Genomic DNA, 122062 nt, shown 5'->3' on the forward strand with positions numbered 1-122062 from the left:
GAGAGGCCGTGGGTGGAGTCCCAGCTGGATCAGCTCCACCCCACCATCTGTATCCAGGCTTGGTCACACCACACTAACACACGTGTGTAGCAGCCGCCGCTGGATCACCACAACGAACACTGGATTATTCATTCTTTAAGAAGCTACTGTTTTTGCACGGCTCTGCCCTGGTCTTTAACTGCTGAACGGTGCAAATGCTCACTGATGAGTTTTCACCAAAACGGGTCAAAGTTCATGTTGATGCAACTAGAAGTGAGATTTATAGTCATTAAAAGATACTTTGATGCCAATTTAGTAAATCCCCTTTGAGTATCCGAAACACTACAGCTAAATATAGTTATAAATACAGTTTCCTCCAATGAATTGAAGTCTGTGCGATCCTTTCTCTGAGTCGGCCAAGTGGCTGAGGGAAAATAACGTAAGGGAACATTGCCCGGGTTATTTCTGACTGCGACTAAGCTAGGTCAAAACATTGGGTGTGTTCAGGAGGAAGAACCTCTCTTGATAAAGTGTAACTTTGCTAGGCCAGCCAGGCAGCCAGTCTCCAGCTCTGTCAGGGCTCTGTATTGTCTCTGTTCACCCAGGGCCCGTTCTGATAGGGATATAATGACCAATTGTGCCTGATGCCAAAAGACGTCAGGTCCTGTGTTTTTACAATATCCCTCAGTAATGGCATGGTGCTCCTGGGTGGCACATTCTGACCACAGTAGACGATACTATTAACATCTGGGCCTAAAAAAGTGGCCAGGGCTTTGGGGTAGCTGTCACCTGTTCATATAGTCAAACAGCCTTTCCTCCTGTCCTTTCCTTCCTCGTCCTTTCTACCCACTCAAACAGCTTTGATCAATAACACTGTGGTCACCAGCAGTCAGCCAATATGTTCACCAGGCAGAGAGACTCATTGTTATCTTAATTACAGGCCTTGCTCTCTCTGACTGAGCCAGTGCTTGGGTGACTTTAAATAAGAGTCAGCTGCATAGCTGGGCTCAGCCTTTGGTCCTGGGCTCTTTCAACTGGAACCCACAGCTTGCAAACACAGCACTACTAAACAAGGCATTGTTCACTGTGTCTTTGGTCAGGATTATTTAAACGAGAAAAGCATTGGCCATGACTTCTTCATTAGATGGAATTTCAAAGAAAGAAACGCGCAACCTGATTGAGAATCTACCCACTGGGCACACACTGCTTGAATCAACGTTGTTTCCACGTAAAACAAATGAAATGACATTGAACCAGCGTGGAATAGACGTTGAGTTGATGTCTGTGCCCAGTGGGTAATGTGTGATAAAATTGAGTGCACCTGTGACATCTGGAGAGGCTGAAGCTGAATCACATGTGGCTCCAACCCCCGGGCCGAGAGTAGAGGGATATCAGCACAACGGCTGACACACACTACCTCATCCAGGAGAACATCACTATCTTCGTCAGCGAGGCCAGGCATTGTGTGCCAAGTCCATTGTCTCAACTGACTGAGTTGATGGATAGTGTTTATGTGCGTTTATGAAGTGTAGATCTCAAAGAAGTCCAGACTGCAGCTCACAACTTAAACCCCCTCCCTTCCTGTGATAACCAAGGCTGTTTGATTTTCTTCCCAGTCTATAGTAAGCCAGTTTAAGACGGCGACCGTCTCTGGGGCTATAGCCACGGTTGCAATAAGGCCGTAACAATGTGTGGAGGAGTCCGTGTGTTCCTGAGGGAGTGCTCACAGGAAACACCTTCTTCTTTATTATCTTTCCTGCTGTTATCGCTGGCAGCGCCGCCACTCTCCCCTCCTGACTGATCTCTTTTGCCGGCGCTGCCCGCACGCCATCCCAACTCTGCTTTCTCAGGTTTGCCCAGCCCCTCACACACCCACCCACCCACCCCGCAGCTCAGTCACCTCATATAACATACCCATAGAGTACTCTATATACTGTAAACCATGCTAGAAATGGGCCATATCGGTATGCACTAAAACCACATCAGATGTTGATGAATTCCCCAAAACTTTTGCGGCAAAGCAGTTGTGACTGCATTGCAGCAAACGAAAAGGACAAGTCAAATAAAACATGTTGATTGGAAGAGGCAGTATAGACTCCTGATGGCTCATTTGTCCATGATCGTGTTTCTCTGTGATTAGATCAACTTTCTCATCTGCAGTGTTCGTACAACTATTAATGGCTGTGCCTGATGAGACCTGAGCCAAATCACAGCCTGCGGTAGAGCCGGATGACAGCACACCCCCAGGCAATCACAGTGATAAAGGGACCTCAATGAGATTAATACCGAATACCTGAGTATTACACACATATGCAGAAACATAACCAAACCCTAGCCCTAAACTCCATCCAGATGTGTTCAGGAATGCTGGTACTTCATCGACTCCAATCAGAGTTATGTCATCATCCTCAGGGGAAGACATTTATTCTAGATATTTTTTTAAATACAAACATCTGACATGTACTCACTTACATGAATATTCTGGCTATTATTCTTCCCAAAACACAACAGTTACACTTTTGATCAATTAGCATGAAACATCTACGACAATTATCTGTCAACCCTGGGAAAAAAAGCATAGGGTAATAATGCTTAACACAGTTAAAGGGGTTAATCGGCAGTTGAAACAATAACAAGGTGGGCATCTCACCGCTGGTTTGGTGAAGAGCTGAGAGATGGGGCTGGAGAAATGGAACCACTGGATAAACGTTTTCACTGTGATTTGAGGATGTACAGTGCTTCTTTACACTTACGAGGCTTGAATAAAAAACATGAGGTGGCGCACACCCAGAGATAATTATGTAGAGGTGCTGACTAACGGCGTATAAACTATAAGCTATAAATAATACAGTTGTTGCACACTCCATATATAAACTTCTTCAGGCACAGTGATGCCGAAACGTTGGGGATTTACACAATAAATTACAGGGAGTGTGCAACTCTCTTTATCCTCATACATTTGCAATGTTTACAAAGGAGTAAAACAAGAGTATATTTTGGTTTCTGACAGGGTACGACAGTTGAGCTAAGCTCATGAGGCTATTAGTAATATTCATCAAGAATCAATAGGTGTTTATCATGACTTAAAAAGTCCCAAAAAATGGAAGTAGGGCCTCCCGGGTGGTGCAGTGGTTAAGGGCGCCAGCTGTGCCATCAGAGACTCTGGGTTCGCGCCCAGGCTCTGTCGTAACCGGCCGCAACTGGGAGGTTCATGGGACGACGCACAATTGACCTAGCGTCATCCGGGTTTGGGAGGATCCTTGTCTCATCGCGCACCAGTGAATCCTGTGGCGGGCCGGGCGCAGTGCATGCTAACCAAGGTTGCCAGGTGCACGGTGTTTCCTCCGACACATTGGTGCGGCTGGCTTCCGGGTTGGATGCACGCTGTGTTAAGAAGCAGTGCGGCTTGGTTGGGTTGTGTATCGGAGGACACATGACTTTCGACCTTCGTCTCTCCCGAGCCCGTACAGGAGTTGTAGCAATGAGACAAGATAGTAGCTACTAAAACAATTGGATACCATGAAAAAGGGGTAAAAAATACAAATTAAATGGATGAAGCAACTGCAGTTTGCCCCTTTAAGTGTACAGTTATGTACATCTTAAACCTAACCATAGTACTTCAGCTATCCATCTCTGGACATGTAGTACTGCAGTAACCTAACCATAGTACTTCAGCTATCCATCTCTGGACATGTAGTACTGCAGTAACCTAACCATAGTTCTTCAGCTATCCATCTCTGGACATGTAGTACTGCAGTAACCTAACCATAGTACTTCAGCTATCCATCTCTGGACATGTAGTACTGCAGTAACCTAACCATAGTTCTTCAGCTATCCATCTCTGGACATGTAGTACTGCAGTAACCTAACCATAGTACTTCAGCTATCCATCTCTGGACATGTAGTACTGCAGTAACCTAACCATAGTTCTTCAGCTATCCATCTCTGGACATGTAGTACTGCAGTAACCTAACCACCACCATTGTGGTGATGCTCCAGTCAGTGACAAACACCTGTCTCTGAGATTGTAATGGATGAGAATTGAAGATTGTTTCCAGAATATATATATATATATATCTACTGTATTCAGAAATGTCCTGCAGCTGAACCCATTCAGAGAAGTCTTAGTATAACAGCCCCCTTAGTAAACCAAAATCTGTGAGAGGGCATGAAAAGTTGAATCAAAAACCACATTCTGTAACAACGCTAATCCAACATAAACCAACAATGTGGAACCCTGACCAGGCCGGGAGCTGGGCTATAACCTAGTGGCAGTTTTCACTCAGCCTCCAGTGTTAACAAGTCCCGGTGCTCAGACCTGATCATCCTCAATCATAGTCCAGTGTGGAGACGTAAGGCCTTTGTCAATGCTACTCCACAACAAAACTGTACAGCTGATAGCACCTTGGTTTACTGTAAATAACACTCAAACTAAACTCAATCTCTTTGCATGGGAAACAAACCAGCTTTCTGTTCACTCCAGCCCACACCAGTGCGCAACATTTCCCTCCACTACTGTACTCCTGGACTGATTTTTTAAAGAGAGGGGCCCCATCAACACTGTTGAACATCAAAACTGCTGTTATTTTTATTGTTCCGTTCTGCGGAGAGAGCACCCTCTAATGCTCAGGTTTCCCCTCATCTGGTCATAACGGCAGGCTGGCGGAGTGCTGAGACCAGAGTAGACCACGGTGGGATGGAGGTGGGGGGTGTGCGTGTACTGTACCCCTGTTCTAATACAGGCCTCTCAGCTGTCTGATTTAAGAGAAGCCAGAGAGTACCCCGGAGACTCCAGCTCCATTAGTCCATCTCCTCACCGTGTCGGCTACACTACAGCCTATCCCAGGGTCTGCTTTTCCCAGCACCCCTAAGCCTATACTACCCCACACATCCAGGCACCAAGTTCTGTCTGAACTGTCTGAACAATACCAGCAATGTGCCGTCTGTGACTGAAGACGTCATAGAGAGTATTTGATAATGGTGCTACTAGATTACGCCAATCCAAACATGGACTCATCTCAGAGCATTATTGCAGTAGTGCTGTCAGCACAGCAGCAGTATTATGTTCTGGCACAGTTGAACAGAGTCATCTGGCTGTTTGGAAGCACCGTTTCTGAGGCATCCTACTACAGCCAGCCAATTCAGGGGTGGTGATTGCAATACACTTCCTGTTTTTAGCTCCTAACCACGCTCTGGACAGAACCTGCATGCACCCAGAATATTGATGACCCAAATGTGTTGGGGGGGGGGGATTGTTTTTCATACATTACTGTATCCTTGCTTTGTAGTGGTAGTGGAATCAAGTTGAAAATAGAATTATTTTTTTAAAGAAAATAAATGTTGGCCACAATATCATAGCCTACTGTCTTGTCTCAGATCATTAGTAGTGACTAAAATAGTGTCAGTGTGTGGTCCCATCTCTGCTCAGAGAGCACAATGGTTTGTTGAGTGCCTTCCAACAGAGGACATCCTACCCATATGGTTGGGGGAGCCCGGCTCCATACTAATCTGCTCCCACTGTTTGTAAAATAAACAGGCCCTCGAACGCTAACCCACTGCCCACTCTGTTTCCCCCTCTGGCGGCCCCCTATAATGCATCTGGCTGACCTTTAACCTAATCCCGTTTGAACCACACTTCCTGTCCAGTGCACAGTGGATATCACTGTGTGGGCATTTGTGCAATGTCATCCGTTTTCCTATTGTGGTGGCACACAAAGGAGTGGGAAAACAAACAGGACAGGAGACTCATCACCCAAAACAAAATCACCTTGGTTATGAATCACATCACAAAGCCACAAACAGGAGGCAAGAAGTATACAGTAGACTCAGGAGGTCATATGGCTTCAAGCCAATAGGAATACGACAATGACTCTTTAAATGGAGTTCGGCCAACCAAATGAGGAGATGTGATGTTGTGGGGGTGCTTTGCTGGTAACTCTCTCAGTGATTTATTTATAATTCAAGGCACACTAAACCAGCATGGCTACCACAGCATTCTGCATCGATACTTCATCCTATCTAGGTTGCGCTTAGTGGGACTGTCATTTGTTTTTCCACAGGACAATGACCCAACAGATCTCCAGGCTGTGTAAGGGCTATTTGACCAAGAAGGAGTGATGGAGTGTTGCATCAGATGACCTGGCCTCCACAATCACCAGACCTCAACTCAATTGAGATGGTTTGGGATGAGTTGGACCGCAGAGTGAAAGAAAAGCAGCCAACAAGTGCTCAGCATATGTGGGAACTCCTTCAAGACTGTTGGAAAAGCATTCAAGGTGAAGCTGGTTGAGAGGTACTGTACATACAGTGCCTTCAGAAAGTATTCACCCCTTCACTTTTTCCAATTATTGTTGTGTTACAGTCTGAATTTAAAATGGAATACATTTAGATTTTGTGTCACTGGCCTACACACAACACCCCATAATGTCAAAGTGGAATTATGTTTCTTTTTTTAAATGAATAAAAACATGAAATGTCTTGAGCCAATAAGTATTCACCCCCTTTGTCATACCAAGCCTAAATAAGTTCAGGAGGAAACATTTCTACATGTGTTTAACATGACTTTTTAATGACTACCTCATCTCTGTACCCCACACATACAGATAATTGTAAGGTCCCTCAGCCGAGCAGTGACTTTCAAACACAGATTCAACCACAAAGACCAGGGAGGTTTTCCAATGCCTCGTAAACAAGGGCACCCATTGGTAGATGGGTAAAAATACCATTTCAAAATCCTGACATTGAATATTCCACTTTGGATGTTGTACACCTAGTCCTTCCTAACTCTGTTGCTGGAGAGGAAGTAAACAGCTTAGGAACTTAAAATCAGCTGTAATAGGAGAAAATGGAGGATGGATTAGTTTAGTTACTCCACAATACTAACCTACATGACAAGAGTTAAAAGCTTGTACAGGAAGAATATATTGCAAAACATGCTTCCTGAATACAAAGTGTTATTTTTGGGGCAAATCACTGAGTACCACTCTTCATATTTTCAAGCATGGTGGTGGCTGCATAATGTTATGGGTATGCTTGCATCAGCAAGGACTAGGGAGTTTATTTAGGATTAAAAAAAATGGACTAGAGCTAAGTACAGACAAAATCCTAGGGGGAAATCTGCTTTCCAACATACACAGGGAGACAAATTCACCTTTCAGTAGGACAATAACCTAAAGCACAAGGCCAAATATACACTGGAGTTGCTTATCAAGACGACATTGAAAGTTCCTGAGTGGCAAGACTTGAAAATGGCTGTCTATCAATGAACAACCACCAACTTGACAGAGCTTGAAGAATTTTAAAAATAGTAATGTGCAAATATTGTACAATCCAGGTGTGCAAGGCTCTTAGAGACTTATCCAGAAAGATGCACAGATGTAATCGCTGCCAAAGCTGATTCAAACACGTATTGACTCAGGGGTGTGAATACTTATGCAAATGAGATGTTTCTGTATTTCATTTTCAATAAAAATATGAGATTAAAAAAAATGTAAATAAAAATGTTTAAGTCAACGGGTATGAATATTTTCCGAAGTCACTATATTTATCTCATACTCCTGAACATCGACTCTGTATTGGTACCCCGTGTATATAACCAAGATATCGCTTACTTAACGCTTGCATTTATTCCTAGTATTATCTTTCTACTATGTTTCTCTCTGCATTGTTGGGAAGGGCCCATAAATCAGCAACTCACTGTTAATTTACACCTGTTGTTTACGAAGCATGTGACAAAAAAAAATTGTGATTCATTTGATTCGAATCAAAAATCGGAGATGCAGTTGCATCACAACAACATGCTAGAACAGAAACGTAATGCCATCTTAAAACAAGATAGTTTGCTTGAAAAAGGCTGCTCAAACAGAGAAGCAAAGCAGGTCTCCCCCGTCCCACCCCCTCCATGCCCTCTCTCTGGGAGCCCCTGAGCCTGTTTGTCCCACTCCACCCTCTGTGGGACTAGATAAGCCAGTGGCCCCCCTCCATCAACAATGGAGTCCTACCACAGAGGGTAGAGTTACAGAAGCAGGCAAGGCAGTCCTCTGGGGGCTCAGTGGGAGTGGGCTGCATAGGGCTGAATTAGACATGGGAGGCTAATAAGTTCCCGGGCCGGGCTGCTTATGCCCACCATCTGTGTATGTTACTCATCACCCACTGACCAGGAACCACCATAAGCACATCTAAACAAACACCCCCAGCAGAAATCCATTTAACAGCAAACTCTCTACCTGCTTGGGCCTTTTAATTACTGACAATCAGTGCCACCAAAGCAACAGAGTTCAGAAACCCTTTGCCATGTTTAAATCTCTTAAGATGGTTTTATTTCATGTATTTATTGAACCTTTATTTAATCAGGGAGTCATACTGAGACCAAGGTCTATTTTACAGATGAGCCCTGAATGACAGAGATGACAGAAAATACACACATTCATATAAATACTAAATGCAAGCAGAAGAAAAGCCATAAAAACACATTCATCAGTCCTCAATCAACTTTGTGAATTCCCCTAGAGGCACCAAAACATCACATTTAAGAACATTCTTAAGATTATTCCACAAATAAGGAGCAAGAAAACTAAAAGCTGATTTTCCTAACTCAGTAGAGACCAAAGGAATTCCCAGAGTTAGCTCATATGTAACTCATATGTCTAAAGATGACTAAAGAACTGAGGTACCGTGGGACTTTTTGTAAAAGGGCTTTATAAATGAAAATATAGCAATGTACGAGACATCAAAGAGGGCCAACTAACTTTCTGGTAGAGAAGGCAGTGATGAGTACTACAATTGTCGTCTGTAATAAAGCGCAGTGCGCTATGATAAACCGCATTTAATGAAGAGGCAGTTGCGTTCATATAAATGACAACCCCATAGTCTAGGACTGACTAAATAATCTGCATTCTACTATTTAGCGAGAGGCAGGACCTATTTCTATGGAAGAAGGCCATTTTTATTCTCAGCTTCTTAACTCATAAATATGCTTTTTAAAAGGCAGCTTTTTATCTATCCAGATGCCCAGATATTTGTAAGCAGGGACACGATCAATATGGACACCATCCCAACTACATATAAATCAGAGTTATTTACATGCGCTCTAGAGAACAACATATACTTACTTCAATTTACCTGCATTCAACACTAATTTCAGGTCAATAAAGCTTCTGTAATACAATAAAGGCAGCCTGTAGTTCAGTTAAAGCCTGGTCAACCGTGGGGGAAATAGCATACACAACAGTATCATCAGCATACAAGTGCAGTTTACAGTTCTTTACAGACAATAAAGATGATGATATTGTTAATGTAAATGTAAATTATATTGTTCATGTAACAGTCAAAAGTACAGGACCCAGAATCGACCCCTGCGGGATACCTTTCATAATATCCAGGAAACCTAATTTAACACCATCAGTAGATCCACGTTGAGTTCTATCGGTCAAGTAATTATTTTGCCAGTTACATGCAGCCTGGTCTACCTAGGCCAATTTGGAAAGCCTCTGAATTAGCAGTGAGTGATCAACAGTATCGAAAGCCTTTGACAGGTCAATGAAGAGGGCAGCACAATGTTGCCTTTTGTCCAAACCATTAACCACATCTATAACTATGGATGCAGCAGAGATAGTACTATGACTTGATCTAAAACCTGACTGATGTACATTTAGAATAGATTTCAAAGATAAGATCTTCGATGAGAATTAATCAAGGATTCTAATATTTTAGCTAGAACGTTTAGAAATAGGGCAATAATGATTTAGGTCACAAGGGTCACGAGCTTTGTGAAGGAGGAGTACATGATATAACCGTCAGGTAAACAATATTTAATGATTCAGCAATCAGAGGGGAAGAGAGCTGCAGCAAAAAGGATAAAGTATATCAGATGGAAGGATGATGAGGAGACTGAGACTATAACATGTGAATTCCGCTGAATCGCCCATTATTAGTTTTACAAGCATTATATGAGGAAGAACATGCCCAGAGTCAGATCATTTGGGATTAGTTTAACATCCAGTACATGATTAAGACAAGCATGGGAGACACCAACGTAACTTGGACCAAGGTTCATGAGTTTCAGGGTGAGAATGTGGGTGTACGCTTCATGGTTCATTTTCTTGACAAAACTTCAGCCCTAATTGAGCCTGCCTCTGGCACTGCTGAGCTGGAGGAGGAGATGGATTAGAGGGGTCGTAGTGGAGGGGAGCTGTGTAAGAGGAAATGAAAAGCTTCAACACCCAGGATTGTGACAGCCTTTGCAGGGCACACAGGTGTGTATCATTCAGCCCCCGCACACACCCATCATCTCTTTCTGCTCAGTGTTCCGTGGGCTTAGCACCAAGGTGATTAGCAGACACTTACTACGCTTCACTTGTCTTTCCACCATTCACCCACACTTTATTGTAGCTTACAAGATGAACACCGTCTCTATTGTTCATCAGATAAGAGTCTACTGATTGGCAGGCTGAATTTAGTCCTTGGACTATTCAATCGCTGTATTTGATTTGTTTTTAGCCGCAGGGCGTATGTCAACTGGGGATAACTGGAGTAAAGACCATGATGACATTAAGTATTTCAGTTCCCTTTAAAACGTGCCCTTGGGCATTCTTGCTTGTTATCATAAGTCACATTTACCACCTTGGAATTAAGTGTATACTTAGACCCCATATGAGGATAATATTAACATGGAAAAATGTAGAAGAGCTGGCAAAATTGCAGTCCCACGTGTTTTCAAAAGCCTCGTATGGTGGCGTACTGGGGCCCGCAGGCTAAACTCAACACTGAAAACATTAACAGACATAATGATAACACGAATAAACGGCAGCCTGTTTGGAATGGTTAGGAATACACAAGCCAAAACAAGGGGAATATTTACAAGGACACACGAGACAAGCAAAGTCTGTATGGAGGAAGGGATTTGTAAGTAAGTGCAGTGTTAGCACAGCATATACACAAAGACAAGCATTGCTTTGCACAACTTCCCCGTGCATATATAAATATAGACATTGTGTGTTACCAGTGTTACACAAGGTTGCTACAGGCAACTACATCTTCATAAGGAAGGGAAAACGTCAAAGTGTAGTTTCCCTTTGACAGTTGATGAGAACTCCACATGGAGAAACACTGGGATGATTCAATTATCAGGCCTGCCCCATACCCCCTTCCTGAGTAGGGCTCCTCACACAACACCTAATGTTTTCCATAGGTGTGATAAATGACACCTATTTCACCAGGCCTTGAAAGGCTCACCTGCATGGCCTTTAACGAGGTCCGTAGACATGTTCGTTACCTCTGCCTTTTAATTTGACCTGAGCCAACCTGTCATGTGCCATCAAACATGGGAATCGGATACCTCAGAAATACAGGCGGATTTTGCTTTGCACTTCGCCGTGCCCCCTATTCCTTAACACAAAGAGCCATGGGAGCATTGAGTTCCAAGCAACCGGCATCACATGAATCAACCACTGTGACAGGGGTCCGTTAGGTCGAAGGATCAGGACCACAAGTCTCTCTTTTCCTGCTCCTTCTCCTCATCTCTATTAGCGGAGGACAAGAAGGGAGGGATGGATTTGTAAAGGCACATATTTCCGTTGAACAGATAAATCAGATCGTTTCTGCAGAGTGGAGAAGAGCACAGAAAGGGCCTTCTTGATGTCCCCCTTTGAGATGTAAATGGAGCGGGGGCCCTGAAAGAAGGGCAGGTGTCCACTGCTGAGAGCGAGTGCGTAACGGTGGGTGCATGGATTCCTAGACCATTAACTGTTGACATACCTCCAGCCAGTTTAGAGACCACGAGAGCAAGAGGCAATACAAAATGTGACTAACAAATCATTGTACTCTTTACCATGGTTTCGCAAAGCCCCATGCAACCAGCTATTATCAAACTTGTGAAATGATGCACAATAAAGTGTATTCAGCATTTTACAAGTATTTCAATATGTTTGGTTCTCTGTACCAAATAAAACAATTCAATATAATCAATTCAAATTCTGGTAATTGTTTAGTCATTTTTAAATCTTGACTTGCATTTGTTCATTTGACACAAGAAACAATAGAAATGGAAAGACCTAATTATTCATGCCTACCGACCTCAAGGAAAGAAATGACCTGTTGCTTGGAGACACAGGTAGTCCACCTATTGTCTGACCAGAAATGGGTTTATTGGGGGCGTAGAGGTGGCAATTTGTGCTGAACAAGGGGAAGAGGTTAGGCATTCACTCCAATTATCTCACACCTCGAGGTGGGAATAAGAGATGTTTGACCATCAAATCAAATGAAGAAAAACAAAACCGCGTGTATAATTAGTCAGGGTGGCAGAAGTACCTTGGGATGACCTCACCTCGAGTAGGTTACACATCGCAGAAATGAGGGTAAAAAGAGACGTCAAATATTTCCTTAATTGGTTGAAGTGTTTGAGCGTTCTTGGAAGACAAGTCTACAATGTGTACAAAACATCAGGAACACCGGCTCTTTCCATGACAGACTGACCAGGTGAAAGCTATGATCCCTCATTGTCACTTGTTAAGTTCACTTAAATCAGTGTAGATGAAGGGGAGACCAGTATAAAGAAGGATTTTTAAGCCTTGAGAAAATTGAGACATGGATTGTGTATGCGCTATTCAGAGGGGGAAAGGGCAAGACAAAAAGATTGACGTGCGTTTGAGCGGGGTATAGTAGTAGGTGCTAGGGACACCAGTTTGAGTGTGTCAAACTGCAAAGTTGCTCATTTTTACCAGGCATAAGTTTCCTGTGTGTGTATCAAGAATGGCCCACCACCCAAAGGACATCCAACTTGACACAACTGTGGCATTGGCGTCAACATGGACCAGCATCCCTGTGGAATGCTTGACACCTTGTAGAGTTCATGCCCTGACGAATTGAGGCTGTTCTGGGTGTAGGAATGTGTTCCTGTTTTGTACACTGTGTATACGGTCTTCTACAGCTCTACTGCGCCCTCTGCTGCTATAAAGTAAACTCACCCCACAAACCTCATCAGGCTCACTACTATACTAAATAACCAATTTGCAAAGTCATTAGTTGGTGAAGATCAAAGTGATTTTATTTGAAAAAACAACAATATGTAACCCCTTCTAGGAGAAATACAGAACATATGATATATTTACTGATGGTTGACATTAATACCAGAGGTCTCTTCAGAAGAACAATTAAAACCAGCATTCTGCTGAGAAGATATTTCTAGGGAAGAAAGCATTGACTTTTGTGTTTGCTTTTCAAACTGTGAAACTAGTGTCAAAATTGTCTAGCTAAAACAGATAAGTCTACCATGATATGGCAAATGGTGGATTTTGATTATTGGTTGTTAAATAAAATATGTAGCATGGAAACAATTGAAAAAAATAAATGTTCATTACAAAATAACGTCATTTTACAAATTAGTCTTATCTACACATTTGAAGCATCAAGTTAAACTAGAATACCTGCAGAATGGGAAGTATGTAATACAGGCCACTATGCACTTAGGTGGAGAAAGGCTTTGTTATTTGCTCTCCATTCAACTTGTATTGCTTTTTAGTGAGGTCTTAGAGGTGACTTGTATAAGAAAGTTGCAGGATTCAGTGGAATGTGTAATAATACTTGATGTGCATTGAGTCATGCACATCTTAATCCCTAATGAATCATTTCCCATCGTGCTGTAAACAGAATATTTAAACTTGATACCTTTGATTGCAAACCTTAAGCTCCCTCTAAACTGAATTCCTCAAAAAGGTTATGGTCACTGTCCAATAAGTTTGTTTCTTCCCCAAAGAAAAGGCAGGATCATAGCAGACCTCACGACATTCCCAAATGAATTACACTGATTTAAAAATGGAAAGGCTCCCACGTTATCCCAAAACATGAAGGTTCCAAACATTTCCCAAAAGTAAGGTCTCAATCACCATGTACAGAAACCCTCTTTGCCCGTCTGCATTGAGACAACTAAGTATCTAGTAAAAGGAAGTGGATCACTGATGATTCTAATCACATCTTTGCACCTTCTGGATCGGTCACTCAGTGTAGCAATGAGGTCATTCACATCTTTCCAATACCACAGAGATACAGTAACTAGCCTGCCAGGTCCAGAACACCTAGCACACCCGTCGCAAGGAGCAGAGGTCAACACTTCACAGCTAACTGGCATAGCACACACAGCAAATGAAGTGTTAAAAATAGGAACATGCATTAATACATACACGATACAGAGAAGACCATGCATGTTAGCCACAAGACTAATTGGCTTTTAAGGAACCCAAGGGTAGGAATGTGACATATTGTGAGGAATGTCCAGTCCTCTCTCCCTTTCACTTATCTTACACGAGTTAAATGCTACATAGGGACTGGAACAGTCTGGCACAGTGAGGATATGTCTGGTCTCAGGACATCAGGCCCATTACCACCTGACTAGGAGAATAAACAGTCACAAGTCATGCTGGTCCGGAGGATTTATGCACACGTACGAGGCACACGTCATGTTTCACTGGAAAGTAAAACATGCTAACGAAGTTCCTTTGAAAGTATGGAAAGTACGGAATTGATAGGGAGTGTATGTCCTCATATTGTAAATTTGAGACAAGATTGTTGTGCGTTCCTTTTTAGGAAGGGGAATGTAACAGATGGAAGCACATACCAAGGCTGCTCTCTGGTGGTGAAGAATGGAAGCGCTCTTTGCTTATCACCAAGGCTAACTGGGACTATAAACAATATTTCTCTCTTTCTTAAGCATTCCTATTTCTTTACACACCACAGGTGATTTGGAGATTTGAATTAATATATTTTTTTTAAACACGCATTTTGCCCAAACAAAGGCAGGTTGAGTAAAACCCTAGAACCCGGTACACTATTGGGTGGTCTTTGACATGTTTAAAAAGGAATTCATCATGTATACAATAACTACACTACCAGTAAATGAGTAACATGTCTCCCTTTCACATCACTAATAGTCAGAGTAAAGAATAATGAAGAGGTAACATATGGGTTAAAGTAGTAGAACACTTAGAAGTGACGCATTAGTGAATGCTGCTGACTGTGTGGTCCAGGCAACACGGTGTCTTAAAAGCAAGCAGGGAAGAAAAAAACATCTATAGAAAAATATACAATTGTGGCACATGGTTGGGCAGCAGTGCCATTGGCCATGATACACCCAGTTGCAGGTTGATGGCGGAGCTGTGCTAATGCCTGGTAAACAGACAGAGGGCTTGGTTGGCATGCAGAGGGCCTAAAGTGAGTGAGTGAATGGGAAGATCTCAATGTCATAATCCTTGTGTCCTCGCTTCTCATCTCCTTCTCAAAACCCACTGGAGGAGAAAGTCAGAGGGGAGAGACCTCTGGCTTTCTCATCCAATGGCTTTTGAGAAGGAGACGAGGAGAGAGGACGCAAGTAGTATGCCATTGAGATCGTCCCAATGACAACTGGAACATCCTCCGTAGAGCCATCCAGCCATCCCACAAGAGGTCAGGTGGCACATATGCCTGGACTGGGGCAGAGCAAAGCTTTTTGTGTCTGGGTGACATCAGATTTAGACTCATTGTGGAAGTGAGTCATGTCCAGGATAACACAGGGATTGTTCCAGTTTCTCTTTTACTATTCACTCCACCTTGTACCCATCATGCCCAGTTTCAGACATGCTGTTCCACCCTCTGCCCAAAGCAAGAGCTACAGGTATGTGTCCTGATCTGCCTCAATGCTACTCAGGCTCTGTGTGGACTTCTGGAGGGGCGACACTGTTAGAAGAGACTGGTCGTTAAGCGTTGGTTGGTGTGGCGGTGGAGAGTCATCAGGTGTGTTTGGGAGGGGTGTGTCATTGACGAGGGGCTGCTGTACTGTTGAGTTTCTGAGAGTAGGCATAGGATCTCTCAGTGGAAGCTGGGGATCTCTCTGGGGGTCACCGGCTAAAGGATAAGGGTTGGGGATCTCCATGACAGTAGGGGCTTTCTTCGTACTTCCTTTCTTCTTGCTCTTCTCCTCCTTGCTCTTCTCTCCCTTCTTCAGCCGAGGTGTAGGCTGAGGGGGAGGCAGGGGCGACTCTACGATGATGGTGGGGTTCTGACGCAGGTCCTGGCGACTGGGAGGCTCCGAAGCCATAATAGCCCTAGCACCGTGCATTCTGGGAGGGGACTTGCAGTGAAGCTCACCACGGTTCTTCCTCCAGCGCTTCAGCTGAACATGGTGCTCCCTTTCAACGTCCCGCTCTGACACAGGCACCTCCAGAACCTGAGGGAGGAGAAGAGAGGTTACTGATGGTGGTTGACATTACAGGCACATAGTGTTACTAAATAGAAATTCTGCCTTGTAGGAAATGTCATGCAAAAAGACCAGGGATAATGGCCAAGAGGAGAGAAGGCTTTTCAGTGGGGATTCATTCCAGTCCTAATCTTAACCTTGTTAGTAAATGTCAAACTGCCTGAGGCAGAAGGAGCTTCTCACAGTGAGAATGGTCAGAGAAGCCATTGTCAAACTGAAGAGACACTCACACGAAGCCAGGGAAAGGGACTAGACACAGACTAGTCAGAACTGTGGTCAATGTGTCTCTCTCTGCATCACTTGAACTTCCACCCTGAACTCTACATTTCCACAGTACTATAGACTTCTGAACAGCCATTGTCCTCTACAGACAAACAGATGACTATTCTCAATCTGGGTGAAATAGGGGTGTGACCTCATTCTCTTGGTCCTTTCTACTACCCCAGTCTGCTCAATGACCATACTTATCCTGCGGTTATGCATCTCTAACTGTGTTTATTATTGGGTAAGTCCTGTGTCTCTCTACCGTCATTGATTCCCTGCTAGTGAAGTCCTTACCTCCCTGACTAGGAAGCCCTCCTGCATGTAGCGTGGCTCTATGGCCCTCAGCAGCTCCATGGTCTCATACTGGCCCTGACACGCCTTCAGCTTCTCACGGGTACCCAGCATGCATTTCAGCAGCACCAGGCCCACCCGGAAGATGATCTTCACACCTGGGGGAGGGGTCAGAGGTCACACAGTCACTAACTGGACATGAGGGATGATCGCAGATGTTAGAATCCACAATTACAAGCATCACAGGAACTTTATTGATTATCTAATTTGGGTGATCAACAAATAGGAAGAGTGGGATAAGTTGAGCCACCCTTGTTTCTGGGGAACCATTCACAAAATGTATAATTTGACCAAATATTAAGGGAGAGGTCATAATTTTATGGCGTCTAAAGGAAGAAACCACATGGAAAAAGTGGTAAACAAGTTAGGTCCAAAAAACTGTTTTTTCACCAAATCAAATGTATATAAACCAAAGTAGATCATTTTAAGACCTTGCAATACATCAGTTGGGCTCTCTATAAGCTTCCATAGGAGGTCCTAAACCTTGGATGAAAGTGAATCCTTGTAGCTGTTTTGGGTAATATAGTCAAAATGTTAGCCTTGGGGTAGGTTCAGCCAATGGCCATGGGGTAGGTTCAGCCAATGGCCATGGGGTAGGTTCAGCCAATGGCCATGGGGTAGGTTCAGCCAATATAAGTGTTCTCTTCCCAGGTGAAATGCAACGCATTATGGCTGGGATATGAGGTAACAACAGTGCCTGGTCAATGTTAAAAGTTTTCTATAAAGGTGTTAAACGTGTTAAGATGCTTAAAATTATTAAAAGACCAAAAAGCGATTATGATTATGTTGAATTGTGTTTGGGAAATAAAGACTGCCATGGCTTTAAAAGGGTAGTGGTAATATTTCCTTCAGCAGAGAAATGTGTAGACGGCTTAACTTACCCTGTCCAGCAGCTCAACTTACCCCAAGAGTGCCAAGAGACCACTTTTTTTTTTAAAGAAATGCTATGTTTTCAAAACTGTTATGTTTACATGAATTCAGATTATTTCCAGGGATACCCATCACCCTGAAAAATATGTAGATTTCTTTGTTAGAAAGAATACTATATTTCCCTTGACAGAGTGAATTTAAAAAAATACCTCAACTTAACCCACTCTCCCTTACTGTAGATGTATAGTGTCAATTGGAGGTCGTAACTAAATGAATGCAAGACAGATGTTTGTGTGGAAGTTTCTGCAACAAACCGTCACAGAGGAACATGTCCCAGACGCGGAGCACAGAGGCCCAGGGCAGGGTGCGGGAGAAGGCACACATGAACCACTCTGTCATGTAGAGGATGGGCTCCATCTTGTGTTTCTCCAGGTGGCGGTAGACTAAAGGGGAGACGCGCCGAGTCAAGGCATACAGGATTTCTCCATCTAACTGAATGGCCTCCTGCAGGGACAGATGAGCATGTAGTCTCATACAGACAGGATAACAAAACACATCTTGTGTGGTCTAGTTAACTCTGTGCCTTTTCCTGTAGAGCATTTGTGAAGGGCACATGTCTTACCAGCCCAGCACTGTAGTATCCAGGAAGGTACTTCTCACAAATTTGGACCAGCCCCCAGAACGCATCCTGTGGGAAAAAGTAGAGATGGTGGTGTGAGGAAATTGTGAACGGAACCTTCCCTTGCAGAGGGAACCAAAACTAAAGCACAAACTAGCAGGAAAACTACAGGTGTAGCATACAAACAATTCAATTGTAAATAGGAAGCTAGTTTAAAGCACTATTCACTGAGCTACACCACAGGTCAGGCAGTCATTTTGAGAACTATAGTTCAAGCATGAGCCCAGAGGCACAGGGTTCACCTCAGCAGGCATGTGCATGAGCAGCACAGCAGCAATGGGGGCCTGGGCTTGACAGTAGCCCTCCTCTGGCCTGTACAGTGTGTAGGCCTTCAGAACACGGAACAGGTCCTGTTGCCTGTGTGGGTAAACAAACATACAAACCCATGAACACACAAGGACAAAGGTCAAACAAGACTAAAAGTCAAACATCAGTCACTGAGTGAGGGTCAATTATTCCATTGTTTGAAACAACTAACCCGTGGCCCCCCCGTGACACAAACATCTCATGGAAGGGGAACTGTCTGTGCAGGTCTTTCTCAATCACATCCAGCTCCTTCGGGTCTCCAGCCTGACTGTCCAGCTCCTGAAACAACACCAGGGAGTCAACCACACTCCCACACAGTAAAAAACACACAGAGCAAGAGAGAACACAACCAACCTCGAACTTCCCTCGGTTCTGTTCCCTCTTCACTTTTCCCCCTGACAGGTAAAGCCAAGCACGGCCTCGCAGTGAGGGAGGAATCCCTTTCTGACACCGCAGTCTCACCTGTTAAACAGAGACAGGAATGTATTCATCACCAACCAAGGAATGTGCCAGTGAAGATAAAGCTGCATTGCAATAGAGTTGTTATACTACACATTTATACTGTAGGCCAGTATTGTTGACTGAACAGGATGGATCTCATATTCAGGGAAAACAGAACAGGCCTTTGAAAATAGATGATCCAAGACAATATTGTACAGGTTCAGTGGAATAATGGCTTATTCACAGTACTACTCAGTCCATTTATTTTTACTGCAATCATAGCCCCCCCCCCTCCTCCTCCTCCTCCTCCTCCTCCCAGAAGAGTGTGAACATCCATGAGGATGTCATGGAACAACAAAGTATGGAAGGGGAAACAGACACTATGACCTTCACTGACTGACCTCAATTAACCAGCACAGCAGTCAGAGGCAAAAAATGCCTACTGAATAATTGTGTGTATATTTAAGTGTGTGCTTCAGTACATGTCATGTGGTAATGCCCTGAACCATGTCCATACTTGAGATTGCAGTGAGAACAAGCTAGTCGCTGTCAAACCCGAAATCTCACCACCATCTTTGTAACAGGGACGTGGTGTTAGTACAACCACACCCAGAGTCTTGCTCTGTTACTTAGCCCAACATGGAGTCAGTGAGGGAGATGAAGGATCCTTGCTATCTGGGTTCCTTGGGACATCCATACTATATTAAAGTAAAATGGTTAGCTAAGGTTAGTGTTTATGGTAAGGACCCCCTAAGGATCCTGGGAAAGCACTAACCGGAGACAAAGAGACGGGTTGTGTCACTCCCTGCTGCTGACTCATGGAAAATTAGATGAGGCTGTAGTTGAATAGCTAACGCTAGACACACGGGTAGATCCGGCTAGGCAACTAGAGATGAAAAACTGGCCAAAGGCCAAAGACAAGCACAACCTCCATGAAGAAAACTATCATCAAAAGGTCAGCTTCTTCTAAACATTTTAAGTTTACAGAGGAAAAAACAGGCCAATGTCTGAGTGACATACAGGTTCATCACTGGCTTGTCTTTGAATTATTAGGCACTGCAAAATGTTGTTGTCATCCAATACAACCCAAACCTCCAACATGCCTGCCCTGGATAGAGGATGGAAGTAACAGTTGGGTTTACACATACAGGGCAGTGTGCCAACAAGATGAAAGCACTAACTAGGCCCCGGTTGGCTAATAACATAATAAGGAGTTGCCACATACTGTGAACAAACTTATTTAGTATCGTTTGAGGAATAATTAAGACCAGATGGTGAGAGACAGTGTCACAACAGTCTAGACATGGCAACAAATGAAGTCAGACCTATGAATTCCAACTCTCAGCAGGCCTCTGACCTTTTTGTGTCTCTTGACCATCCATTTGTCCCAGTTGCTGAGCATGTCCAGCCACTTGACCTCTCGCTGTCTCAAAACCTCTGGAGGGACGTCCTGAGCCCTGGGGGAGAGAGAAGAACAAGAAGGAAAATATTAGAATTTCCAAAACTATATCTTTAAAAAATCATATAATATAATATATATATATAATATATAATATATATATATATAATATAACATTCTCAGAAATGTGAGTGTGTATTACAGCTAGTTGTATATAAACGGTGTCTAGAAGAACTATAATGCAAATGTACAGGTTTTGAAGCATTAAAGATAAGAGATTCAAGCAGGGGGAAAGGGAAAACCAGGTATGCTATCAGAGGCATTCTACTTTCCCTCTACGTACTTAGGCAGGGCGGGCCTGGTGCGGAACCAGTCAAGAGATGAGGTAATGCTATAATGTGGTAAGTTTGGCTCTAGCCAATAAACGGAACTGAGAATAGAACACTCACAATGCATGACAAAATATAGGCCTAACGTTTTCTTATAGGTTGGCCTGATGGCACTCAACTAGTATGTAATCATGAGCACAACCTTGTAATCATGAGATGTTAGAAGTCTTCAAAGAGAGGCCTTTAAATTTGGACAATCCTCTCTCCTAGAAGTCTGCTGTAATTCTGTTCACTCCAATACCCAAAAGTGTGCAAAGGTCTATAAATATGTGTATCTTCCTTTGCAAGTTTGCCTACCACCCTACACAAATTAAAATAAAACCCTTTTGTCTTCCACTTCCTATACAACCCTGAGCCAGAATAGGCACTCCAACAACAGGGCACCAGAGCTGTGGCACAAGGCCAGTCAACCTCACAGAAAACAGGAAGCTCCCAAGCAACTAATGCTTGGCACAACTTTCACTCATTCCTCCACTCAGTGTGCTACTCAGCGGGGCCAAGGGGCATGAGCACAAGAACAGAGCCTTCTCGCAATCAGAGAGACTCATTTGTTACCTCTACGCTGGCAAAACCAGAGAGGAAATGGGAAAAGTGCATGGCGCAGATAATGAAATGCATAATATTGTTTAGATATGAAGTTGTTTGGAAGGTGAAGGGAGCAGTAATCCAATGACCAAATCCAGTTGTGCTCCAACTCTATGCATCTTAAGGGAACTATTAACGTTAAGAAAAGAGGGGAATCAAAGTCAGAAAAAAAGATGTACTTCCTTCTACACTTTGTTCAGCACATGTGCTCAAGAAAACAAAACCTGGTGTCCCTCCAATCACAAAGGGGAGCGCTTGCGTCTCCATTCTGCCAGCAGTTATATGCCATCAGTGTCCATGAGGCATTGTCATTCAAAGAGACACAACAAAAGAGATGGATGAACAGGAAAGGAGATTAAAATGATGAAGCCGGTCAGCGGCACCCTTCACACCAGAGCATTCTGTTCTTATCTTATACAAGACCAAACATTGGACATAAACAATCAGGGGCCTCCCCTGACCAGAAAAGTGGTTGTCAGAGAGGGCTCTGTTTACAGAGAAGTTATGATATTAGCAAATTTATTCAGGTCTTAAAATAGTATTGTATTTAAATGACATAGCTAGCTAGTGAAATAAAACACATTATTTTAGAACAGTGAGTTTCTGTCAAGTCCACCTCAAATAGCCCATTCACATATCAACTAGGTGACATGATCGGGAGGTTGATAGTAGTGGCATTTATTTTTCATGGGTGGGGTTTGAGACGAGACAAACCTTTAAAAACACACATTTGATGTAGTTCAGTTCATGTACATCTGAAAGAACTGGCATTTGGTAAACATTTCACATCTTCCCCACCAAAGCTGTGAGAGTTAACCAACCAACTATAGGAATGTACAAGCTTACAAATGGGGCCATGCGAGCAGAACACCAAGGTTACTTACGATTCTTCTGAATACTGTTGCGCCCCTCCAATAAATCCATATTTATCCGTATGCCTGTCGTTGGTGAAGCCATTGATCTCGGAGTCTGAGCCAAGGGAGCTCTCGTCGTCCATATGACTGCTGCTAATTGTCCTGATACTTCTAGAGTCGGCCGACTTGCGACCATTCTCTATTTTAGCCATGATAGCTCAAAAATAACCAAAGCTAACGTTATTTCGTTGGCACGGTCACAACCAACAGTATGAAACCAGACGAAAGTTTCCAAACAAACAAAACCATTGCCATGGCATGGAACACGTAGCTAGGCTAGCGTTAGTTAGCTAGTGTTAGCCGCTAGCAAATAGCCTGTCAGGACTAATCGACTTTAAAAAAAAAAGTTAGTTAGCTACTGTAACTAGCTACTACCGTTAACTAGCTAGTTAATTTATCTGGTTATTAACACAAACAAATACTTAACATGATCTCTGAGCGAGCCAAATTAGTAAATACCGCAAAATCCCCCATATGATGTTGACTTTCCAGCCTTTCAAAGCTGACTAAACGCGTTAGCCTTGTTAGCTTGTGATGTGTCAATGATGTATTAGTTCGCTAGTAAGTTAACGCATAAAGACGCATGCTAGGTTGAAATAACTTCCATCGACTACATGTTAATCTAACTAGCACAATTCACCACAAATGTGACATTTGTTTTTGTTATGTCGGTGAAGCAAGCTAAACAACGTTTTAGTGTCATTCCTTCCTTCCTGGTCCATGGATTCCGTTTCCTCGCCTGGGGGGGAAGTTCGGCTGTCTCATTTAGTCTGTGTTCAGGGTGTAATTAGTCCAAAACAGTTGCAAAAGGTAGGTCCCTCCTCCCTGCTTCGTTTAAGAAATCCATTAGTCGATTGACGCGTTCCGAAAATCTGCCTTCTCGCGAAAACGTCTGTATTGTTCGAACGGTTTGACCTAAACTATTATGACCACTCTATGGCAAGGGAAGACTCAAGTGTCACGGGACTCGTCTGAAGGTAAGCGGTAACATTAAAATAAAATAATCAAGGTAGTTGTGCGCCTACCCCAAAAATGGGGTTACATGTGTATAATAAAATATGCTAAAATTATTTCCTGAGCTTTCTTATCTCCTAGATATAGTACTGACACTTCAAAAACGTTATTTGACTGTCTTATTTTGTAATTTATGGTGTTGTTCAATGCCTTTCTCTGGGCTATAGTAACAAAGGCCAAATTCGATATTTTATCAAATCATATATACATTACACACACCTAAATAGGTCCTAAAATGCAATAGCAAATAGCTAAACGATCCACTGTATGACCATCTTAAAACAATTCCCCCAACAGCTTAAATTTACATCTATTGCCACATCAGCTGCCTCAATTTTGAACTTCTGCTGACTTAATATTTTGACCTACGCATATAATACCCCACTTGCACAGCAATGACAATATGCCCCATTCCATTCAACATACTGAACAAACTAAAATGACAATGGTGGCATTTTATTACTTTATTTGATGATTGACATGGGCTGTAAGCTCTGGACATGGGTAACAAATACACTGACCAAAATAGCAACATGAACAACTATCCCCTTAAACAATACAATTAACCTTTAGAAAATAATCAACACTTAACATAAGAAACTGTAGCAAGTTAGTTTTTATTTATGGTTTATTTATGCCTTAAGCATTCTTTAAAATTGCTATGACCAACAAAGGATATACATCGTTTAGAAAGATCTGCTCAGACAAATGTCCCAAACTACTAGAGAGAAACTTGAGGGGGATGTACACCTCACTTCTTTCTCCCACCTCTCTCCTTCAGTGCCAGGTGTATGACTGAACCGTTGTTTATGTTGTAGTAGGCCAGCGAGTTGGAATCTTTGATGAAAATTCCCTGTAATGGAAGAAGTAATAGATGCAAATGACTCGATCATGCCCATTTACAATTATTCAAAACAGGGACGACAATGCTTACCTCATACTGCAGCTTTTGCTTTCCAGCTGGCATTCCAGTGGCTTCATGGATTTTCACTTTAATAACAGACACCTGTTGTGAGAGAATGGGAAGATGAACTATTATAAATATTCCAGAAAATTTGACTTGGGGTTGCACTCCTGAGAATATATGAAGTATAGCTAAAAGAGTGTGGAATGGTGGGTGAACTAGTAACATACCTGATCTGTGAGTGGGATAGTGAAATTGAGCGCTTGTCCACTTAGCTTCCATTCAGTCTTGTCCTGCATGTTGGGAACTTGCACTGTGACGGACACTGAACCCTACAAAGAAATATATACAGTAGAATAACTATATTTGTACAGGAAGCCTTACATGCCAATATACAGAAGTACTAACAGCAAGCATAGGATGAATGAAGGCATATCTAAATCCAGCTGTGGATCATTCACACTACTGCATTTTGCCAGTAGTCCTTGACATCTAATTGGCCAACAAACCTTGTATCTACGGAGGAACTCCTCCTCTGGCATGAGGTTGTCCTCGGTCTTCATCTTCTTGCTGGCAGGCTCATCATTATGGGGTGGGGGTGGCTGGGAAGGTGGCTGCGGGTCAGGGCGGGGGCGGGGGGGCTGCGGGACTGGAGGGGCAGGGACAAATGCTGGACAGGGAAGAATAAAATGAGTCAATAAATAATATGCTTAAAAGACAACCTGAATTAAAATTGTAAATGATCATGAAAGTAATTTGTAGCAATGCATATTTCTGAAGTCATCCATTGGATTTCAAAGTATTTAACACTGTGGGAATAGTGTAGCAATGGTTGTCTTACCAGTTGGGACCACCATGGGTGGTGGTCTGGGGGCCATCATGTGAGGTGGTTGGGGCATGGGCACCACGTTGATGCGGGGGGGCATGCATCATGGGGGGCATGGGTGTTAGAACCTGCCCTGGGGCTAGGCGCATCTGCACAGGGGCCATGGGGGGCCGTGGAATCACAGGCACAGCTGACAGGAGAGTGGTGCGTACAGGGGGCAGCATCTACATGATTCACAGTGGAAAAAAAATACAGTCAACCATATACAGTTGAAGTCGGAAGTTTACATACACCTCAGCAAAAAACATTTAAACTCAGTTTTTCACAATACCTGACATTTAATCCTAGTAAAAATTTCCCTGTCTTAGGTCAGTTAGGATCACCACTTAATTTTAAGAATGTGAAATGTCAGAATAATAGTACAGTGATTTAATTCCGCTTTTATTTCTTTCAACACATTCCCAGTGGGTCAGAAGTTTACATACACTCAATTAGTATTTGGTAGCATTGCCTTTAAATTGTTTAACTTGGGTCAAACGTTTCAGGTAGCCTTCCACAAGCCCATTCCTCCTGACAGAGCTGGTGTAACTGAGTCAGGTTTGTAGGCCTCCTTGCTCACACACGCTTTTTCAGTTCTGCCCACAGATTTTCTATAGGATTGAAGTCAGGGCTTTATGATGGCCACTCCAATACCTCGACTTCGTTGTCCTTAAGCCATTTTGCCACAACTTTGGAAGTATGTTTGGGGACATTGTCCATTTAGAAGACCCATTTGCGACCAAGCTTTAAATTCCTGACTGATGTCTTGATGTTGCTTCAATATATCCACAATTTTCCTTCCCTCATGATGCCATCTATTTTGTGAAGTGCACCAGTCCCTCCTGCACCCCCACAACCTGATGCTGCCACCACCGCGTTTCACGGTTGGGATGGTATTCTTCGGCTTGCAAGCATCGCCCTTTTTCCTCCAAACATAACGATGGTCATTATGGCCAAATAGTTCTGTTTTTGTTTCATCAGACCAGAGGACATTTCTCCAAAAAGTATGATCTTTGTCCTTATATGCAGGTGCAACCCGATTTTTTTTTAGTGGCGGTTTTGGAGCAGTGGCCTCTTCCTTGCTGAGTGGCCTTTCAGGTTATGTCAATAGAGGAGTCGTTTTACTGTGGATATCGATACTTTTGTACCGGTTTCCTCCAGCATCTTCACAAGGTCCTTTGCTGTTGTTCTGGGATTGATTTGCACTTCTAGCACCAAAGTACGTTCATCTCTAGGAGACAGAATGCGTCTCCTTCCTGAGCGGTATGATAGCTGCGTTGTCCCATGTTGTACAGTTGAATGTGGTACCTTCAGGCACTTGGGAATTGCCCCCAAGGATGAACCAGACTGTGGAGGTCTAACATTTTTTTTTCTGGGGTCTCGGCTGATTTCTTTTTATTTTCCCATGATGTCAAGCGAAGAGGCACCGAGTTTGAAGGTAGGACTTGAAATACATCCACAGGTACACCTCCAATTGACAGGCTAATTTACCAGAAGCTTCTAAAGCCATGACAATTTTCTGGAATTTTCCAAGCTTTTTAAAGGCACAGTCAACTTAGTGTATGTAAACTTCTGACCCACTGGAATTGTGATACAGTGAATTATAAGTGAAATAATCTGTCTGCAAACAATTGTTGGAAAAATTACTTGTCATTCACAAAGTAAATGTCCTAAACGACTTGCCAAAACTATAGCTGGTTAACAAGAAACCCGAAATTTGTGAAGTGTTTGAAAAACAAGTTTTAATGACTCCAACCTAAGTGCATGTAAACTTCCGACTTCAACTGTATATTGACATAATAACCTGACAAAAGTGTTTTAGCACTTCTATTGAACAAGACAGCAACTTACGGAAGGAGGGGCCCGAGCCATCGTGTTCATTGGAGGGCTGGGTTTGGGCAGAAGGGGGGCAGAGGAGATGAGGGGTGATTGATGATGATGATGATGGTAAAGCTCAGGCTTGCTTGGCCCAATCTTCTCTTTGCTTTCATCCTCCTGCACCAGTCCCTTGGCCTTGTGAATGGCCTCTATCTGCTCTTGTAGGGTGATGTTGGCCTGTGCTGCCTGCTGAGTACGCGCCATGCTGCCAGAGTGCCCATCCCAGGTCACCTAAGAAGGTGCATTAAGTAAAGACTTTGACCTCATAATGACAACAAAAAGAAATACGATTGAACCTAAACAGTAATTATACACTAATCACTCATAAACCACATGGCTAATTCCCTCTCTTCACTTGCACGCACCTTCTCCTCAGGCTTCTGGATCTCCTCTTCTCCAATCTTCTTACCGATGGCGGTCTCCTCCACACCAAAGATATCAGTACGCCTCTCAGCCAGCTGTTTTAGGCTGCTCTCAATGTCCATGCCAGGGGCGTAAACCTCATCCTCTATTTGCCTCTCTCTGATGCCGCGGTCCCTCTGCTCCAGCCAGCGGGGATCCAGTAGTCCGATGCGCATGTGCTCCTGCATCTTACTGGCTTGGATCCTCTCACCCGTGATGGGAGAGATGAGGAACTCATCCAGAGTCTTGGCTGGAGGCTGGGGCTTGGAGGCTACAGGGCAAGAAAAAGGGATCAAATGTAAGGGCAAATTAAGAACAGGCATGTATTTTCCAGTCCTTTATGTCATGTCATGCATGATAATAAAACATCTAGATATTTAGGTCCTGATGATGAAATCCCTCTCACCCTTGGGGTCGTAGTCCTTGCGGATAATGACCTGGTCTGGAGTAGGGGGCAGTGGGGGTGGCATGGGGTTGTCTGGGGGCAATGGTGCCTTGCCATCATCCTCTTCATCAGAACCCTGGGGAGAAGGCATCAAAGACTCTACATTGATTACACCATTTCCTAACAATGGTAATATTACATTCAGATTCAATCAGTAACTCTGAAGAAGTAATATGCTGTTAATTATATCCTGTTGTGCGTGTCTACTAAAACAGGTTGTGTTTACTAACCTCATCCATGTCTTGCAGCTGTGTGTCCTGATCAGGCTGTGTGGGACGCCCATCATCCCGATCCTCCTGCTCAACGTCATCCTCGTCCTCACTTTCAACCTCCATCTCCACCTCCTCGCTCTCTCCAAACTTGTCATAACGCTCCTGGGTCAGGATGCGAGCTCCCAGTTCCTCAGGTGTGGTGGGTGGTGGAAAGTGGCCTGTTGGAAGTCACAACACCATCATTACAAAGCGATTGACACAGGGGGTGGATAACATTCTCTCAGGAACAGGAATTATCTATTCAAATAATCTTGTCTGGCTCTCAGTTAATTTCCCGACCTTGCTCATTAGGTTGGAAGTCCACGGTCTCCACCACTACAAAGTCATGCCAGTCAATTTGGGCGTAGGACACACGCTCTTTCTCCCGCTCCTCCTCCTCCTTCTTCCTTTCACGCTCCTGAAATTTCGCCCACTCAACGCGGTACCTCACCTGTTGGTAAAACCAGGAGATAAGCTGTTAAGACAATGAACATTTTATGAGCCAATTGTGGGTAAACCCTACCAGACAAGGGCAGAAGTGTTATTTTGTAGTTTATTTGAAAATACCAACTTCTCAAATACTCAAGGTAGTCAAATATCATTTGTATAGAGTTTCAACTAAAAAGGCAACTATTTTCTTTCATAATCAAATACAGGTCTCAGAAAAACTAATAATATTGAAAAGTATCTTGAATACCTCTCAGAAAACCAAATCATATTTTAAGGTATTTGAATATGCAAGTTATTTGAAAACAAAAAAATAAATGTTTTTTGGGCATGCTGTATTAATTTTGATAGACTCACGTTTACCGGTCTGCCTGACTTTCACCCGAGTGAGACATAAGGTAATACATCAACACTTGACAGCAGATTCTTATACATGTGTAGTAACTGATTATTACAAAAGCAAAGATGTGGTTACATAGGACATTGCTTTATAATGGAGTTATTACATGAGTGGAATAAGGAAGTCACTATTCATTGTGTACAGTACGTGTGACAGATCAATTGTTTTTCGTAAGGCTGTTGGTCGACCAAGATTGTTTTAATCGAGCAGTGACAAATAAACATACATACACCATAAGTTTGGACACACCTACTTATTCAAAGGTTTTTCTTTATTTTCTATTATTTTCTACATTGTAGAATGTTTTTATTTTACCTTTATTTAACTAGGCAAGTCAGTTAAGAACAAATTCTTATTTTCAATGATGGCCTAGGAACAGTGGGTTGACGGCCTAGGAACAGTGGGTTATCTGCCTGTTCAGGGGCAGAACGACAGATTTGTACCTTGTCAGCTCGGGGGTTTTGAACTTGCAACCTTCGTTACTAGTCCAACGCTCTAACCACTAGGCTACCCTGCCGCCCAAATAATAGTGAAGACGACAAAACTATGAAATAACACACATGGAATCATGAAGTAAGCAAAAAAAGTAAATAGTGTTAAATAAAAATATTTTATATTTGTGATTCTTCAAACTTGCCACCCTTTGCCTTGATGTCAGCTTTGCACACTCTTGGCATTATCTCAACCAGCTTCACCTGGAATACTTTTCCAACAGTCTTGTTGGAATTCCCACATATGCTGAGCACTTGTTGGCTGCTTTTCTTTCACTCTGCGGTCCAACTCATCCCAAACCAATTGGGTTGAGGTCGGGTGATTGTAGAGGCCGGGTCATCTGATGCAGCACTCCATCACTCTCCTTCTTGGTCAAATAGCCCTTACACAACCTGGAGGTGTGTTGGGTCATTTTCCAGTTGAAAAACAAATGATAGTCCCCCTAAGCGCAAACCAGATGGGATGATGTATTGCTGCAGAATGCTGTGGTAGCCATGCTGGATAAGTGTAGCTTGAATTCTAAATAAATCAATGACAGTTTCCAGCAAAGCATCCCCACACCACCTCCTCCATGCTTCACGGTTGGAACCACACATGTGGAGATCATCCATTCATCTACTCTGCGTCTCACGATGACATGGCGATTGGAACCAAAAATCGCAATCTCAGCTCATCACTGCTCTGTGAAGCAAAAGAAGTATGAATGCCTTGACTTCTGCTGAGGCCATTCTTGCCCTGACTTCTGCAGAGGCCATATCACTGTGAATGCTGCATGGTCAATGCAGACATTGGATTGACCATGTGCCCAGATGCACAATGCACTTCTCTCTCCAGAATGTGCTCTCTCCTGCCAATTTGTGAACATTCATTGTTTCATAACTTCATTGTGTGAATTATTTGCATTTGATTGTTCGTGTATATCAATTCCCTATTACATACAGTTGAAGTTGGAAGTTTACATACACCATAGCCAAATACATTTAAACCCAGTTTTTCACAATTCCTGAGATTTAATCCTGTAAAAATTATATATTTTAAGAATGTGAAATGTCAGAATAATAGCAGAGTGATTTATTTAAGCTTTTATTTCTTTCATCCCATTCCGAGTGGGTCAGAAGTTTACATACACTTAATTAGTATTTGGTAGCATTGCCTTTAAATTGCTTAACTTGGGTCAAATGTTTCAAGTAGCCTTCCACAAGCTTCCCACAATAAGTTGGGTGAATTTTGGCCCATTCCTCCTGACAGAGCTGGTGTAAATGAGTTAGGTTTGTAGGCCTCCTTGCTTTGTAGGCCTCTTAAACAATGAACAATAGTTTTATTGACTACAAACTAAGTATGTAAACTTCCGACTTCAACTGTATAATTGGTTAGTTGGTTTGACTTAACGTTCACCTGGGGCAATGGACATTTACAGAATGTTCAGATAGAAATGTATTGTTTAGATCAAATAGGACTGTCAGATATATTGGAATAGTATAGAAGATTGTCTTCTCCATTTCTATGTTCAACATGCAGTTCCATTAATTGAAGGCAGACAATCCAATAGTTTCTGAATATTAGTCACTGCCTGAAATCAGTATTTAAATATTTTGAATAAGTAGTTGCTTTCTCAGATCTGTATTATATTAGTTTAAAAAAGTAATGGCAGTTACTTTCTGAGATCTGAATTCAAATAGTAGTACTTTTTGGGGATCTGTATTCAAATGGTTTATTTTCACAAAGCATAGATAAAAACTAAAGTTATCAAAGATCTGAACCCAACAGCAAAGATTCAGGGGCTTACCTGGTCCAGCACCTCCCTGGGGTTCTCAGCCTCTCTTTTCAGCTTCATGAGCAGTCCCTTGGGAGGGATCAGAATCTAGGAAAAAAAGACCCAAGACAAACACAAGTGAGCATCACAACACAACCAGCTGAAGACATGGTCTACTACTAACAAGTCAAATAATTGAAATATAATATTTCAACAAAACACACTACATGACAAAGTATGTGGACACCTGCTTGTCAAACATCTCATTCCAAAATTATGGGCACTAATATGGAGTTGGTCCCCCCTTTGCTGCTATAACAGCCTCCACTCTTCTGGGAAAGCTTTCCACTAGGGCTGTGGTCCAAACACTTCAGAGACACCCTATCCCCTCAAATTAAGTAGACACTTCTGATGACGTGTCATGACATCTGACGAGTATACACTTGCAGGGCAAGGGGAGAGGGAGGAAGGAATTATTTTTAAATGGACCATCCTTAGCCGGAAGTTCAATCCGCGATGATTGTGTTTTCAGCCACCCAACGAACAGTTATTGTGCTGACGTTGTTTCCAGGGGCAGTTTGGAACTCAGTAGTGGGTGTTGCAAACGAGGACCGACAACTTTTACATGCTTCAGAAGTCCTGTTCTGTGAGCTTGTATGGCCTACCACTTTGCGGCTGAGCCATTGTTGGTCCTCGACGTTTCCACTTCACAATAACAGCACTTACAGTTGAGCGGGGAAGCTCTAGAAGGGCAGAAATTTGACGAACTGACTTGTTGGATAGGTGCCACATTAGAAGTCATTGAGCTCTTCAGTAAGGCTATTCTACTGCCATTGTCTGTCTATAGAGATTGCATGGCTGTGTGCCTGATATTATACACCTGTCAGCTGAAATAGCCAAATCCATTAATTTGAAGGGGTGTCCACATACTTTGTATAAAAAGTGTATGTGCCACAATCAATAATAATAATTAGTATGAAGTTGTACCTTAGTGTACTGCTCCACCAGCTTGGTGAAGTAGTTGAAGAGGCTGTGTTGAGGTCGCAGGAAGTCAAACTGGTAATTTCGCTGTTCTTTCTGCATGAGCTGTGTGAGGAACTGGCGCCCGTTGCGAGCCACAAACTGGGCGGTCAGCTTGACAACATCCAGGTCGAATGCTGAGATTGAAGGAGGGTCAGCAATGAACTCAAACTCAGGCGGAGGCTCCTTTGGCACCACTGTCTCATGAATCACCTGGGCCTGCACCTACCGGGAAAGGAAACCATAACTTAGAATAGCTCTTTTAAGGCATCAATCACATCTTACACTTTACAGTGAACCACTGACACAATCAGTGATTTATAAATCGATAGACAAGGAACCACTCAATGTCTAGGAAGGCACACCTTTTGAGGAAGCTGCTGCGAGTTCAGCAGGGCCTGCTGCTGCATGACCTTTGGCACGGCCGCAGACGGCTCCTGGCCCTTGCCCTCCTTGAATTCATTGACCTTGTGGCGATAGTAAGCATGGTAGGGGTCATTGGGGTTCAGGAAGTTGAACTTTGGGTTGTTGATCTCATTCTGACGGATCCTTGCTTCGAACTCTGGTCCATTCCTGAGAATTAATGGAAGGAAAAGAATGAATGATAATTGCAATATGACATCATATTCAAGACTTCATACAATTTCATAAAAAACATGACTGAGAATGAGACTGAAAAACCAACCTGGCAACAAAGCTGGCAGTCTTATCAACGATGTTTCGGACCTCAGGAGGTGGATAGATGATCCCAACTATGGGTTTCGTTGCTGGGGTTTCCCCTGTAGGCTCATCTGCCTGTTGAAACAATAGAAATTGAAGTCTCATCACGTGGAGGTGTTTGAGGCTACATTAATGACATTTAATTGTCCCTACATCCTACCCCCTCTAAGTACTATGGTAGTAGATCTTCTGATGACTGGGTGGATTTTTCATCAATCCAAACCTTTCCGATAGGGCTGGGCGATATATAGAATTAATTCAAATCTATGTTTTTGCACGATATTCCAAATGCCTGTATTGCAAGAATCGAGTTTTTAATTTTTGTCCGTTTGTCTTTTTGGTATTGTCTCCTTCAGTCTTTCTGTGCACTTTTCCATTTACACCAGAGATCTGTATATAATGACAAGATGTTCATGTTTCTGCCCTAACAATGGGAGTTCTTGTCCTAACGGCGGGAAGGCTCATCCTCTCCGTCTACACACACAAAGTCCATTCCCCCTGCCACTCACAACAACAAAGAGATCACTTCTTCTCTGACAAGCAGTTTCAACTGAATATTAGTATTTGAGGTTTGGTCCAACAGAATGGGTCATTTGGACACAAACACATTGAGACATTATTTTACTGTAATAAAGGAGAAGTTAACCTTTCTAACGATAACCCTTTTATGTCTCAAAACACAATTATATAAGGAATTGGCAACGTGTTCTCATTCTGAGAAATAAGGTATGCCACTTGATTTCAACATCTGAAAAAGCGGACAGGCTAGCATGCTGTTCAAACAGTTGGAGATGGACAGAAGGGTGTGTTCACAACAACTCAACCGTTTTACCTTGTTCGCTAGCAATAGATCCAAGTTGGCTAAACTTGAAACATAACAATTAGCTGGATACTTACTAGCACGGGGGCTTGTACTTGAGAGATTATGAGACCTGGGCTAATTTGCCTGCTTAGTCATTATTAGTGTAATGTGCATTATGCATGGTTCTGGTAAAATGTGTAACGAAAAGGGCATTTTCACATAGACTTGAAAACCAGATCAGTGATTATTGCAAAAAGGCAGGTTTAACTATTTTGATAAAATACAATTATTAGTGGGTCTTATGGTTGTGTAAGGCTTATATTTAGCTTAGTTATAATTTACAGACCGGACCGGAGTCTACACAGACCGGTGCACGGGAGTCCTCTTACATTTGGAAACTTTACAGTCCTATTGATCAAACAACCATAAAAAGGTAGGCTATCTTTCCCTATATGCACATTAACAAGATCTTGTTATGCACATTAACAAGATCAACAACTAATGAGCTAAAATCTAACGAAGGAACATTATATAATCCCTCAAACTTTTCCAGCTACTTGGCCATCAAATTAGCACTGATAAACGATTGCCTGTTTATTTCATATCTGCAAAGTAATTAAAACGCACACCAAAATAATGTTGACTTATCCTATACTCATAATCGTGGACAAAGCATACATTTGAGGGAAAAAAGCGCTTGAAAAACCCTACCTCAAATAGACCGTTTAAAACATAGCTTGCTATTTCCTCGGGGGATGAGAGTTGGCCAATCATCAACTCTACAGTACTTATCTCATATGTATATATACTGTACTCGATACCATCTACTGCATCTTGCCTATGCCGTTCTGTACCATCACTCATTCATATATCTTTATGTACATATTCTTATTATATTATTATTATATTATTATATATTCTTTATCACTTTACACTTGTGTGTATAAGGTAGTAGTTTTGGAATTGTTTTGGAATTGTTAGGTTAGATTACTCGGTTATTACTGCATTGTCGGAACTAGAAGCACAAGCATTTCGCTACACTCGCATTAACATCTGCTAACCATGTGTATGTGACAAATACATTTGATTTGAATATTTGTAATGATTGCTAAACACCCACCCCACTATGCTGTTGGGTTACGCCCACACCATTCCAACACAGAAAAGATGCCTTTTAACAGTTTCCCTTCCATTTAAAAAAAGTATTTCCCTCATATTGTAATTTATTATAGGTCATATTTCACATAAATGTGGAAAAACAGGACAGTTACTTTAAGTTAGGTAGCGCTAGTATTAGTAACTATACAAACAGAAACAGATAGCAACGTTTCTGGACACAGCTAGCTACTCTTTTTAGACAATACTCAACACGGTGGTAATGTTACCCCACATCTTCACAATTACAGGGAGGTAGTAAAAACGTTAAAGGCCGATTGAGGTAGCAAATCTTACCTTGCTGTTGGGCTCAAGCTGAACAAGTTGTACAGGCCCAGGCGGCATGGCTGCGTCAATTCTTTGATTGGGTTACCTGTTAAAACGTGAAAAGTCTAACAAAAGCGTTATTTATCTTCACAATTTCACTACTTGTTGTCGTACTGTATGTCTAGAAACCTAATAAATGGCACAAAATATTTACAGATAAGACCTACGAGTGCGTTTTTCTGTCGTTGACCTGCCTGGAATGGAGGTCTTTTACTTCCGGAAACACATCTAAGCATTGTGGGATTTGCAGTTATTCTAGTAGGTAGCTGTGGAAATTAAGTGACACCATCCAACCGACTAAACTCTACTCGCTCACAGCGGCTTCCTGAAGCAGGCACAACACATGAGAGAAAGAGTGCAAGCTACTAAATTTGGTCAAGATTACCCATCTCTTAGGATTGCGTGGAAAGTCTCCTGAACCAACTAATAGCTCTTCATGGTGCTATTCTGGATGTCTTCTCTCGGACTGGCCCAGTTCGATTCCACTCCTGGAAGTTCTCAGATAAGCTTTCATTCGATCTGGACCTGGTGCCACAATTAGAACAACACGACGTTGTTGATGGGGAGGTGGAGTTCAATCAGCATTCACATTGTTTTGCTGAATTTGGTGATTTAAGTGATAATGCCCGAGAAGACGGTGTTTTGAGGATATATTGACACGGGTGTTGTTAGTAGAGGGCCAGCAAACCGTGACATATATCCTCCAAACACTGGCTTCGAGGGCATTACCACTTTTATACGGGTCACCAACATATTAAAATAATGATTTACATATTTTCATTACAAACGTTTTTTTTTAAATAAATGTATTCATACAATTTCATCCTTACACAATATATAGATAGTCCCGACACAAATCGGGACTATATATGCTACTCAAACTGGCTGGTCGTTTATTCAATCGGTTCGTTTGCCAGAGACGCGACCCAGTATTTTTGTTCTGTATCTATGGACGAGACCCAGTCGTTCGTTCCAAATGTTCCATTGCCATACTAGCTGGCAACGTTATTATCCTTTTCCTTCTAGCTAGCCAACTACGTCTAATTCAGTCATGTCAAAAAATTGCATTCAGAATAACAGAATAAGTAGCTACATTTGCATTTGTTTACGCTGTTTTGTGGAGACATACATAACAATGAGTTAATGAGGCGCGATTTCGTCTCATAGAAAATGTGCTCATTTGTCAGGACACCGTTATTTAGAGCAACTGAAGCTGGAAAGACTGCAAACTAAATGCACTTCGTTTCGTTTGACCTTTTTTCAATTTACATTTCTTTGTATATATATATCCATAAAAATGAAGCCCGCTGTTTCATGATTTCGACTGGCTGAGAAACGCTGTCTGTCTGTCTTCTCCCAACTCGTTCATTACTATGGGACAGCTGGAGATCGAATTTGAATATTGAAACAATTTGGCAAATGTCAGCGAGACAGACCGCAAGGTTTATACAAATCATACTGTTGAAACTAAATGTTAGTCTAAAAGAAATGTGAGATAATGTCTAGATGCTTTTTATAGTGGAGATCAAGTTTATAAATTGCTTGGCTGGGCTGATGAGCCAGTGGATTGTGCAGTCTGATGGAACAGAGTAAATAGGCATTTTTAACTTCATAGATTAGCCAGTGGTAAATTGTGGAATTCGACACCATCTGAAATGCGGATTTAACCAATCTGCATTCAGGATTAGACCCACCCGTAGCTAGAGAATAGTTGGAAATTAACGATACATGACTGTAATCCATTTATTTACCCTAGATTACTACTCCTGCTGCAAAGTTTCAGTGCATATGCAGAGCAGTTGAAGTTTGGACAGAAAGAAAACATGAAGAAAACAGCTCCATGTGTATCAATTGGCCTTGTAGTTGGACACTATTGGAATAACTTTATCCAGATTGGCAACCAGAGTGAGTTTTTAAAGCACTCCTGGTGTTTAGTTTTTTTTTCTTCCCATAAAATGTATATTTTATGACCATGTTGTTCCCTCTTATTCAGAGCATGAAGCAAGATATTCAAGAATTTATCAAAACTCCAAAGTGTGAGGAAAACACCACTTTCTCTTTAGCATCCTCACTCCTGACCACAAAAAGAGATATTTGTCCACAGTCTCCATCCGTAGTGTCTCAGCACTGTACTTCAAGAACAACAGCAAGCACTCCATTCCTCCACAGACAATAGCAAATGGTGGCCCCTCCTGTCCTACTCGCAGAACAGAAAGCATCATCCCCTCCTGCCTTTCCCCTATATCCACAGACACTCATAATGTAAGTTGCCAGACAGTCCTCCCTTGTCCCCTGTGATGCCTGTGCTCAGGTCCAGTCCAGCCTGAGGGAGACTGGTGATGCTCTTGTGGAGCTGTGTTGGAGCGAGGGCCTTCCCACCTCTCTGCAGCGCCTCCTGGTGGCTATGGGTGGCTATGGATGACACTATGTAGCAGGGCCGTCTGACTGTAGGAGATGTGTCCCAGTGGTCCACAGAGCAGCACAGGGACATGGGTCAGGTGGGAAAGCATCTGCTGAAGGTGCAGTCCACAGTGCAGGGCTCAGCTGGGGGAGGGAACAGGAGGAACTAAAGCGTGAATGGGCAAAGGACCAAGCAAGACTGTAGGAGGCCCAGGCATCCAGGAAGGAGACAGAGAGGAGACTGCAGGACGAACATGAGGAGCCGAGGTGAGGTACAGTAGCACTCAGAGGAAACCTCGCTGACAACAATATATTTGAAGGGGGATGAAATATTGTAACATTTCAATAGTAAATATGCTTTCATGTTATTCACAATATACTGTATATGTGTCCATTTTATAGGCTCCATGTCCCTGGAGAATAGCAACTCCAAACTGAAGGCAGAGATTATTTTGCAACAAAAAAGGTTACACAAACTCGGTAAGGACGTACACCCCCACCCCAAGTCTGATGTTTTAGGAGCAGAAGGAGACAGCCCACGTTATCTAATTGTTGTGAACAGAAAATATGTGGAACCTTGTCCTTTCTTTGTCAGAGTGTGAGAGAGATAAGCTACATCAGGAAGTGAAGGTCTTGCAGGTAGAGGAAGAGGCACGGAATAAACAAGAGGAGAAGACACAAACACTGGAGGCTCAACTGTCCAGTACTCAGCTCTTACTTGACAAAGAGAACTCCAAGTACCAGAATGCATGTCACCAACAGGAGGTCAGTATAACAGCCATGAATGGGGTTGGATACTCATGGGGGGAGATGAGTCTTTAAAACCAGACCTGGGGCAGTACTAGTAAATGTGTTAAAGGCCACATCTAAAAACTCTGATCCTGATCCTGTTTTACGTGAGTTGTTACTACACAGTCTCACTCTGTGTCTTCAACAGTCACTGCAGGCCAAGCAGATGTCTCTATTAGAGAGAGTGGATGCTCTGGACCAGGAGTGTGAGAAGCTTCAAGGACAGTTGGGGGAGACTGAGGACACACAGACAGGCCTACAGGATAGACTGACACACATCTCAGAGAAGAAGGACCAACTTAAAACCCAGCTCACCCAATAACAAGTACATTACTACCAGACAGATGTGACTCAACACAATATTAAGCACAATGAAATGTTTTACGTTATAGTTCATTTTATAGTGCTGCTTGCATACGTTGGGCAGAGCCATACTTCAGCATAGCAGATAGAGTATATAAATATGATCCTATTTCACTTTCAAAGAACAATAATGTGTATGTAATTAATGGCCTTGCCTCTCCAGTCCCTGAGGCCTTGTGTTCTGAGCTGCAGCAGGAGAAGCAGAGATTGGAGAGTCATGTGAACAAGCCGAAAGACAGTTTGGATCAGCTAAGAGGAGAGGTGCAGGAGTTAGCACAGAGGAAGAGGCTGCTGGTGGCATTCCCAGAGCTCAACCCACTGCCTCAGGGACCGCCACAGAGTAGGATCACTTCCCTAGCATTTTCTGTATGTTAACCACAATGTTGACTTTACTTGTACAACCTGTATTGTTTGTATTGTATTGTTTGTTCATGTGGGTTTACTTGCATATGGTTTCAAATATAAATACCAGTATTACAAGCATAGACCGAGTTACAACTCCAGTGCATTTGGAAAGTATTCAGTCCCCTTGACTTTTTCCACATTTTGTTACTTTACAGCCTTATTCTAAAAAGTATTAAAGAAAACATTTTCCTCAGCAATCTACACACAATACCCCATAATGACAAAGTGAAAACAGGTTTTTAGAAATTTTTGCAAATGTATTAAAAATAAGAAACTCAGAATTGAGCTCAGATGCATCCTGTTTCCATTGATCTTCTTTGATATGTTTTAAAAACGTGATTGGAGTCCACCTGTGGTAAATTCAATTGATTGGACATGATTTGGAAAGGCACACACCTTTCTATATAAGGTCCCACAATTGACAGTGAATGTCAGAGCAAAAACCAAGCCATAAGGTCGAGGAATTGTCCGTAGAGCTCATAGAAAGGATTGTGTCGAGGCACAGACCTGGGGAAGGGTACTAAAAATATTCTGCAGCATTGAAGCTCCCCCAAAACACACTGGCCTCCATTATTCTTAAATTGTTTTTATCCCTTTCTCTCCCCAATTTCGTGGTATCCAATTATTAGTTACAGTATTGTCTCATCGCTGCAACTTCCGTAAGGCCTCGGGAGAGGCAAAGGTCGAGAGCCGTGCGTCCTCCGAAACACCACCCACCCAAACCGCACGGCTTCTTGACACAATCCGGGGATAATACTTCAAAACTGCTGCTGGAGAACTACAGATGTAGGATCTTAATCTGATCACTATTTTGTTGCTGAGAATTTTCCTGCGGAGCCGGAAATGCAAACTTGTAGTGTATTCAAGGTTTAACTAGGCTTCTAATGTTTAATTTCCCCTTTAAAATGTCAGACTTGATTTGCTCTATTGAAAAATGTATAACCCCCTATAAAACATGTCCATTCATTATAATCCACATAATAATTCACATTTCCTGTTGCTGCAGGATTATTTTCCTGCTGTTGCAAACTGGCTCAAATTAAGATCCTACATCTGTACTGCATGTTTTATTTATCGACTACACCTGAACAATGATAATGACAGTTGTAAAACACAAAACATATTATCTCTTACAGATAACCTCTCTCAGCAGCTTTGGATTCTCCCAGTCTGCCTGACGCTCCCAGAGAGAGACAGCTAAATCCCATGCCCTACGTACAACACAGCCCTCTGTAAGTCAACACCACAGAAAGAACATGTACATTTATGTATACTGCAGGTAATATAGCAGTCAACTGTTTTGCTTGGCCAACTGTTTTTCTGGGGACTACAAAAAATGGAATCTTACCTTAGCATGTATACTGTTTTAATTCTAGTAGTGTTTTCATAAATGCATCATTTATGAATGTATTTATGACTCATCTTTTCTCTCATTTTGCCCATCCCAGACAGACCTCCAGTGCAGGAGTGTTGAAACATTGATTGTGGAGGAAGGGAGCAGACAAAGGGGATTCCATCCCTGTGGTGATGGGGCCTTGGGATCACGTCTCTGCCACCTTCCTCTCCCCAGACACCAGCGCAGCCAGAGCCTAAGCAAAGATACGCCAGGCGTCCCAAACATGCTCTCTCTCCAGAGGAAGAAATACATCCAGCACTGGGTGATCAACCTCATGTTGACAATTTTTGGAGCATAGTAATGCCGAAAGAGGCTGAGGCAGAAAGAGGCTGTTAGAAGTATATGTCAGGCTTCTCCATCAGAAGACTGCAGTAAAGGCATTGCATTGTAGCTCATACACATAGTTGTTTGTGTATCAGCTGAGGCAGATGCAGAAAATTTATGGCGTTCAAGATCTTGGCAACATTGAGCTGGCTTGAAGTTGCTATTTAACTGAAAATTAATTTGATTAATTCACAAACTGGTATCATGTTTTTCTTTCTTGAACTGTTGTGTTAATCACTTTGCTACTTTGGATTGCAAATGTGCATTTGTTGACTTCATGCATTTAGAAAAAGTTTTACCTAGTTTAGAATGGTAAAATAAGACAGCATAACGAGCCTATCAAAGCACATTCATTATTAACTCATAAAGAATCTGGTCATGCACAAAACACACACTAAAAATAAGTGTCTTAAAATGATCAGTCTAGAAAAGGGAGAGGCTAGGTAAAAGACAAGCCATGGTGTGTCTGTGTGTTTAGCTAAGTGTGTGGTCTTCTAAAGGCTCTACTATTGTGTCACCAACACAATGCCACGAATGCAGATGTGTCTAATGATTTACAGAGTACTCTGACGAGGGAGGGGTAAGTTCCTATGGCAACATTGATGATCAGAGCATGACATCTTGTGTGGGTTCCCTCCTGTCCTTACTGTCAGTCCAACCCTTCACCTATTGAGGAGTATACTTGATGGTAGACCAACCAATTCATTGTGAAGTATGCTTCCCATGGCTTGTTAGGGTGCAATATTTTTGTCCTTTGTTTGTATTTCCTTGCACTAGAAATGCCAAATTACTTTTCTAAAGGTGGGTTGTAGTCATGGAGATACCTGTGAAAAGCCCCGTAGATCCAGACTGGATATTGACTACACCTGAAACTAAGCAATTCAAGCCCATATTATTGTTCATGCCTGTTCATATGTTTCTGCATGAGTTCAGTGGTAGCACAATACTGGGTTTCATTTTCAGGGATATACCTAGATACTGAAGTATTTGCGGAATGCAGATGTACTAATGAAATCAATAATTTCTTCGCCCACTAACTCACGAATCCTTCTCCTCAGAGACAAACTTGCTTGATCAAGTCTAACCTTGGACCTCAGAGTTCAGTCTTTCAGTTGAGCCAATTATACAGCTGTGTCATCCCTCAAGCATGTAATTGAGATGTGCCCCCCCCCATATAATGAATGTATTGTCTATGGTATGCTTGTCTCATGATTGACAGACTGATTTAGCCTAATTGTTAAATTGTTGCATGGAGTATAAAAACAAAATATTGCAGACATTATTTATCTGAAAATGTCAAATGGCGCATTGTACAATCAATTTAGTTATTTTAATAGTATGCTACCCTGTAAAAATAACAATATTCAGAATGCTGCTTCAAAACATTTATTTGTCACAAAATAACTTATTTTAGACTATACAACAAAAAGACATTTGGATGTGAAAGTATAGAGTACATAGGTACAGTCAGACCTCATATCGCACTGTGCTTACTGGTACACAAAAGACAAAGAACGTTACTCATATAGGTGAGGACATGTTCAGCTTGCCAAAAGCACCAGTGTCAACACCTGCAACTTGCCCCCACAGGAAAAAGAGAGACACGGTGGAAGGACACACAGTCATTTGCAGTTAGAAACTTAAACAATGTGCAAAGTTGTACAAAAATCCATTTAATATTTTTGGTATCCCTGCATCCAATAACATTAGATTATTTCAAAGGTTATATCTGTTCAAATCAATTGAATGTTATATAGTCATTTACGATATAATATCCTATGAGTAAATTCTGAGATTATAACAGGGAAAACTACTTGGATAGAGGAAAAAAATAAATACCTGAACAACAATTTAGATTTCACGTAAGCTTTGGGAATCACTACGTATTCATGAACACATATTTAAGGCCATTGGTTACTTGTGTCATATATTTACATAAGCATACTGGTTTGTTTATAATAACTAATAAATAGTGATAAAGAGACAAAACAACATATTTCTGAGTACAACACTAAACTGAGCTACAGACACTTCTGAGGCTGGTAGCCAGTAGTCAGGGAATCATGCTCATTCTTCATCCTAAGGGCTGTGGTATATAGAAACTGCTAATAACATTAAGGCAATGTTTTAGTAACATTATTAAAACACAAATGGTAGATGTTTTACCACAATCTCCAAATGTGACAACCATGCAAATCTACACCTAATAGGTAACAAAATAACACCTCGTCAGGACTTAACTGAAAACTTCAGCCATTGGAATGCTATGATTATCACTTTAAGACATTGTTACATCTTAGACACCGACAGGAAAGGGAGTAACTGTTGGTGAGAGGGCTGTCTCACCGAGACATTCAGTGTAATTCAGCACTGTGTGATCTCACATATGTGTTTTATCATCTAGGTCAAGCTATTAGGCAGCTGCAGGGACCGCTGCAAATCTGTCAGATTACAGAGGCCTCATGAGGATGAGGGATGTCCTATGGCTGGCATAGTCTGACAAAACTCCCAATCTGTTTGCCAATATGCTTTTAACCACCACCACCAAATACCCTGTTCTGGTATATCATGCACTGGGTTTATACTTGCCTTACAAAAAGCATGTATTAAATCATATGCCCATAAAATTCAGACTCCAGTCACCCAAATCTTAGACTGTTCCCTCTGCTACCTCACGACAAGCGGTACCAGAACGGAAAGTTTAGGTCCAAAAGGCCCCTCAAGCCATAAGACTGCTGAACAATTAATCAAATGGCCACTTGGAGTATTTACTGTGACACCCCCCCCCCTCCCACGTTTTGTTTTTACACTGCTGCTACTCGCTGCTTATTTTCTATGCAGTCACTTTACCCCTACCTACATGTACAAATTACCTCGACTAACCTGTAACCCCGCACATTGACTTGGTACCGGTACCCCCTGTACATAGCCTCAGTATTGTTATTTTATTATGTTACTTTTTATTTAATTTTTTACTTTAGTATTTTTAGTAAATATTGTTTACTCTTTCTTGAACTGCATTGTTGGTTAAGGACAACACCTGTTGTATTCGGTGCATGTGACAAATAACATTTGATTTGATTTTTCATTTTGATATGTTTATAACTCTCGTTATCCCTCTTGTGTATGAGGAGAAATGAGAATAAAACAATAGCTAAAACAATCCATGTGCTTTTATATCAGCTGGTTGTATAATCTAACCTCATGCTAGCAGAGCGACGGGGAATGGGCCGCTGTCTAGTTATTGTGCATGGGAAAAAACCCTTCTCAGCAGAGATTTAGTTCATTGACTAAATGTGGGACACAGAGAGAGTAAGGTCATGGGATAGGAGTCTGTGGATTAAGTGAGAGGTTGAAAGGTCTTCTCATCCCCTAGTCACCATTAGAATTTTCACTTGACCATCTCAAGTGGAGTCAGGTCACTATAATACGAAGTGAGGTACCAAAATATAATGTGTGTGTGATATGCTGATTGGCATAGTCACAGATAGGGGAAAAACAGATTAATTAAAGAGTACCATCTGAGAGATGTCATCATCAGTGAAATGTATCACAGTTCGGAGAATACACAAAATAAATCAATATCTAAAAAAAAAAAAAAAAGGTCAGTTTAAGAAACTTTAGCAATGTTGTTGATTTGCATTTGGCTGAGCAGCCACCAGCGTGAGGGAGCTAGAGATGGTCACAGGGGTTGTAAGTAGAGCCACATGACCCACTAACAGAATCTAGTCTCTCCTCAGGCGAGAATAATGCTTGTGTTTGTGCGCGCCCCCACAAGAATAGTAAACAAACAACAATTTGACCAACTGGGGACATTTTGTTCATCCCCACAAGGTCAAATGCTATTTCTAGGGGGTTTAGGGCTAAGGTTAGAATTAGTGTTAGAATTAGGTTTAGGAGCCAGGGTTAGTTTTAGGGTTAGGTTAAGGTTGGAGAAAATAGGATTTTGAATGGGACTGAATTGTGTCCCCACAAGGTTATTTCTACAAGACTGTGTGTGTGTGTGTGTGTGAGAGAATTTTTCAGCCGATGATTGTCAAGCAAATAACTGCCAGTCTCACGGTAACTGACCATTAATTAACATAAACACATTTAGCATCTCCTGGCTTCCACACAAGCCACTGATGCAGACCTTTGGAACAGTTCCATTTTAAAAAGTATAATAAATCCATGTAATATAGCCTCCACCTTCACAATGAATCCATTATTTATTTTAGACAGGTTAAAGAAGCATGATATTAAGAAAATGTAGTCTATTTCAGAAGAACAGAATAGCTTACTATGAGTTATCCTTATGTTAGGTCCTGACCTGGCTATGCTAAATGGCTGTGGGCTACACTAGTTCATTTAGCAGACAAGATTTGCTTAGAATTCCCTGGCATTATTTTATAGTTTGAAGAATACAATTGAACAAATATGAATAAAATAGAAAGGATATTTTCTCCAAACTCACACTCGGTTATTCTGTGTTGAGCGGTTAACAAAGAAATAGGTACTCCTATATGCTTAATTTAGAGTTATTAATGTAACTTTAGTTGTTCTACAAACGTTGGTCTATATGTTTTGATTTTTAACACATTGTAAGGCTGCATGATGCGACTAATGATGATTTGAAAAAAGCTTGAAAGGCATGAGATCTTTTTGTTTTTTTTGCGTTGGCTGTACACACTACATCAGTCCCTCATTCACAATTTGACAAGCACTTGATAATGCCTCAAATTTCCCGGCGGCATCTCCTTTGTGTGGCCATTAAGCACCCTAAAAAAAATCTGTCTTTTGCGTCCAGTGACTGTTGTGCCCTTGGTCTGGAATGCTGCACGCTCCGAAGCACCTCTCACTCACATGGCTCTCCAGCAGTGATCTGGTCTTTCTCACAGGCTACAAGTGAAGACAGACACATCAGGGACGCAACTGTGCATGTCCTTATACAATTCCGAAGTGCATATTGAAGATATTGGGAAAACTGTCCATTTACTTTTCAACAGACAAAAATAAGAGTAGGTCACTATCAAAAGTGACTGTAAATGCATTATGCATGTAATGCTTTTATTATAGGTGCATTTTTATGGTGAAAATGGTCTTACTCAAACTTGAAACTTACACATTGCTTATGTCTGCCCGTTAGGCTCTGCACCCCGTGTAAAGCGGATTAATGTGCTTAATTCTAAGAAGTTATTGGCCACATTAGTTGTGATACAAAACATATAGGCGTTTGGGCTAGGCTGCATGACGTGTGCGACTAGGATTTGAAAAAGTTAATTCCATTTGCATCGACGTCAGACAATAAAGTGCTGAGTATCAGGCAGTTAGCAAGTTTGGTGGGCTACTAATAACCATCAGCAGCATCAGAGCTTGGAGAAGCCCAATTACCGTGACTAAACGGTCACATGGAATTTGACTGGCTTCATGACTCATGACCGCCGGTGTGGCAGTAATATGGTCGCCGCAACAGCCCTAATCATGATTCAATGTATGCCATAATCATAAGCACTTTCCATCTTCCAGAAACATTCAATTGTGAGTGCCAAAGGGACGTTAAAGTTGAGAGCAATGCTAACAATAAAAAAAACACCTGTGCTGGTTTATTGAAATAAATAATATAGTAAACAATGCTGGATAGCTATAAAAAGGTATGTTCCCATATTAACAGCGATAAGTATGTTTCATAATGAGAGTGAGTCCCATCCTGTGATGTGTGTTTACTAATGCAGAGAAACAGAGCCTTGTGGGGTTACACACCAACTGTATGAGGCCAGTGGGGTGAGAAGAGAAGAGTGAGGTAATGAAAGCAGTAAACGTATATGAGCAGGAGCAGATAGACGATAATGGCCCACTTGAATAAGAATGGCTCCCTTCTTACACATCATCTCTTTGCCTGCTGCTCCTCAGCAGACCGGGAGGGAGTGGTGTGGAGGGTGCTGGCGTCACACTGTCCATTCGGCTGCACAGACTGGACTGTCTCTACCAGGCTGCCACTGGGGAGCACCACATACCTGGCTGCCATATCCTTGGGCTGCAGCTCCCTCAGGCCCTCCTTACTGTGCCAGATCCCATAGCCAAAATACACGAGCAGACCTGGAGAGGTGCAACACTTACTGTTAATTGAATTTGAATATTCTAAAAAGCAAATGGTATTTGTTACAGCATTGGGTAGCACTTTTGAATATTGTTTGACTACATACTAACATACGCCTACATAAGCAGAATCACACAGACATGTTGTTATTGTTATCATACTGTATGTGCAACTCTGTTGAGAACATACAGCTATAGCAGGAATATGGCGGTGCTTAACAGTCACCACAGCCTATAGACACATCTTGGCCCATCTGTGTGTTATGGTCACAACTTTCACCAGGGAAATTATTACTTAGACATGGCTTAGCCCAAGCCTCTGTCATGTCCAATATTCCCTGTGAAGCCAGTTAAATCTCTGTAGGCAGACAGGTGTGTTTAAATGGTTTACATGGTCCAGAAGACCTCTGAGCCCATACAGCCACTCATGTTTCCTTGATGATCAACTTTTACGACAGCAATCTCTACAGCCAATTAACACCTTCTCACTGCAGCAGGTGTTGGCTAGAAAACCCACTGTCTCTTCAGGGGTTTACATTTAAATACAAACTTGTACCATGTACAAAACCCTGTAGGTATAAAACCCTGTTTCGTATCCTGCCATTTATCATCAATCAGTATTAAGTAACCATACTATTTGTCGATCATTTAGGTTAAAAGGCACAGTATTCCAACCACTGAATGCAACCATTTCAGTTCCGCCTGACATGATGTTTGGCTTACAAGGCCTGTCAGTGCTACATAGCACATGGTCTTTACACAGAGAAATATTTGTGCCATTAGCAGATGTAATCTTACCTGCGGCCACCCATACAGTAAAGCGGACCCAGGTCATGGGGCTGAGCTTCAGCATTAGGAACACATTCATGAGGATGCTTGCAGCGGGAATGAATGGGACCAAGGGTACCTAGAAATATTACAACAGCAAACAACCATACTGACATGCATTAAAATTTGTCAAATAGCACACCTCAATTTCATAAGTCTTAGTCTATGATAAAAAGGAAGCTGGGCCTCCCGGGTGGCGCAGTGGTTAAGGGCGCTGTACTGCAGCGCCAGCTGTGCCATCAGAGTCCCAGGCTCTGTCGTAACCGGCCGCGACCGGGAGGTCCGTGGGGCGACGCACAATTGGCATAGCATCGTCCGGGTTAGGGAGGGCTTGGTCGGTAGGGATGTCTTTGCGCGCTAACCAAGGTTGACAGGTGCACGGTGTACCCTCCGACACATTGGTGCGGCTGACTTCCGGGTTGGATGCGCGCTGTGTTAAGAAGCAGTACGGCTGGTTGGGTTGTGTATCGGAGGACGCATGACTTTCAACCTTCGTCTCTCCCGAGCCCGTATGGGAGTTGAAGCGATGAGACAAGATAGTAGCTACTACAACAATTGGATACCACGAAATTGGGGAGAAAAAAGGGCTAAAATTTAAAAACAAAAAAAAGAAAAGAAAAAGGAAGCTGGAGAGTCTTTACTAAAAGATGAAGAGCTTGGTTAACTTAATTTAATTCAGCAGAATGAATAGGTTGGTGCCAGGGGGAACATAGGTCCTGCTTGAGCTCTGCCTCAAATATGAGTCACAGAAATAGCTTTTATTTTATATGAGGAGCAGATCGGCCACACAGCGGAGAGCGAGTGGAGAATGTGGCTCCCTGAGTCCCTGTCTACTGGGCTATAGGCAGTCTGGGCTCTAGTCAGACTTAGCAGAGTTTATCACACCTGAAGTATAGCGACAGCTACAATTAGTCTGTGAGAGACTTAAAACTCATTAAAGAGTAGTATCAGTTTATCATAGCTACATAAGAACTTAGGGAAATATAAAAGGCTGATTGCTCAACTCCCCAGGCAGACAACATTATACAGATAATAACTCTAAGGTGAGGATTTTGTTCTGCTTCCCTAACTTTATGGGTGGGCCCACACTATTCTATACAAGTGAAAGTCAACAAAGTTGTGAATGGCTTTACATTTAAAGTTTGGGCATATGAGCAGAGATATAATACAAAAGTGAGAATCTGTTTGGCTCACCTGGAAGGTTTTGGTGTTGACATGAGGTTCATGGGCATATATGATGACCAGGCAGAGAAGGAAGGTTGAGCCAAACACCACTATTAGCAGGGCGATGCTCCACGTAGGCAGCTGAAGCTGGTTACTCCCAAACACAAACACAGCACAGAGGGACACTGAGCTCACCATCACCGCCAGCACAGAAAAGGCCACCACTTCTCCTGGCTCAAAGTCCCCCAGCAACCTGCCCAGGTAAGGCTCCCAGCGGGCCTTCAACACCCCTGGGGCACTCCGTTCCCTGGTCTTCTGCATCTCCACCAGCTGCAGCTTGTCTGAGAAGGACTCATACTCCTTCAGCTCCCCACTGTCCTGAGCTATGATCTGAGACTCTGAGACTTCGGGCGAGGGCTCAGGGTTAGAGTTGGGGGAGGTAGTGGAGTTAACCTTGGAACTGGTCTTCTCTTTCTCAGGCTGGAAGCGCAGCACGATGACACTGGCTGCCACAAAGGTGTAGGCCAGGAGGGTGCCGATGGACAGGAACTGGACCAGGGCCTCCAGGTCAAAGATGAGGGCCATGACGGCCATGAGGAGGCCAAACACCAAGATGGCATTAACAGGGACCTTGGTGACAGGGTTGACCTTGGCGAAGAAGGAGAAGAAGAGGCCATCCTCCGCCATAGCGTAAACAATCCGAGGGAGAGAGAAGAGGTTGCTGAGGAGCACTGTGTTCATGGCTGGAAGAGGGGATGGAGAGAGAGTCACATTATCAGCCCAAGAGACCTACTGTATGAAGTAAAAATAAATGTCATACACATTTGCCCTTCAATCATTTATATCATCAACTAACCAAAATAAACTTAATGACATGATACATTGGTGTAGCCTCGTAACTACCAGATTGACTACTGCTGTGCTATCATGATTCCGTGGTAGCAAACCATTCATGTAAGCTTGCGACATCAGGTGGCTTGCTAGGCTAACATTGGTGTGGTTACAGTCTTTCAAGAGACACTTACCACAGATGGACCCTACTGCCACAATGTAGCCAGCCCAGCTGTAGCCTCGGCGGAAGAAGGCGTCAGACAGGGCTGAGTTTGGGTCGAGCGAGTGCCAAGGCACCATGAGAGTGAGGACTGTGGAGACCAGGATATAGGCTGTGGCGGCCATGCCCAGGGAAATGGCTGTGGCCATGGGAATGGCTCGCTGGGGGTTCTTTGCCTCCTCGCTGGAGGCTGCAATCACATCGAAGCCAACAAATGCGTAAAAGCAGGTGGCTGTGCCCGCCATTACCCCATTGACACCAAACGGTGCAAAACCTCCTTCCTTCTGGCTCCAGTTGACTGGGTCGGCTAGCACAAAGCCAAACACCAAGATGAAGAGTATGACAACTAGACTAACGGCTGAGAAGATGTGGTTGAGCCAAGAGGAGACTCGCACTCCGAAGGTTATGAAGATAGTGGCAACAACTAGAATCCCAGCAGCCAGCAGGTCAGGGTAGTGGGCGATATAGGGAACATTCCACTTCATTATGTGGTTCTCTGTGTAGTTCTGGATGGTGTGGTTAAACATGGAGTCCAGGTAACCACTCCACGCCCGCGCCACTGCGGCTCCACCAATCATGTACTCCAACACTACGTTCCAGCCAATGAGAAAGGCCCAGATCTCTCCACAAGAAACATAGGTGAACATGTAGGCCGAGCCCGTTCTGGGAACACGAGCTCCGAACTCTGCATAGCAGAGGGCAGCCATCAGGGAGGCGATGCCTGCTATGAGGAAGGAGAGGACCACGGCAGGTCCAGCGGTGTCCTTGGCAACAGTGCCAGTCAGGACATATAGGCCAGAGCCCACCATGCCACCAACACCCAGCAGGGCCAGGTCCACCATGGTCAGGCAACGCTTCATTGACGTCACCATCAAGTCATCATCCAGGGTCTTCAGTCGGTTCAGCCTCTGGCAGAAACGCACTGCAGGGACACAGCCACGCCCACAGGTCGCCATGGTTACAGGATCACACTCAGCAACTGGACAGGGTCTTATCAGTCAAGATGCTCAAACTGGATCCATTCTTCTCCCGATCGACTAACCTGAGAGACAAAAACAGACATGCATACCATCATGCAGAGACAAAGCAGCCATCATTGAATTTGCCCTGAAGCCTGTGACTTCAGAGCAGGTAGACAAAAGCAACTCAACTCATCCATCGATCACCTATCCACACTGCTGCCTGATGTCATATTGCTGATGATGCTGTGCTTCCATGTCTGCCCTTATCAAAAGGTGGAAACAACATGTTCAGAATTGCAGACACATTTTTCGTGTATTTGCCTTATGTGGGGTAGCTCAATAAATGTCTATTGGGTCTACCTGAGTAATGTAAAACCTATAAATAAAGCTATAAAGTATGCAATTTAACAAATGTGATCGCTCTGTCTAAGGAGTGATTAATAACTGTACATACTAAAGAGTTCAAACATCTGCTCTGGATGTTTGACACGTCGTCTATTCACTGGCAGTCCAATTTGCCTAATGATGACACGCCTGTTGGCTATTATATTCAGCTTCCTGTAATGAGACTGACTAGAAGTAGCCTAACCATATTCATGCACAGCTGTTTGGTTATGATTTAACGCTGCTGTACCAAAATCAAACATCAATGGACGTTTGTGTGATATGTGATAGAATATATTTACAAATTGGACCATCGGTAGGCGGCTTTTCTGATGCACGGTTTCCGACAAAACTGCGCGCTGCGAGCATATGGCGAGTTGTGCCTCAATGCTAGAAATACATTACGTAACGCTTTTATTCCCTAGAAATAAACACCAACACAAAGGGAAGCGACCCATACATCTGTCCTCCATAATAACCGGGTGATTCGTGTGAAATAGAATGAATGGCTTTATGTGCGTCGTTTTCACAAAATCCACATGAATAATTTAAAAGAAAATGGAAACTCATGCAAATATTATTCATGACAAACGATAAGCTATTTCAATAAAGCAATGGCTGACTATTCTATGACATTTTACGTTTTATATTGCTTTATTATGGCACAAACAAGGTGGTTCAATAGGTAGCCTATGGCAAGAGCCAGGTGAGAAACACAACCATTGCTGATATTCTGCATATATAGTGTAATATAAAACGCTCTACTATAGTAACAAATGAATTTATTGGTTTACCTTGAATGCTGAATATTGCTTATCAGTAGCCTATCTCGGGCCCGGTTGATATCCCTTGAAGCTCAACGGAAGGGAGGAAGGTGGAGAACCAGAGGATTGTGAGCTGACCGAGCTCTCTTCTTAAAGGCACAGTACTGGTCTATTGTACATCTGATGACGATAGGATCAGCCATCAGACAAGCGTCGCATACCCCTTCTCAGACATTGCATGCATCATCAGTTCCTTGCCATCGACTGTATCACCGAATGACAGATTGCTATAACATAATATGGTTAGCCGAAACTTAAAATACTTATCCACAAGTTATAAAATATGGAATAAATCAGCAATGCCTGGGAAAAGGAAGGCCTGTGTACAGCCAGTGTTTAAATGGATAGTTCAAGAAAATTCTAAAATTCCACAATGGTTTCCTTACCTTGTTAAAAGTAACCTGTTGTATGACAACAATCCATGCTTTTGGTTTAGTTTCCCTGTTACTGTTTTCACATGCTAATGTTTTAACATAATGGCATAAATCCCATTCAAGTCATGGGACAGATATTAGCATTTTTCGTCCACCATCTCCAAATCATCTGAAAGTATCTATAATTGATTGTGAAGCTCTACAAAGTCACTTATAGATGTTTGAACATGATGCTGAAAAATTCTAATATCAGTCCCATGACTTTAGCATGTGGAAACAGTGCCAGGGAAACCAAAGCACTGCCTGGTATGGCAACTGCTTGGCCTCCGACCACAAGGCACTATAGAGGGTAGTGTGTATGGCCCAGTACATCACTGGGGTCAAGTTTCCTGCTATCCAGGTCCTCTATACCAGGTGGTGTCAGAGGAAGGCCCTAAAAATGGTCAAAGACTCCAGCCACCCTAGTCATAGACTGTTCTCTCTGCTACCGCAAGGCAAGTGGTACCGGAACGCCAAGTCTAGGCCCAGGAGGCTTATAAACAGCTTCTACCCCCCCCCCCCCCCCCCAAAAGACTCCTACCCAGACTATTTGCACCCCCCCACCCCATTTACACTGCTGCTACTCTCTGTTATTATCTATGCATAGTCACTTTAATAGCTCTACCTACATGTACATACTACCTCAATTACCTCGACTAACCGGTGCCCCCGCAATTTGACTCTGTAACAGTACCCCCTGTTTATAACAGTACCCCCTGTATATAGCATTTTACCACTGCTCTTTAATTATTTGTTACTTTTATTTCTTATTCTTCTTATTTTCTTTCTTTTTTTAAAAACTGCATTGTTGGTTAAGGGCTTGTAAGTAAGCATTTCACTGTAAGGTGAACCTGTTGTATTCGCCGCATTCTTTTGATTTCATTGTTGTCATACATACTCCAGTGCTAGCCTCTCTACACTGGCTTCCTGTCAAAGCAAGGGCTGATTTCAAGGTTTTACTGCTAACCTACAAAACATTACATGGGCTTGCTCCTACCTCTCTCTCTGATTTGGTCTTGCCGTATATACCTACACGTACGCTACGGTCACAAGACGCAGGCCTCCTAATTGTCCCTAGAATTTCTAAGCAAACAGCTGGAGGCAGGGCTTTCTCCCATAGAGCTCCATTTTTATGGAACGGTCTGCCTACCCATGTCAGAGACGCAAACTCGGTCTCAACCTTTAAGTCTTTACTGAAGACTCATCTCTTCAGTGGGTCATATGATTGAGTGTAGTCTGGCCCAGGAGTGGGAAGGTGAACGGAAAAGCTCTGGAGCAACGAACCGCCCTTGCTGTCTCTGCCTGGCCGGTTCCCCTCTTTCCACTGGGATTCTCAACCTCTAACCCTATTACAGGGGCTGAGTCACTGGCTTACTGGGGCTCTCTCATGCCGTCCCTGGAAGGGGTGCGTCACCTGAGTGGGTTGATTCCCTGATGTGGTCATCCTGTCTGGGTTGGCGTCCCCCCCTTGGGTTGTGCCATGGCGGAGATCTTTGTGGGCTATACTCAGGATTGTCTCAGGATGGTAAGTTGGTGGTTGAAGATATCCCTCTAGTGGTGTGGGGGCTGTGCTTTGGCAAAGTGGGTGGGGTTATATCCTTCCTGTTTGGCCCTGTCTGGGGGTGTCATCGGATGGGGCCACAGTGTCTCCTGACCCCTCTTGTTTCAGCCTCCAGTATTTATGCTGCAGTAGTTTATTTGTCGGGGGGCTAGTGTCAGTTTGTTATATCTGGAGTACTTCTCCTGTCCTATTTGGTGTCCTGTGTCAATTTAAGTGTGCTCTCTCTAATTCTCTCTTTCTTTCTCTCTAATAATAATAATAATATATGCCATTTAGCAGACGCTTTTATCCAAAGCGACTTACAGTCATGTGTGCATACATTCTACGTATGGGTGGTCCCGGGGATCGAACCCACTACCCTGGCGTTACAAGCGCCATGCTCTACCATGGTCCTAGGACCTGAGCCCTAGGACCATGCCTCAGGACTACCTGACATGATGACTCCTTGCTGTCCCCAGTCCATCTGGCCGTGCTGCTGCTCCAGTTTCAACTGTTCTGCCTCATTATTATTGGACCATGCTGGTCATTTTTGAACATTTGAACATCTTGGCCATGTTCTGTTATAATCTCCACCCGGCACAGCCAGAAGAGGACTGGCCACCCCACATAGCCTGGTTCCTCTCTAGGTTTCTTCCTAGGTTTTGGCCTTTCTAGGGAGTTTTTCCTAGCCACCATGCTTCTACACCTGCATTGCTTGCTGTTTGGGGTTTTAGGCTGGGTTTCTGTACAGCACTTTGAGATATCAGCTGATGTACGAAGGGCTATATAAATACATTTTAATTTAATTTAATTTAACTTTTTCCACGTTTTCCACGTTGTGTTACAAAGTGGGATTAAAATGTATTTAATAGTCATTTTTTGTCAACGATCTACACAAAATATTCTGTAATGTCAAAGTGGAAGAAAAATGTGAACTTATTTTTAATTAATGAAAACTAACACTAATAGATTTTGATTAGATAAGTATTCAACCCCCTGAGTCAATACATGTTAGAATCACCTTTGGCAGCGATTACTTTATGGGTCTTTCTGAGTCTTGTACAATATTTGCCCTTATTCTTTAAAAAATTCTTCAAGCTCTGTGAAGTTGGTTGTTGATCATTACTAGACAGCCATAGATTTTCAAACTGATTTAAGTCAATACTGTAACTAGGCCACTCAGGAAATTCAATGTCATCTTGGTAAGTAACTCCACTGTTTATTTGGCTTTGCGTATTAGGACTTTGCCTGTGCTTGAATCTATTCCATTTCTTCATCCCCAAAAACTCCCCTAGTCCTTGCCGATGACAAACATACCCATAACATGATGCAACCACCACCATGTTTGAAAATATGAAGACTGGTACTCAGTGATGTGCTGTGTTGGATTTTTCCCAAACACAATGCTTTATATTCAGGACAAAAAGTTAATTTCTTTGCCAATTTTTATTGCAGTATTGCCTTATTGCAAACAGGATCCATGCTTTTGAATATTTTAATTCTGTACAAACTTCCTTATTTTCACTCTGTCATTTAGGTTAGTATTGGGGAGTAACTACAATTGTGTTGATCCATCCTGTTTTCTCCTACCACAGCCATTTAACTCTGTCACTGGATTAAAATCACCATTGAGGGGCCTCCTGTGTGGCACATCGGTCTAAGGCACTGCATCGTGGTGCTTGAGGCGTCACTACAGACCCCAGGCTGTGTCACAACTGGCGTGCCCGGGAGTCCCATAGTGCTGCGCACAATTGGCCCAGCGTCGTCCGGGTTAGGGGAGGGTTTGGCCGGGGGGGGGGCTTTACTTGGCTCATCGCGCTCTAGCGACTCCTTGTGGTGGGCCAGGCTCCTGCAGGCTGACTTCAGTTGTCAGTTGAACAGTGTTTCCTCCGACACATTGGTGCGGCTGCCTTCCGGCTTAAGCAGGCGGGTGTTAAGAAGTGCGGTTTGGCGGGTCATGTTTCACATGACTCAACCTTCGCCTCTCCTGAGCCCGTTTGCAGCGATGAAACAAGATCATAATTGGTTATCACGAAATTGGGGAGAAAAAGGTGGTAAAATACAATTGATAAAAACATTTAAATCACCAATGGCCTCATGGTGAAATCCCTGAGCGGTTTCCTTTATCTCCATCAACTGAATTTGGATGGATGCCTGTATCTTTGTAGTGACTGGGTGTATTGACACACCATCCCAAGTGTAATTATTAACTTCACCATGCTCAAAGAAATATTCAATGTCCGTTGTTTGGGATTGGAAAACCTCCCTGGTCTTTGTTGTTGAATCTGACATTTCAACTTTTCATTTTATATTAATTTGTAAAAATGTCTAAAAACATTTAACTTTGACATTATGGGGTATTGTGTGTAGATGACATTACAAGATGACATGGCTTCATACACTGGGTTGTTCTGAACAGAATGAGCCTGTCTATTGTGAAGAAAATTGGCTGTGGAACACGCATCTGAATGCACTAATGAATCCATTCCATGCGCATCAAATCTGCTTCTTTGAATTGCCTTGTGAAATCCTCACACTAAGATTGGATTTTATAACTTAGCTAGTCATGTAGGCAATATAACAAGCTTTTAAATGATTCCCACCTGACTCAGATTGCAATTTATAATGGACTGTTTTTAGATTGTGTAAACTACAAGTTATTGTGTGATGCCTGGGATGCAGGGCTGTGTTCCAAACAAAACAAATACAAGTGCGCTTGCTCTAGTTCCTCAATTGCATAGCTAAGAGATTTTAAAAAGCACCGTATGGTTGAAGATGATTTGAGTCATAAAAGTGCATTGAAATGACTTAGGAACTGTGAACATTTTGGAGATGTGTTGCCAGTCATGGACCAGTTAGACCCTCACTCAAACCCTTGTCATTTCCGTGTCTTATGTTGCACCTACCCCACATTTTCAATTAATATTCTTATGTTACTGAATGTATCCAGAGTATTTTAAGATTTCATTATGAACAAATAGAGTGAAAAGTACAGAAAATGTCAAATGCTCATTAAATCAACAGTGCAATGTTTGAATTCAGTTGTGTCAGGTGAACTATTGTGTCCTCACCTTAAGTCTAATAATTTACTCATAATCTCCAAACTCTTATTTTAATTTCCACCATGGTTATGCTTTCATATTTCTTCTGTAAGAAACATTTCAATTTATCTCTAGCCATATAGGCCAATTCCCACGAGTTTAAGTCTCAAGCTGTCAGAAGTATTCATCTACCATAGTAACTCATAACTGGATGCTACAGTATCAGAATGCAAATTATATTCAAGTCCTCTAAGTATGTATAGTACTAGTCAATTTGAATACATTTTAACCAATGTAGGTTGACCCTATTGTCACTGACTAGACTAATAAAGAAACAGGGGTCACAATCAAAGTAAATTGACTTTATTTCATGAACACACATTTTACAGTGGCCAAAAGCATGGAAAACATGTATTGTTGATAAACATGAACGAAAAATAATAATGTCATCACAAACATGATAACTTGATGAATAATACAAATTATTTCCATTTTTTATCTGTGAGTGAGTTGGCAACACAAATAGAAACGTATCTACAGCCTTCAGTGATTCTTCAAATTCCCGCACTCTCATCAGGGCCCCATTACCATCCAGAACCAGTGATTTCTACATAGAATCACAAAGCAATACAACTTCTTGGTTTCCATGTGCATTTAGGGGAACACACACAGCACCTGAGGACATGAACCTGAACGTGAATCCTCAGCCCCGCTCAAGTGCTCACTAACAAGAGGACAGGATGCTCTTTGAAGTGTCTATCCACTCTAGGATATGCTCTTCAGTGTCCAGTGCTTTAGTTAACACAATCAGACCCTGTCTGTGTGTGTGTCTGTCTCATGACATAACTCCTGACTGGGACTCTTTCTGTTGAAGTTTAAGGATCAGTTCAAGCAGGTTAATCTGCATCGTCAGCTCCTGCAATGACAAGAATGGAACATGAAATCTCCCGAGGCATTACAGATCTACTACTACACTGGACATGCAACTTTTGCCAGGTGTGAGCTGCTAGTGACGCACGCCGATTGCCGTCAATGAAGCCTGCTACACTGGCTGCGTGAGCAGTGCAGTCCCACAAAACCAAGAATGCGTTAAGCTGCTCTCGCCCAAAATCATTTTTATGTCTCGGTGTGCATTATGAAGGAAGTTAGAGGTAGTTTTGCGAGTCAATGCTAACTAGCATTAGCACAATAACTGGAAGTCTACAGGTACAGTAGGAGGTATAAAAACGGTTTCATTGCTGCAGTATTCCTTTAAAGTGGCTGGCGCTCTGCTTGCACTGACTGCTTCCAGGATATGCTTCCAGTGAGGCAGCTAAAAACCCACAATTTGTCTACACCTGCAGCATAACAGGTATGTTACAATGGTGGAACGAGAGAGCCTCTACCACCATCTACTGGAAATGTTTCTGCACTGCAATCGGTGTTTCACCCCCTGACCCCAATGGAAGTGTACTTAGCTTTCAACACTTCAAACGGCAGAACAAATTATTTCTCTAGAATTCAAGGCAATACATTTACCTAAATTAATCAGGATTACGTCAACATTAGAATGGAGACAAACTAAAATCTACCATATTATTTGATAGAACAGACATCTGGTTATGAGCTCATGTAGAAGCACACAATGACATTGAACCATTTTGTTTCATGCATCTGCCATATGCACAAGAATGTACATTTACAAAGTGCTGATTCACCTGGGGATTGGTGGTTATGTAAAACCCTGGGACTCCAGCCATCTCCAAGGTGTTCTGCTGGTCTATCACCTTTTGGTCCATCTCCACCACAATCTTCTCATCCATCATCCTTTGCTCCTCTCTCACTCGAATCTCCAGAGCCTGATAGAGACAATCATAATGTCCTCTGACATGATCAACATAATTTAACTCTGTGGCTGTGATATAGAAGGATGGATGTTTCGATAACACGTGGAAAACTAATATAACAGCATATCAATAACAACAAAAAGACTAATAAAATGGCATGTTGCTCTGTGAATTCCCATACCTCAGTTTCTCCTTGTTGATTGGTTTTCATAACGGCAAGGTTGTGGGACTTGCAAACCTGTAGGGCTTCTTTATGCTTACGAACCAAATCCTGCTTGAGTGCTGGGCATGAGGAAGAGAATAGAGACATTGTAAGGTCAACGGACTCAGATCCCTAGTATAATGGGGCACACCAACATATAAAAAAATAACCATTTGAGTGTAAGACAGAGAACATGTGAAACCTAGAGAGACACACACCTCGATGCTCACAGTGCAGCTTTTGTCTCTGGTTGTACAGATTCCTCTCAGTCAGGTGCTGGATGTCCAGGAGTCCCTGTACTATATCATACACTGTTCCATCTATGAGTGCCTGAGCCAGGTCACTCAGTGTGGTGTAGGACAGGCGCTGCTGAAAGGAGCTGGACATGGGGGAGAAATAGTTCAACAGATTTGTTTCTGGAGGTCAAGTCTAGTTTCTGTAACGCCTGAGGTGTATTCACTAGGAATCAAACAGACTGAAACAGGGATGGGACTACCTGAAATTCTGACATGCCTCTGACATCCAACAGCTGTAGATATCTTATATGCACTCATGGTTCCTAGTTATGTGGAGACACTCAATTGCTTTAACTTGATTCCTCGCATCCTCACCTTCTCAAATAATCAATTGGAAGGGACCATTCGATGGGGTTTTAGATGGACGCGAGGAATAAGGTGAATGCAATTGAGATTCTCCCATGGTGCTAGGTTGGGCTGGTTACCTGGGCAAATCTTTGACAAGGGTTTGTAGTTCTGAAAGTAAGTAGTAATGTCTCTCTTGTTGTTTTGTAGAATCATTCTGCTCTTCGTATACCGCAGGATAACTCTCCATTTTCTAAAGTTAAGTCAAAGAACCATATCAATCACCAAAATCCATATTTACACCAGAAGGTCGATGTTTTTAGCTATCCCCGAGCTAGCTTTCGAGAAAATTCAAGGGAGCCCAAAGGATTTCCGAGTCAGCAATCCATCATGCTAGCTAGTTAGCTTCACTCTGAGCCAAAGCACAGGTTTTTATCATACCCTTTACCGTAAAAGCGTAGATGAACCACATACTTACCAAGTTACCCAACTACAGTAATTTATTTTAGAAGTTCATCAAAAAGTAGCATACACAATGTATCGTGCATTTCTGCTGTAGCCTAGCACAGTCAGGCAAGCGGCTGATGCTCTGTGGAAGGACCCTAAACAAAAGGTTTGTTGTCTATAAGATGCCTGCTTGTAATAAATCTTCTCATATGATTTTTATTTAATGTAATTTTTGTTATCAATCTTAGTATTATTATATTAGGAAAGAAAAGTTCAATTTAAATATGTAACTATAATTTGACACAAACAAAAGCGAGTTAGGGGGCGCGAGAACTTGCAGAAGGTACATTCTTTCGATAGATGGCGTGCGCCTCACAATGTCTGTCAATCGAGTAAAGTGCAGATGCAACAAGGCGAGCAGCTGAGCATCGCTAATGACTTGATGATGCTTGTGTTCGCAACTGTAGTTGACAGTGTCATGTGTCTCTTTTCCGCAGGTAGTGCAGGTTAATGAGACGCCAATGAAGTCTAAAGATGTATAGTTTTTTAAAGTAGCTACTATGATCTACATTTTTTTCCATTAAAATAGGTGGCTACGCATCGTATCTGGAATTTCGAAAATACGCATAGGATGATTATTTTCTTCAAGGACCGAAATTAGGAAAGTAAATGTCAGTCAGAAAATATAGATTTGTTTATTGGCACGATACTTTAGATATATAAAACATTTGGTTGTTTCCACCCAAACATTTAACAACATTGTTGTTTGTTTGTCTACACTGGCCTTACGCTTATTCGTTTGCAACGTGACTGTTAATTATATATCTAAACCTGTACAATGCAAACGATACAACATTGATTAACATGGGCTCGACGCGCCGTCACGCGCAAAAGGTGCCAGAAATGAAGAGAACACATTTGCTGATGAGGGGAGCACCGTAGTAAGGATCTCGGATGGGCAGATGAAAACAAGTGGCAAAACCACTCTCTGTCAGAAATGGCCAAAAACACATCCCTATATTTCCGTATTGTAGAGGGCAGGAGCCTACCAGCCAAAGACGTGTGAGTATTTCGTAATTGTAATCAGGCAGCAATTACTACTATTTGCTTATTTATAGGTGTATCGTTGTGTGAAGTACACTTCTAGGACGTACACTTGTTTGAAGTCAAGAATACCTTTGTTTTACAGATTAGTGTATGTTAAAAATGAGTATTTTACAGGTGTTCTCTAAGAAATGTATATCAATAAGTTCTTAAGCAAATAATAAGTGAAGAGATATCTGTAGGTTTCCTCTCCCACTGGGAACACGCTGGTTGAATCAACGTTGTTTCCACGTAATTTCATACGTTGAACCAACGTGGAACATATGTTGAAATGACCTGCACAGTGGGCTTCTACCTGAATTCCATCTTAATTCCATCTTATTTAAATATATATATATTTAACTTTTATTTATTTTTTTTTTTTATCTCTGAAGCTCTGGGACCAGTGACCCATATTGCATTGTAAAAGTGGACAATGAAGTTGTGGCCAGGTGAGTCCATCAAGTCCTATGCGTTCTTGTTTTGTTTGCTACTTAATTGGACTATTTTATGATCATAAATGCTATTGATAAGTGGGCTATACTGCTACTTTATAATTTCATGTGACAGCAAGTGGCATATGCTGCTGCCAAGAACATGAAAACTGATGTACATGAGGGGACAACTGTAAATGCAAAAATATTTATCAGTTCAAATGAAACTGTTGTATCCTGCATACAAGTTGAATTCAAAACTGGATGAGAACAGGATGTATGATTAGGGAGTGGGTTAGGATGTGGTACAGTAGGATAGATGTGTGATTACTGATCACGACTGTGGTGTTCTTAGCTTGAGCCCCCCAAGCCCATGAGAACCTGATCTAGGGCTTGCCTTTAGGACACCAGCAGGTAACCATGGTTCAGGCAGTGCATTGCCCTGTTTTTGGCTGTGTGTGTCTCCACACAAGCAATGGTGTAAGTTTGTGTTTGATATTCGGGGGTCGGGGTCAGTGGTTTCCGGTGTCAGTTCACCCCTCTAGGGTGTCCGAGGTCCTCCTGGTGTTAAAAAAGCTTTGAAATGGTTATTTCTGGTGAATTCTGAAGGGGAAATGCATTCAAAAATGTCCTGATCATTTGGTCAATATACCCCAATAACAACAAACTCAGAAAGTCCACAACCCTTCTTTAACTACATTTAAAAAGTTAAAAGCCATTCTATTTGTGTACTCTTAACCACATGGTCTTCAATAACACATTTCTTATACCCAATTAACATCAAAGGAGTCAAGGCAATCTGAGTCGAGAAACATCTTCCTTGGTTACACAACTCAAATTCTCACCTGATGACTTGTTCGTCCTCTCCTTGCCTCAACATGGGTGGTGCTCTCTCACTCACTCTCTGTATTGCCTGTCTTTGAACCATCCCATAATCGTATAACCAAATACCATTATCATATGACAAAAATGGCTGGACTTAACAGTGATGGGGTTAGCTTATTAACATGAATTAGATTCTGCTTTTATTAGCAAAGTTATTAATTTAATGTCTGGCAATATGTATAGCTAGTTAGCTGACTATGTAGTACCAGTCTATTGAATTGTACAGTGTAGTTAGCTAGCTAGCTAGCTAGCTAGCTAGCTATACCTATTGCCAGACAGTAAATAAATAATAGTGAATAAAAGCATAATCTAATTAATGTTAATAAGCTAACATTTACATACAGTCCTCTGCACTCCCCAAAAATCTGTGTCCTGCACTTTTCTCCTCTTTGGCATTGGCACCTCCATTAAAGTGGAACTGACAGCGTTTTAGCAACATGAAATCTTTTAAAAATCTGTTCATATAAATCCCCAGGAAGAATGACAGATTTTTTTTAATGTTCTGACAAGCGAGCACATAGATATGGTCATTTTCATAAATTCATAGAATGTTTGGGAATGACATATGCTAAGGCATTTGTGAAAAATCTATAGCAATATAGAGTGGGAAAACGGAAGAGCAATTGGACAATTAATAGACACTGCAGTAAATAAAACTAAATACAAACATGTTTTGTCCTGGACTCTATGCAGACTGGTGCGCCGTAGCCAATCAGAGCTACAGTAGACCTATATGCAAATAAGCCATTTGCCACACGGGCCTGCCATCATTTACTTTGAACTGGACTGTGTGTTTACAGGCAGTAGCAACAGCGAGACTTTAGATCATTAGAACACATTCGCCAAAAGCCACAAAACACACCTGAATGGATTTCTGCAAATACCTATGTAAATACCATGGGAGTCCTCTTACATTTAGGAACTTCACAGTAATATTGCAACCATGAACAGGTAGGCTCTTTCTCCCTCAGTTGCCTATGCACATCAACAACAAGATCAACAACTAATGCTAGCCAGAGTGAGATGAGCTAAAATCTAACGAGAGAACCCAGACCCTCTCAAACTTTTTCAGCCAGTTGGCCGTCAAAATTGCACAGATAAACGATGGGGAATAGTAGCCTGCTCTTCCTTTTGCAGCTTGCCTACCAATGCATGCTTGTCCCAATCCACTTTTTGACAACTGAATGGGATCTTGCTTGCCTGCCTGCCAAATACATTTGAATGACAACTAAGAGTTATGCTAACTGTGAATAAGTCAATATACATTTCTTGCTAGCTAACCAAATGATGCATGCATCCCTAGTTGTAGCCACTGAAAAATTATATGAGGGGAAAAGTCGGTCACTCATGCCACTCGTATTGAACAAAAAATGTAACGGATGTGAAACGGCTAGCTAGTTAGCGGTGGTGCGCGCTAAATAGCGTTTCAATCTGTGACGTCACTTGCTCTGAGACCTTGCAGAGCAAGGGGAACCACTACTTCAAGGGCCGCAGCTTTTGTGGAGCGATGGGTAACGATGCTTCGTGGGTGACTTGTTGATGGGTGCAGAGGGTCCCTGGTTCGCGCCCGGGTATGGGCGAGGGGACGGTCTAAAGTTATACTGTTACACTGACATAAATACAAATAGGCTATTTTTAAAACGTGCAACTTGCGACCCAAAATGGCCATTGCTAAGTTTTTGAAAGAAATATGGTCCTTTATAATGTCCACTTAGGTACATAGGATACTGTATATAGCATTAACATGTTAAAACAAAATAAGCGATCCATAATATTTATCCAGTCTTTGCTGCTATGTTTGTATATGTGCATAATATGCTGCGACCCTAATATACAAATATTTAATCATTCCAAATAACAAAAACGTAGCTATAGGTTGTTTTGCACTGCATGGATCACCGGTGTGGTTGAATGCACCATTGTTGTATGGTGCACTCAAAATGTCTTGTAGTTGTGTAGCCAGCCTAGGCTACTTCTCAAATGTTGCTGTAATATACCTACATGTTTCCCCTTTATTGTGTTTTGTTGCAGGATTTGTTTTTTGGTATTCATTGTCAAGCTTTAAAAACTGAAGCCAGACTGCAACATTTTGTGTTAAGAAAGTGGATGAGTTCGGCGGTGTGTTGTTAGCATACTCCACCCAGATAGGGAACTTGCTCCTGTTGCTGGACTGGGTAGAGATGAAACAGTGGAGGAACTTCTCCAGCTCCTGTTGGCCCGCGCCGTTTGCCCATTCGACTGTGGGTGGAACCCAGAGGAGAGACTCACCGACTCACCCAGCAGGGAGCAGAAGGCTTTACAATACCGTGCAGCGAACTGGGGCCCACAATCCAAGACAATGTCCTGGGGAAGTCCTTGTAGTCGAAAGACATGGTTAATCATGAGATCAAAGGTCTCCTTCGCTGAGGGCAACTTGGGTAAGGCAATGAAATGGGCTGCCTTGGAGAACCGATCAATGACCACCAGGATAGTGGTAAGCCCTGGGATGGAGGTAACACTGTGATAAAGTCTCCGGACAGGTGGGACCAGGGCCGGCTGGGGATGGGCAGAGGTTGGTGGAACCCAGCTGGTCGCTGTCGTGAGGACTTGACCTGGATGTCCAGTTAATTGAGAGTAGTGTCCTCATTGTAGTACTTGGGAATGGGCTGATTGCGGAACGTAAAGTCTTTTTAGTGGGTACCCCGCCGGGATCAGGTTCCTGGGTCTCGGAATGTCGGACCGTGGTCTCAATACTCCATATCCCAGGGGCCACAACGCGGGAGCTGGGGATGATGGGCTCGGAGTCTCTCTCCTTGTTAGAGACATTGTGTTGTCGGGACAGGACGTCTGCTTTCTGATTCTTGGATTCCAGTCGATAGGCTAGTGTGAAATCAAACCTGTGCAAAAACAGAGCCCACCTAGCTTGGCGAGCGTTCAATCTCTTGGCTTTTTGAATGGATACCGAGTTCTTATAGTACGTCCAGATCACGAAGGATGAGGTGCCCCCTCCAACCAGTGTCTCCACCCCTCAAGGGCTCACTTAACTGCCAAGAGCTCCCGGTGCCTACATCTTAGTTGTGTTCCGCTGGCGAGAACCGCTTGGAGAGAAAGGCGCATGCCTGCAGTTTCTTGTCCTCCTCGTTCCACTGTGAAAGGACCACCCCTGCTCTGGTGTCTGAGGTGTCCACCTCTGCCACAAAGGGAAGAGTAGGATCAGGATGAACGAGGATGTGTTCGGAGGTGAAATGTCCCTTGAGCTCCATGAATGCCCTGTCAGCCTCAGGAGTCGAGCAACTTGCGGGTTAGACTTGCGGGTTAGAACCGTGAGAGTCGCTGCCACCACAACAAAGTTGCGTAAGAACTGGCAAACCAGAGGAACCACTGGATCTGCTTGAGGGAGGTGGGATGGGGCCAGTCGGCGACCACCTCTACGGGATCCATTTGGATTCCTGCGGTAGAGATAATGTGACCCAGGAAGGACACTTGGGATACATGGAACTCACACTTCTCTATCTTGACAGTTGACTCTGCAGGAGGCGTCTAAGGACTTGGCGGGCGTGCAGTATGTGTTCCGGAAGGGATTTGGAGAAGATCAGGATGTTGTAGAAGTAAACAAAGATGAACAGATTCAACATATCCCTAAGAGTGTCATTGACCAATGCTTGAAAGATCGCTGGTGACTTCAATAATCTGAAGGGGATGACTAAATACTCAGTGACCACTATGGGTGTTAAAGGCTAACTCCAAGGAGGTGGGACATAAGGGGTAGGGAGTAACAATTCTTTATCGTAATCCAGTTCAGCCCTCTAATCGATGCAAGGATGCAGGCCTCCATCCTTCTTACCCATGAAGAAGAAGCCTGCACCAGCTGGAGATATAGAGGGGTGAATGAAACCTTCCTCCAGCGACTCCCAGATGTAATTGTCCATGACTGCTGCTTCAGAGATTGAGAGGGAGTACAGACGACCCCAGGGAGGTGTGGAGCCGGGTAGGGGTTCTATGACGCAGTCGTCCATCGAGGCCTTGAATCTGCAGAGGGATGGGACATTTCACTCGGGGGATTTGTAATTCTCTGGCAAAGTTCTGATCAATCAAATGAACTGTGTCCCCGGATTACACGAAGGCTTGAATCTGGTGCTGACGGTTGTCCCAGTGGAGGGTTGCAGGTAGTGACAGACTGTGACTGGGTAGCCGGTGTGCAACTTCACAGCTTGTCAGGGCCTCACCTTGTCCTGGCTCCCATCAGCTCTGGGCATGTAGCACGGAGATGGTCGAGACCTCCGCAGTAGAGGCATCAGCCTTCGCACATGCGCCTGTCACGCTGCTGTGGGCTCAGACGTGTGTTCCCCATCTGAATGGGCTCCTCAATGATACTCCTTGGTGGTTTACAACATTTTTGATCTGGGCGATCTCTTCTGGGTCCATGTTTGGGCAGAAGCTTGCTATGACGTGGTGAGGTTGGACCCAGGTGCAGAAAAAAGAACCAACAATGAATCTGTGGTTAAGGATAAACATAATACTTTACTAAGAAACGGTAGCCCCGGGATCACAGTACACTTGAAAAAACAACAAACTCTCAAACTCACTCAGGAAAGGAATGCATATGGTAAACAATTCAAGCTTCAGCAAAGAGAAACAGAAAACAGACCTTGTTTTAAGGGGAAATCATAATGAGTAATAGAACACACCTGAGTGTCATAATTGTCTCTAAGATGGTCTCTTGGCCCTCTGGTGACAGCTGGAACCATAACAGAGATCATCCGTTCACCTACTCTGCGGTTGGAACCAAAATTTAAAATCTGGACTCATCAGACCAATGGACAGATTTCCACCAGTCTAATGTACATTGCTCATGTTTCTTGTCCCAAGCAAGTCTTTTCTTCTTGTTGGTTTCTTTGCAGCAATTCAACCATGAAGGCCTGATTCACGCAGTCTCCTCTGAACAGTTGATGTTAAGATGTGTCTGTTACTTGAATCATATATCTGGGCTGCAATCTGAGGTGCAGTTAACTCTAATGAAGTTATCCTGTGCAGCAGAGGTAACTCTGGGTCTTCCTTTCCTGTGGTGGTCCTCATGAGAGCCTGTTTCATCATAGCGATTGATGGTTTTTGCGGCTGCGCTTGAAGAAACTTCAAAAGTTCTTGACATTTTCCTGATTGACTGACATTCATGTCTTAAAGTAATGATGGACTGTGGTTTCTCTTAGCTTATTTGAGCTATTCCTGCCATAATATGGACTTGGTCTTATACCAAATAGGACTGTCTTCTGTATACCACCCCTAACTTGTCACAACACAACTGATTGGCTCAAACGCATTGAGAAGGAAAGAAATTACACAACTAAATGTTTAACAAGGCACACCTATTAATGGAAATGCATTCCAGGTGACTACTTCATGAAGCTGGTTGAGAGAATGCAAAGAGTGTGCAAAGCTGTCATCAAAGCAAAGGCTTGTAACTTAAAAGAATCTCAAATATAAAATATATTTGGTTTTGTTTAGCACTTTTGTGCTTACTACATGATTCCATATGTGTTATTTCATAGTTGTGATGTCTTCACTATTATTCTACAATGTAGAAAATAGTCAAAATAAAGAAAAACCCTTTGAAACAGTAGGTGTCCAAACTTTTGGCTGGTACTGTATACTGTACATATGACTGGAGGTCGACCGATTCTGATTTTTCAACGCCGATACCGATTATTGGAGGCCCCCCCCCCCCAAAAAGCCGATACCGATTAATCGGCCGTTTTTAAAATGTTTACATTTGTAATAATGACAATTACAACAATAGTGAATTAACACTTATTTTAACTTAATATAATACATCAATAAAATCTATTTAGCCTAAAATAAATAATGAAACATGTTCAATTTGGTTTAAATAATGCAAAAACAAAGTGTTGGAGTAGAAAGTAATATGTGTCAATATGCAATATGTGCCATGTAGAAATGTGTGCAATGTAAAATATGTGCCATGTAAGAAAGCTAAAGTTTAAGTTCCTTGTTTAGAACATGAGAACATATGAACGTTGGTGGTTCCTTTTAACATGAGACTTCAATATTCTAAGGCAAGAGGTTTTAGGTTGTAGTTAATATAGTATTTATGGGACTATTTCTCTCTATACCATTTGTATCTCATATACCTTTGACTATTGGATGTTCTTATAGGCACTATAGTATTGCCAGTGTAACAGTATAGCTTCCGTCCCCCTCCTCGCCCCTACCTGGGCTCGAACCAGGAACACATCGACAACAGCCACACTCGAAGCATCGTTACCCATCGCTCCACAAAAGCCGCGGCCCTTGCAGCGCAAGGGGAATAACTACTCCAAATCTAAAAGTGAGTGACGTTTGAAACGGTATTATAGAAACACCCAGCTAACTAGCTTGCCATTTCACATTGGTTACACCAGCCATTAGGCTGATAGGCTTGAAGTCATAAACATCGCTGTGCTTGCGAAGAACTGCTGGCAAAACGCACGAAAGTGCTGTTTGAATGAATGATTACGGGCCTGCTGCTGTTCAGTCAGACTGCTCTATCAAATCTGATTTAATTATAACATAATAACACACAGAAATACGAGCCTTTGGTCAAACTATCATTTCGAAAACAAAACGTTTTTTATTTCAGTGAAATACGGAACCGTTCCGTACGGGTGGCATCCATAAGTCTAAATGTTCTTGTTACATTACACAACTTTCAATGTTATGTCATAATTACGTACAATTCTGGCAAATTAGTTTGCAATGAGCCAGGCAGCCCAAACTGTTGCATATACCCTGACTCTGCGTGCAATGAACGCAAGAGAAATGACACAATTTCACCTGGTTAATATTGCCTGCTAAACTGGATTAGTAGTTATAACTAGTGATTATGATTGATTGTTTGTTTTTTACAAGATAAGTTTAATTCTAGCTAGCAATTTACCTTGGCTTCTACTGCATTTGCGTAACAGGCAGGCTACTCGTGGAGTGCAATGGTTAGAGCGTTGGACTAGTTAACTGTACTGTGCAAGATTGGATCCCCTGAGCTGATAAGGTGAAAATCTGTCGTTCTGCCCCTGAACAAGGCAGTTAACCCACCATTCCTAGGCCGTCATTGAAAATAAGAATGTGTTCTTAACTGACTTGCCTAGTTAAATAAAGGTATAAATTATTATTATTATTTTAAAATTGGTATGCAAAAATACCGATTTCCGATTGTTACGAATACTAAAAACCTAAACTAAAAACCGAATTAATCGGCCATTCCGTTTAATCGGTCAACCTCTAATTATGACATGACATTGAAGGTTGTGCAATGTAACAGGAATATTTAGACTTATGGACGCCACCCGTTAGATAAAATACGGGACGGTTCCGTATTTCACTGAAAGAATAAACGTCTTATTTCAAGATGATAGTTTCCGGATTCGACCATATTAATGACCTTGGCTCGTATTTATGTGTGTTATTATGTTATAATTAAGTCTATGATTTGATAGAGCAGTCTGACTGAGTGATGGTAGGCACCAGCAGGCTCGTAGCATTCATTCAAACTGCACTTTTGTGCGTTTCGCCAGCAGCTCGTTTATGACTTCAAGCCCATCAACTCCCGAGATTAGGCTGGTGTAACCGATTTGAGCTGTTCTAATATGGAATTGCTCTTTTACTAAATAGGGCTATCTTCTGTGTACCACCCCTACACAACTGAATGGCTCAAATGCATTAAGAAGGAAATAAATTCCACACATGAACTTTTAACAAAGCATACCTGTTAATTGAAATTTATTCCAGGTGACTATCTCATGAAGCTGGTTGATAGAATGCCAAGAGTCCGCAAAGCTGTCATCAATGCAAAGGGTGGCTACCTTTTTGGTTACTACATGATTCCATATGTGTTATTTCATAGTTTTGATGTCTTTAATGTTATTCTACAATGTAGAAAATAGTACAAATAAAGAAACACTTGAATGAGTAGGTGTGCCCAAACCTTTGACTGGTACTTTATATAATTAGCCTAAATCTCAAAGTGTAGCCTAGGTGATATGTCCACATCGATGCTGACATGAGGGGGGAACCATAAAATGTAGCCAAACTTTTAATTACATAAATATAGAATAATCGGCAGTCGTATTTGACAAATATAATGTAGTATAATTAACGTCTAAAGGCCTGATTCTGTTGACATAATCGAGGCACAGTTTGTTCAGAGAAAATAGTACATCACCCACTTTGCAATCTGAGTGGAGGAAGTCAGCATTTCAAATCAATTTAACCATTAACTTAATCGTTTAATAACCTGGAGGTTTTATGGCATTTTATGAGGCATGTCTTATTTTGTTTCATATTAGCCTAGCCAAATCAGACCATAGAAATGTTTAGGGAATCATTTGATAAACTCTTCCTTATGCCATTGATACCAGCATTTCTATAATGTATTGGTTTGCAAATCAACTTTCTTTGCCCAGCAGCCAAAGACATAATCGTGGTTATATTAGCAACCCATGGTAGTTGTTGCATCTTTAGATCTCCCCTCTCTCTCAATTCCAAACAGATATTTTCATCTCTGTCACATGAAACCGCTCACATGTGTGGTGCGCTTTTTAGAACAGTGTGTTCCAGCTAATTGTCATTTTGGAACATTCGCTTGTATCCTATAGTGTGTGTGCACATTGCTGCGCTTACCGAACAGCCGGCTGCCTCTGGGGACCTGCACAACAAAAAAGCATATTTGGCAGCGGGAGATCCAGTCATAAAATTAGGAACTGAGTCTGTGGTGCAAAGGCACATAGCCAGTAGCTGCCATGGCGCTTTACAGTGGGGACATTTTTACCAATCCATCAAACTAATCATGGTGTGTTTCTAATATTGCAAGTTATGCGCCTGCACACAAGTCTACTCTGTGTATATACATTTCCCATATGTTTAATTTATTGTCATTTAAGGACTGTGTATGAGTCCCCTCTATAAGAACTGTTGGGTCGATTTGTCCTTATGTGGAACCACTAACGAGTTGGCTAATCAAGACTCCTGATACCGCTTTGTAAAATGAATGCAGACCAGATCCCAACGCACTGTTTCTACTTCCTGACAAACTGAAGTGTTTCAGGTTGATAAGATGCGTTTGTTTTGTCTTTTAATGTTGTTTGCTCTCCCATAATGAGATGAGTTGGAGGGTTGACTGACTGCAGAGATCTGCATCAGTCTCTGGCTGGCTCGTTGTCAGCATCATGGTGCTTTGACCCTGCTGTGGGCTAATGGTGTCTGGAAAAGCAGGGTCATTATAATAAAGGGATGCCCATTACTGATGAAAATAGACCTTCCAGCTACCCATTGGCATAGAGGACATGATGCAGATGTCATTCCTCAATATCATGTCTAGACAGCACGTTTGCAATCTCCAGTTTATGGTTCGAGCATCTGCAGTAGTTAATGTTTCATAATGAAATGGTTGATTTAAGAATGATTGCATGTAGACTTGTATTTTGTTACACAATACACCACCTTTTGAAGTTATTGCATCATCATTCTGCCACTGTGTTTCATTACTTTCAACACATCACAACATTCCCCCCACAACCCTCATTCTAAATGGTCATCTTTCATTGTTACTGACATCCATGACGACAGGGTATATTGTTCTAAATAAGAAATAAGGGCCATACAGTACTTTCTGAGGTTACTGTCACAATTATTTGGAACCTTTCCTTGCAGGACAGCCACAGTGTGGAAGAATCTTAACCCTTTCTGGGGAGAAGAATACACACTGCACCTCCCAACGGGGTTCCACTCGCTCTCCTTCTATGTCATGGATGAGGACACCATTGGGTAAGATGGTCTTCAACAGCTGTCAAAGATAATTCAGGGAATTGTTGTAGTGTGCCAACAAACTAGTTGATAATGGTGTATAAACAAGTTATATCTATATAACCTGTAAAGGTCTCAAAGTTTTGTAATGTAAGAGATGTTCATGATTGTATTTGCTTGTTTAGCAGAGGCTGTGATTTGAGAGTTTTGTTACCTAGACGGACTGAGTTAAGAGCCATGGATGTGTGTTTTGGAAAAACCTGCATGCTTTGAATAAACAAACACCAACATGCAGATGATACCACAGATTGAAAAATGAAAGACAACCTCAGTATTTTCCTTCCTGTCCTGATCAACGGTCTCGTCAGTTTATGAATATATTTTAGCTGTTATATCAGGGAACTCTATAGGATATTAAGTTATTTTTTGAGAAATATCTCGTGAAGTTCTCTTCAGATCTTAATTTGGTCACTCTGTTGTCACAGATCATTTTCCTGTGGAGCAGGAAATGCAAATTGTGGTGTATTCAAGGTTTAAAGAGGCTTCTAAAGTTTGTAATTTCCACTTTAAAATTTCAGACTTGATTTGCCCCACTGTGAGAAGCAGGGTCAATTTTAGACAGCGTATCTGTATTTTCTATAATACATTTTTATGAATATGGTATTGTGGTATTAAAATTCTCTATTTTTTGCCCTAGCCATGATGATGTCATTGGAAAGATATTGCTGAGCAAAGACTCCATCGGGGCCCAGGCTAAAGGTATACCTGATCACTATGCCACAATACTGTTGGTGTCTTTAAATGAAAGGGTGGCACCATCATGATGGGGAAAAACTACCAGCACAGTAACAATTCTAAATGCTTTTCATTGCTGCGGTTTATCTGTGGGTCTTCTTCTCTGCCTATGCCATGCTAAAGAGGGCAAGCCAAAAGAGGGTCACCAGAGAGGGGTTATTCCCACGACTCTGAGTAAGGCTCTGCCATGTAGGTCACTGTAATTGACGAGCTGGGCCTTTTTTAGGTCCTCTTGCTGGGAAATATTGCCAGTGTATTCTCACTCATCCATGGGTTAATTTAGAGATGTATTTTCTGACTTATGCTTATCTATTTGCTCACACGCTGTCTACCTCTTTTTTTCTGATTTGTCTCTGAGCAACATGCTCTCATTTCATTGGACAGGCTACAGACCTGTACATAGTTACATTTTTGCAGGATTGCTCTTTGAATCAGGGTTTACATCAACTCCAGGATCATTCATTGTACAGTGCAGTTGTCCTTTATGTCTGAAATGCCACTGTAGTCTGTGAGAATCAGCCAAAGCTTTTCAAACTGTCAGCCTGTGGCTTTCTTCACCACAGTACACCTGGCTCTCCTACAGTGGCTTTTAACTTGGGAATTAGTTTGAATTTCTAGCAATACGGTATATCCTTGCACTGCTTTTTCTTATCCATGGCAACTAGGTATAAAACCCTGAAGAAGAAAAAAAACACGCAAGTGTGTTGGTTAGAAATATATTGTTACTTTGAATGTGTTTTATCGCTACATAAAACTAAATGTGAAACCTTTTCTGTTAGTTAGTGTCTGATACCAGTCCTCTCCTGGTAACATTCTGCAGTCAGTCCTGTGATTCACTGCAACATGTTGCCACTGAGTCAACAACTCCTTCACAGGATCTTAGGAATTCTCTCCTCTTTTGGCTGTGAAACTGAAGTTACTGCCCTCGGCACATTGTATCTCAACCAGAAATGTCAGCAGCAGTGCCCATATTATTACACACAAAAGGATCCTCTTGTCTTTTGATATACTGTATCTTCAGAAAGTATTCACACCCGTTGACTTTTCAACATTTTGTTGTGTTACAGCCTGAATTTAAAAAGGATTCAATTGTCTTTTTGTCACTGGCCTACACACAATACCCTATAATGTTCAAGTGGAATTATGTTTTATTAATTCTTACAAATGAATTAAAATGACAAGCTGAAATGTCTTGTATTCAACCCCTTTTTTATGGTAAGCGTAAATATGTACAGAACAAAAGATTTGCTTAAGTCAATAATAAGTTGCATGGACTCACTCTGTGTGCAATAATAGGGTTTATGATCTTTGAATGACTACCTCATCTCTGTACCCCACACATACATTTATCTGTAAGGTCCCTCAGTCGAGCAGTGAATTTCAAACACAGATTCAACCACAAAGACCAGGGAGGTTATCCAATGCCTCGCCGAAGAAGGGCACCTATTGGTAGATGGATAGAAATAAAAAAGCAGACATTGAATATCCCTTTGAGCATGATGAAGTTATTAATTACACTTTGGATGGTATATCAATACACCCAGTCACTACAAAGACGCAGGCATCCTTCCTAACTGAGTTGCCGGAGAGGAAGGAAACCGCTCAAGAATTTCACCATGAGGCTAATGGTGACTTTAAAACAGTTACAGAGTTTAATGGCTGTGATGGAGGATGGATCAACAACATTGCAGTTAATACAATACTAACCTAATTGACAGAGTGAAAATAAAGAAGCCTGTACAGAATAAAATGTTTCAAAACATGCATCCTGTTTGCAACAAGGCACTAAAGTAATATTGCAAAAAATGTGACAAAGTGTTATGTTTGGGGCAAATCCAATACAACACATTACTGAGTACTACTCTCCATATTTTCAAGCATAGTGGTGGCTACATCATGTTATGGGTATGCTTGTAATCGTTAAAGACTGGGGAGTTTTTCAGGATAAAAAAAGAAACCGAATGGAGCTAAGCACAGGCAAAATCCTAGAGGAAAATCTGGTTCAGTCTGCTTTCCACCAGACACTGGGAGACAAATTCACCTTTCAGCATGACAGTAAGGCCAAAGCATGACAGTAAGGCCAAATCTACACTGGAGTTGCTAACCAAGAAGACTGGGAATGGTCCTGAGTGACCGAGTTACAATTTTAAATCTACTTGAAAATATATGGCAAGACCTGAAAATGGTTGTCTAGCAAAGATCAACAACCAATTTGACAGCGCTTGAAGAATTTTGAAAAGAATAATGGGCAAATGTTGCACAATCCAGGTGTGGAAAGCTTTTTAGTGAAGGGTTCCTCAACGAATTTGGCCCGTTATTGTTGAATTTTCATTGTTGGACATAAAAAAAACTGTACAAACCAGGAAATCAGCTCTAAGTGATTTTAATTTGTTCCCAAATATTTACACGCATAATAGAGAGACATTATCATATACAAATTTAAGCAAGATTTGAAATTATTATGTTTCAGTCAAATATTATATTTGTTTTTGGCTTCTTGCTGTCAATTTGCAGTCTACAAATTATTTGTCATTCTTGTTCTGGCCACCCGACCATTTGCTCAAGAAAAAAATTGGCCCTGTCTTAGAGACTTACCCATAAAAACTTGCAGCTGTATCGCTGCCAAAGGTGCTTCCTCAAAGTCCTCAGAGTATTGACATAACAGCTGCACCATTGAGAGCAATCTTGACTCGCTGCATCACTGCTTGGTATGGCAACTATTTGGCATCCGACCGCAAGGTGCTACAGAGGGTAGTACATCAGTGGGGCCGAGCTCCCTGCCATCCAGGACCTCTATACCAGGCGGTGTCAGAGGAATGCCCTAAAAATTGTTAGACTCCAGCCACCCAAGTCATAGACTGTTCTCTCTGCTACCGCACGGCAAGCGGCATCGACTCACCAAGTCTGGGACTATCAGGACCCTGAACAGCTTCTATCCCCAAGCTATACGACTGCTAAAAAGTTTGTTAAATAGTTAACCAATAGCTACCCAGAATATCTGCATTGACCATATTTGCACTCATCTCTTTTGACTCATCACGTACTCTGCTGTTACTGTTTATCTATCCCTTTACCTTGTCACTTTATCCTTAACTATATGTACATATCTACCTCGTTTACCCCTGCACATTGACTCAGTACTGGTACCACGTGTATATGGCCAAGTTATCGTTACTCATTGTGTATTTATTCCTTGTTTCTATTTTTTCTACTATTTCAGTTTTTTTCTCTCTGTATTGTTGGGAAGGGCCAGTAAGTCTGAACCAAGAGTTTCATATCAGACCATTTCTTACATGAATACAGTATGCCACTTTGAGTTGTCTTGCCTTCCAGGTCTCCTACTTGGTCATTTTGTAAATATATATGATTTTCTGTACTACATGTGCCCATCTCATTGATATCAAATTATTAGAGATACACATAGTTTTTGCACCCACCATGTGGCATGTGCGTAATGGTCATGTGAGGTGAAATGGTCATGTGAGGTGAAACTTTGTTGGTTTGACCTGACGAAGATCTGTTTTGGATTGAAACATTGTCAATAAAGCGGTGAATTGGGAGCTTTAACCGTGTGCGGTCCTTCTTGTTCTTTACTAGGGCCAGTAAGTAAGCATTTCACTGTTGTTCTACACCTGTTGTTTATGAAGCAGGTGACAAATTACATTTGATTTGAATACTTATGTAAATGAGATCTGTATTTCGTTTAAAAAATATAAAAAATACATTTGCAAACATTTTTAAAAACATGTTTTCACTTTGTCATTATTGAGTATTGTGTTTAGATGGGTGAGAAAACAAATCTATTAAATCCATTTTGAATTCAGGCTGCAACACAACAAAAGGGGTATGAATACTTTCTGAAGGCGCTGTATGTAGCAGACAGTGGCGGTCGGTGCCGTTTAAGATGAGGGAGGATGATACATTTTTTTTTATGAGCATGGCCTTATTTCTATTACAGCATATTGGATGACTGTCATTCATGTTCTGTTCACCCAGTTCAATGTAATATCAATAGGTTTAGGCTGCTACATTGTACTCAAATTTTCCCTAAACCCACCATGAGGTTGCTATAACCTAGCCTACTAATGAAAGTTTACAACAGTTGCACAGGTCTGGAGAATTTATTTTGTAATCAAGGCATTCAAAATCACCTTGCACACTCTTGCCTGCATCTAGCTGATCTAGGGTGTAATCATTAGTCGCAACAGTTGTAAACGAGAGCTTCTATTAGAGAAATTCAGGTATGTTTATCCCTAGTTCGTTCCGTTTGCCCTCCGTTTAAGATTTTTTGTCAACAGAATTGGTGGAATGAATACACACCCACCAACACAGTTCACTTTGATAGTAGACACGTACAAACAGCATGATCACTTTGCTCATTGTATAATCCCTTCTCGCATCTATCCTGTCCTCCTACTGTACACCTTCATTGAAAAACTGTGTTTTAAGAAATTATTTGGTGACGTGAATATATTTAGTATAGTTTTATCTAAAAACGATAACTTTTTTAAATGTTTCACTATTTTTATTTTTTATGAAATTCACTGAGGAGGATGGTCCTCCCCTTCCTCCTTTGAGGAGCCTCCACTGATAGCAGACATTTATCCAGGGTCTGACTTATGAGGATGTTTAAGGATTTACAAAATGTTCACAATAACAGAACCATGCAGGGCACTACCCATTAGAGACACTAGGCTTTATTGATGTAGTACTGGGCTGTCTGTTCTACATTTCACTGATGGGTAGTGTTGTGTTCGAGACCACCTAAAGCGAAACGATTCAACACCAAGACTGAAGAAAATCGAATCCGAGTCAAGACCAAAACTGGGAGGGGGGTGAGTGGGTTGAGACCAAGTCAAGACCGAGACCAGACACATGCGAATCTGTCACGAGAATTTTCAATCCCAATGATAACTGACAATCAATAGCTCTGACCAATCCCCGAGATCTGTAAGATCATGGGTTAAATAATAATTAGTCAAAGACTCAGCTTATGCAAAAAGATAGTACAGTTTATTCAGAGAACATTCTTATGTCCATTATACAAAGACATCCATTTTATAGCTGCGCACATACTTCCACACAAACAGTAGGTATCCTACGCCCATACTTCCACACAAACAGTAGGTATCCTACGCACATACTTCCACACAAACAGTAGGTATCCTACGCCCATACTTCCACACAAACAGTAGGTATCCTACGCACATACTTCCACACAAACAGTAGGTGAGTTTTATCTCTGTAGTTCTCACCACTGCCTAGCTGACAGTTCCATTCCCCTGAGATTAGGGAAACCTTGGGAAGTACTCCCTATGCTATCATAGGTTCCTCAGAGGCCTAGCCAGGTCGGTTCAAACACAGTTTTAATTGTTCTTTGGTATTTTCCTAGGCACCCACATTCAAGTTCAAATCCTTGCTCAGACAGTCTGTTTTTCCACTATACAGATACATTGTTTAACCTAATTCTGACTAAAACTACACACATCATCAGATTATCATTTTATGATTCTAATCAATTTCATACAGTTATAAGGTTTGAGTGGAATTATTTTATCATTATCTTTCAACATATACATTATTTTATCAGAATCCAATGTCAAATTGCCACCATAATTAGAGTTAAAAATGTCCAGTATCTCTGTGTTCAAATTTCTTTAGACATTCAGAATGGTGAAACAATACATGCCAAGGACAAATAGAGAGACACTTTACAAATGATCACTAACCCAAACAGGTCTATAATAGAAAAAAATACTATGTTATAAATTCCCCCGGTCTTCCCTAATAATAGTGGGCATGCAACTTTCAAACTTCCCTCATTCTTCCCTACCAGCAAATCATGGAAATTCTGATGAGCGTGGCAAGGTATTGAGGATATTTTTGAACGAAAGTAAAGGACAGCAATGCTATGAGTAAAGCAGGAAGCCCAGCTTTCAATGGGCGATAACATATCAACGTGTCATTTAAAAGAGTGTGCCTGACCAAGTGGTTTTATGCGCTGAGTGAATGGGAGCTGATCATTTAGAGTTTTTTTTACTCCTCTGGTCTTGGCTGGTATCTGAAAGAAAATATGAGTCCTCACTGTCCGAGACCGAGTCCAGACCGGATTAAAAAGGTATCCGACCCCGAGATAAGACAGGGACACTCAATATGTGATCTTGAGTACTACACCGCTCCAGAGTCCAATGGCGGCGAGCTTTACACCACTCCAGCCAACGCTTGGCATTGCGCATGGTGATCTTAGGCTTGTGTGCAGCTGCTCGGCCATGGAAACCCATGAAGCACCCGACGAACAGTTATTGTGCTGACGTTGCTCCCAGGGGCAGTTTGGAACTCTGTAGTGAGTATTGCAAACAAGAACAGGTGATTTTTACCCGCTTTGCACTTCACCACTCTGAGGTCCCGTTCTTTGAGCTTGTGTCACCTACCACTTCGTGGCTGAGTCGTTGTTGCCTCTAGACGTTTCCACTTCACAATAACAGCACTTACAGTTGAGCGGGGAAGCTCTAGCAGGGAAGAAATTTGACGAATTGACTTGTTGGAAAGGTGGCATCCTATGCCAGTGCCACGTTGAAAGTCACTGAGCTCTTCAGTAAGGCCATTCTACTGCCAATGTTTGTCTATGGAGATTGCATGGCTGTGTTTTAGATTTTATACACCTGTCAGCAACGTGTGTGGCTGAAATAGCCGAATCCATTAATTTGAAGGGATGTCCACATACTACTTTTGTATATATTGTGTATGCGTTGTAAAATGTCCTCTGTGTCCAGGGTTGGATAACTGGCTGAATCTAACCCGGGTGGACCCAGATGAGGAAGTGCAGGGGGAGATCCACCTGGGTCTGGAGCTTCTCAGAGATGCCAAGAGGATAGGACTGCGCTGCCATTTCATAGAGGCCAGGTAATATACCCATATTATTGCCTAATTGATGCTACTGTAAGCCGTTATGGTCTCTTGTTCAAATATATAACTTCTTGTTGAAATATATAACTGCTTCTTCAATCTCAAAAGGTCATCAAAATGCTCATCCTCTGTGTGACAGATCATCATACAATATTTCATGTTACCAGGAATATCACACTCCATTTCAGTGTTTTATAAAAGAGTCTCAAATGCATAATACAGAAATTGTGAGATTTTAAGGTTGATTTGGCAGAGGGATCTTAATTGTTACATTGAGGAGGATGTATGGAACAAATATTGTTTCCAATGTAGGGTGGTGTACCAGGGTTGCAAGGGTGAAATGTACACATAAGATTGTTTATAGGTACTATTGGACCCCTGTTAGATTAAATAAATTGGGTTAATTGCAAAATAATGTATGCTGGAATTGCAAGGGTAGGTAGGTACCTTTCTGCATGCTATATAGGATTGTCCCATGGTGCTCCTTTTCTGGAAGGAGGTTCTTCAAAAGCTTGAAGAATGGGTGGGACAGCCTATCCCAGAGTCCTCACAGCTGTTCTTATTAGGGGATATATCTATTTTACCGGTGGTGTGAAGTACTTCAGTAAAAATACTTGAAAGGACTACTTAAGTCGTTTTTTTGCTACTTAAATCGTTTATCTGTGCTTTACTTCACTATTTATATTTTTTACTACTTTTACTTCACTGCATTCCTAAAGAAATGTATGTATTTTTATGCCATACATTTTCCCTGACACCCAAAAGTACTTCTTTCAATTTGAATGCTTAGCAGGACAGGAAAATGTTCCAATTCCCACACTTATCAAGAGAACATCCGTGGCCATCCCTGCTGCCTCTGATCTGACGGACTCACTAAACTAATGCTTTGTTTGTAAATGATGTCTAAGTGTTGGAGTGTGCCCCTGGCTATCTGTAAACAAAAACAAAAAAACAATGATGATATCTGGTTTGCTTAACTTGTTATGGCTGCAATCCCACTAACGGGATAAGTGTCATCAACAACCGCTGAATTGTTTTATTTCTGCCTTTTCTATTCCAGACATTCTGAAATTCACTAAAGCATCCCATGTATGTATCTTTAGTCTTTCACTTTTCAATAAAGTGTGGCTACATTCAATAAATATTACTACAAATATTTATATCCATGAAATCACAAGTGCAATATAGGAAAACACAGCTTAGCCTTTTTTTAATACACCTGTCGTGTCAGATTTTGAAATGATGCTTTACAGCGAAAGCAATCCAAGCGTTTGTGTAAGTTTATCGATCGCATGACAAAACATTAAGTACACTTAGCATCAGGTAGCTTGGTCACGAATCTTCGGATGTTTTCACTCACGAGACTCCCAGTTACACAACAAATGTTCCTTTTGTTCCATAAAGATTATTTTTATATCCAAAATACCTCTCTTTGTTTGGCGCGTTATGTTCAGAAATCCACAGGAATAAGCGGTCACGACTACGCAGACGAAAATTCCAAATAGTTTCCATATTGTCCACAGAAACATGTCAAACGTTTTTTATAATCAATCCTCAGGTTGTTTTTAAAATATATACTCGATAATATATCAACCGCAAATGTCTCACAGTAGGAGAGGGAAAAGCAATACCTATCCAAACTCTGTTGCGTGAGCAAAACTCATGTGACCACTTGACCCGATGTTATCGCTATGGCTCATTTTTCAAAATAAAAGCCTGAAACTATGTCTGAAGACTGTTGACACCTTGAGGAAGCGATAGGAAAAGGAATCTGGTTCATATCCCTTTAAATCCAGCAAAGGGAGGCTATGGAACTTGGAGTTTTCAAAATAGAAGCCACTTCCTGTTTTGATTCTCCTCAGGGTTTCGCCTGCAATATCAGTTCTGTTATACTCAGGGACAATATTTTGACAGTTTTGGAAACTTTAGAGTGTTTTCTATCCAATACTACTAATAATATGCATATATTAGCTACTGAGACTGAGGAGCTGGCTGTTTACAATGGGCACCTTTTCATCCAAGCTACTCAATACTGCCCTTGCAGCCATAAAAAGTTAATACAATTAATTTTTAATTACTTATACTTGTACATTTACTTTTGATAGTTAAGTATATTTTAGCAATTACATTTACTTTTGATACTTAAGTATCAAACCAAATACTTTTAGACTTTTACTCAAGTAGAATTCTACTGGGTGACTTTCATTTTCTATTGAGGTATCTTTACTTTTACTCAAGTATGACAATTGGGTACTTTTTCCACCACTATATTTTAGCACCAGACGTTAGCAAAGAAAAGTTTGGTTTTGCCTCAGTGGGTTTTCTTACTATACTCATAACTGGAAGAGTGCAGATTGTCTGAAATCAACAGATTGGCTCAAATTTATGGTGGAGACAGCATCTCATGAATCAATGATAGCAAAATGACAGGAGAGGAAAGGGAAATTTAGTAAGATATGGGATCACTTTTTGAATTATTTAAGGGACATGCGAGGGTGTAAGTTAGTACAAATAATTTATTTGATTATTATTGTAACTTTTTTATATTATTATTATTACTTGTTGTTTAATATTCCAGCCACTGATATATATGGTTGAAAGGTGCTGTCTTGTTTCCTGTCTTGTCGGTTGTTAGGTTTTTATTATTATTAGTGTTATGTAATGTCATATCGATTAAAAAAAAAACATAAAAAAACTTTATTGACAATATCTGCAATGTTCATCAATCAATAGTGCCTGAAAAAGTATTTATACCCCTTGCCTTATTTCACATTTTGTTGTGTTAGAGCCTGAATTCAAAATTGATTGAACACAGAAATCGCTTTCTATGCGTGTGAACTTTTTGTATTTTTCTTGTCGTCAAATCCCTGCCGAAAGTCAGGTGACCGAAGCGCTTCCAAATATGGAGATGCTGTCAAGAAACACTGGCATGTTTTATCATCGGACCCAGTTTTGCCAGCTGAATTTAAGAATCCACCACTTATTGTATATAAGAGAGGTCGAAACTTACGGGATAAATTGGTCCATGCCAACTGCCAGCCACGAATGAAAATCAGCCAGGCATTTTTTCGCCTTCTTCCGAATGGTAGCTATAAATGCAGAGGTTGCGCAACGTGCAGTAATATGAAGTGTGAATATTTCTGCCACCCACATATAGGTTCCAAATAAATGACATTATTACGTGCTCAAACCCACCCATGTTATCTACATGATTAAATGTCCATGTGGGCTGTGTTTTGTAGGTAAAACCTCTTGTTAACATAAAAGTTAAGTCAGGAGTAACAACAAGGATTATCCAGTCGCAGTACATATTAATGAACAAAAACAGGACATTCTACTTTTAGGTTCTGTGGCATAGAGAAAGTTAAGATATCAGACAGGGGAGGTGATATAGATAATACTCTTGAGCAAGATATAATGTTTTGGGATTTTCACCCTCCAGACATTATTTCCCAAAGGTCTTAATGATGAAATGCCTATGTATGTTATGTTGTAAATGTGAACATTAATTAATGCCCCCATTACAAATTTCTCTGACGCTTATCTCGGGCTATTCCCAATGATTTATGAAAAATTGCTTGATGGGTCGATGTCCTCATTGTGGTTTTACAGATGTGTTTAATACGTCTTATGTACACACATGATTAAATATTTATGAAATGCGCGTTGTTATGTTTGGTAACACTCATTTTCCCTCGACTCCAACCCCATTCGATGCATGGAATGGATGTGGGTGGAGCTGTGTCTATCATAAGGGTGCTAATTTTAAAACAACTCACAAAAGCTCTGAGGAAGGCCTTGAGACCTATAAATAAAGCTTATTAAAGAGCAGTGATACTATAAAGAGCAGTGGGCGGGTTCCTTCTTTTTTTCTCATCTTATTCAACTGTTACCATGCAAAAAAGATAGCTCAGATGTGCGAATGACTTTTGAATTAAGATTATTTAAGTCAAAACTGTAACTCGGGCACTCGGGAACATTCACTGATTTCTTGGTAAGCAACTCCAGTGTAGATTTGGCCTTGTTTTAGCTTATTGTCTTGCTGAAAGGTGAATTAAACTCCCAGTGTCTGATGGAAAGCAGACTGAACCAGGTATTCCTCTAGGATTTTGCCTGCGCTTAGCTCCTTAGCTCCATTCCGTTTATTTTTAGTCCTGAAAAACTCCCAAGTCCTTGACGATTACAAGCATACCCATAACATGCTGCAGCCACTACTATGCTTGAAAGTAGTAGTAGTTGGATTTTCCCCAAATCACCCCCACTTTGTATTCAGGAAACAAATGTAATGGCTTTGCCACATGCATGTTGCATGTTTTGGAATATTTGTATTCTGTACAGGCTCCCTTATTTTCACTCTGTCAATTAGGTTAGTATTGTGGAGTAACTACAATGTTGTTGATCCATCCTCAATTTTCTCCAATCGCAGCCATGTAAACTGTGTAACTGTTTTAAAGTCACCATTGGCGTCGTGAATACTTTCTTAAGGCACAGTATGTTATTGATGTCGCCTTTATTCTTAAAATAAATACAAGTCCCAGAGGAGATTGTGTTTACCCGCCTGTTGAAGTGCCAGCAGACACCAAGGCCACAGAGTTACAGTAAGCAGATTTTGAGGAGGATACGCTCATTTAGAAAAAGGAATGTGCCACAGAGAAAGCCATTAAGAAATGAGAGGCAGAGAGGTCCCTGAGAGGGTTTCAATAACGTGATGGGGACTGAGCACTGTAAGCATGGCATCTGTCCAGCTTGGCTGTTTCTGCAGGGTTTGAGCAATCTCTGGCAATGTGCTCAAGACCCCCTGAAGGAGGGCTTCTAACTAGATCTGGCAAGCTCTCATTACTGCCTAACATTTGAGATTAGGGCTTTCAATTGAGTTATTTTCTACTAAATTCATCCTAACAACATTTGTACACTGTAGTGATGTCTGATAGATATCTCCGTAATTGATTGGTTATGCGTGTCATTGTCATAACCGGATGTGACTGACCTAACGAACTACGCTAATAAAACTAACCTAGCAGTGAGGACAAGCAGATAGATGCTCGGTGAACTGCATGTTAATTGCCTGATTTAAGAGTTTGTAACATAACTAAACCGGATAATTCACAGCCTGGCCTACATCATGACATGTTGTCAGAATTAAAGAACTCACACGTCGAAGATTAGTGGGGAAATTTCAAAATTCAACCTACCAGAGCTGTTCGATTTTTCACAGCCGTCGCCATCGGCATGGCCGATCTGGAGACAACGCTTTTCCTGTTTTCGAGTAGCATCGAAACTGGATAAGGAGACTGGTGTGGTGCAGGTGAATTCACTAGTATATGCAATGGGGAAAGATGCAGAGATTTTCTACAATGCATTCTCCTTTGATTACTTTAATGATGAGTTCAACAACGATGGTGGTGATCGAAAAACTGAATGAACATCTTGTGCCACGGCGCGAGATTCACGAACGAGCATGTTTCCATAAACGGATTAAAGTAAAAAGGGGGAGAGAGACAATGGAATCTTTTGTAAGGAATCTGTATGAGCTAGCTGAACACCGCGAGTTTGGAACTACAAAGGATGAACAAATAAGGGACAGGATTGTGATTGACCTTATGGACAGTGTTCTTTCACAAAAGCTACAGCTGGTGGCAGACTTGACACTGGAGAAGACGATACAAATCACATGCCAGTCTGAGCAGATAAAGAAGCAGCACGGACATGCGAGTGGGAGCTGAGAACTACGTTGATGAGAGGCAAACCACAGCATAGAACAAACAGTTTAAGCAAAGAAATAGTCAATCAAAACAGGGGAATTTCTCACGTTGTAACCACAGTCATGATTACAGTGAAAATTGTCCAGCACTCAACGAAAGATGCAGGAAGTGTAACAAAATGGGCCATTTTGAGATTGCATGCAAAACAAAAATGGTCAAAGAAGTTACAGCTGAGGATGTAGAGGAAATGCAAGGGGCATTCTTTTTAGGATCGGTTACTAAGGAGTCTGAAGATCAGTGGCATGTTGAGCTCCCAATAAATGGCACACCTGTAAAGTTCAAGATTAACACCGGTGCTGATGTTAGAGCGATGTCTCAGACCACTTACCAGAGAATGCAACAGCGCCCCCGGCTGGTTAACATTGTAACTGATGTTCGCAGCCCAGGTGGCAGGTTTGACTGTATGGGATAATTCTTAGCCATGAGTGAAAGAAAAGGAGAAAAGTACCAATTCTGGATCTTTGTGATTCAAGGACCATATGCTAATAACCAAGTTAGCAGAACCTTTGCTTGCAAGATGAGTTTGTTCCTCAGAGCAGATGAGATCAGCACAGATGTGTTTGGAGAGATAGGGCCACTGAACTGTGAACCGGTCAAGATTGAATTTAGGCCCGATGCAGTCCCCTATTCTCTGACTTCGCCACGCAGAATTCCTTTTCCACTCCCTTCCAAAAGAGGAGGATGAACTCAACAGAATGGAAAGAAATGGCATCAGAGGGAGAAACCGAGTCTACAGACTGGTGTGTTCCCATGGTGCTGGTGATGAAGAAAAATGGCAAAGTGAGAACATGCGTAGACTTAAAACGACTCAACGAAGCAGTGAAGCGGGAGAGGTTCATCTTACTCACCTTGGAGGATATAGTACCCAAGCTATCCAGGGTGAGAGTCTTCTCCACACTCGATGCGTCTAGCGGTTTTTGTCAGATACCGTTTGAACCCAGCTGCAACCCATCAAAGAGTCAGTACTAAAGCTGTACAAAAACAAGTGTCACCTTCGGAAGTCGGAGATCCAGTACTTCTGTCATGTGATCATAGCGGATGGGATAAAGCCGGATGACAGCAAAGTGAAAGACGTCTCCGAGATGCCCAGTCCAACAAACACCATTGAGCCGGGCCTGTCATCAGTGCTACACCCCATCACTGAGCTATTGAAAAGAGAGATGTAGGGAGACCCACAGGAGCAGGTATTGGCATACTACAATGCCAGCAAACCAACTGTAGTCAGTGCAGACGCAAGTAGCTATGGCCTCAGAGCTACACTCCTATAGGAACAAGAGGAAGGCGAGCTCCATCCTGTTGTGTTTTTTGTTCACGCACAGGTGTATGTGCATGCAAACGATTTGCCCACTACCTGCAGTTGATGGGCAGCTTTGCTTTACATACAGACCATAAGTCACTCGTTCCATTGATCAACACGTACGACCTGGACAAAGCACCACTCAGCTGTCAGCAACTGCTCATGCGCCTCATGCGTGTCAATGGGAAGGCAGTGTCCCCTGGGAAGCAGTTAGTGGTGGCTGACACACTGTCAAGAAACCCACTGAAAGAAAACACGTCAGACACAGAAGAAGAAGTCAAAGCATATGTGGAGGCTGTGGAGGAGAACAGACCAGTGTCTGCACACAGGTCTGATGACATCAGAGAGGCGACATGCAACGAATAAGGGCAGAATAATCCTTATGTTGCTGTGGACAAAGGGCTGTCTACCCCTATGTCATAGATGACACAGTTATGTGTATTGTGGATGTTAGAGAAAAACAAAACGTATGTTAATATGTTACAAAAAAATATATACTGTATGTTATTGAAAAACAAATATGTGTATTTGTATTGAAACGGTCCACAGGGTGAATATTTGAATTAGATCGAGAGGATGTTATAGTTTTGATTTCTCTCAGAAAGGCCGATATGTAGTAATGTCTGATAGGTATGACTGACCTAGCGAACTACGGTAATAGGACCAACCGAGCAATGAGGACTAGCAGATAGTAGCTCGGTGGACTGCATGTTAATTGTCTGATTTAAGAGTTATCAAACATAACAAAACCGAATAATTCATGCCTGGTCTCCATCATGACATACACCAACTTCTGCGCAAAGGGTGAGAACCAAGAATAATGAGGATACCGTTCCAGAGACTTGAGATTATGGGATGAAACAACATTGTTTTCTCTCATGGAAGCAGAGCACCGCATGGGAAACATCCCACCAGCACAAACTGGTCGAATTAACGTTGTTTCAACTAAATTTGTTTACCTATTGTGATGTGGAATCATGGAGCAAATTGGATTTGAAAAGACATCAACTGATTTGAGGGTGACATTTCAAACCACAGGATTTATGTCGTCATTGTAATCCGATATTCAACATAAACCAATCTTTAAAAAAAAAATGTCATTGACAGGCCTGATGGAAACCGAAAATTTTTGGGTAACTTTCAAAATGTTGACAAAACAAAATACGCTACACACGGTGGGATCTTTTTGTGTCTGTAAAATTAATTATGCCAGAAATTTCGGTAGAAACACTTATGCGTAAATATTTATATAATAACCATCAAGTCACGCAATGACATGTTGCGTGGTCCTCCCACTACAACTCGTCAGGAAAGCATTCAGTTTATTAGGCTAATGATGAAATAAGTTATGATGAACTTCACAGGGTGGTGAAAGGTGATGAACTTGATGCTCCTTTCCAATCAATTCTACATTCGATTCTACATTCGATTCGATACTATGATTTTATTGCGATTCGATGTTCCAAGCATATTGCTCACAATAGAGAGACAGAGAGGGTCATGAGAAAATTACTTTGGATTCGTCATGAGAATAAAAGTGCTGAAAACAAATTGGCTCCCTATTTAAAAAGCAGATGGAGAACAAGCTATGAAGGTTAAATACTGGCGTATTGGTGGAAGTACAGGTTTTTTCCCCCATCACCATTGTTTACTACCAATGTGCTATTTTGAGAATGATTAAATGGAGACATTTTAATAACTAAATATATTCACTGTTACTATCAAAGTCATTCCAAAGGGTAGGTTTAACAAAGCAAATGAATTCAAACCAGGGTTCAACTAAAACGAGACAATAAATATATGCCTAGGGCATCAAGCTTTCATTGATTTCAAATGTAATCTTCACATTGATGTTTAATATGTTAAATTCACGTCCCCGTCTCAACCAAAAATCTAAGTTAAAGAATAGGACTAAATCAAACCTTATTTAAAGTGCATTGAATGTTTGATTAGATTTAGTCCTATTTTTTTCACTTAGATTTTTGCTTGAGATGGAGTCATGAATCCAACATATAAATGATTAATTTGTAGACAAACTGGATATTTATATTTTGTGTGGTTGTCAATGCAACCAAATATAAACATGTGAAGGAGAGGTATCTCCTGCTTGGATAGTTCCACTGAATTAGTCTGGCTTTAATTCCAGTTTGTCTACAAATTAATAATAGTTTGAGGTATTTCATTAGAATCCCCATTAGCTGTTGCAAAAGCAGCAGCTACTCTTCCTGGGGTCCACACAAAACATGAAACATGACATAATACAGAACATTAATAGACAACAACAGTACTACATCAATTAAAACAATTACAAAAGGCACATACAGTGCATTCGGAAAGTATTCAGACTCCTTGACTTTTTCCACATTTTGTTAAGTTACAGCCTTATTCTAAAATTGATTAAATAGTCCCCCCCCCCTCATCAATCTACACACAATACTCCACAATGACAAAGCAAAAACAGGCTTTTAGAAATGTTGGTACATTTATTAAAAAAGAAAATATCAAATTGACTTAAGTATTCAGACCCTTTACTCAGTACTTTGTTGAAGCACCTTTGGCAGTGATTACAGCCTCGAGTCTTCTTGGGTATGATGCTACAAGCTTGGCACATCTGTATTTGGGGAGTTTCTCCCATTCTTCTCTGCAGATCCTCTCAAGCTAGGTCAGGTTGGATGGGGCGCGTTGCTGCACAACTATTTTCATGTCTCTCCGGAGATCCGGGCTCAAGTTGGGCAACTCAAGGACATTCAGGGACTTGTCCCGAAGCCACTCCTGCGTTGTCTTGGCTGTATGCTTAGGGTTGTTGTCCTGTTGGAAGGTGAACCTTTGCCCCAGTCTGAGGTCCTGAGTGCTCTGGAGCAGGTTTTCATCAAGGACCTCTCTGTACTTTGCTCCGTTCATCTTGAGTGCTGCAGAGTGCTGTAGAGTGCTGCAGAGATGATTGTCCTTCTGGAAGGTTCTCCCATCTCCACAGAGGAACTCTAGAGCTCTGTCAAAGTGACAATTGGGTTCTTGGTCACCTCCCTGACCAAGGCCCTTCTACCCCATTTGCTCAGTTTTGCCAGGCGGCCAGCTCTAGGAAGCGTCTTGGTTATTCCAACCTTCTTCCATTTAAGAATGATGGAAGCCACTGTGTTCTTATGGACCTTCAATGCTGCAGAATTTTCTAGGTACCCTTTCCCAGATCTGTGGCTCTACACAATCTTGTCTCAGAGTTCTACGGACAATTCCTTTGACCTCATGACTTACCCACCACTGCGACCTGTATGCTCTCGTTGGCTGGTCCTCGCTACATATTCGTCGCCAAACACACTGGCTCCAGGTCATCTGTAAGTCTTTGCTAGGTAAAGCTCCGCCTTATCTCAGCTCACTTGTCACCATAGCAACACCCACCTGTAGCACGCACTCCAGCATGCATATTTCACTGGTCATCCCCAAAGCCAACACCTGTTTTGGCCTCCTTTCCTTACAGTTCTCTGCTGCCCATGACTGGAACAAATTGCAAAAATCACTGAAGTTGGAGACTTATATCTCTCTCACTAACTTTAAGCGTCAGCTGTCTGATCAGCTTACCGATCGCTGCAGCTGTACACAGCCCATCTCTAAATAGCCCATCCAACCAACTACCTACCTCATCCCCATATTTGTTTTTGTTTTTCTGATCTTTTGCACACCAGTATTTCTACTTGCACATCCTCATCTGCACATCTATCACTCCAGTGTAATTTGCTAAATTGTAATTACTTCGCCACTATGGCCTATTTATTGCCTTACCTCCTTACTTCATTTGCACTGTATACAGATTTTTCTATTGTGTTATTTATCCCATGTGTAACTGTTGTTTTTGTCGCTTTGCTTTATCTTGGCATGGTCGCAGTTGTAAATAAGAACTTGTTCTCAACTGGCCTACCTGGTTAAATAAAGATTTTTTAAAAAGCACTTTAAATAAAGTTGTATTGAATTTAGTCCTATTCTTTAACTTTAATTATTGGTTGAGATGGAGATGTGAATCCAACATAAAAATGATTAATTTGTAGACAAACTGGAATTTGTTGACATCCAAACACATTTCAGTACCACATTTGCAGTTGTATAAATAGCCCATCAACTTGTCGACAAGTTGTAAATTAAATGTTGGATTCACGTCTCCAACTAAACCAAAACCAAAAGAAAAAAGAATAGGATTAAGCCAGTGGCTCAGATGAAACTACTTAGATATCATTTAAATGTTGGTAGTCTCAGTGGAGATCACAATTTCTGTAATAATCAGCATTGATCACTTGCACCATGTACTTTTAATGTAATCTCAACTACAATCCAAGTCATTTAATATAATAATAATAATATATGCCATTTAGCAGACGCTTTTATCCAAAGCGACTTACTGTCATGTGTGCATACATTCTACGTATGGGTGGTCCCGGGGATCGAACCCACTACCCTGGCATTACAAGCGTCATGCTCTACCAACTGAGCTACACAGGACCATTTGGTTGTGCTATTAGATGAAGCACGATAATAACACATTAAGTTGTTGTATAAGCACAAAATATCTGACATTGTATTCCTATTTGAACTTTGTTGTGGTTTTAAATGGTTGAAAGCACATTGATAACACATTTAGACAACTAAACAAAACATCTGACCTTATTTTTCCATTGGATTTTGGCTTTGCTTTTATATTGGTTGAAAGCATAGTGATAACACATTGGGAATTCAACAAACTTCTGGCTGTCTTTTTGAGTGGGTGAATCGACGTCTCAACCAAATATTGCCAAAATGTCCACGTTGAAATGACTTGGTGTGCCCAGTGGGATTGTATCAAACAGCAGAGTTAAGAAAGTCTGGTGCTCCTTTGCCTTTGTGTCCTGTAGACAGCAATGGGCTCCCAATGAGAACATAGTTTTAATGGATTATGTGCCATGGCCCCTGAATGTGGTAAATATGCTTTCTGTTGTGGTCCAAGTATTTTTGCTGTTATGATGACGGTGACATAGCTAACTATCTTACATGCCCATTCACATCTCTTACACATGAGAATGTATTCAACAAAATGTATCCAGTATAGCTTTGTCTCTGTTTGTCAGACAGTGTTTATCTATGTAGAGACTGATATACCATGGTGGTTTGTGCTCTCACTTATCTGAGTGAGAATGCACCTCGTCTTAGCACTGGGAGCAGTGAGAGACAGGTTTGATCATGAAAACTGGGTGTATAAACAGGTCACTAACTGGCTCTCTGTGAAAGAGTCTGTCTCTAGCCGACCTCTATGGTGAAGTCACTGTCTCAGTGCTGCTCACTCTTCACCATTGTCGCTCAGCAGCTTGCCTTCTGCTCATGGATGCAGTTCAGTCTGAGTCATACTCTCACTACACTTACTGTCTCATAACACAGGCCCATCTAACAAGCTTCTATGCTGTTCAAAGTTCTCTCATCTTTAGATTTAGCAGAGTAATGTCAAATCTAGAGGAATGATCTGCACATATCATCTCACTCATTGAATCATTCCATCACCATGTATAGGGACAGGTAAAGGGGCTGAGGGGTTGCTCATACATTAATGTGTTTCTGTTCGTTGACCTCTTAGAGACCTGGCGCCAAGAGACATCTCTGGAACCTCTGACCCCTTTGCCAGAATCCTCTTCAATAACCACAGTGCAGAAACTTCGGTGAGGAGGGAGATGAGCCAGATAACATGTTCATGTCTGAATTATCACCAACTTTAGTGGAAACAAAGACTGATTTGAGCATGTGAAATAGTAAATGAAGGGTTTTTCTGGTGTGTGTGTTAGATCATTAAGAAGACTCGTTATCCACACTGGAGTGAGACCCTGGAGCTGGAGCTGGAGGCCTGGGAGCTGACAGAGGGAGGGAATGTCACAGTGGAAGTCTGGGACTGGGACATGGTGGGCAAGAATGACTTCCTGGGAAAGGTGAAGAGGTTATGTTCCTAATGTCTATGGGTTACTTATGTTATTCTGTGAGGACACATTATACTTATTTCTACTATGTGGAATCATTCATATTTTTACAAATGCCAATATGTATTGTTGGTGCTAGAGTGCTGTTTCAGTTTAGTGTATGGTATGATGTTTCGGTTATTTGTTCAGGTGGAAATCCCTTTTGCTTGCCTGCACAAGACACCTGTGTTGCAGGGTTGGTTTCGTCTGCTGCCCCTGGGAAACCATGAGGATGATGCAGGGTAAGGGGTGTGTGTATGTTTTTTTGGACTAGAAGTCCTCACAAGGATAGTAAAACAAGGAACATTCAGACAAGTGGGGACATTTTGCCAGTCCCTGCAAGGAAAAAGGCTATTTTAGGCTTAGGTGTTAGATTTAAGGTTAGGGTTATAATTGGGGTTCAGTTTAGGTTTGGGGTTAGGAATTCATTTTATGGTTTGGGGTTAAGGTTAGGTTCTCCATGGCCGATGTGAGTAAGACATTTAAGCGTGTTGACCCTTGCAAGGCTGTCGGCCCAGATGGTATCCTTAGCCGCGTCCTCAGAGCACGCGCAGACCAGCCTGCTGGAGTGTTTACGGACATATTAAATCTCTCCCTATCCCAGTCTGCTGTCCCCAATTTCTTCAAGATGTCCACCATTGTTCCTGTACCCAAGAAAGCAAAGTTAACTGAACTAAATGACTATTGCCCCATAGCACTCATTTCTGTCATCATGAAGTGCTTTGATAAGGTAGATTTGATATGATCCTTAACTAGCCTACCTGTCACTACCTACCTGTATCGAAATGTTCTTTAAAGCTGTATCCAAATAATTTCTAAAAATGTGTTTTCGCTTTGTCTTTATGGGGTATTTTTTGTAAACTCAGCAAAAAAGGAAACGTCAACTGCGTTTATTTTCAGCAAACTTAACATGTGTAAATATTTGTGTGAACATACAAGATTCAACAATGAGACAAACAGAACAAGTTCCACAGACATGTGACTAACAGAAATGGAATAATGTGTCCCTGAACAAAGGGGGGGGGACAAAATCAAAAGTAACAGTTAGTATCTGATGTAGCCACCAGCGGCATTAACTACTGCAGTGCATCTCCTCCTCATGGAATGCACCAGATTTGTCAGTTCTTGCTGTGAGGTGTTACCACACTCTGCCAACAAGGTACCAGCAAGTTCCCAGACAATTCTGGGGGGAATGGCCCTAGCCCTCACCCTCCGATCCAACAGATCCCAGACATGCTCAATGGGATTGAGATCCGGGCTCTTCACTGGCCATGGCAGAACAATGACATTCCAGTCTTGCAGGAAATCACGCACAGGACGAGCAGTATGGCTGGTGGCATTGTTATGGTGGAGGGTCATGTCAGGATGAGCCTGCAGGAAGGGTACCACATGAGGGAGGAGGATGTCTTCCCTGTAACGCACAGCGTTGAGATTGCCTGAAATGACAACAAGCTCAGTCCGATGATGCCATGACACACTGCCCCAGACCGTGACGGGCCCTCCACCTCCAAATCGATTCTGCTCTAGAGTACAGGCCTCGGTGTAACACTCCTTCAACGATACATGCGAATCCGACCATCACCCCTGGTGAGACAAAACCGCAACTCTTCCGAGAAGAGCACTTTTTGCCAGTCCTGTCTGGTCCAGTGAGGGTGGGTTTGTGCCCATAGACGACGTTGTTGCCGGTGATGTCTGGTGAGGACCTGCCTTACAACAGGCCTACAAGCCCTCAGTCCAGCCTCTCTCAGCCTATTGCGGACAGTCTGAGCACTGATGGAGGGATTGTGTGTTCCTGGTGTAACTCTGGTATTTGCCATTCTGTACACCTGTCCCACAGTGGTCTGCCACTGTGAGGACAATCAGTTGTCCGTCCTGTCTTCCTGTAGCGCTGTCTTCAGCATCTCACAGTACAGACATTGCAATTTATTGCCCTGGCCACATCTGCCGTCCTCATGCCTCCTTGCAGCACGCCTAAGACATGTTCACGCAGATGAGCAGGGACCCTGGGCATTTTTCTTTTGGTGTTTTTCAGAGTCAGTAGAAAGGCCTCTTTGGTGTCCTAAGATTTCATAACTGTGACCTTAATTGCCTACCGTCTGTAAGCTGTTAGTGTCTTAATGACCGTTCCACAGGTGCAATTTCATTGTTTATGGTTCATTGAACAAGCATGGGAAACAGTGTTTAAACCCTTTACAATGAAGATCTGTGAAAATATTTTGATTTTTATAAATTCTCTTTTTCTTTTTTTGCTGAGTTTAGTTTGTGAGCTAAGCAGGCTACTGCCTGGGAAGGTCTCGCACTCAGAAGTACGAGATGGGGTGGGGGCGGGGGTAGGTTGACCTCAGGTCTCAACACTGGAGCCTGAAGTAGGGGGAATCTATCAAATAGCGCACCTCTAACTTTGTACAGTACTAATGCAATTTAGCAAAATCACACTAATCACAAAATTAGTAAAATCACACTAATCACACACACTACGAAAGGCTACCAAATAAACCACTATTCATTAATAATACTGTGAATATATACAGTTGAAGTTGGAAGTTTACATACACCTTAGTCAACTAGATTTAAACTTTTTCACAATTCCTGAAATTTTATTCTAGTAAAAAGTCCCTGTCTTAGGTCAGTTAGGATCACCACTTTATTTAAAAAATGTGAAATGTCAGAATAATACTAGAGAGAATGATTTATTTATTTAAGCTTTTATTTCTTTCATCACGTTCCCAGAGGGTCAGAAGTTTACATACATATTTGGTACCATTGCCTTTAAATGGTTTAACTTTGGTCAAACGTTTTGGGTAGCCCTCCACAAGCTTCCCACAATAAGTTCCTACATTCCTTCTGACAGAGCTGGTGTAACTGAGTCTGGTTTGTAGGCCTCCTTGCTCGCACACGCTTTTTCAGTTTTGTCCACAAATTGTACATATGATTGAGGTCAGGGCTTTGTGTTGGCCACTCCAATACCTTGACTTTGTTGTCCTTAAGCCATTTTGCCACAACTTTGGAAGCATGCTTGGGGTTATTGTCCATTTGGAAGTCCCGTTTGCGACCAAGCTTTAACTTCCTGACTGATGTCTTGAGATGTTGCTTCAATATATCCACGTAATTTTGCATCTATTTTGTGAAGTGCACCAGTCCCGCCTGCACCCCCACAACATGATGCTGCCACCCCCGTGCTTCACGGTTGGGATTATGTTCTTCGGCTTGCAAGCCTCCCCCTTTTTCCTCCAAACATAACGATGGTCATTATGGCCAAACAGTTCTGTTTATGTTTCATCAGACCAGAGGACATTTCTCCAAAAAGGTACGATCTTTGTCCTCATGTGCAGTTGCAAACCGTAGTCTGGCTTTTTTTATGGTGGTTTTGGAGCAGTAGCTTATTCCTTGCTAAACGGCCTTCAGGTTATGTCGATATAGGACTTGTTTTACTGTGGATAGATATTTTTTTACCGGTTTTCGCCAGCATCTTCACAAGGCCCTTTGCTGTTGTTCTTTGATTGATTTGCACACCAAAGTACGTTCACGTCTCCTTCCTGAGCGGTATGACGGCTGCGTTGTACCATGGTGTTTTCACTTGCATACTATTGTTTATACAGATGAACGTGGTACCTTCAGGTGTTTGGAAATTACTCCCAAGGATGAACCAGACTTGTGAAGGTCTACAAAAAAACATTCTGAGGCCTTGGCTGATTTCTTTAGATTTTCCCATGATGTCAAGCAAAGAGGCACTGATTTTGAAGGTATGCCTTGAGATACATCCACAGGTACATCTCCAATTGTATCAAATGATGTAATTAGCCTATCAGAAGCATCTAAAGCCATTACATCATTTTCTGTCATTTTCCAAGCTGTTTAAAGGCACAGTCAACTTAGTGTATGTAAACTTCTGACCCACTGGAATTGGGAATCAGTGAGTTACAAGTGAAATAATCTGTCTGTAAACAATTGTTAATCGACTTGCCAAAACTATAGTTTGTTAACAAGAAATTTGGGGAGTGGTTGTTAAACAAGTTTTAATGACTCCAATCTAAGTGTATGTAAACTTCGACTTAAACTGTAGTTTCACAGACATATTGTTGCATTTTTTCTGATTTGTGCGAAATCGTTAAGAATAATATAACACAGTCCAAATTTGTGGATCGCTCTCAGATTTTTTCTTACTCTTCCAGTGACTGTAGCTGAATCATAGAGGAGCTTTTGTAATGATGAGGCGGTAAGTCGGAAGCAGGTGAAACGTTTTAATAAAACAAAACCATGAACACGACACCAACATAAGGCAGTACGCCGATACACAATAACAATACCAACAAGGAAGGGAACGTGCCCACTCACCCTGCCAGTCCTGACAGTGAGTCTTCAGGAACCTCCCTAGCCCCTGATTCATCCCCTCCACCTGCCCGTTAGACTAAGGCCGCTACCCGGATGTGAGGCTAACCTTGACCCCAAGCTTTTCCAATTCTGGATGTGAATTGGGGGCCACGGTCTGAGATGTCCTCCGGAAGGTCATAATGCCGGAAGACCTGCTGGAAAAGTGCCTCAGTGACCTGAAGAGTAGTGGGAAGACCAGGAAGAGGGATTAGGCGACATGACTTGGAGAATCTATCCACTACCACTAGAATGAAGATCAGTAAGTCAGTAAGTCAATGGATAGATGGGACCAAGGTCTCTGAGGCACGGGAAGCGGCAGGAGCTTCCCTGCTGGAGCATTCCGGGGGGGGGGGGACTTGGTTTGAGCACACTCGGAACAGGAGTTGATACTGCTAACATCCTGCACCAAGGTGGGCCACCAGCATTTCTCAGTTAGGGAATGGATGGTGTGAGAAATTCCTGGATGTCCATTGACGACAGCTGTGTGCCCAGGTCAGCAGCCAATCCCTTATCCCTGTGGGAACATAGATGTGTGTGCCCAGGTCAGCAGCAGATCCCTTATCCCTGTGGGAACATAGATGTGTGCCCAGGTCAGTAGCCAATTCCTTATCCCTGTGGGAACATAGATGTGTGTACCCAGATCAGCAGCCGATCCCTTATCCCTGTGGGAACATAGATGTGTGTGCCCAGGTCAGCAGCCGATCCCTTATCCCTGTGGGAACATAGATGTGTGTGCCCAGGTCAGCAGCTAATTCCTTATCCCTGTGGGAACATAGATGTGTGTGCCCAGGTCATCAGCCAATCCCTTATCCCTGTGGGAACATAGATGTGTGTGCCCAGGTCAGCAGCCAATCCCTTATCCCTGTGGGAACGTAGATGTGTGTGCCCAGGTCAGCAGCCGATCCCTTATCCCTGTGGGAACGTAGATGTGTGTGCCCAGGTCAGCAGCCGGTCCCTTATCCCTGTGGGAACGTAGATGTGTGTGCCCAGGTCAGCAGCCGGTCCCTTATCCCTGTGGGAACGTAGATGTGTGTGCCCAGGTCAGCAACCGGTCCCTTATCCCTGTGGGAACATAGATGTGTGTGCCCAGGTCAGCAGGCAATCCCTTATCCCTGTGGGAACGTAGATTTGTGTGCCCAGGTCAGCAGCCGGTCCCTTATCCCTGTGGGAACGTAGATTTGTGTGCCCAGGTCAGCAGCCGGTCCCTTATCCTTGTGGGAACATAGATGTGTGTGCCCAGGTCAGCAGCCGATCCCTTATCCCTGGTTTGGCGCAGATTCAGTCTCCTCGCTGTCCGTATGTACTCAAGGTTCCGATGGTCAGTGAGGATGACAAATGGTTCCTTGGCTCCCTCCAGCCAGTGTCTCCACTCCTCTAATGCCAATTTCACTGCCAAGAGCTACCGATCACCAAGAGCTCCCGATCGCTGACGTCCCCCTGTCTTTGTGACAAAACTGCTCCGACACCCACCTCCGATGCGTCTACCTCAACCACAAAGGGTAGCGGTGGATCTGGGTGTTTTAGCAAGGGGGTGGAGGTGAAACACCCCTTGAGGAGATGAAAGGCGTCGTCGGCTGCTGGAGACCAAACCAACCTACGAGGCCCACCCTTGTCTCCAAGAAGGAGACAGCCCTCTGGTGGAATTGGCACTTCTCCGCCTTCACAAAAAGGTTGCTAGCCAAGAGGCGTTCCAGGACTGCTCGAAACGTGAGTGATGTGATCTTCCAGGTTGGTCGAGAAGATCAGGATGTCATCGATGTACACAATCACCTGACGTCCGCATGTCCCTGAACACCTCGTTGACGAATGCCTGGAACACTGACGGAGCATTGGCTAAGCCAAAGGGAATAACCAAGTGCTCGTAGTGACCAGACATTATGCTGAACTCCGTCTTCCACTCATCCCCCTCCTGGATGCGAATGGGATTGTAGTCACTCCGCAGGTCCAGTTTGGTGAAGAACCGGGCTCAGCGGAGCTGCTCGATGGATGACTGCACCAGCGAGAGAGGGTTCCGATACTTTGCGGTGATGTCATTGAGTCCACGGTAATCAATACAAGGATGTATTCCTCCCTCCTTCTTGGCCACGAAGAAGAAACCAGCCAACGCAGGGGACTTGGACCTGCGGTTGAAACCCTGTTGGAGCGCCTCTTGAATGTAGTCCTCCATGGCCTGGGTCTCAGCCACTGACAGAGGGTAGATGCGTCCGCGCGGAGGGAAAGCACCGGAAAACTGGTCAATGGCAAAGTCCCAGGGGCGATGAGGAGGTAGACAGGTAGCGCGGGTCTTGGAGAATAGCTTCCTTAGATCCTGATATTCCTCCGGGATGCTGGGCTGGAGGGCAACCACAGGACTCTCAAACAACGTGGAACCACAGGGGACAGGAAAGCAGGTCGTCCGGCATTCAGGTGACCAGTCGGTGATTCTCATCCTCGACCATGAGATGATAGGGTTATGGCGCTGAAGCCAAGGTAGACAGAGGATGATCTTGTGAACTGGTGCAATGGTGATGAAGGGATGTTTTCCTGGTGATTGGGCTCCATGGTGAGGGTGAGTGGTTGGGTGATGTGTGTGATGGTTCCAGATCCTAGAGGCTGACAGTCGAGACCTTGAACTGGAAAAGGAGAGGAAGCAAGGGTCTGATCCATAAAGTTCCCTGTGGCCCTGGAATCCACTCAATATGTAGACACGGGACATGAGGGACAGTCAGCCAGAGTGATGGGTACTAAAAATAGTCTAACAGGAAGAGCAGTAGATGGAATACTCACTCCAGGTCCGGGGGATATAACATCACGTGACCATCCCTCTGCTCTAATGGATCCCAGATTCTGAAGTAATGGACACCGCTGGCACTTGTGCCCTCCCTGGGCACAGTACAGACAGAGCCCCAGCTGTATCCGTCTGCCTCGTCTTGCAGCGCGAAGACGTGTAACCCCTACCTCCATGGGTTCAGGCTCTGATCCCGAACACTCGCCGAAGGAGGGAGAGAAGTGATGGAGATGCCAAAGCTCCTGGAGGAGGTTATCCAGACGATGGCCATTGCAATGAGTGTGTCCAGGGTGAGGTTGTCATTGAGGCAGGCCAGTTCAGTCTGGACCTCCTCGTGCAGACCTCTTCTAAATAATGTGCTGAGCGCTGACTCATTCTATCCACTGGAAGCTGCTACTGTCCGGAAGGTAAGTGCATACTCAGTAGCCGTCAGATTCTTCTGCTGGAGCTGAAGCAGACACTCACCTCCTGCTCTGCCCTCCGCGGGATGATCAAAAATACATTTAAAACAGGGCCATGAACCCCTCATAAGACTCGAGCTCCTCCTCTTTCCCAGACGGCCGTAGCCCATTCCAATGCGCACCCAGTCAGCAGAGAAATATCCGTGGCAACCTTAGACCTCTCGGTGGTGGGAGCTCCCATCTGATGTGAGAAATAGAGGGAGCACTGAAGGAGGAAGCCACGGCATTTGGATGATGTCCCTTCATATTTCTCCGGGAGAGATAAACAGGCATCGCTGACCTGAGTGGTTTGCTGGATGGGCTGGTGTACTGACTCGTTGGGTAGACTGGCTCTAGAATATCCTCCACTGTTGAGACGTTGTAGACTGTGGACAATATAAAGCCACTCTAAATGTGCAGTTTTGTCACACAACACAATGCCACAGATGTCTCAAGTTTTGAGGGAGCGCGCAATTGGCATGCTGACTGTAGGAATGTCCAACAGAGCTGTTGCCAGATAATTTTATGTTAATTTTCTCTACCATTTTAAAAGAATTTGGCAGTACGTCCAACCAACCTCAACTGCAGACCACTTGTAATTGCGCCAGCCCAGGACCTCCACATCCGGCTTCCTCTTTTGTGGGAAAAAACTCAATTCTGATTGGCTGGGAGACTGGCTCCCCAGTTGCTGTGCCTAATAAATGTATTTCAATGGGCCGATTTCTCTTGATGAACTGAAAGTCTGTAAAATCTTTGACGTTGCATGTTGCGTTTATATTTGCTCAGTATATTTAGCTAAAATAATGAATTGCTGAAATAAAATGGACAATTGAAAAAACGGATCCCCATTTTCTCAGGTGTTTATTACCCTGTCAGGTGAATGTCAGCCTAATAACTATAAGGCAAAGGTTTGAAGACAGCCGGCGGATCACTGTTTAAATATCTTATTCCCTCACCGAGTTTCATCAAGGGACAAGGGTATACAGCTAGGACTCTGCAGGCATGTGTTCTCTGTGATAACAGTAGAACAAGGGTATAACTGTGATAGCAAGGCACACACACACACACAGAGAGAGAGAGAGTCATTACGGAATGAGTCACAGATTTAGGGGGTTATTTGTTCCGGAAGGAATGACAAGGTACTATCAGAAGGGAGGTCTGTCACTCCCAAGATGGCAGGGTAGAGCAAACTGGAAAGGCCATTATAGGGTGGTTGTCACACATCATACCCCGCATGGCAATCCACCAAACCTATCCCCGGTGTGGGCACATTCCCTTTTTAATACTCAGCACTGTGTGTGCTATAAGATGTTTGTGCTAAGCAAACTTCCTGTGAGTATTGTTTGAGTGTTGTGACTGTAGTGTCTCTGAGGCCTCCCTCTCTCTCTCTCTGTCAACAGAGGTAAGCTGGGTGCGCTGCGTCTTAAGGTGCGTCTGGTGGAGGACCGTATCCTGCCCTCCATGTACTACCAGCCTCTCATTGACCTGCTGGTGGAGTCTGTCATCTCTCCTGCTGAGGTCAGCATCACACTACTGTCACAAACACAACACATTGTTATTAGCTCTTCAGAGGAGGAAGGGGTGTACCATCCACCTCAGTGAATTTCATACAAATAAAATTGTTAAAACATTTAAAAATGATACTAAATATGTTCACCAAATAATGTTTTAAAACACACTGTTTTGCAATGAAGGTTTACAATAGCCTCAACAGCCATCTGTAGGGTATCACCATGGTGTAGCCGGAGGAAAGCTAGCTTCCGTCCTCCTCTGTGTACATTGACTTCAATACAAAACCTAGGAGGCTTATGGTTCTCAATCCCTTCCATAGACTTACACAGTAATTATGACAACTTCCAGAGGATGTTCTCCAACCTATCAGAGCTCTTGCAGCCCAATCGTCCACCCAATCAAATGATCCGAGAATTAATCTAGTACTGAAAGCATAAGCTACAGCCAGCTAGCACTGCAGTGCATAAAATGTGGTGAGGAGTTGACAATAGTTTTGAACAAATGAATTTCTTCAAAAATAAAGGAGAAGCAGTTTCACTTACTTAGCTAGCAAATGCAGCTAGCTAGTTTAGCATACTCATACACCCTGCTCAAATAGAGGGATGTTAGCTAGCTTGCTATGGCTATCCAACACAATACTGGAACTCTTCCAACCCAATTTGTAAGTCGCTCTGGATAAGAGCGTCTGCTAAATGACTTAAATGTAATGTAAATGTAAGGTAAGCTTTTGGTTTTACTACTTTATTGCCGCCGGTGTAACTGCTAAATTTTTAACTGACTATACACTATAGTTACTGCATGATTGTAGCAGGTTTACTAACGTCTTAGTTTTATTAGCTATGTTGACTATGACGTTACTTTAGCTAATATGGGGACAACGATGTAGGTTGTGTGTAGCAGTTATGATATGGTTTGGCTTGGAAAGGTTTTTTCGCCTGATGTGTTGTGCATTGAAGTCCACAAACGAAGGGAAAAGGTAAGAGGTAGAGAGCACATAGAATTATTATTATTTACCCATTTTTCTCCCCAATTTCATGGTAATTTCGTGGTTGTTACAGTCTTGTCCCAACTCCCTTACGGACACGGGAGAGGCGAAGGTCGAGAGCTGTGCGTCCTCCGAAACACAACCCACACTGCTTCTTGACACAATGCCCGCTTAACCTGGAAGCCAGCCACACCAATGTGTCGGAGGAATCACCGTACACCTGGAGACAGTGTCAGCGTGTATTGTGCCTAGCCCGCCACAGGAGACGCTAGTGCGCGATGGGACAAGAGCATCCCTCCCGGCCAAACCCTCCCCTAACCCGGACAACGCTGGGCCAATTGTGAGCCGCCCCATGGGTCTCCCAGTCAAGGCCGGCTACGACGGAGCCAGGATCTCAGGATCTCTAGTGGCACAGCTAGCTCTGCGATGCAGTGCCTTAGACCACTGCGCCACTCGGGAGGCCTCACAGAACACATAGATATGAGAAGGAATACAATGTGGCTGCTCTGAATGTGAGCCGTGTCATCAGGGGTCTATTCATTCCGCCAATTCTGTTGAAAAAACGTTTCTTAAAATGAAGCGAAACTGGGATTAACATACCTGAATGTGTCTAATAGAAACACTCACGTTTGCAACTGTTGGACTAATGATTACACCCTAGATCAGCTAGATGTAGATAAGAGTGTGCAAGGCTGTATTGAATGTGTCACCTCAACATTTTCTCTGGACCTGTGTCACCTATTTTTTATTTATTTTAAATTTTACCTTTATTTAACCAGGCAAGTCAGTTAAGAACATATTCTTATTTTCAATGACAGCCTGGGAACAGTGGGTTAACTGCTTGTTCAGGGGCAGAACGACAGATTTGTACCTTGTCAGCTCGGGGGTTTGAACTCGCAACCTTCCGGTTACTAGTCCAACGCTCTAACTACTAGGCTACGCTGCCGCCCCTATGTAGCGATCTTTCATTCATAGGCTAGGTTGTAACAGCCTTATGATGGGTATAGGCAAAATTTGAGTGTCATTTAATAGCCTAAACCTATAGATGTTACATTGAACTGGGTGAATGGAATATGAATGACAGTCGTCCAACATACTGTAATAGAAATAAGGCCATGCTCCCCAAAAAAAGGTGTCCCCCATCTTAAAGGGCATTGACCGCCACTGATATTGTTATGATTCATTCAGCTACTAATGAATTCCATTTTCATGCCATATGAAGATGCCATGATGCGTGATTCCTTTCTATGAAAACACATTTTCTTCTTTAGATTTATTTGAATATGCCATATCTTTCCACAACAGGGTTATATAGAGAGCATAATGTGCTCCATGGCTGACAGACACAAAGTCAGCTTCCTCTCATATATGAACACCTGGCTAATAGACCCTGACTATCTATGACCCCTCCCAGGTGGAGGACAGCAGCCCTCTGACCATGCTGGAGGAGGTGACCACGGTTGAGAGCCGGCAGGATGTGGCCATGACCCTGGTCAAGATCTACCTGGGCCAGGGCCTGGTGGTGCCCTTTCTGGACTACCTCAGCACCCGTGAGGTCAACCACACTTGTAAGAGACACTGGCCGGCTTCGGAATTTAACATTGGATAGGGAAGTCATATTTGTGAGCTTAAAAAAAACATGGTTATATGACCACTGAATCTCTTGGATGTAGGGAAAAAAATCCCTGTGAAGCTGTGAACAACCAGGGAGTGTGTAGGTTAAGGTAGTGTACAGTGTGGGAAGGAGCTTTGAGTGTGCAGTACGCTCATTCAAGGGTTTTTCTTTATTTGTACTATTTTCTACATCGTAGAATAACAGTGTAGACATCAAAACTATGAAATAACATATATGGAATCATGTAGTAACCCATTTTTTTTTTAAATTTACAAATCAAAATATATTTTATATTTGAGATTCTTCAAAGTAGCCACCCTTTGCCTTGATGATAGCTTTACACACTTTTGGCATGCTCTCAAACATCTTCACCTGGTATGCTTTTCCAATAGTCTTGAAGGAGTTCCCACATATTCTGAGCACTTGTTGGCTGCATTTCCTTCACACTGCGGTCCAACTCATCCCAAACCATCTCAATTGGGTTGAGGTCAGGTGATTGTGGAGGCCAGGTCATCTGATGCAGCACTCCATCACTCTCCTTCTTAGTCAAATTGCCCTTACACAGCCTGGAGTTGTGTTGTGTCATTGTCCTGTTGAAAAACAAATGATAGGTCCATTAAGCGCAAACCAGATGGGATGCTGTGGTAGCCATGCTGGTTAAGTGTGCCTTGAATTCTAAATAAATCACAGACAGTGTCACCAACAAAACATCCCCACACCATCACATCTCTTCCTCTATGCTTCATGGTGGGAACGACGCATGCGGAGATCATCCGTTCACCTACTCTGCATCTCACAAAGACATGGCGGTTGGAACCAAAAATCTAAAATTTGGACTCATCAATCAAAGGACAGATTTCCACCGGTCTAATGTCCATTGCTCAAGTTTCTTGGCCCAAGTAAGTCTCTTCTTATTATTGGTGTCCTTTAGCAGTTGGTTTCTATGCAGCAATTCGACCATGAAGGCCTGATTCACGCAGTCTCCTCTGAACAGTTGATGTTGAGATGTGTCTGTTACTTGAACTCTGTGAAGCATTTATTTGGACTGCAATCTGAGGTGCAGTTAACTCTAATGAACTTGTCCTCTGCAGCAGAGGTAACTCTGGGTCTTCCTTTCCTGTGGTGTTCCTCATGAGATGCAGTTTCATCATAGCGCTTGATGGTTTTTGCAACTGCACTTGAAGAAACTTTTACCAGATTAATTTTAAAGTAATGATGGACTGTTGTTTCTCTTTCCTTATTTGAGCTGTTCTTGATGTAATATGTACTTGGTCTTTTACCAAATAGGGCTGTGTTCTGTATACCACCCCTAACTTGTCACAACACAACTGATTGGCTCAAATGCATTAAGAAGGAAGGAAATACCACAAATGTACTTTTAACAAGGCACACCTGTTAATTGAAATGCATTCCAGGTGACCTCATGAAGCTGGTTGAGAGAATTCCAAGTGTGCAATGCTGTCATCAAGCCAAAGGGTGGCTACTTCGAAAGAATCTCAAATATAAAATATATTTTGATTTGTTTAACACTTTTTTTGGTTACTACATGATTCCATGTGTTATTTCATCATTTTGATGTCTTGACTATTATTCTACAATTGAGAAAATAGTTTTTAAAAAATAAAGAAAAACCCTTGAATGAGTAGGTGTGTCAACTTTTGACTGGTACTGTATGTGTGCTAGGCAGATTGAATAAGAGCCCAGCTGCTCACCTGCTCTTGTTCCTGCGTATCCCACAGAGGCTCTAAGCGTTGTTGGTATTTAACACTGATTTGACGCTCTTTCTCTAATCGTAGCAGCAGCCACGGTCGGGCTGTGTGGGCGGGCGGTGCACGCCTGCCAGCACTATATTTATCAGACCTCCGACAATTATCCACCCTTAAGTCGTTTCACAAGTTCTGCGTGTTCATTAATTATATTTCTGTCTCCACCCGCGCCCCCAGGCTAAGTCATAAGGAGTTTTGTTGTGCTCTGCGTGTTTTCTTCTCTTTCTGTTCGTGTGCCTTGCGATTACAAACAAAATGCCTAAGTTTCCATAGCAACTCCACACGATCTGAAAGGAAGATCCAAATAGATGTTGGGGAGCAGCAAGATATTAAATCAGGGCACAAAGACAAATGAGAAAAAAACCTCAGAAGGACCCAAACTTCTAACTATCCTTTATGTTGTGAAAGTGCAGGCAGCTCCTCCCTATCCCCTCTCACAAATGACCTTTAGGTATACAACTAAAACACTTTCCCTGGTAACAGGTCATATCACCATGACTACTTCAATGTTCCTCCCTCCAAGGATAAAGGTAACTGTGTAGCAAAGAGGGCCAAAGACAGTCATGTTTGAATACTGTAGCGCTAGTATTTGGGTGACCCTTGTAGACCAAGATCAATATCTGGTTCATGACTCCTCTTAGCCCCATAAACAGTGGTTTAGAAATATGATGTCCCTGACGTGTATAGCCTGTCCTATGTTATAAAGATATGTTACATTTTTGTTATTTACATTCCTCTTCCTTTTCATGTATCCTTCTGACAGCGGATCCAAACACCTTGTTCCGGTCCAACTCTCTAGCTTCTAAAGCCATGGACCAGTTCATGAAGGTGAGTGGAACTCCAGTATATTCTCATCATGTTGTCTAGGCATGCTCAATCCAACATGTTAGCTGGATTCACTCTTGGCAGTCACACTATGCTCACACCTGTCCCACAGTATATACATGCCAAAGACTTAAATCTAAGAACCACTATTATTCTGAATAACTGGTGTTAGCTGGATAAATATAAAATAGCATTGAATGTATGCTCTGTAAATGTGAGGTATTGTGAACTGGCAGGCTGTGGGGATGCTGTACCTTCATGAGGTCCTGAAGCCCATCATTAACCGCATCTTTGAGGAGAAGAAGTACATTGAGCTGGACCCGTGTAAAATTGACCTGAACAGAACCAGGTAAAGAGGAAATACTGGTGTAGAAATACAGATGTAAAAAATGGTTTGAGATGTAATAGTTTCCTGGATAACAGCACACAACATCTTCACAGTTGACTAGAGACAACAACATCAAGATATGAAAAAGGAATGTAAAAATGGGGGAAGGTTGTTGCCTGGCAACCAGAGAGAACCCCCTAAGATAGGCCCAGTCGGTATTAGATAGAACATCGCGACCCTGCCCGCCTGTGGTGAAAAAAAACCTGTGGTTACCTAGGTTACCCCATTGGCTCACAGCAAAACCTTGATCTTTTCCAAACGCAATTTTCTTGTTGCCTGCTTTTAGTCAATTACAAAACAACATTTAAGAAAAGTACAACATGTGTAAAGATGACTTTTCAACATTGCCTGCTCCCTAGCGTTCTCACCACTTAGAAAAATGTAATATTGTAGGGCTTCCCTCATCCCCCTTTTCATGACGATGCTAGCAGCTGCTTAAGTGAGTGAGTGAGTGCCAGCTAGCGAATGGAACATTAAGCTAGCCAAGACCAACAACACAACCAAACGAACTATACAGCTACAAGTAGTAAGTGGAGTTACAAACGGACTATAAACAAGTTAAATGTCTTACCTGTGGTGAAATGTTTTACGTTTAGCCTTCTTGGACACTGCATCCCCACATTTCCCACACTCCCACACTGAACAGCCTGAAACCAGAGGGCTGAAGCCGCCAGAGGGCTGAAGCCGCCAGAGGGCTGAAGCCGCCAGAGGGCTGAAGCCAGAGTGCTGAAGCCGCCAGAGGGCTGAAGCCGCCAGAGTGCTGAAGCCAGAGTGCTGAAGCCAGAGGGCTGAAGCCAGAGTGCTGAAGCCAGAGTGCTGAAGCCAGAGTGCTGAAGCCAGAGTGCTGAAGCCAGAGTGCTGAAGCCAGAGTGCTGAAGCCAGAGTGCTGAAGCCAGAGGGCTGAAGCCAGAGGGTTCCTCTTGCAGGCTCTATTTCCCTACGTGGGAATATTATGAAATCGTAGGTTAGGATTTTTGACCTGGCTGCGTGTACATTGAACAACACAGCAGCTTTTCAGCATGTTTTGTTATTTCTGTATAACAAAAATCGATGACGAAGTTGCCTCTTTTACAATGGGGGTCAATAGGAAAGAATGTTGGTTTCCCCAAGTTGTGGGCATGGTCGAGGGGAATTCCTTATTATTATGTGAATACCGCCTGGGACTATGCCTATCTCTAATACCCACCCATCTCCAGTATCTATCATCGCTACAGCCCAGACCAGCCCTGATATTTACACAGACTGATTCTAAATATCCTCAGACTTAACCTGCTATGTACTGTAACACTATGCTATCTGTCCACATATGTGCTCATGTCTCTACAGACATTACAACACTGAGGCATCTATTGATTCATGGAATGTCTTGATGTTGTATTGATTTGCCCTGTGCACAGACTTCCTAATTAGTGACAATGCTTTTTGTACAAAGCAAAGATCACAGTAACGATCCGGCAGACCCTTGCGTTTCAGAGCATCATTGATTTGGCAGTATACATTTAGTTTCAATGTAACACTGACCCCTCTCTTTCTCTCTGGAGGCGTATCTCATTTAAAGGTGCGGTGTCTGAGGCTGAGGTGAGGGAGAGCAGTGTGGAGATGCTGCAGGGCTATCTGTCCAGCGTCGTAGAGTCCATCGTGGGGTCAGTTGCCCAGTGCCCTCCCGTGATGAGGGTGGCCTTTAAACAGCTGCACAAGAGGGTGGAGGAGCAGTTCCCTGAGCCAGAGAACGAGGTCAGTCTCACCAATAGGTCAATGGTCAAATGCACCTACAAAGGTCACCGAGATGAAGGTGTGTTTTCAGTGCTGGATAGAGAATAGACACTGGGGCGGTGTCAGTGTTTTTCTTTATTCATATGTCTTGTACTCCTTCCCTACTCACCTTCTCCCCACAGGATGTGAAGTATCTGGCCATTAGTGGATTCTTCTTTCTGCGTTTCTTTGCCCCTGCTATCCTCACACCCAAGCTATTCCACTTGAGGGACCAGCATGCAGATACACGCACCAGCAGGACACTGTTACTGCTTGCCAAGGTACTGTGCACTTGCACGCACACACACACTAACACACATGCATGCACACACATTCCCAAACAGAGCCACACAGTAAAACCAGCCTGATCACTAGAAATAGACTTCAATTTCTGACATCTGAGAATGTCGATATACACAGAAAAAGAAAAACGATTGGTCAGCGCTGGGCGCGAACTTGTGATGCTCAGACCACTGCGCCACTGCAATTCACAATGCTCTAGCAAGCCATGACAATGGTTGATAATACTTGACGGTTACAGCAAGTCGTTTTTTCTTTTCAGCCATCCCCAAACCATTCCCATGACCTTAACCCCTCAGCATTAATGCCTTAACTGTCAACAATTGAATTGATTCTGTTTTAATCCTGTAACCACGCTGAATTAACCCTGTACCCATGCAGAATTAATGTGTCAAAAATAGAAGTTCATCCATAATACGTTGAATTTCGAAGGAAAACTATGAGACCGTGTTGGTAAAACAGTTGTAGAGGACAGAGTTGCTGTCCGTGGTGCTGAAGTCCTGTTGCTATGGGTCCTCTACAGAACATTTTCTATTTTTACCTCTGTGTGCGGCCAGAGCTTCGGAGAGGGGTGGAGAGGGGCTTTCTCTGCTCCCTTAGTTAGGTGTGTGTGCATGTGTGTGTGTGTGTGTGTGTGTGTGTGTGTGTGTGTGTGTGTGTGTGTGTGTGTGTGTGTGTGTGTGTGTGTGTGTGTGTGTGTGTGTGTGTGTGTGTGTGTGTGTGTGTGTGTGGGGGGGTGTGTGTGTGTGTGTGAGATACTCTGTTACTTAAAGCACAAGCAGCACCGGATCTTACTGTGCTTTTCATTTAATGCCAGGTTTGATAATGATACTCCTTGTCCATTTGATTGATGGTTTTAGTTACATGAGATAGTGATGGGTGAACATGGCTGTTTCTCTGTGTGCTCCAGGCAGTGCAGAGTGTGGGGAATCTGGGCTTGCAGCTGGGCCACGGCAAGGAGCTGTGGATGGAGCCCCTGCATCCCATCATCCTTTGCAGCGTGGCCTCTGTTAAAGACTTCCTGGACAAGCTCATCGACATAGACCAAGATAGTGGTAAGAAGCACCAGCAAGACACTGTTTATTCAGTAATGCATAGGGTCAGGAGTTTTTTGTCACTACGTCACCTGACTAGGGGAACTCTGGACTCTAGTAGTAAAGCATCAGTAGCCTGATGAAGAGCAAGCAGGTTACCGTAGAGATAAGGTAGAGCCACTGGAGGGGAACATCAGAAATTGGCTGGGCTCCTGTCCTGGCAGGCTAACCCACCAGGTGCCGGTGTGGCAAGGCCGTTTATTACTGATATCAATCGTAAGAATAGACCCACTGGTGAAATATTAATGGGCAGCTGGGAGCTGATGTGGGAGCGGGTGTGCTGGGCGTTGGACTGTGCAGCCCTCGCCACCCCTACACACCACACAGATTAGATAGCATGCCCTTTTTTTCCGTGGTTACGTGTCAGAGACTCTGTTGTTGTGGTGATCCGTCTTATGCCTCTGAAATATCACGTTCCAATCTCCATGTCATCTCAGCCACTGGGCTCTCCCTCAAAGGCCACTTTGACATTTAATGCACACTGGACAACGGCTCATAATAATGGCCAGAACGGAGCAAATGGAATGGCATCAAACACCTGGAAACCATGTGTTTGATGTAATTGATACCATTCCGCTCCAGTCATTACCACGAGCCTGTTCTCCCCAATTAAGGTGCCACCAACCTCCTGTGGTGCTGTACTGTATTTCAACAATATGTATAACAATACTGCTGCAGCTCCACCTTGTGTCCACATTGATAACAGTATCATTTTTGTTTGCGTGCATCAGCTGTCTTATTTCACTCTCTTCCTTTCTCCCATCCTACCTCATCGTCCTTCCACTTATTGTCACTGTTTTTCCTACCTCTCTCTACCCCACCATCCTCTATCTCTCTGCAGTGTCTGAGGTGCCCCAGAGGGCTGTGTTCCTGCCCTCAGTGACAGTGAAGGAGGGCTATCTCCAGAAGCACAAGGCCGAGGGCCCCCAGCTCCTGTCCCGCTTTGCCTTCAAGAAGCGATACTTCTGGCTGAGCAGTGAGACCCTGTCGTACGCCAAGACTCTGGACCTCTGGCAGGTCTGATCCCAACATACACTCTGTACAGAAACCTATCCATGACCAGCTTTGATAACAGCTCTGATGGTAATTCCTCCACTCTGTTACGTCAGAGAAAGCCGGACAAGAAAACTTTAAGGATCAAAGTCCTCTGAAAGTGACTCATTCATTATAACAAGGTAACAATGTTTCCTCTGGTGATGAATTGGCTCCTGTACCCTTCAAAGGGTGTTTGATCGTCATTCTGCCTCATAAAAAAAACATTTTAATTATCCCTCTGCCTTATTTATTTGTGTTTGGCTCTGTATGGGAACATCGTTAGTGTGGAGGCCATTGTCATGTGATGCCCAGCCTTTTGATAATGAACTTCTCTCATTTGCTTAGCCAGCACAGGACAAGAGTGGGGATAAAGAGAGAGAGAAAAAAAGAGAGAGAGGAGGGGTTTGGAGGAATAAGGGGGACAAAAATAGAGGGGGGGGGGGGGGCGGGGAGAAACCGAGATCGATAGAGAGCAGAAGAGCGAGTGAGAGAGATGTGGGGAAGAGAGTCAGGCCAGTAAAAGGCTGTTCTCTTTGAGCGGGCTCCTTCCTTTGTGTGGCTCGAATAAAGGCTAGGTTAATTGAAGGCTGTGGATATTCATAACAACATTGCAAATCAGACTGTGGACAATACCCCCTCTCCGCCTCGCCCCTCCCACCGTGCTCTAGCCTGAGTGAGGCAGGCTCCCCATGGAAGCAGCTGATTTACACATTAAAGCAGCCGTTCTGCCGGGTTTCTTCCGTCCTGCTCTCTCTCACTTTCTCCCCTTTTTTCCTCCTCTCCACCACTCTTTTCTCTTCTCAGTCCTCTTTCTTTGCACATCTTGAATTGCATAATAATAAAATGTAGGGGAAGGATAAAAGCGGATACGTACTGTTCAGACACTTGAAGCCGGGCCTTTACTCTCCCGAGGAGAAGCTGATGCACATCAAATGAATCATTTAGCTATTTGCCTGTATTCATAAGATTACCTACGGAGTAATACAGGAGTGCCACATGGACCTGTGTTTGGATGCTCATACTGTGTTATGTGCGTATCCTGCAGGTGCGTTCCTCCATCCCCATCCAGTGTGTGTGTGTCGTGGAGAGAGTGGATGAGAATGCCTTCCAACAGCAGCATGTGATGCAGGTCGTCGCCCAGGACAACGATGGACAGATCCACACCATCTATATCCAGTGCAAGGTACTGACAGACCCACAGTCACTGACCACACTATTGCAATTGACCCTGGACTGGGTTGACTATGTGGTACTTTCTTTGCAACACTGTGATGTTTGAGTGCAGCCTCCCCACTACAAAATGGTGGGCGTTATCAGAGACGGTATAAAAGGTAGAGTCTGTCTGTCTGCAGAATGTGAATGAGTTGAACCAGTGGCTGTCAGCCATCAGGAAGGCCAGTATCTACAACGAGCGCATGCTGCCCTGCTTCCACCCGGGGGCGTACCGCAGTGGGAAGTGGACATGCTGCCTACAGGCCAACCGCGCTAGTAATTATAACATTGACCATAATGGAAGCTTTGTTCAAGTGCCACACACTTAACATGTTAGTGCTTTTTTAACTCTTCATAATGATCTTTTTACCTGCCGTTTATGTGCACTGCTCTTACACCAGCCCATAGCTGTTTGCTCCCTCAGTTTAAGTAACTCACAGACAGAAAGGAATGTGAATACACTGTATGGCCCCTCTCTCTTGTTCAGCTTTAGGTTGCAGTCGCACTCACTCTGCAGTGACTCTGGGTGACTGGAGTGACCCACTGGATCCAGACGCAGAGACTCAGACCATCTACAAACAGCTTCTTCAGGGAAGAGACAAACTCAGGTCAGTGGCATACACTTTGATATTAGGACATTTAGAGGCTATGATAAACCTCCTCCAACAGAAAGTGTGCAGGATAATTTCCTTGTCACAAGGGGTCTACATTGCAACACTAGGACTACTCTCTACTCATATTCATTAGAAATAGCCTGTAACCCAGGAACACATAAATGTGGATTGATATGCTCAGCCTCTCTCACACTTGGTCACTACCATGGCAGGGAGATACCATGGTACTGGTGCAAATACTATGGTATTTTCCTGCCACGGTAGTGACCAAAAAACATAATAGTACCATGGTATTTTTTTCATTGTACTACCCTTGCAGGAAAATACCATGGTATTTGCATCAGTACCATGGTATTTTCCTGCCAAAGTTGTTTCCAAAAAAACATGATAGTACCATGGTATTGAAATGTAAAGTACCATGGTAGTACAGTGACAAAAATAACACGGTTTTGTACTAGCAGCATGTAGTGAAACATGAAAGCATGGTAGTTGTTTACAAGGTATTATCATGATCGTCTGTGTACCACCATTTTTCGGGTAAAGTGACATTGACTTCTTGCTCTGCAACGGCAAAGTGTACCCTCTTAAATCCCTTTAGCTCATAGTGAAAAACCACAACACACATTTAAAAAATTTGATTGAACCTTTATTTAACTAGGCAAGTTAGTTAAGAACAAATTATTTTACAATGACGGCCTACTCCGGCCGAACTCGGGCAACGCTGGGCCAAATGTGCGCCGCCTTATGGGACTCCCAATCGCGGCCGGATGTGAAACAGCCTGGATGATACAGACACATGGTCTAGTAGTGTAGTGTAGCCTCTTAAAACTTGGGACCTGGATAGGGTATCGTGAGAAGAATAGAGTCTGACACCTTGAAGATAAGGTTTAAAATAATTAGCTAGTTTATCTGGCACTCTTTAATACAGTTTTCAGTTGTCTCTCTCTCATTCAACTGACTCATTCAACTACTCTAAATACAATTGTAAATAGCCAACATACTACAAAACTATATAAAAAACATACTAAAAAACTACAAAAGGTATAGATTATCATCTTACTTCATAAATACATTTTCATCATGTCATTCTCAACATACCACTAACAACAGCAAGTTACAATGTTCGTTAGAGTCCTCTGTCGCCCTGACCACGACAGGCTAGCTTGACTGGCGCTAATGTTAGCCGATGTCAGCTTCTACGCTAAAGGACTTTTATGGATTAATTAAACTCCAGTTAACTTGGTCTTTCATATCCTGTGCTTTATGACTCGCTCACCGTGAAGATAAGGTTTCAAATCATTTATCTGGTGCTTCTCTCTTTAGTTTTCAATTGTCTCTCTCATGAAACTGACTCGCTGACTATGGGACAGCAGATAGTGTAGCGGTTAAGAGCGTTGGGCCAGTAACCGAAAGGTTGCTGGTTTGAATCTCAAAGCAGACTAGGTGAAAAATTGGTCGATGTGCCCTTGAGCAAGGTATTGCTCCTGTAAGTCGCTCTGTATAAGAGCATTTGCAAAAATGTCAAATGTAAGCAGGCTAGAGCCAATGTAGAGTGAGAGCGCGTTTATTTATTAATGCATTATACTCCCATTGTACCATGGTAACTCACAATTAATAAAGATGGTGCCATATGATTTTTGGAACCATTTATCATAATTGTGCATTACCATGGTTAATGTATAATGCAGGTTAAAACCATGGATTTTCTATGATCCACGTCTATACCATGGTATAAGGGAAAGTACCATAGTAGTACCATGGTATCAATGAAAGTAAGGCCAGCCTCTCTCACAACTCTCTCACAAACTCTGTTACACACTATCTAAACATTGATAAACATGTTGATCAGTCCGTTAATGCGAGTGTGCCATGCTGTGCGCTGTGCTGTGCCCTGTGCTATGTGGTTACAGGAAGCAGTATTTGGAGGCTGAGACGACCCCAGAGGAAGAAAAGAGACTGAACTCTGGGTTGCTGACTGGTGAGACAGTGCCTTTTTAATATGCAGTTTAGGTAGTTGTAACACCTTAGCCCTCAGAGGTTGGTTCACTAGACCCTTGTACTATAATTGAATACTATAATTTAAAACATTCTCCTGCTTTAAATCTAACTCTCCCCCAGATGGAGCAGACAGTAGTGGGCAGCTCCTGAAGCACAGGCAGGCTGCAGCGGCTCGGCTGCTGGGGGTGGTTCTGGATCTGGAGCAGGCCCATGCCACCTTCCAGCAGAGGGAAAGAGAGGAGGGAGGCAGCCTCATCCTGACCCCCTAGACGGGGCCTTCCCAGCAGCATGAGCCCGGGCCTGAGGGGGAGAGCAGCTTCCTGCATCAGTCACAACTGTGTAGGAAAGCTAAGTGATCGCAGAAGGAAGGCAGTGTCTCCCTTCTCCCTGTCATATTGTCTGTTACATGTGATATCAAGAGGAACTTTCTTCTCATCCAGATCACTTCTTCAAAAGACAAAATGTAGAGGATGCCAAGCCCACTCTGCTACCTTCTTTTCCATGGACGTTTGACATCATACGCAGGTTTTCCGCTGTGGCAGAGGGGCAATCTAGTGACATAACTGATTGCTACAGGCCTTGCATGCAGATTGACTGCCACATGTTAACTTCTGCTACTCTCACAAAGCTTGGGCTCTTGTCGATTGAGCAGGACACAAACTGTTACGTGGATTAGAGCTGAAGGAGGGGTTGGACATAGTGTGTCATTCGGTGGTACTGCGTTATTGCATGACTATAATGTAATGCATGCCCTGCATCCAGCGTTTGTGAAATGTGAAGAAAATGCTTTTATATTCAATATTGTCATACCTTGAAGGAGGACGATTATGCAATCTACTCTAGTTTTAGCTGAATTGAGCTGAATGTATGCTATTTTGGTATGGCTTTTATTGATGTTTTTTACTCTCTAATTGTATATATTTCAATTGAGAACCGCCACAATGTAGCAGTGAGATTTGGTGTTCATGTCACTGTGAGATGCCTTAAGTAAATGTTATTAATACAACGGCACACATAATTGCCTGAACAGTCACGTGTTTGCTATTAGGATATTGTTTTCACCGTTGCCATGGATACCTGAGATGAATATTTAGTGAAGCTTGTGTTTGGTACTGTTGCTCTGTGCATGCATGTGGAGTAACTCAAACACAAAGCTGTGGCTTTGATAGAATACATATTTGATGTATACAGTATAGGGTTCACAGTTGATTAGTTAATTGGTTAACGTGTCTTTGTAGCAGTACTACTGACTCCAGTCAATCCAGTGATGTGTGTTTGCACTTCTTCTCAGGTGTTGTATTTTAAGACCGCTGATTTTGAGTAGTGTCATACAGTAACTGCAGTGGTGGAAAGTACTTAAGTAACAATACTTTAAAGTACTACTTAATTCGTTTTTTTGAGGTATCTGTACTTTACTTTTACTTTTACTTTCACTTCACTACATTTCTTAAGAAAATAATATACTTTTTACTCCATACATTTTCTTTGACACCCAAAAGTACTCGTTACATTTTGAATGCTTAGCAGGACAGGAAAATAGTCAAATTCACACACTTATCAGCCGAACATCCCTGGTCCCTAGTGCCTCTGATATGGCGGACTCACTAAACTCACATGCTTGGTTCGTAAATGATGTCTGAGTGTTGGGAGTGTGCCCCTGGCTTTCTGAACAATTTAAAAAATCAATCAAATGGAGCCATCTGGTTTGCTTAATATAAGGAATTAGAAATAATTTATACATTTACTTTTGATACTTAAGTATATTTCAAACCAAATACTTTTTGACTTTTACTCAAGTAGAATTTTACTGGGTGACTTTAACTTTTACTTGAGTCATTTTCTATTAAGGTGTCTTTACCTTTTGTCAAGTATGACAGTTGGGTACTTTTTCCACCACTGAGTAGCTGTCATGCGTTTAATGAAAATTGGACATATTATGTAGACCATTTCTGTTCTACTTCAGTTGGGCTCTCTGTGGAGAGCTTATGATGTTGACTCTTTAACAGTATGACCATATCCTGTCTTAGCCATTTCAACATCGATGTACACTACAAGACATTTCCTGTACCTTATATTTTGTATACATTTATGTTTTTCCTCCACAACTTTGACCTAATTCAGGTTGGTTGTGTCGAGCTAAGCTCAGAGAGATGAGGAGTCGGACTCCAAGTGTGTGAGTTGAGTTGCGTGGAATGGTGTGTGCCATTCGAAATGCTTTTCTGTGGAGATGTGGGATATGTTTCAGATGTCAAACTGTGTGCTGTCTTTATTTTGGTAATAGTTTATTTAATTCGTCACAAGGAAGAACATTTTATTTCGATCAGACTTGTCGATCAAGAGAGAAAAGCCAAAACTTATTCGAATTTTACAATTTCACTTATACAAATGATCTTGAACTGTTATCCAGATAGATGTTTGACCTATTACTGTAATCTGTTTTGTAAATTGTATTCTCTACATTCCAAATTGTATTTACAATAGCTTGTCGTCTTTGGAAGCTTATTTTAGACCACTGTTGTATTCCACAGAAATTCACCAAGCATGCCCTCAATTTCAAATCTGGACAAATATTGAATGTTGCTCATTGACTTGGTATTTGCTGAAAGAGAGCTGCAATTTTGAAAATGAGCTTCAATTTGAGTGCTTATACAAAGTTACTGCATGTACAAAGTGGGTGGTTACAAATGAGTGGTAACATCAGCTATATTACTGTGAACTGTATTGGAAATATTCAGTAAAATGGAATGTTACCACTTCTACTGTTTAGTTTGAATCTGTGTTTATGCACACAATGGAAAACCTTTTCAACTTATCAAGTGATTTTTGTAACAGACGTTGGAGGGTCTGGGGGACACCTCCAGCTCTTTCCGTAGGTCCCAATTCCCACTGGGGTTAACTGCAGCCCCTGATTGTGTGGTCACAAACGGATCTGTCCTGTGTTACTTATCAAGATAAGGGAGGGTTACTTCAGTGTATTTACTGAATCCCAATTCAGGTCATATCACAAAACCCACCACAGTGATACTTTCCCCAGCTGATTCCTACTCTAAGCTCTGCGAACACAGACATCACATCTCCCAGGATTTAGACCAGGTAAATCATGCGAAATATGAGTCATTGAAAGTGGCCCGAGAAGTACAAAGTCAGTTTCCCTTCATATTAGATTAATATTTAAGAATATGAGTAAAATGTGTTCGCAGCACATCCCCTTCCTAACCTTATTAAAATGCTAATGAGAGGCACCTGCTATGGGGCAGCAGAGGCTCCCTCGTTAACACCCTCATTACATTAGTGACGGAGGTGAGTGATGAGATGAGGGGAGCTCGGCTGGGACATGCGAGTCTGGGATGTCAGCCCCGGGCCACGACAGACGCTCTAAGCTGCGGTGTCACGGCTATGCTTGTGAGAGGGGCGATGAGCCCCATGACAGACACCACAGGCTGTCCGCAGGACCAGCAGGGAGACCTCCCATGACAACCCCACAAGCTGTTCCTCCAGACCTGGAAGGGAGGGGGGAGGATTGGGGTATTTGCTTTAGTATGCGCCACAGTGCCTGCAGACCCAGCCTCCATTTCTTTCACACAGCACCAACATTCAGCAGCCAGTGACAGAAAATGTCCATAACGCAACATTTACTGCCGGTGAAAACTACCGCCACACTCCACAGCTCGAGCGATGCTCGTTTATATCTGCATAACGAGGTGCAGGGCAGCCAGGAGGAGAGGGGGACGAAAAAGCTAGAGGAAGAGGAGGACGTGGTGGCAACGAAAGACAGTAAAGAACGAGAGAAGGTCAAACAAACTACCCTGTTGAGGGCACATTTATTTTTCACATGAAACACACAAACATGCAACAAAATCAACACAATCCAATAAAGATGGATAGATTAAAGAAGCCCTTTAATGTTTTGTCTCTAATCTTGCCTTTGTTTCTATTTCATTTGATTATACATTTCAAATCTCAATTTCTCTTTGTGTGTTGTGTTTTCTTTTTAAAATCGCAATATGTAGTATGTTGCTTCTGATGAGAAATGAAATTTGAATGTTGAACCATAGCCACATGGCTCTCTGACGTTTTGTCAGTAAAACATGGGCACTTAAAATGCAGACGATTACCCCATACATATGTTGACCTTTTCTGTGCAACCTGAAGAGAGCGCGGAGCAGCAAAGCGCTAGCTCATTCTCATCTCTCTCCATCAAAGCCTCTTTAGAGGTAAAAACAGACAAGCAGTGGAGTATGGCGCAGTCCACCGTGCCACTCCACAGGACACAGCTGGATGACATCTCTAATGACTCAACTGTCACAAAATATTTTTCTTTGTCAGCAGACTTGCTTAGGTCTTGAGTAACATGCACTTCTATGGTCTATTTTTTGTCGTTGTCTCAAACGTCTACCGTTTCAATCTTTTTGGAACTTAAACCAAACATTTTTCACACACACATGCAATACGCTCACACACGCAGACCCTCTATCTCACACCTACACAGATTCCCACCAAATTGTTGCAGGCCAATCTGTGTAGACATGAGCACAGTATGCTGTGGAGGTTATCAATATGATTGTGAGATAAACTCCCAATGAGAAAGTATCCCTGTTAATGTGTCCTTAAAGTCAGCTTTACTCCATTTCCCACACCTAATCAATATATGCTATGGAAAATGGTATGGAATGTATATTAATTACTAATAGTAATATAACAACGTTACACAGTATGAATGCTCAATTGAAGATATTCAATCTTTTAAAAAATACATCAAAAATATGTGTTCTCCTATCTGGAGCATTTGAGCAATAACCTTGGATAGCAAATGGACACACCGTACAAAATGTTGAACATCCATTCTCCTGTACCCAAAACCACCTGATACCTTCTGCTACACATGACATGAGGTACAAATTGCTCGCATATATAATTGCATAAACTCTATCCCTCTGTCCAAAACCAGACAATAAAATGTATGCTCACATTAAAATTCCCCGGTGTACAGACTCCACTGAAAGCATACTGACCTTATGTACACACCTGAAAAGCGGAGGAGGCCTAGACCATGAAATTACAGTTACATACTTAAGCATTTGGAGACTGGAAATGTAAGTCTAGAAATATGAACTGGTACAGTACATCAGTTAAAGTACAATGACATGGAAAATAGGGTTGGCCAAGCAAAAACGTTTTATCTGTACAACTTAATGAGTCTCACTTTAAATGGGAAATTCCCTGATAAGACTGGAAGCATTTCTTTCCTGTTTTTCCCTATTTAAGAGAGCGACAAAAAGACATCAAAACTTGCACAAGGATAAAGAAGAAATGAACAGGCAAAATGACTTGTTTTTCACTCACCAGTTTGGGGTACTGACAGTATCGTCCTCTTGGTTCTATTAGGTTATATACATGGTAAATGACACAATTAGAATTCTCATTCTATGGTCATTTACCCATCTGGGGGGGATAGGGTCGACTACATGCTGATAAACTCCCCCCAGCCAATAATAAAGAGGAACTGCTGTACTTACTGAATCCCTCAGCGATTCCAATACAGAATCTACATTGACGACAGCAGCAAATTCTAAGACTACTGCTAATATAAGATGCTCATAACATGGCAGACATATTTCAACAGTCCCTGACATACTGGCAGATCACATATGACAGATTTGACATACAGGGCTTTGGGAAAGTATTCAGACCCCTTGACTTTTCCCACATTCTGTTACGTTACAGCCTTATTCTAAATTGGATCAAAGAAAGAAAAATCTTCAGCACCACATAATGACAAAGTGAAAACAGTTTTTAGACATTTTTGAAATTAAATATATGTTTTTAAATACTTTATTTACATAAGTATTCAGAACCTTCGCTATGAGACTTGAAATTGAGCTCTGGTGCATCATGTTTCCATTGATCATCCTTGAGATGTTTCTACAACATGATTGGAGTCCACCTGTGGTAAATTCAATTGATTGGACATGATTTAGAAAGGCACACACCCGTCTATATAAGGTCCCACAGTTGTTAGTGCATGTCAGACCAAAAACCAAGCCATGAGGTCGAAGTAATTGTCCGTAGAGCCCCAAGACAGGATTGTGTCGAGGCACAGATCTGGGGAAGGGTACCAAAACATTTCTGCAGCATTGAAGGTCCCCAAGAACACAGTGGCCACCAACAACCCTAAACACACAGCCAAGACAACACAGGAGTGGCTT

General features: G+C 42.5%; 6 protein-coding genes across 15 annotated transcripts; 2 read left to right on the forward strand and 4 right to left on the reverse strand.

Moving 5' to 3' along the window:
* Positions 1-12999: 12999 nt before the first annotated feature.
* Positions 13000-23346, reverse strand: LOC124036223 (TBC1 domain family member 10A-like). Its single transcript, XM_046350502.1, has 9 exons — positions 22370-23346; positions 20470-20569; positions 19026-19133; positions 18844-18950; positions 18608-18722; positions 18309-18374; positions 18001-18190; positions 16760-16914; positions 13000-16171 (listed from the first exon to the last, which is right to left on the reverse strand). The coding sequence occupies exons 1-9, from the start codon at positions 22549-22551 to the stop codon at positions 15614-15616; spliced, it is 1581 nt and encodes a 526-aa protein (XP_046206458.1). The 5' UTR covers positions 22552-23346; the 3' UTR covers positions 13000-15613.
* Positions 23347-23862: 516 nt separating this feature from the next.
* On the reverse strand, positions 23863-35770 carry LOC124036224 (splicing factor 3A subunit 1-like). The gene is given in 16 exon segments (XM_046350503.1): positions 23863-24266; positions 24348-24419; positions 24548-24649; positions 24827-24987; positions 25159-25237; positions 25239-25367; positions 27034-27291; positions 27426-27733; positions 27869-27983; positions 28138-28337; positions 28459-28609; positions 31284-31358; positions 32238-32495; positions 32636-32843; positions 32956-33065; positions 35245-35770. Coding segments are annotated over 16 exon segments (2376 nt in total). The 5' UTR covers positions 35293-35770; the 3' UTR covers positions 23863-24164.
* Positions 35548-42775, forward strand: LOC124036226 (coiled-coil domain-containing protein 157-like). 7 transcript variants are annotated; one of them, XR_006838887.1, is made up of 8 exons: positions 35548-37179; positions 37268-37946; positions 38077-38154; positions 38270-38439; positions 38612-38788; positions 38990-39166; positions 40368-40463; positions 40680-42775. XR_006838887.1 is itself a non-coding variant. In XM_046350509.1 (5 exons), exons 1-4 carry the CDS (start codon positions 37929-37931, stop codon positions 38783-38785), a joined length of 435 nt encoding a protein of 144 aa, XP_046206465.1. In that variant the 5' UTR covers positions 35548-37928; the 3' UTR covers positions 38786-38788; positions 38990-39440. The 7 variants fall into 7 exon arrangements, 1 of the variants encoding a protein (XP_046206465.1); XR_006838890.1 differs by having other exon boundaries at positions 35548-35841; XR_006838889.1 differs by having other exon boundaries at positions 35548-37946; positions 38990-39192.
* Positions 42776-45546: 2771 nt separating this feature from the next.
* On the reverse strand, positions 45547-52329 carry LOC124036225 (cationic amino acid transporter 4-like). Of its 4 annotated transcripts, none has more exons than XM_046350508.1 (6): positions 52210-52329; positions 50044-51111; positions 49049-49761; positions 47825-47933; positions 46812-47026; positions 45547-45829 (listed from the first exon to the last, which is right to left on the reverse strand). In XM_046350508.1, exons 2-5 carry the CDS (start codon positions 51023-51025, stop codon positions 46815-46817), a joined length of 2016 nt encoding a protein of 671 aa, XP_046206464.1. In that variant the 5' UTR covers positions 51026-51111; positions 52210-52329; the 3' UTR covers positions 45547-45829; positions 46812-46814. The 4 variants fall into 4 exon arrangements, with proteins under 4 accessions (XP_046206464.1, XP_046206462.1, XP_046206463.1 ...); XM_046350506.1 differs by lacking the exon at positions 45547-45829 and adding an exon at positions 51221-51288 and having other exon boundaries at positions 46506-47026; positions 52210-52293; XM_046350507.1 differs by lacking the exon at positions 45547-45829 and adding an exon at positions 51221-51293 and having other exon boundaries at positions 46506-47026; positions 52210-52289.
* A 5251-nt stretch (positions 52330-57580) lies between these two features.
* On the reverse strand, positions 57581-60585 carry LOC124036228 (protein DGCR6-like). The gene is made up of 6 exons (XM_046350512.1): positions 60321-60585; positions 59983-60095; positions 59480-59640; positions 59241-59341; positions 58931-59071; positions 57581-58149 (listed from the first exon to the last, which is right to left on the reverse strand). The coding sequence occupies exons 2-6, from the start codon at positions 60090-60092 to the stop codon at positions 58069-58071; spliced, it is 594 nt and encodes a 197-aa protein (XP_046206468.1). The 5' UTR covers positions 60093-60095; positions 60321-60585; the 3' UTR covers positions 57581-58068.
* LOC124036227 (rasGAP-activating-like protein 1) lies at positions 60582-119784 on the forward strand. Its single transcript, XM_046350510.1, has 21 exons — positions 60582-61351; positions 61768-61824; positions 72370-72483; positions 73160-73221; positions 80031-80160; positions 92810-92891; positions 93015-93155; positions 93333-93424; positions 102161-102278; positions 104672-104825; positions 107402-107466; positions 107700-107812; positions 109393-109585; positions 109747-109884; positions 110814-110958; positions 111839-112014; positions 113078-113215; positions 113385-113520; positions 113732-113852; positions 115769-115836; positions 115977-119784. The coding sequence occupies exons 1-21, from the start codon at positions 61287-61289 to the stop codon at positions 116123-116125; spliced, it is 2457 nt and encodes an 818-aa protein (XP_046206466.1). The 5' UTR covers positions 60582-61286; the 3' UTR covers positions 116126-119784.
* Positions 119785-122062: the final 2278 nt, after the last annotated feature.

Source organism: Oncorhynchus gorbuscha, linkage group LG05, assembly GCF_021184085.1.
Source record: "Oncorhynchus gorbuscha isolate QuinsamMale2020 ecotype Even-year linkage group LG05, OgorEven_v1.0, whole genome shotgun sequence".
NCBI classification, from domain to species: Eukaryota; Metazoa; Chordata; class Actinopteri; order Salmoniformes; family Salmonidae; genus Oncorhynchus; species Oncorhynchus gorbuscha.

Coding starts and splice junctions, on each gene's coding strand:
- LOC124036223 (XM_046350502.1), bottom strand. CDS start 22,551: ATGGCTAAAATAGAGAATGGTCGCAAGTCGGCCGACTCTAGAAGTATC. Junction 20,570..22,369: donor CAACAGTATTCAGAAGAATC/GTAAGTAACCTT, acceptor TCTCTCCCCCAG/GGCTCAGGACGTCCCTCCAG. Junction 16,172..16,759: donor AGGGCTTCCTAGTCAGGGAG/GTAAGGACTTCA, acceptor CTCCTCCCTCAG/GTTCTGGAGGTGCCTGTGTC.
- LOC124036226 (XM_046350509.1), top strand. Junction 38,155..38,269: donor AAAAAGGTTACACAAACTCG/GTAAGGACGTAC, acceptor TTTCTTTGTCAG/AGTGTGAGAGAGATAAGCTA. Junction 38,440..38,611: donor ATGCATGTCACCAACAGGAG/GTCAGTATAACA, acceptor TGTCTTCAACAG/TCACTGCAGGCCAAGCAGAT.
- LOC124036225 (XM_046350508.1), bottom strand. CDS start 51,025: ATGGCGACCTGTGGGCGTGGCTGTGTCCCTGCAGTGCGTTTCTGCCAG. Junction 49,762..50,043: donor GGCAGTAGGGTCCATCTGTG/GTAAGTGTCTCT, acceptor CCCCTCTTCCAG/CCATGAACACAGTGCTCCTC. Junction 47,934..49,048: donor TCAACACCAAAACCTTCCAG/GTGAGCCAAACA, acceptor TAATATTTCTAG/GTACCCTTGGTCCCATTCAT.
- LOC124036228 (XM_046350512.1), bottom strand. CDS start 60,092: ATGGAGAGTTATCCTGCGGTATACGAAGAGCAGAATGATTCTACAAAA. Junction 59,641..59,982: donor CTTGTCAAAGATTTGCCCAG/GTAACCAGCCCA, acceptor CCCCATGTCCAG/CTCCTTTCAGCAGCGCCTGT. Junction 59,072..59,240: donor ATCAACAAGGAGAAACTGAG/GTATGGGAATTC, acceptor TGTCTCTATCAG/GCTCTGGAGATTCGAGTGAG.
- LOC124036227 (XM_046350510.1), top strand. CDS start 61,287: ATGGCCAAAAACACATCCCTATATTTCCGTATTGTAGAGGGCAGGAGC. Junction 107,467..107,699: donor CCATGGACCAGTTCATGAAG/GTGAGTGGAACT, acceptor GTGAACTGGCAG/GCTGTGGGGATGCTGTACCT. Junction 113,521..113,731: donor CCTACAGGCCAACCGCGCTA/GTAATTATAACA, acceptor TCTCTTGTTCAG/CTTTAGGTTGCAGTCGCACT.